This window comes from Taudactylus pleione, unplaced genomic scaffold (assembly GCF_031769625.1).
Source record: "Taudactylus pleione unplaced genomic scaffold, aTauple2 ptg000500l, whole genome shotgun sequence".
NCBI classification, from domain to species: domain Eukaryota; kingdom Metazoa; phylum Chordata; class Amphibia; order Anura; family Myobatrachidae; genus Taudactylus; species Taudactylus pleione.
This window is the reverse complement of record NW_028284902.1, coordinates 2,576,069-2,720,247: the sequence shown is the minus strand read 5'-3', so window position 1 is coordinate 2,720,247 and position 144,179 is coordinate 2,576,069. Positions and strand designations below refer to the sequence as shown.

The window sequence follows — 144,179 nt, the reverse complement described above, 5'->3', positions numbered from 1 at the left end:
GAGATATAAAGTGGGGAGGGATAAAGTACCAACCAATCAGCTCCTAACTTCATATTGCAAACACAGCCTGTAAAATAACAGAAGCTGATTGGTTGGCACTTTATCTCTCTCCAAGCTTTGATAAATCTCCCCCTTAATATGGTGTCTTTACCTCTAGAGGAGCCAGTTACAAGGAAATACAACAATGTCCTCCTCCCCTCCTCCATGCCAACACAACTGTGGGTGCATGTTATATAAAAGCCATGGATGTAATTTTGTGCTTTTTCAGGTCACCTTTTATACACAAGATATTTTCCAAATAACAAATATCAGAAAAACAAAATAGACATGAGAAAAAGTTAATAAACTAGAGATGTGTGCGGTCCTCTGTGTTTTGGTTTTGGCAAATCCACACTTAAATGTTATTGTTTGCGAAAACCATCCGCAAGTGTTTGGGTCCAGATTTGGTTTTGGATTTCTTTAAAATTGATAAAAAACAGCTAAAATAATGTAATTTGGACCTGTTTTCATGCAATACAAATTTGAGTTCAGAGTTAACAGCAGACCCGAGTCGGGACTCGGTTCCACTCAGAACCCCAAAAGTGATCCAAGCCAGGGGCTCGATTTGACTCAGAACCCCAAAGTTTGGGTGTGTTCTGTTTTCAGGAAAACTTTAACTTTTATCTCTAATGTTTACACAACAAAGAATACTTCTAACTCAATGCAATTCCATGTTTATGCAATGATGTATAAATGTATATTTTACACCATGTGTGTCCTCAACATGTAGAGTTCTCTCTTTTGGAAATTGAGAGTAGGTAAGATGGAATCACATGGGGAAAAAAACAGATAGATCTAATTTTGTTGGTAGTGCACACGTCCCCTTTTTTCCACAAGCTGGTAGCTGTACTTAATATTGCAAAAGTCTTCAATTTAAGTTTAGAAATTCTACAGAAGGAAGATGTGTCATTATTGATAAATGACTTTGAAGTTTGCTCCAACAGCAAATATTAACCCATTTAATACATTTTGGATGCTGATATATACATCCGGAACAGGCTAAACGTTTTTTTTTTTTTTCAAATTAAGGGAGAATAAGATTACAATAGAATACCATGAAACTTTAAAAAAAAAAAAAGATCAAACTTCTATCCCACTTATCTAAAAGGCCCATACATTGAAAGTTTTACTTAAGTAGGGTCACAAACCGCTGGGTCACTTACCTGGTTCCCCGCTCCATGATCTGTCTCTGTGAGAGACTCCCTCCAGCTGCAGCTTTTTTTCATTTCCTGCAGTCTCGCCAGTTTCCAGGTGCAGCATTCCCTCCAATGTTGGCTGCTGGGCGCATCTATGACAGTCTGAATTAAGTGACTGTTCCACAACAACAGGATACCAGTTTGCTGTCACCTGATATTTGCAGCCAATGCCTGCTCTCACGGGGGTGTCACAAACTCTCAGACGGATTGTGAATGCTACCCGTATTCAGGGAATTGGCTAGACTTATTCCTGAGGCGCGGAGTCTAATGTGCCGGCGGTTTTCACCAGGGACCCTCGCAAGAAGGTTTGGACTTGGCTGCGTCTGACACACAGGTCATGGCCCTCAGGCTAGGTTTCCCTATACAGGTGCTGGTGAACTTGGTTGGAATGCAGAAGACTTAGCGTAGTCGACGAGCCGGGTCAGAACCAATCGGACGAGACGGTACCAGGGAGCAGGCATAAGCTGGTCACAGGGAGAAGCCAAGGTCAGAACCAGATATCAACACGGAACCAGGGGTTTGAGCAGAATCAGAGTCACGAACAAAGCCAAGGTCAGAACCGATAATCAGGATATGCACATGAACGCTGGAGTATGGTAATGGAGCTTATACTCTGGCACTGGAGTACTCCCAGGAACTTCCTTATATATGTCAGAGTTCACTTTGGCCCCCAATCAACACTTTCCTAATTTGTATCTGTCACTTTAAATCTTTTAGCAGAGCGGCGCGCGCGCTCCTATTGATGCCGCGGCTGCCTGCACACAGCCGCCGGAGAAGGAGGAGAACCATTGACAGCGGGCAACGGGGATCTCCCGTCCGCTGTCCCACGCCAGCCCGGACCCCAGCGCCGCCGAACCGGGCAGGAGGGACCTGGATTCGGCGGCACTGTGACAGGGGGTATATAAAGATTCTCTGAGCACTTACCAGTAAAATGTTGTCCTCAGCCTAGCTGTGTGATTTCTTCTTAATTCCTGCAGTGATTCCTGCGATTGATCTTCAGTGCAGGTTATCTGCATCACTGGCTCCAATATCCAGTTCCATCCCAGTGAACCTGCACCACCTGTTGCAGTCCAGTATCCTGCACCTTTGGTTCCAGACTGATATCCTGCACCCCTGGTTCCGGTCTGATATCCTGCACTATTGGTTCTGGTCCAAAATCCAATACCATCGATTCCAATCTGAAATCCTATCCCAGTGTTGTCCAGTCCATTTCCATCCTGGTGTTGTCCAGTCTAGTTCCTTTCCAAAGATTCAGTCGTCAGCTGCCAGTAGAGGTAAACCCAAACCTACATGTCGGGTGCAGCAAAGTCCAAACTCCAATGCAGGGGCCCCTGGTTAGACTCTGCACCTCTGTTCTGGGTCTCAGCCAATTCCTCAGTACTGCTCAGTTTCCTTAAGCCTCAGACTACATATCATACTATACTATATAAGACCATCAAGTTTTCAGACTCGTGCTCAAGAACCAATTCCAACCAGTGCCTCCAGTTGGGCTCCACAAACAAACAAACAAACAAACACAAGCATGACAAGTAGTCTTGGATGATATTGAATAACAATATAAGACAAAGTAGAAACAAAAGTACAATCTAAACCATAAGGAAAGGAAAACCAGGAAATCATTGAATGATATTAAAATATAAAACCAGGTTACAACGGGAGAGATGCAGTAAACATTAATACTGAGCCGTACAAAAAGGAATCAAGTCGAAGATGAAATAACATACAAAGAAAGTAAGAACATAGGGCCTGATTCAGCAAGGCTCGCACGGCTGCATTCACACGCACCCGTTAGCTGTGAAAATATGCTAATGAATGCAATCGCACGGCAACCGCAGCACTATACCAAGACGCCAATCACTGTATAAAGCCGCCCACTTCCCATGACATGCATCCGCAAGTCAGTAAAAATATCGGTAACATTGAGTAACATCGGAACCTTTCGCACAGTTGTGGTTGACCTGACCCTACCACACAAACTGTTAAACTTCCTGTCACCATCTAGACCTCTACCAGCATATACAATTGCAGGGGCTTAATTATGCATGCCCCTGTAATGGCGTTCAAATGCACAGGCGTGCCTGCGTTCCGCCAACCACCCCCCTCTCCACCTCAAATGGTCACATCAGGCCAATCACTTTGCCATTGGACTGCGAGCTCACTGCGATTGCTTTCCGATCACACCAGCCAGTTAGTGCACACACACAGCGACAGAGCACAAACATTGACCTGCTGCGGGCAAACGCAGACGTACGATCCAACCTGAATAAGGCCGATAGCTCACTGAGAAAATGCTAAATAGTTTTAAAGGTCTATTAGATAAACATTATTCAAACAAAACTTTACCAATGAATGAACAGAATTTTCTGAAATACTAAATCCATCCACACCCATCATTTATGTCCAAGATCCATAAAGCTCAGAAAACCCACTTTGTAGACTAATAATTTCTGGAGTCAATAGTATCAATGCAAAGTTGTTAGCGCTTGTAGATTTTCACCTCCAGCCATTTGTAGATAAAAACAAATCCTATATGAAGGACACTCTCAATGTATTAGAAAAATTAGATGCGATAGTTTGGAAGGGGCAATATAATTTAGTAACAGATGTTACTTTTCTTTACACCATAATTAACCATAAGAAACACATTAAAGTTGTAAAAACAGTTTTACAAGATCCCGCATAAGAAAAAAGGGAGTATAAGATTTATCCTATAAAATAATACTTATAATAAATATTGTTGTTTTGAGGAAACTTATTACAGTATATAAAAGAGATTGGTATGGTAATGGACACCAGATTTGCTCACAGTTATGCCAATTTTTTCATGGCAAATTTGGAGGACCTGAACATTTGGTGTAGCAATCCATATTGGGGGAGTCTGGTGTCATGGCATTGCTGCATAGACAATGCCTTTTGTATATTGTTAGGCACACTTTTGGGATTACAAACAATAAAAAAATTCCTAAATTCTAATGTATTTAATATTTGCATTATGTTTCATTATAGCAGTATTAGGTTAAATTTCTTAGACCTTGATATATATATTAAGGGTAATAAAATAAATGCCAAACATTACAATAATTACATTGATGTCAACAGTGAACACCATCGGAGTTGGTTAAAGGGAATAACTGTAGGACAGCTAAAAAGAGTGACACAAAATCTTACTGATATTAAGTTTTCTCATGCCAAATTAAAGAAAGGGCCAATACATTTCTAAGAAAAGGATACAGTAAAGGAGTAATTGAAAAAGCTAAGAATAATATGTGAGTAGCTTATAATAGACTATTTATAAAACAACAATGAAAAAAAGAATGATAACATAATGAAGCTCATAAATACAGCTTGGCTTTTGTAAAAGGAGATGGATGATATTACAAGAAATTTGAGGAAATCTTTAAAAGACACTGGAATATGTTACTTAAGGATCCTATCTTAGGCCAATGTTTTCCTGCTATAATCAATTTCATTTTTGGAAGGCAAAATATCTCAAAGATACAGACGTATGAAAACAACTGTGTCTCACAGATATTGGTTATGTATTGCCTGCAGGAATGTGAAGTGTGAAAGAAGTAAATTGAATGACTTTGTAGTGAACAATCACACGTACAAGGGAGGTGCCTTTATCACTTTTAGAGATGTGCGGTTTGGTTTTCCGAAAAACCAAACTCTGGGGTTCCGAGTCAAATCGAGTCCCAGCTCGGATCACATTTTGGGTTTCTGGCTCGGGGCTGCTGTAAGTTCGGAACTTAGATTTAAAAACTGAATCTTGATTGTGGATTGCATGTAAACAGGTCCACAATATATGATTTTAGCTGTTTTTATCAATTTTAAAGAAAAAAAACTGAACCTGAACCAAAACACTTGAGGATGGTTTTGCCAAAACCATAACATTTGAGGTTGGTTTTGCCAATACCAAAACAAGGGGGTCTGTGCACATCTCTACTTTTAATACCAGCAATGGGATATATCTAACATGTGGATTGTTCTGTGTCAGACTCACATCAAGACAACTAAAAATACATGTTACTGAACATATAAGAGATATTAAAAAATTTTTGCGACAACCATTCTAAATCTTCCTATTTCAAGAAAACAGGCTTCTGGGGGATACAACACATACAAAATAATCAGAAATACAGGGACTCAGAAATGAACTACCCAAGGTAGAGATAAATACTTAATCTGCAAACCCTCTGCCTGCAGGGTTAATATTAAGACTTTGAACTGAAATGGTTTTTGATGTATGTATTTCTAATATTTGCACTTTATATTCTGCAATCATTGGTGTCTAATATAGTTAGTGTTGAGTCATAGAAAGAGGTGACTCAAAGAGAGAAAAATTTTCCTTGGTTGATGTACTCTTAATTCCTGATAATTGATACATTACATACAGCATAAAACTTAACTTTTAATTGTTTAAACAGACAAAACACACACAGACATATACATAAAGAAACTGCTCGCAATTGACACATATAGTGCTACAAATCACTTACTCCCTTTAGGAGCATAGATTGTAAAAATGGCTCAAAAAATACTTAGTATAAGTCTATTACTAATCAATTAGATTGTGTTAAATTAGCTAATTGCTGAATACACCATATATTATTGCATTAATGTAGTAGACCAAATAAATAGTATGTCTATTCAGTTAAATTGTGTTTAATTAGCTAATTGCTGAATACACCATATATTATGCATTATTGTAATAGACCAAATTCATGAACAATAAAAAGTGAAATATATCAGTGAAATAACCAATCTATTATATCACTCCTATGTAAGGTTTTAATAATAGTCTAATTATAGGTGTGATTTAAGTAGGGCATGACTGTTAGCATCCTCATAATTAGCCCCTATCAGAAGGTATACTTATAATACAATTCAGTAACATCCAATTTAAAAATATATTGAAACCAGGCAGTTAGATAGCATATATTGTAATATCCATATATATATATTATCTCTTGTTGGTTCATAATAATCCCATTTACATCCTCATGATTAACCCCCAAATTATGGGGTAATGTGGGTAATAATATATAGGACCAATCCAGGTAAGAGATAAACAGAAAAGAAAAGACGCCCACCCTCTTGGGGGAAGACCTCTCACCCCTGCATCCGTTTACCACTGGGGGTATTGAATGGGTCAGAGGGAGATGGAGACCTCCTGGGTGCAGGGTGAAACAATAAGGATGGATAAAGTGTCAGTTCCTGCTTTCCCTGTTGACTCCGGTTTCCCCCTTTTGCGAGTGTGCATTGCAGGGTGGTATCACCGGAGACAGCGGAATGAGGGGGCCAACATAGTTACCTGATTGCCCGGTATAAGTGTCTGTTTGGGGGAGGGATGGTCGGGAGCAGCGTCCCGCAGAGCAGTCTTGCCGCCGTCAGAAGTCGGGTCACATGGGTGCCCTGTGAAACACGGAGTCCTGGCGCTAGCTGATGACGCGCGTTTCACAGAGAGCTTGTTCACATCGGAGCCTATGTTCTCCCTGTGACAGCTTCTCCTTAAATAGCCCTAGGGTTTAGGTTGATGATCACAATTGGTATAAGTGATTAGAAGACTATTAATCTTCTATTTAGTGTTCATTTATCTTTTGAATAAAAACATTAATTATTCATCACTTATTATTTATAGGGGTATATTATCCTTATTTTAATTAAACACATTTTTTAAATAAAAAGTTATCATATTATTGCATGACTGAACACACAGAAAGAGTAACAAATTGTGTACACTGATCATTAGTTCATCTTTATTAACTATATGGATTTGTGTCTCATGTTATTCAAGAAGATACATAGTCCCTATTGTATCGTGGTAACAAAGTAATTATATTACTAAATATAGATTATAATAGAATATAAATATACATTTAGCATCCATAAGTGCCCTAATAATAGATATAGATATTTATTACTCCTAATAAGCATTATAACCCCAATTATCAAATTCTAATTTGATAAAAATATAAATAGTAAATCATATGGCATGAAAATTATTGCTGCCAAGATAATAATCCAGAAATTAAATAGCTATGAAATGTGATATAGTGACAAATTGAGATAAATTATGTGATTGTGTACAGTGTACATTACATAATTAATTAAGAATGTCATGGTGTTAAGGGAGAGAACCTCCAATTATTTATAAGATTAATAGTGACTAAGATAAAGATGAAAAATAAAAATTATTAATGTGAACTTGAAAAACTAAAACAAAAACTAAACCTTGTGTCAAAAAATAAAAAGTGCATATCTATTGGTGAAAATGTTCATAATAGCAATACAATCATAAAGAAGTGGTAAATTGGAATAATAACTTAAATAATATCATATTAATAAAAATATAAATAAAATTATGTATGTATTCTCCTATCCTCATGTGATCAGTCAATGCATTACAAACCAAATACCTGGTTAGTGAATAAAAAATGAAAAATAATAACAAATAAAAAATAAAATTTAAATAAGAGACAGAACATAAAGTCTATAGTGAGTAAAGAAGATCACTCAGAATATCCATTCGATTGCTCTTAATACATAGAGGAAGAAAATATCTCCATATATATGTGTACTAATAAGGGAACAACAAAGTTGGGTGTGACATCCACATCATGGCTTATACAGGCAGAAAGACTCCATAGTTGTTAGATTCATTGAGTCCTACTGGTATTAGTGAGCCCATCTTGAAAATCCACTTACTCTCCATTTTTAAAAGTTCTTTAATGGTGTCACCACCTCTTATGCCCATATGTAGTCTTTCAAGTCCAAAAACTCTTAAATCCTTAGTGTTATTAGGGTGGGCTAGAAAGAAATGCCTTGCCACTGAAGTGAGTTGTTTGTTCTTCCTTATATCTGCTGCTGCATTACGAATGTTGCCAAGATGTTCTAGGATCCTTGATTTTAACATCCTAGTGGTCATTCCTATATATTGCCGATCACAGGGGCATCTGATGCAGTATATCACATTTGTGGTTTTACAATTGATATAATCATTGATTTTGATATTCTCGCCATATTTGTTGTTTACCTCTGGTTGTTGGATCACATATTCGCATACTTTGCATGACCCACATGGGTAAGTGCCTTGATTCTATCCCTCTTATTAGAGGCTCTGACAAAATGGCTCTGGACCAGTTTATCCTTTAGATTCGGAGATCTCCTCCAACTCATTGATACTTTTTGCCACAATTTCTAATTCGAATCTGCATCATTAAGTAGAACATGCCAGTATTTGTTAAGAACATCCTGAATTTTACACCATTCATAGCAGAAATCACCAACAAATCTCATTTCCGGGGGTTCGTTTTGTAGTATCATTTTCTTTCTTTTGCTATCTTGAAAAATCAGGGTGTCTCTGTTCGTTTTCAATAATGAAGATTTAGCTTTTCTGATGTTCCTTATGCTATATCCTCTCTCTTTGAGTCTTACCACCAATTCTTCACTCTTTACTTTGTACACCTCATCGTCAGAGCAATTACGTCTTAGATGTAAAAATTCCCCTTTGGGGATATTTGAAAGTGTGGATGGAAAATGTGAGCTTGAGCAGTGGAGCAGGTTATTTGTAGCTGTTTCCTTTCTATACAGCTCAGTAGATAGCATATCATTACTATCTCTATAGAGTTTCAAATCAAGGAATGTTATTTCAGTCTCACTTATATTGTGGGTCAATCTCAAATTCAGATCATCTTCATTGAGTAGTGTGATAAACTCTTCGAGGGGTGTTCTTTCTCCCTCCCATATCATCAGAACATCATCTATGTATCTCATCCACATCATGATGTTTTTTGTGTATCTGTCATACTTTTCATGGAAAATGATTTCTTGTTCCCACCAACCTAGATATAGGTTGGCGTAGGTGGGGGCACATGCTGCCCCCATAGCTGTGCCCCTGACCTGTGTATAGAACATGTTATAGAATGTAAAAATGTTTTTGTTCAAAATAAAATGTAAAAGTTCCAATAAAAATTCTTTGAAATCGTCCATTCCTTCTGTTCTCAAAAAATATTCGACAGCTTTGATACCTTTCTGATGGCTGATACTGGTATAGAGGGACTCTACATCTAAGCTCACCAATAGATAATTTCTTTCCAATTTGGTATCATGAATCTTGATTAAAACATCCATCGTGTCCCGTGTGTATGAGGACAAACTCTCCACATGTTTCCTTAGATGTATGTCAACAAAGGTACTTGCTCTCTCAGAGATACCCCCTATCCCTGAGACGATTGGTCTACCGGGAGGTTTTTTTATATCCTTATGTACCCTTGGAAGTAGGTAAAAGGTTGGAGTACGAGGATTATCGTTTTTAAGATATTCAAATTCCTGTTTCATAATAATTCCATTGGATCTTGCTCTATTGATAATCCCATCATAGATGATTTTGCAGTTCTCTGTTGGATTAAACATTGATTTATGATAACATTCCTGATTGTTTAGTTGTCTCATTGCTTCTGCCATATACATGGAAATAGGCCAGATCACTATATTACCCCCCTTATCAGAGGGCTTAATAACCACATCATCCCATTTGGCTATTTCATTTAAGGCTTGTCTTTCTTTTTTGCTGAGATTATCCCTATATCTCGGTATCTTCCTCATCTTGTGGATTTGGTCCAGTTCCTTGCTTACTAAATTCATAAATATTCCCACTTTTGGGCATATATGGTCTTGTGGGGTAAAATTAGACCTCTTCTTACAAATTTTACGACCTGATTGTACTCCACTTTCCCTTTCTGAGGATAGTTCTTCGAGAATTTGAATCATTTCCTGATCCTGTGTGGTCAGTGAGTCTGTATCCTCTCCATCCAATAATATATGCTGTTCTCCCAGTTTCTCTTGTTGGGCATGAAATTTGGTTAATAATAACTTTCTACCAAATAATTTCAGATCTCTTTCCCAACCAAAATGGTCAAGACTTATTATGGGTGAGAATGTTAGTCCACGACTAAGCACTTCTGTTTGTTCAGATGTGAGGGAATGCTCTGAAAGATTAATAATCTTCAATTGTGAATCTTTTGTCAAAAGTTTTTGTTTCTCCTCATCGGGTACCTTACAGTGGGTGGAGAGTCCCACCTTGAAGTTTCGTATCGTATAACTTAATAGACTTATACTATTTATTTGGTCTACTACATTAATGCAATAATATATGGTGTATTCAGCAATTAGCTAATTTAACACAATCTAACTGATTAGTAATAGACTTATACTAAGTATTTTTTGAGCCATTTTTACAATCTATGCTCCTAAAGGGAGTAAGTGATTTGTAGCACTATATGTGTCAATTGCGAGCAGTTTCTTTATGTATATGTCTGTGTGTGTTTTGTCTGTTTAAACAATTAAAAGTTAAGTTTTATGCTGTATGTAATGTATCAATTATCAGGAATTAAGAGTGCATCAACCAAGGAAAATTTTTCTCTCTTTGAGTCACCTCTTTCTATGACTCAACACTAACTATATTAGTACTATCTGTACTTTTCCAATGGTGCACCACCAGCAATCTTATGTGAATTATTTAGGAATTGTATCCTATCTTTATTTCTTACCAAAAATGCTGGTCGTTGATTATTAAGTTGATTGTCTCAATTAACTGAGATTTCTGTCCTGTGCGCTTTCTAATAATCCCCTTGCCCCCTTCCCTTTTCCTGAATCATTGGTGTCTGCAGAGTCCAAGAAAAATATCAATTTGGAATGCAAACATGATGCTTTTCAACATGTTGACATCACTTCTGCCCCAGTGTCCAAACTGGCATGTATTCTCCTTGAAAAATGCACAAGCTGAAACTCGTTGGAGAACTCGACATTACACACACCAGGAAGACAAAAGACTGCATACACCCACATACCTCCCAACATGACCCTCTCCAGGAGGGACACAGTGCTCTGGTCCTGGACTTCCCTGGTAATTTATGATTGGTGGTGGCTCCAGGGGTGGGGCTGCAGTACAGTCCAAAATCAAAATAGGTGAGTCACACCAACTGCCAGTGAGTACCAGTGATGTTTAGCAGCATGTGAAATGACAGTTGGTGTGACTCCCCTATCTTACTTTTGAACTGCGCTGCAGCACCACCTCTTACCAGGGAAGTCCAGGACCAGAGCATTGTGTCCCTCCTGGAGAGGGTCATGTTGGGAGGTATGCACCCATTCCCGTTATGCAGCTGTAAGAAGCACCGGACCAGCCGCGGTCATGCGATACAACCAGGAGAGACCTGACAAATAACATCCAGCTGGCAGGGGAAAGGAGCAGCGGACTGACCACACAGAGGGAGGTAAGTCTCCAACAGGAGGGGGTGCACAGCAAAAGATTCCATTTTGGAGCCTAAACCATAACATCCCCTCCCCAGATAGCAGCTGTCCCCTCTGGTGCGCAATGCAGGTCGGCACCTGTTAACCAGGTGCTTTTCCAGCATTCACCCGGAGTGAGGATGCTCAGTCAAGAGAAAAAATGCTTTCATGTCCGGTGCTCTGCCGTACTACTTGCCACCGGGAAGATCACTCCGGGCAAAGAAAGAACCTCATCACTGATTGAAAAGACTAGCTGGATGTCGCAGGTCTCCATAATATCTCATACCCTCCTGGTATATGTACAAGTGTACCTGGTACCCACTCACATTGATTTATTTAGACATTTGGACCCAGGTCAATGACATATTACATATTCACAGGAAATACTGGATTGTTTTGGCTGCTCAATTTACAGGGTATCGGTGAAAGCTGGACTGGACAAGATTCCGGAACGCCGGACTGGGATAGCTCCTTGCAGCGACCTCTGCTGCTGAGTAGCTGTCAGTTGTATAATGCGCATCCCCATCCGGGGGTGTTTCTGTGACAGGCAGGGAGCGTTCATTATAGTGGCTCCCTGCCGGACCAGATGCCGGGACACCGGAACGGACCAGCTCTGCTGCTAAGAAGCTGTGTCCGGGGGTTGTGTAGTGCTGCGTAGTGACAGCCTGTCACCGGGGGAGAGGGAGAGATTACAGCCAGCTCCCTCAGACAGTCAGCACGTATCGGCGTCCCGGCATCTGGTCCGGCAGGGAGCCACTGTAATGATCAATCCCTGCCTGTCACTGACACCCCCCCAGACGGGGACTCATTATACAGCTGAGGTCGCTGCAGGGAGCTGTCCCAGTCCGGCGTTCCGGAATCTTGTCTGGTCCGGCTTTCACCTAATCCGCAATTTACATGTTTACTGGACTAATATCACAATAGCTTAACATTGTTTTGATTTTATCTGCTGCTCTATCTGCATCATCTTGGATCATTTATCATTATTGGCTGATTCAGTTGGATACATAAAATTTTTGACCCAATCACAATTACAGGAGATATATGTTTATTATTAACATTGTATGTTTACAACAATGAGAATATAACCATTCCCACTGTGTTTTGATGCATAGCTGGTTTGTGCCTATGTAGAATATTGACACTGATGCTCTTAGTAAGAGTACATTTTCTGATTATTATTTTTTATTTTTTATATTTTGTCTGTCACCTGTAATATGCCTACATGGTTTGTGTACTTGATGCAGATGATGACTTAACATTAATTCTTAAATAAAGGATTTGTGTCATAACTTGCAGTTTACATTCTCTCACTCTTTCTTAGCTGGACACATTAAGATTGATCTATCAATCTGACATTGAGCCCCACTGTTCATTTATAGGTATACGCAATCACACTAGCTACAGTATAGTACTTTGAAAGGGATATTTGAAGTGCAGCACTTTGGTCAATCAATTTAAATCAACGTCTGTCTTGGTCACTGTGGTGGTGACAATGAGCTCTATTTCTTAACATTATTTTTACTAAAATAAAGAGAAAAAGGGTGTTTTCACACCCTTTTCACATTATTTTAGTATCACCTACAGTTACTAAAGGGCAATTGGAGCAGAATTCGTAAAATTCTACTCCAACCTCTAAGTATCACTTATTTTTAGTAAGCAGATCGCATTTCCCATAATTGTAATGGGAAATGTGATCTGACCAAAGTTACTAAAAATAAATTGTAAAAAAATACCAGGGAAAGCCCTGTGATAATAACGCCACCTGGAGGTGGCATTATCCAGGTCTCCCCCGGTTACTGGACTTCTACTATGCTCTAAAAGGCAGAGCAGAGCCCGGAGCCGGTCCCAGTGATCAGCTGTGTGGTCTAAACAGACCGCAAGCTGATACACTGCAAAAAAAAATTCACTTACCTGACTCCAGGGACCGGTGGTCAGGGCTCCAGTCAGCTGGTCTCCCATGCTGCACTGCGGCCCGGTCATCAGCTGATCGGGTCCAAGTGCAGTATGGGATATCAGCTGACCGGAGGCATGGAAGACATCACCGGAGCACCGATGACTGTAGGTAAGTGCTATTAAGGGAGGGGGGGTCGCAGGCGGTCCACGATCGCAGGGCGTGGGGCTTAGCACTGGGGGGCGGGGCTTAGCACTGGGGGGGTACCATTATCGGCTGGTCGGCGCATGTGCGAGGCACTAGTCACGGTATTTTTTGGCGAAAATATCATGACTAGAGTGCGGAGGGGATTCGCAGGGACAGAGCTTTCTCGCAAGCTCTGTCCCTGCAAGGGATTTGTAGTCAATCCCTGTGATATTGCCTGAATTCACAATGTGAATTCAGTCGATAATATCACTCTACAATCTGCATTACAAATGCGGATTGTAGTAAATAGAGCCCTAATACTGTAAATCGCCTGCTTATATTTTGTTTGCATGCATAAAATGACAGAAACTTGACCCAGTAGTCATACACCTTGAAAACTACTGCTGTAGACAGTCTAAACACATTGGTGAAGAAAGGATGTTTCAAAAACACCAGAGACATCGGTAAAACAAAAGGCAGCATCAGGATCAAGACAGATTTCCGGAAACCTGCTTTTGGACTTTCTGATATATTTTCTATATGTTTCCCATAGGAAGAAAGGCACCCATGAGGTTCTATTATTATCTGTCAACGCTGTCTTTATTATATAAAGCCGGCTTCTTGCATCTTTCCAGTAAGTGTGTCTATGTATTAAATATATGCTTTTAAAAATGACAGTGCACTAGATTCTCCTCGTCCCTTTGTTTTACTATTATAATATAGAAATGGATGTCTCTATGAGGAAAAATCAATGGTAGAGATTTAGCAAAGCTTGGAGAGAGATAAAGAGGAGAGAGATAAATTATCAACCAATCAGCTCCTACAGTAACTGTCATTTTTCATAAATAGACCCAGATTTATCAATTAGTGATATTCTTGTTATCACTTGTTACTAATCTTAAATGGCGCTCCAACCAATCAGCTCCTGTCATGTGTTTGAAAATTGACAGTTAGAAGTTGATTGGTTGGAGCACCATTTATGATTAGTAATGAGTGATAACAAGAACATAACAATCTTTAAAATGATAGTTAGGAGCTGATTGGTTAGTACTTTATCTCTCTCCAAGCTTTGATAAATATTCCCCAAAAAGTCTAGAATTGAGTACACTACTGTTTTAACAACTCACATGTAAGTGGAAACCCTGTAAGCACATCACAAAAGGGGGAAGTGAGCGCCATAGGGAAAAATATGGTATTTAATTCTTTTTTCTATTTGATTTTCTATATTTTTTTTATCAATCATTTTAGATGTATCTGTAGATATTGCACACAGATTGTCTTCTGCTCAGAAACCAGTTTGCTTATGCTGGGTACACACTGGCCGATATATTGGTCGATCAATTGATCGGCCAATATATCGTGCCCCCGTCGGCCAGTGTGTACAGACGATATGTCTGAGAACAACGTAGTTCACAGACATATCACATTGGCTGTGCTGCACAGCCGATGGTCAGATATGTCTGCAGACATATCTGTCACTCAGCAAGTGTGTACGGGCGATCAGCCGATCGCCCGTACACAGGGGTGCAGAGAGGGGGGGGGAGCCGCGAGCGGGTACTACTTACCCGGGTCCGGCACAGCTCTCCATCTACAGCAGCCCAGCACACGCTGCTGTGTGCTGGGCTGCACTGGGAGACTGTCCGAGTCAGCAGCCCAAGTAGTATCCTATGCCAAAGGGGGGGAGCGATCTGTGCGCCGGGCTGAGTGGCACACAGCGCCCCCTTCCCAGCGCGCAGCACCGCGTCAGAATTTTTTCCCCGAAGGGGGCGTGGCCATGCCTCCCCAAGATTAGGTCACGCCCCCTACCCGCCCCCAGTCCAGCTCGACCCGCTGCAGCAGCAGATGATGGTCATTCAGTGTGTATTAATGACCATCATCTGCAGATATATATATATCTGTCAGGTGTGTGCCCACCTTTAGTTTAATTGGATCAAACTGGCAATTTCATTCAAGCTAAAACCCAACAGCCACAGTTGTAGATACATTTATTTATTACCAGTTATTTATATAGTGCACACATATTCCTCAGCGCTTTACAGAGAATATTCGGCCATTCACATCAGTCCCTGCCCCAGCAGAGCTTACACTCTATATTCCCTATCACATGCTCACACACGTACACACTAGGGTTAATTTGTGTTGGGAGTAAATTAACCTACCAGTATATTTTTGGATTGTGGGAGGAAACAAGAGTACCCAGGGGAAACCAACGCAAGCACAGGGAGAGTATACAAACTCCGCACAGGTAGGGCCGAGGCGGGAATCGAACCCATGACCACAGTGCTGTGAGGCCGTAATGCTAACCATTACACCGTCTGTGCTGCCTTAATTAGCATATCACTACACTTACAAACATGGCGGTCATTTTGTAATCAATAGAATATAATCTATTATATGTTTTAGGGGGAATTCAATTGTTTTTGGGGCACCTTAACTAATGGGCGCCCGAAGGAGTAATTCAATAGTTGCTTTGTTCGGGCGTGAGAGCTGGCAGCGCCATCATTTCTGCTTGCAGCCTCCTGATGTGGCGGACAGGATGGGTTTAACAGCGTAAAGCCACATAAAGCTTTTGGACGCGACAAGCACGATATTTTAATGGACACCCAAAACAATTGAATCCCCCCTATGTTAGCTTTAACAGAGTTTTGGTATTTTATATGTTTATTGTCTAGTTATGTGAGTTAGTTCTGTGGTCATTTTTGTTTCAGGTTTCAGGACATGTGCATTGATTTTCCCTGAAAGTTCAGGAGTCTCCTGGAGATTTTGGGAGAGTAGGTACGTATGGCTCAGACAGAGCAGTGACTTGCGGAAATTTAATCTGAGCAGATACACTTATAGGATCTCACCACAAGTCCCCCTCCTATACTAGACTTGCGTTAAGTATTGTTCATATTTATCATATCAGCCATTAATACAGTAGTTATATAATCTATTGCAGCAATGTGAAGCAGGAACAAGAGGCAAGGCTTGCAGGTACTTGATATCATTGAATTTGTAACTAAAATAACATCTCCCAACACTTTGTAAGAAGCATGTTTTGTCTTTTCAGTCATTTAAATATCAGCCGGCATGGAAATTAAAGGGAGTACATGTAATACAATCCCCACAACTTGAATCTACAATTACATATAATAATAATTTCTCCATTTATCATGGACAGTGCATATTTCATGCTTATTAACTTACCTTCTCTTCCAAGTAGCTTAAAACAAGGTTTACAACCTTTTTGGAAACAGGGTACATGTAAGCCTGAGAGTCTTTAGAGAATGCTTCATCTTTGAACACTTCATAATCCATCTGTGCAGATCTGAATATTGATAGTTGTTGAGAAATTAAATTACAAGGTTTACATTTGTCATTTTTGAGAGTTGTTTCCAAAAATATTAATTCAAAGTAGTTTCCAAACATTATAGTGTGCATGTCACCGTAATACAAACAGATATGATGCAAACCCTTAACATGCATTTACAGTGCTAAGTTAAAAAAAACAAAAAACACTATTTTAAAAATAGGTGCACTCCCTGTCCTCTGTCAAACAATATGGTGTTTTTACAGTGCAACGGTTAGGAATTTTTTAGGTCTCGGTAACAAGTTACTAAAAGAAACCAATAATTGACAACCCTTGGTGGCTAGTAAATGCATCATTCATAAAAGTGCCTACTTTCCTTTCTGGCTCTGAGCATGGATTAGTTCCTATCAGCATATACCAATGAAGACTGATAGCAACTCAGAGACACTGAGGAAGACAGGGGGAGATCATGCATGCAATGATAAGATAATAATTTTAATCAGCTTTTGCTAGAATTCAAAACAGGGTTCTGGAGCACAGAGCGGCGCATAGCAGGGCCTGCTCTAGGTGTGTTCGACCAGTGCGGTTGAACAGGCGTGCCACCCATAGAGGGCGCATCCCTCCCCAACATCCCGATTTCAGCGGGATAGTAGTGTCCCGCTGTTCCAACCATGGGCCGGTGGCCCGCGGGTGGTCAAATCGGAAGTTTGGGGACCCCCACCGCCACAGCTGTGCCAGACCCTGGAGTCTGAATGGATGCTGCGCACATACACGCGGCATCCATTCAGTGACGGGAGAGGGCTGGGGGAAGCCCAGCTAGTGAGGCTGCCCCCAGCCTGACGTTATTTGGAGGCATGCCATGCGGGCATGCCTCCAAATAATGTCACATAGGGGGCATGGCCTATGGTAATTAGGCCATGCCCCCATTTTTTTGGGGATGTTGGGGCGCACTGTAAAGAGCCGGCACAGGGTGCTCCCAAAGTGTACTGGAAGCAGTGGCAGCACTGGGTTCAGGGGCACCCAGTGTGGCCAATAAACCTCCTGTGCATGCCAGAAAAGGGGGCAAGGCCTTGCGGTAAGGGGGCATGGCTTCGCAGCACCCCCCATTTTATCTTTCTGGGTGTGTGCCCAGCACTTCCAGAGATGCTAGGCTGTCCTAGAGAGTGACTCAGTTTTGGCTAGGGGTGTGCACCGGCCACTTTTCATGTTTTGTGTTTTGGTTTTGGATCTGGATCTTTCTTCATGTTTTGGATCTGGATTGGTTTTGCCAAAACCACCCTTCGGTGTTTTGGGTTCTGGGTTTTGTGTTTTGGATCTGTATTTTTTTTGAAAAAAGCATAAAAACAGCTTAAATCACAGAATTTGTTTTTTTTCGTTCCTACACTATTATTAACCTCAATAACATTCATTTCCACTCATTTCCAGTCTATTCTGAACACCTCACAATATTGTTTTTAGGCCAAAAGGTTGCACCAAGGTAGCTGGATCACTATGCTAAGCGACACAAGTGGTCGGCACAAACACGTGGCCCATCTAGGAGTGACACTGCAGTGGCAGTCAGGATGGCAGTGAAAAACTAGGCCCCAAAGAGTACATACTGCAAAGAAAAAAAAAGAGGTGCAAGATGGAATTGTCCTTGGGCCCTCCCACCCACCCTTAAGTTGAATAAACAGGACATGCGCACTTTAACATACCAATCATTTCAGCGCCAGGGTCTGCCACATGACTGTGGCTAATATGATTGGTTCGTTTGGGCCCCCACAAAACAAGCTGGCAATTAATCTGTCCCTGCACAAACTGGCTCTACGGAGGCAAGATGTTGTCCTCATCCACCGATTCCTCACCCTCTTCAGTGTTGTTTACATCCTCATCCTTACAGAGCATTAATTCGTCCCCGCTGGAATCTACCACCACAGGTCCCTCTGTACTTTCTGGAGGCTGGTCTGCACAGTGATGTTGGTGTCCCTCGGCTCCCTGTCACTGAAGAGGAGACGCCATTTTGGTGTCACTCCTCTGAGGGTGACACCCGGTGTGGTCCGCACCCATTTTGGTGTCACCCCCTCTGAGGGTGACACCTGGTGTGGTCCGCACCATCCAAGTCATGCCACTGGCTTGATGAATTTGCATCTAAATAGCAAGAGTTTTTTTTTAGAGCATATATTGCTTACTGTAGCGTGCAGGCATGATGGTATTGCAAAAACTGTAGTATATGCATCTTGTTTATGCCAAGAGATATGGATGCACAGTGATATTAGCAAATTATAAAATTATACTACACATTTCACACACAATATAGTCCATGTCTAGACAGTTTTATTATTACATAATAAAGTCACATTTTCAATGCAAGTAGCACTATTGTATAAAAGCAAAACCAAGAAGGCTTTGTCTTTATAAAGTCACTGGATTATATCTCGCATCAAAATCACAGAAAAAGTACCACTTTTGCATTGGACCCTGTTACTTTCTGGCCTTCTTGACTAGAGCAGCATTTGAGAGTCTAGTTTGGTCATCATTTTGTGATGTGATTGTTTACATGCAGTAGTCAGTAGCTCAAGTAGATTTCAACATGTAGTTAACATGTCCAACTCTCCAACCGTGGAGGATGTCTTCCGTAATACTGGCATCCACATCCAGTTTACAAAGTGGCAATGATACATGGCATGTTTAGCTTTTAATATTATTGCATTTTAAATTTTAGGTTTGAGCACTCTGAGAACTGGTAACTTTCAAAAGGTGCTATACCCTGGTCTTTTTCCTTTGTTCTAGTATTCAAAGTATCCTGCTCAGGGGCAAATGCAGGATTTTTATGGGGGGGTTTCTATATACGTGTACATATATATGTATATATATATATATATATATATATATATATATAATCCAATGGACTGGCACTCCGTTGGCAGTGCTCCAGCACAGAACTTGCTCCGGTGCCCTCCTGTGTGTTGAACGAACAGCAACCTCCAATAGCAAAAGCAAATCAGGCGGAACTCAGAGACTCCCAATGAAGTAAAAGAGGTACTTTAATGTGTCAACATTTCGGAAGACTAACCTCCTTTCTCAAGACAATACAACATAACAGTGAACAAACATACATATAAATACCTTCCACCATGTCCCAATCACTCCTCCCCGCCCGATCAGCACGCGCACCTGGCTTCCGGCATCACGAAGGTATGCGTCACTACATGGCGCAGCCCCTAGCCATCACCTGGTGGCGCCCGCTGATGACAACAGACATGATTGGATTCACCCAGAATGCTGGCATGGCAACCGTAAACAAAACGGGAGCCAAATGTCAGCCAATCCAGGAAGAACCCCACATGTCAAAATGTAATAAAAACAAACATGAAAAACATACAGCCATCTGACACTTATATAGTAAATATAAAAAATGAAAAAGCAAAAGACATATAATAGAATGGCAAACGATGTTCCCATCTGACCCAGAATATAAACCACAGGTAATACACCAATATTATGACACAAATAAGCCAAGAACATGAAGGCAAGCTCCATATCAACCCAGACTAGTATACTAATCAATATACATCGATGCTAATATAAAAAATATCCAAAAAAATGTAAATTTTTTTTAAATACTACTCATAAATCAACATGCAAAAACAATAATGCAAATAATACACAAAATCCAAAAAAGTAATATACTAGAAAAAACATTACAGGAAACAGGTCAAACCCAAGGACTCATTCAAACCCCTAGGGGCCAAAGTGTCCAATAAAAAAATCCATTTGGACTAAAACTGCAACAAACATTTAGGTCTGTTGCCACCCCGCAATGAAACAGGTACGTGGTCAATCATGCGGTAGCGTAATGTCGCCATCCCATGTTGCGCCAAGGCAAAATGACGAGCCACCAGCTGATCACTAACACCCGTGGAAATAGCTGCCCTGATAGCGGAGCGATGTTGTGCCATGCGCTCCTTGAACTGTCTTTCTGTCTTGCCCACGTAGCTCCGGCTAAATTAACGTATGTTATTGATACCAAGGCGGTGACTTTCCTGGATGTAAAAATCAGTTCCAATATGGGTGTGTTACAGACATGTTTATTTGTTAAACCTACCGATCATAACACCATCCTTAGACATAATAGTTTCCATCCGGCATCTACTATCAAGAGCTTACCTTACTCTCAGATGCTGAGGGTGTGTAGAATTTCTAGTGATCCCATTGATAGAGATGAGAAATTGGAAGTGATGGTTAAAAAATTCATGGCAAGGGGTTATCCCCTGTCTGAATTATTGCAAGCTAAACGGAAAGCCTTAAGTATTGCTAGGAGAGATTTGTTACAGCCATCTATTAAGCCAGTGGATTCTAATGTTATCACTTGGGTTAATAGGTTTAGTACCAGCAGTAAGTTTAGCAATAATAAAGCCAAACAACTATGGCCTGTCATTCAAACGGATCCTGAGTAACCATCTTTGGCTAACTCTAGGATTCGTCCATGTTACACCAGGGGTCGTAACCTCAGTGATTTTCTTGTCAAGACTGACATCACGGGGTTTTCACAACAGTTGCCCACTCATTTTTTGCATCGCAAATTTGGTTGCTTTAAATGCATTGGTTGTCTAACCTGCAGGTATATGGTAGTGGGGGATGTTTTTCTTCACCCATATTCAGGCAGGAAATTTAAAATTTACCATTCCCTTACATGCAGTTCCAGATTTGTTGTTTATCTACTGTCTTGCCCATGTGGGTTACACTACGTGGGCAAGACAGAGAGACAGTTCAAGGAGCGCATGGCGCAAGGAGGTTCGTCTTCCGAAACGTTGACACATTAAAGTACCTCATTTACTTCATTTGGGAGTCTCTGAGTGCCACCTGATTCGCTTTTGCTATATTATATACATACACGAACACACACACACACACACACACACACACACACACACTCACATATATATTGTGATACTTGAGGTTAATTAGCTCGGCAGAGGGTGGATGGGTGCAGTGTTTAGGTGCTTAATGAGGGTCCACACGTAGCATTCCAGTAAAACAAACATAGATTGTGCTTTACTTCCAGCATGTGAAAACAGAAAAACAATAAACAACCTAGCCCTTGTTTAGGGCACTAGCTCACTTCTTGAACCCTCTATATTAATGGTGCAGTTAGTCTGCAAATAAAAGTACAAAGTCAGCTTAGCCCTGCTTCCTGCAGGTTAACCCAGGCTCCGGCGTGGTGTTTAGTTGGCTGGCTGTCACAGCCTCACAGTCAGTCTTGGTGGGCCTTCCCTGTATCCTACAGATATAGGCCCTGGCTTCCTCAGCCTGCAGCTTCACTGCTTTATGGTCACACAGTCTGAGAGTTTGTGGTCCCCCTTGCCTTCTGCAAGGTCCAGACAGAGGCCTCCTTGCCCCCCAATGGCTCGCTTTTCCAATCGGCCGCTCGATATGTCTGGCCAAACGTCACAACTGGGCCTACCCAGTTGTGATGTCATTGTAGGCAGTTCCTATGGCCAGCATAACTGTTCAGTCACCTGCAAGATATATCACATCTACCATGCTGCACTTCCGGCGTGATATATCTGTGAACAACATCATTCACAGATACTGTATATTGTGTTTACACACAGCCAGATGCACTGAACAATATATCGTACAGTGTGTATCCAGCATTAAAGATGGTGATAAGGGAGTTAATTATTATAAAGTGGATAATTTTGTTGAATGGCGTTATTGAGGAAAGATTATTTAATAGGAGGATGATATTGTGTGTCATTAACAAAAATGCACTTTATTTTATGGTGGTCTCACAACTGGACTCTGTGGGGGCTGACTCAATTGTTTGCACCACCAGCTCCGCACTGGTGTGGCAGACGCATTCTCACGTTAAACAGCTGCAGTCATGGGTAACAGGCTTTCATGCCCAGGGCCAAAACCCTACGTTATGCAGACATTCAGCAATTTAGGGGCACCAAAATGAAATTATGGCCCTCATTCAGAGGCGGTTGCAAGAAGCGAGCGCTCGCTCTGAATGAGGGCGGCCGCTTGACTTTTCAAGTGCGGCCTCCTGGTCGCTAGCTAAGCTGTGGGTTACCACCCACAGCTTTAGCGACCAACCAGGTTGATGGTCGCGATGGTCAAGACTTCGGGGCTTGCGACGAGACCCTAAGGTTGGGTCTCGGCAACCGCAAGCCCCAGGGAGCTTCCTGCTCTGATTGAGCAGGAAGCTCCCCACTGACATCACTGCTGATGTCAGTGCGGCCGCCCACAAAACGGCAGGCGTTCCTTAAGGAACGCCTCTGTTTGTGAAACCACCCCCCGCCACGCCTACAAAACGGGTCGAGCTGTCGATCAACATCGACAGTCGCCCCTTTTGTAGTGAGCTTCAGAACGAGATAATTTCTCTCTCGCTCCGGGGCTTGTGCATGCGCAGTGCGGCCACTGCGCGTGCGCAGGGCCTAAACATTGACCCGCTTGCGAGCGCTCAGTGCTTGCAACCGGGTCTGAATGAGGTCCTATATCTATAAAAAAAAAATTCTGATTCCCCTTGTCCTGATGGTTGGCCTTGCAAAGGTTGGAGATATGTAATGTGTGGGTAATACCTGACTGCTCCACTAATGAACATTAGCCTGTTGAACACCTTACTTCCCGCTCATGTGTCCCCACCCATTAAGGCCCGTATTCAATTTGAGGCGAAAAGTCCAGACTTTTCGCCTGCTGGACTTTTTGCCTCCTTTGCCTGTTTTCCAGGCGGAAAAGTATTGCATGTGTGCCCGATATTCCCTGTATTCAATTTCAAAGGACGTGAAAACGGGAACCAGCGAAACTTGAAGTGGGGAAAATAATGGGAATTTTCTGGAAAACATCCTTAACCCCCCCTAAAGCTGTCCTGACATGGGGGATCACTTAGGGCACCCCGTTTTTGCCTGCTGAAGGAAATCAGGTTTTTAAATAGCCATGACAGGTGCGTAAATGCGGCTTTGAAGAAGGTGATGCAGAAGAGCATTTAGCAAATTTTTGGGGGAAAAATAACTATGTCCATCAAATTTGGGGAACATGAAAATGGGTGCAAGCATTTTTTTAAGTCCCTAAAATGATTTTTAAAAATTCTTCAAAAATGCACCTGCCGCTACTACCTGCAATGAAGAAAACACCTGCCGCATACTTCCGAACCCCTCTGGAATCTATTTCGGTACTTTAGGATGTGTTCCCACTTTTTTTTTTTTAAACCCAAAAACGAAAACATTTTTGGGGGGTGTCCCGTTTTCTTTTTAAAACTTTTTTTTACACAGATTTGTTTTAGGGGGCATTCCCAAGGGTGCGAGCTATTTTTTTTAAGCCTGCACCCCTCCCTAAACCCCAATTCTGCACTTTTTTTCGCCAGCTAAAGACTGGCAAAAAATGATCCCCGTTTTTTTACATTGACTTTTCGCACCGGCGAAAAGTCAATGTAATTGAATACGGGGATAATAACAATAGGCAAACATGACATCATCAGCGATAATTTATCACCGATAACGGCCTTTTCGCCTATAATTGAATATGACCCTAAATTTGGTAATAGCAATCTGGTAAAGCATGTACAGTATAAAGAAGATTGTGCGGTATATTTACTACATAAAACCCCATGTTCCCGATACTGTATATGCCCAATTTGTTAGTAAAATTCTTTTTAAATATCGGGCATAAACACGATTGGGAGCGCTGGGGTTTAGAACCCAACACTTAGTAAATAAACCCCTTTATACTTTTCATAAAACTATTAATTAAAGAAGTAAATATTGAAACAATCAACTTTGGGCCTGATTCAGCACAGATCGCAGATGCGATTACGCACGCAATCGCCCGATGTTTGCGTTCTGTGCATGCATATGCATCGCAGTGCTCGTACGTGAATGGACCACTGCAATCGGGACTGCGATCGCAGTCACTACGCAGACCCATTGCACAGTGATTGACCGGAAATACCTTTTGGTGGAGATGACGGGGGTTGGTCAGCGAAACGCAGGCGTGTCAGTGGGTATGAACGCCGTTACAGGGGCGAGCATAAAATTAGCCACTGAGATGGCATGCACAACGTGAGCACTGATAGCATGTGTCGGGTTTAGCAATTTCTGAGTAAGTGCAACTTTGTGTGGGGATCCGATGTTACTCAATGTTATCGATACTTTTGCAGTCTTGCTAAGGATTACGAATGTGAGAAGTGGGAAAGTGGGCATCCTTATTTTCTGCTAAGATACCATTGCGAATGCAGTGAATAGCATACCTTCGCAGTGAGACTGCTTTCGTCATCGCAGCGGCGAATGCATCCGCGATCCGTACTGAATCCGTCCCTATGTTCTGGATGTGAAAATCAAGTCTATTATGATCATAAAGTAAGACCTGATAACATTCAGAGACTAGACTTATTGTATTGGTAAATAAACAGAGAATGTAGGGCAGCACAGATGGTGTAATGGTTAGCGTTACTGCCTCACAGCACTGAGGTCCTGGGTTTGATTCCCACTATCGCCCTAACTGTGTGGACTTTGTATATTCTCCCTGTGGTTGCGTGGGTTTCCTCCGGGTACTTCGGTTTCCTCCCACACTCCAAAAAGTATACTGGAAGGTTAATTGGCTCCCCACAAAATTGACCATAGTGTGTATGTGTGTGAGCATGAGGTAGAGAATGTAGATTGTAAGCTCCATTGGGGCAGGGAGAGATGTGAATGGTAAGATATTCTCTGTAAAGCACTGCGGAATATGCGTGTGCTATATAAATAACTGGTAATAAATAAATAAATGTAGAACTAGTTGATGTAATGGTCATATTGTATATACAGGGGATGATGACTACATACCTGCTCCCTGTCTTTCTGCTGCTCCTGTAACTGCTGAGAGGTGAGGGCTGTTGTGTGCTCTGCGTGTCCTGTGTAAGGAGTCAGAGGGACAGTTTAATTTTGTGCTGTGACTTTTCATAACCAGCCTTTTGCCTGAAGGAGATCACTATGTTTCACGCTGTCTTATGAGTTGCACTGCGGTAAACGCCAAACTCCCTCCTCTTTCTTGTCCCTGTCATGTAATTAAACTTTTCCATATTTTTTCTCCTAAAATACTGTTTGTTTTATCTTTATTTATGGCTGCAAAACAGATTAATAGGTGAAATTGTGACAGGTTGTTGTGTGTCACCTTTTTGTGTCTATTGCTTGGAGGGGTATGGTATGTTATGTTAACATTTAGATTACTGACATGTGATACATCGACATACACAATGTGTGCTCAGTCAGCATGTTTTTTTTTCAAGTTTTAAAGCCCTAACTGTAACCCTACCCTATCCCTAACTGCAGCCTACACCTAACACAGGGCCTGATTCAGAGCCGGACGCTATTTGCGGACGGTCGTTCTAAAAAAGGGGCCGGATATTTAAATTGAGCGCTCGCTCTTTGCGGTGTGTTGACGCCTCTATGTCTGAGCGAGTGTCCGAAAAATGTGCTCGCTGTTTTGTAAAGACACCCCTTTGCCGTTCGCATCACACGTCATCTCCGGTATTTATTAGATTAATCGGGAACATCGAAAGGCATCGGAACTGCTCGCAGTGCTTGTGGTAGGATTTTCTTCCCGCTATCACTGCGAGCAGTTCAGGCTAAAAGACAACCAAGTGACATGGTCAATGACGCTCCTTTACTAATTATGCACTCCCATTAAACGCCCTTTTGACCGTTAGGCACGCCTGCGTTCGGATCTCCACTCCCCCGTTTTCAAGCACCTTCCCCTGTTACCACCCACAAACGGTACATTCTGTCAATCAAATTAGCAGCCCCTCGCTGTTTTACGAGCGCACGATTTCCGACCGCAATGACTGTTTTGCGCATGCGCATTATGACCCATACGCATGCGCAGTTGTGCGAACATCGCTCAGAGCGAATGAGCGGCTGCTTACGAGCAGCTTTGAATAAGGCCCACAGGCCCTGATTCAGAGCCGGATGCTCTGACAGAGCGTCTTTTTTATTTTTTCATGGAGCGGCCTCCTGGTCGCTCGCATTGCTGTGGGTTGCCACCCACAGCTAATGCTAGCGGCCAGGATGATGGTCGCGATGGTCAAGACCATCACGACCATCGGGCTTGCGACGAGACCCTTGTGGTAGGGTCTCGTGGCCGCAAGCCCCAGAGAGCTTTCAGCTCAAACAGAGCCGAAAGCTCTCCCACTGACATCACTTCTGATGTCAGTGGGGCCGCCCCCAAATGGTAGGCGTTCTCATGGGAACGCCTCCGTCTGGGCAGCCACCCCCCGGCCCGCCCACCAAAGGGGGTGTGCTATCACTCAACATCGACAGCACGCCCCCTTTGGTGTGAGACCCGGAGCGACGGATTGGCCGTCGCTATCCGGGTCTCGCGCATGCGCGCGACGGAGCCAGCTCCATCGCGCGCATGCGCTCTGGGCCACCATCGACTGGGTTGCGAGCGCTCAGCGCTTGCGACCGGGTCTGAATCAAGCCCGCTGATCCTAAACCTGTGCCAACTATCATGTTCACGGTCGACATGTCAACTATGTCAGCATTCTGAATTTCAACATAATGACTACATATCGCTTGGAGTGTTCCTAGAGATGCGATTCTCCAATGAAGGAGAACCTGGAGGACAACATTGCAGATGTAAACACAGGGCCTGATTCAGAAAGGATCGCAGCTGCTTATAAGCCTGCAATCGGCCGATTGTTGCATTCTGTGCATGCGTAGGCATCGCAGTGCGCGTGAACTAGCCACTGTTATCGGGAGTGCGATTGCAGAGGCTACGCAGACTCATGGCAGAGTGATTCACAGGAGGTGCCGTTTGTGGGTGGTGATGGGGGGATGGTCGGGCGAATGCAGGCGTGCCAGTGCGTTTGAACGCCGTTGCATGGGCGTGCATATATTATCCACTGTGATACCAGACGCAGCCTGAGGCCTCGTAGTGTGCTCTGAAGTAAGCAATTCCTGAGTGAGGCCTTAACTGTGCTTATGGGTCTGATGTTACTTGATGTTACTGATTGTTTATGTTGTCAAAGTATACAGATGTGAGTAAGGGGAAGTGTTCATCCTTATGTTAGACTGCGATCGCAATGTGACTGCAAATATTTACATTTGACCGCTGATATTCGCAACTGCGTTGCGTGCGTATAAGCAGAAAAGCGATCCATGGTGAATCAGGCCCACAGAACAAAGCAGGGGCAGTGCTCGCTAGCCACACATTACATTAAAAGCTGTTAGCAGATAATATTCAAAGTTATCTACTATTCTCACCTATCCTATTCTGTGTATATATCACAGATAGAGCTGCATTTTGTCCTGTGTGACTTTTCATATATTATTTATTTATGTTTCTTTGATGCTTATGCGGTTGCTGTTCTCTAATACCTCTAATACCTCCGGACATAGTCCAGGAATGATGATGTTTGTCCATGCAAGATGACGTTTTGCCTCGTTCTGAGTTCCGTTTTTTTGGAGGGAAAAATCCGAACTCGGCGTGCAAACTCGAACCTATCCGAGCCTGCACATCCCTAATTTTTACCAACAAAATAATCTTCTTTGAGATAAGCTCTTTAGGTATATACTGCATCTTTACATTGCTTAGAAATTGAATCCAATTTGTGGTATAATTAGTTTATCATCCAAGAGAGTAGCCTGGAAACCCCCCTCCCCAGCCCACACCATGATGACCACACTATAAATAGTATATAATACTGAAGTTGCATGTTTTTAAGATCCCCATAGTGTCACAAATTAAATAATTAGCACCTTCTGTTGATCTTTTAAAATGTGTGAGCCAGTAATGAATACACTTGTGCACCAACTAGGTGATCTGGAAAACATGCACTGTTAGGGATGCACTGATATAGACCATCTATAGGGTCAATTATTAACACTGTATTATTTATTATAATACACTATCCAGTGTATAAGGAGACTAATCTGTACATATATGTCCAGGGTAGTGCTAGTTTCTTTTGCTGGTCCCCCAGATTCCCGGACTTGCTCAAATGAACTGGAATATAGCCCACATCTGAAATAAAAACATTCAGATCAGACAGGATGGCCCTACTTCTGCATATAATGGCTTACTGTTATTGCTGGTCCTGTATATGTCAGAATTATTACATACCGTACACTGTACTTCATATGACACATACTATAGCTGGCTAAGTGCTGATTATGTCCTCCTCATGAGCTGGCCACACTTGCTTTAAAATCAAGCATTTGGGGCTCTATTCATCATCACTTCTACAAAAGCAGGTGAAAATGAACATTTTCACCGCAAGTTTTGGGGCCATTCATCAAAAAGGTAAAGCAGGAGATATCACAGATTACTCCTGCTTACCTTTCTCTCCCGGAATGGCCCGCTGTCCCTATACACTAGTATCACAGATATCTCCTGCTTACCTTCCTCTCCTGATGTGACCCGCTGTCCCCATACACCAGTATCAAAGATATCTCCTGCTTATCTTTCTATCCCAGAATGGCCCGCTGTCCCCATACACTAGTATCACAGATATCTCCTGCTTGTCTTTCTCTCCCGGAATGGCCCGCTCGCCCCTTACACTAGTATCACAGATATCTCCAGCTTACCTTTCTCTCCCAGAATGGCCGCTGTCCCCATACACTAGTATCAAAGATATCTCCTGCTTATCTTTCTCTCCCAGAATGGCACGCTGTCCCCATACACTAGTATCACAGATATCTCCTGCTTGCCTTTCTCTCCCAGAATGGCCCGCTCGCCCCTTACACTAGTATCACAGATATCTCCTGCTTACCTTTCTCTCCCGGTGTGGCCCGCTGTCCCCATACACTAGTATCACAGATATCTCCTGCTTACGTTTCTCTCCCGGAATGGCCCGCTGTCCCCATACACTAATATCACAGATATCTCCTGCTCACCTTTCTCTCCCGGAATGGCCCGCTCGCCCCATACTCTAGTATCACACAGATATCTCCTGCTTACCTTTCTCTCCCGGAATGGCCCGCTTGCCCCATACACTAGTATCACACAGATATCTCCTGCTTACCTTTCTCTCCCGGAATGGCCCGCTGTTCCCATACACTAGTATCACAGATATCTCCTGCTTACCTTTCTCTCCCAGAATGGCCCACTGTCCCCATACACTAGTATCACAGATATCTCCTGCTTACCTTCCTCTCCCAGAATGGCTCGCTGTCCCCATACACTAGTATCACAGATATCTCCTGCTTACATTTCTCTCCCAGAATGGCCCGCTGTCCTCATACACTAGTATCACAGATATCTCCTGCTTATGTTTCTCTCCCGGAATGGCCCGCTGTCCCCATACAATAATATCACAGATATCTCTTACTTACCTTTCTCTCCCGGAATGGCCCGCTGTCCCCATACACTAGTATCACAGATATCTCCTGCTCATCTTTCTCTTCCGGAATGGCCCGCTCACCCCATACACTAGTATCACACAGATATCTCCTACTTACCTTTCTCTCCCGGAATGGCCCGCTCACCCCATACACTAGTATCACACAGATATCTCCTGCTTACCTTTCTCTCCCGGAATGGCCCGCTGTTCCCATACACTAGTATCACAGATATCTCCTGCTTACCTTTCTCTCCCGGAATGGCCCGCTGTCCCCATACACTAGTATCACAGATATCTCCTGCTTACCTTTCTCTCCCAGAATGGCCGCTGTCCCCATACACTAGTATCACAGATATCTCCTACTTACCTTCCTCTCCCGGAATGGCCCGCTGTCCCCATACACTAGTATCACAGATATCTCCTACTTACCTTCCTCTCCCGGAATGGCCCGCTGTCCCCATACACTAGTATTACAGATATCTCCTGCTTACCTTCCTCTCCCGGAATGGCTCGCTGTCCCCATACACTAGTATCACAGATATCTCCTGCTTACCTTTCTCTCCCAGAATGGCCCGCTGTCCTCATACACTAGTATCACAGATATCTCCTGCTTACCTTTCTCTCCCAGAATGGCCGCTGTCCCCATACACTAGTATCATAGATATCTCCAGCTTACCTTCCTCTCCCGGAATGGCTCGCTGTCCCCATACACTAGTATCACAGATATCTCCTGCTTACATTTCTCTCCCAGAATGGCCCGCTGTCCCCATACACTAGTATCACAGATATCTCCTGCTTACCTTTCTCTCCCGGAATGGCCCGCTGTTCCCATATACTAGTATCACAGATATCTCCTGCTTACCTTTCTCTCCCGGAATGGCACGCTGTCCCCATACACTAGTATCACAGATATCTCCTGCTTACCTTTCTCTCCCAGAATGGCCGCTGTCCCCATACACTAGTATCACAGATATCTCCTACTTACCTTCCTCTCCCGGAATGGCCCGCTGTCCCCATACACTAGTATCACAGATATCTCCTACTTACATTCCTCTCCCGGAATGGCCCGCTGTCCCCATACACTAGTATTACAGATATCTCCTGCTTACCTTCCTCTCCCGGAATGGCCCGCTGTCCCTATACACTAGTATGGGGACAGGAATTTGTCAAGCTCTGAAAATAGAATATTTTCGGAGCTTGACCTCGGGAGCTGTGAAAAAACTCGTGGACACAGTTGATTTTCGGATCAGCTGTCTCGGCGTCGGAACAATGATGAATTGCTGCTGCGTTTGCAGTGAGTCAGAATGTTAATCATCCGACCTTGATAATTAAAATTATGACTAGAGCCCTTGGAAACCCCCCTCTAGAAATCCTGTGTTTGTCCCTCACTACCCCCTTTTTTGAAAAAGATTATAAACTGAATACTGTTGAGAACTGTCAGCAAGTCGTGGTTTTAAATAATAGCATATTATTTTTTGTAACATAAGACTTTCTAATTGCATTAATTGCCATCAAAATATTATTTTTAAGCATAAAGAACAGTATATTTTGATATCATGCACTACAAACTAGATAAAGTCAGAAGGGGGATGATTGACATTCCCCTCTGATCCCCCCTCTAAGCAAATTGATTTACTGATATTGCAAATTGTTATAAGTTTGAGATTATAATAAAAACACTCTGGAATACAAACAAAATAATATAAGGATTATCACATGCTTTTTTCAACATCTTTTTTATTTTAAGTGTTCATGTGACAATCAGCCTTGTTTATCTGAACACATTGTCTGCGTTCATTCCACAATGTCGTCTCTTCGTATATTTCACTGGGTTTAATTATCTCTTTGAGTGTACAGGTTATTCATTTATTATCTAAAAATAGTTAAAAGTAAAAAAAAATTTGGCCACCACATTAATGTGTCCGGCAGGAACTGGTCACACTTCTATATTTTTTGTAGGGATGATTTGTGGAAGAAAACCCTTTATTCCTGTTGCTGGTTATTACACTCTATGTGCCTGATTCAGAGGTGGGCGCTATTGCTGCTGCAGTTTACGATTTTTTGCAGAGTCGCAGCGGCGGTAATATGCAAATACTAGTTTCAGCCTCCCCCTTGTGTACTAGTGTGCGCTAGATAGTGCAAGTCCTGAGACACCACTTTCAAAGCCCTTGAACAGTGCAAATCTGCCCATGGTTCCACACACTCCACCATCGTCGCACCATCGACCATTGCACCGGCCTTTGGAGGGTGCAGTGTCTCCTTCTGATAGTGCACTAAACATGGTCTTTGTGTAGAGAGCGGTTTGGATTCCTTAGAATCCTAAACTGCCCAAACATCAAGAATCCGAGTCAATCCAAGCGGTAGCTCGAGTCTTCCCACCTGACGCCTGACTTCCACTTTAAGATAAAACGTCATTCTCATGGCATCAGATTATCTCGGATTTTGGATTCTATATAAGGCGCCATGGATGGGACTCTGTGTCATTTCCTTGTCAGGCATGTACTGTATGCTGTGCTGTACTCTGCTGTATAGGATGTGCTGTGTCCAGACTCACAAGTGGCTGTGCTGCTTAATGTGTATAGGGGGTGCACACTGTTGTATTCTGTGCTGTACTCTGTTGTAGTGTAAATAGGCTGTGCTGTGTCCAGATTGACTAATGGTTGTGCTGCTCTTAGTCAATGTGTTCAGGGGCTTGCACGCTGCTGTATGCTGTGCTGTACTCTGCTGTATATATACTGTGCACATGCATATATAAGCCCTGTGGCTCCAGTCCACGCAGGAATAGAGCTGTAGCATAAAAAATTAAATAATTGTATTGTTGGTACTGTTTGGTGCGCTTTATCCTAGTGCACTTTGTTCATGTGCATATATAAGCCTTGTGGCTCCACGCAGTTTGAATACAGCTGCAACATCAAAAAATAAATTAAATAATTGTATTGTTTGTACTGTTTGGTGCACTTTGTCCACGTGCATATAGAAGCCCTGTGGCTCCAGTCCATGCAGGAACAGAGCTGCGACATCAAATATTTTATTAATTGTATTGTTTGTACTGTTTGGTGCACTTTACCCTAGTGCACTTTGTTTACATGCATACAGTATATAAGCCATGCAGTGATCTGCGAATTGAAAAATAGATAACATTGAGTTTACAGTAGAGCAACCAAATACTGTCGCTGCCTCTGCTGCCACCAGTCATGATGACAACGCTAGTCCTCCATCGTCATCTACTAAAGCTGATGCTCGAGGGCATAAAGGGTCTAAGTCAGGGTATCTAAAATAAAAAAAAATATACAGTGCTAAAGAAAAAAAATCTAATAAAGGGAAAGTGTGGTATATAAAATTGCCAATATGCCATACACCACACGCACAGAAAGACTGTGGGACTGATTCAGCAAGGAACACAGCCGTGAATGAGCATGCACCTGGTCGATTGATTCACACTGCACATGTGTATGCATTGCAGTGCGCAGGCGTGAACCGGCCACTGCGATTAGGTAGCAATCGCAGGGAGCATGCAGTCTCAGCACACATTGATTGACAGGAAGTAACCGTTTGGGGGTGGTGACAGGGGTGGTCGGTCGAACTCAGGCGTGCCAGTGCATTTGAATGCCGTACTAGGGGCATGCATAATTAAGTCCCTGCGATGAAATCTGGATGCACACAGGAAGTTTAGCAGTTTGTGAGTGAGGGCTGGTCAACCACTATTGTGCATGTGGGTCCGATGGTTCTCGATGTTACCGATGTTTTCACTGTCTAGCGAGGTATTGCGAATGAGTAAAGGGAAGTGGGTGGCATTATGTATTGCTGGGCATCAGCTTATCGTGCTGTGGCAGCATCGCAATTGCGTTCATTAGCATATTTTCGCAGTGGCCGGGTGCGATCTGTGCTGAACCAGGCCCTGAGGCCTTTATTTATGAGTGGTGGTTCTGCAAATGTCAGTGAGGCATCTTCTTCTGCCTCACATGACGATGCAAGACCTCATTACTCAGAGTAAAAAGGAACACACAAATCTCTCTAGCGCCTGTGATAAAAAGAAACCTGCAGCAGTAAAGATAAAAAGGGGAAAATTACTAACCCCACAAAAATACTATAAAAGAAATAACTGCGCTGGTGTATACACCACTACAGCCAATATACAAATAAAATATACCTTTTATTATAATATTATTATCTTGTTAGGTACCACATTTATAATTAAAACAATATAACATACAAGTCATGATGGTAACAAACAATATACATTTTTTTTGCATCCATATTTCTACTTCAGGGTCCATAGGGTATCCACAGGATACCTTGGGTATAGGTGTGACGTCAGTCGCAGGGCACCAAAGAGTTAAGCTTTCAGCCTCCCAGGATGCACTAGGTCCCCCTCCTATACCCCGCCCCCGGGCCAAGGCACCTCAGTTTAGTTTGGTGCCCGGCCGGAGTCGGGTGCACCTGTTGGAGTGGGGGCTAGAAGAGCCCCTGAAGCTTTTTCTTCATGCAGCTGTGGCTGCACATCTGGATGAACAGCATGGACTGTCAGTCCTGACGTCCATGCTGTCTTCCCTACACCCCGCCGGTACCAGAATGCCGGTACTGATCCGGGGATGCTGGTGGGCGTCTGGGGTCACAGCTAGCGGTGACCCCAGATGCTCCGGACCATGGCCGGATTCAAGGGGGACAGAGGTAAGCAGCGGGGTCCCGCGGTGGGTCCCCGCTGATCACATGGTCCTAAGTCCCCAGGCAGGGGGCTCCCTGGGGACTGGCTGCAGCGTGGAGCCAGGCGACCAACCTGCGCTTCCACTACCCCCTGGGACAGCGGACCGCAGCAGAGCGGTAGCGCTGCGGCATCCCAGGGGTTAAATGCATGCCAGGGGAGCGCGCCTTCCCTGTCTCACAGCCGGCGCCTCCCCCGCTGCACACAGCCCTCTCTGCATGCTGCCGACTGGTCCTGTGGCAGCGCTCCTCCCCCTGGCCAGCCTCCTCTCTGCTCCTCGGCAGCCATCTTCTCCAGAACGCATGGTGAACGCTGCTGGAAGCGCTGGACGGAAGCATCGTGGTCTGGGTCCCCCCGCATACCTCTCCTCCGCTGTGGCTCAGGTCTGTGTATGCAGCGCTGTGTCCTACCAGGCCCTGTGTCTGTGTAGTTGAGTAATCAGCGCTGTTAGTGCAGGAATTGTTATTTCTCTGCATTGTATGTGACTGTGCTAGCGCTGCCTGTAACTTTTCTTCTCTAAACTGTCAGCTTTATTACTGTCCCTGTTCTTCTGCTAAAGCCCTTGCGGTGCGGTGCTGCAGGGTGGTCTCTCGCCTATTTAATACTTAATTGGTGAGAGAGGTCACATACGTGGTGCCATCATGTCTGAAAGTGATTTTCCCCTCCGGCTACAGTGTACCACGTGCAAAGTACCGTTAGCGGAGGGGGAGGGTAGCACGGAGGGCCTTTGCCGGCAGTGTTGTCCATGGCGCGGCCTATTACGGTTACAGCACCGGTACAGGAGCCGCCCTGGGCTTGTTTCGCTCAGGCGTTAACAGCTTTAGTGGGCCAGTTAGCTCCGCAGCCCGCGTTTACTCCGATGGGTTTGTCCCAGCAGTCTGTGCTGTCGTCACCCATGCAGGGGTTCCCACGACAATTGGTGGTACCCCACAGTCTCCCTATTTCCCCGCTCCCGGGTTCTCAGGAGCCAGCGTGGGTTAACTCCCTGACGAGTTCTGTACAGCACTTGTCGGATGTGTTGCAAGGGGAGTCTGTGATGCAGCCTCATAAAAGGCCGGTGGCGTCTCTGTCCGCTCCTTATGAGGATGACGAAGGGACGTCTGATGATGGGGAGATTCTGGATCCTTACGATCAGGAACCTCTCCATACTAAGGACGCTGATGCTAAGTCCAAAGTATATATTCCTGGACTTATTCGGGCGGTCCGCACAGCCTTGGTGATTGAGGACGAAGTTCCCCCAGCGGCTAAATCTAAGTATGCCTTTTTCAAAGATGTGAAGGGCGATGCCACAGTCTTTCCTCTTTCGGGTCAGTTGGTGGACCATTTAGAGGAGGCGTGGAAACAACCTGGCAAAAGATACCAGCCGCAGAGACGCCTGGCGGTGGCTTATCCGTTCGCGGATAATTATTTTGCTAAGTGGGAATCCCCTCCACAGGTGGATTCTCACGTGACCCGTCTTGTCCGTAGTGCCACATTGCCGATGCCATCCATGTCCTCCCTTAAGGATGCTACGGACCGCAAGGTAGAAATCTGCCTGAAGTCCGCTTATTCCCTTGCAGGGGGGGCAGCACGGCCGGCTATGGCCATTTGCTGGGTTGCCAGAGCGATGGAGCGCTGGGCGGATTCATTAGAGGCTTCTTTTGAATCCGACTGTCCGGCCGAACAGGCGGAGTTGATTGGCAATCTCCGTGATTCGGCCACCTACATCAACGAGGCGGCTCTAGACATTAGTACTCTGGTGTCTAGAATTTCTTCAGCAGCGGTGGCTGCTCGTCGCACCTTGTGGCTGCGATCCTGGAAGGCGGACGCAGATTCCAAGAAAGGTCTGGAAGCGTTGCCGTTTACCGGAGAAGTTCTCTTCGGTCCGGATCTGGATAAGATTGTGGCCACGCTGGCGGCAGCCAAATCTGCTTGTCTCCCGTCGGCCGCTGCTCCTTCTGGTTCGGGACCATCGTTCTTTCGGTCATCTAGGGCCCAGGGCAGGCCCAAACCACAGTCGTTTCCTCGACAGGCTGGCCCTAAGAAATCGGTCAAGCCCCGGAAGCAGGCATGGAGTACCAGACGTCCGGCCCCCAAGCCAGATGACAAGCCTGCGGCCTGACAGTCCGGGCCTCCCTTTGGGGGATCCCAGGGTGGGAGGCCGCCTGCTACAGTTCGCCCAGTGTTGGTCGACCACTACGACAGACACTTGGGTTCTGGAGGTGGTTTCCCACGGATACGCCCTCTCCTTCCGGCACAGACCCCCGGCTCGCTTCTTCACCACGGGTCTCCCATCAGACCGGAACAAGGCTACGGAGCTGCGGAAGGTATTGCACACTATGCTCCAGGCTGGAGTTATAGTGGCTGTTCCATTCTCCCAGAGGGGCCAGGGTTTCTATTCAAATCTATTTTTGGTACAGAAACCCAATGGGTCATATCGTCCGATTCTCAACCTCAAAGCACTCAACAAGTCTTTGCGGGTCCCGAAGTTTCGGATGGAGACCCTACGGTCCATCATTCTGGCGCTGGAACCTGGGGACTACTTGGTGTCATTGGACATACAGGACGCTTACCTGCATGTCCCTATTCTTTTGCGCCATCAACAGTTCCTCAGGTTTGCAATCCGCAGCGACCACTTCCAGTTTCGGGCGTTACCTTTTGGCCTGGCAACAGCACCACGTGTTTTCACCAAGGTGATGGCGGTCATGGCGGCTTCTCTGCGGCTGCAGGGAGTCCGCATGTTGCCGTATTTGGACGACCTGTTATTGGTGGCAGGATCTCCAGAGCTCCTGTTACGCCACTTGGACCTGACCATTGCACTGCTGCAACGGCACGGCTGGCTAATCAACTGGCAGAAGTCCACTCTAATCCCGTCTCGGAGGATTCTGCATCTTGGAGCCTTATTGGACTCGGGACAGCAAAGGATCTTCGTGACGGAGGACAAGATCTCTGCTTTACAGTCAAGGGTGCGCAGTTGCCTGCACAGCCGCCGGGTGTCCTTACACTCGGCGATGAGGTTACTGGGCTCCATGGTGTCGGTGTTCGACATGGTGGAATACGCCCAGTTTCACTCCAGACCTCTGCAGCACCTGATCCTGTCCAAGTGGAACGGGCTGACTCAGTCTCTGAAGTCCCAGACGATTGTGCTCACCCAGGAGGTTCGCCTGTCCCTTACGTGGTGGTTACAGACGACCCACCTCAACAAGGGACGTCCGTTCTGGGTTCCAAATTGGGTCCTGTTGACAACGGACGCCAGTCTTCGGGGCTGGGGAGCAGTTTCGGGTCCACACTTGTTCCAGGGCAGGTGGACGTCGACAGAAGCGGAGCTTCCAATAAATATCTTGGAACTCCGTGCGGTCTTCAATGCTCTCCAGCAGGCACAGCGGTTTCTCCAGGGTCGCCCGGTGCAGGTCCAGTCGGACAACGCTACCACCGTGGCCTACATAAACAGGCAAGGAGGAACTCGCAGTCGGGCGGCTCTCGTAGAGGTCTCTCGGATCCTGGTTTGGGCGGAGCGCAATCTTCCGGCCATATCAGCGGTCTTCATCCCGGGAGTGCTAAATTGGGAGGTGGACTTTCTAAGTCGCCAGGACGTTCATCCGGGGGAATGGTCCCTGCACCCGGACGTTTTTCAACTACTGGTGGACAGGTGGGGTCTTCCAGAAATCTACCTCATGGCGTCCCGGCACAACAACAAGTTGCCGGTGTACGGGTCTCGCACAAGAGACGAAGGGGCGTCTCTGGTGGATGCTCTGTCCGTCCGGTGGACGTTCCAGTTCGCATACCTGTTCGGTGGACGTTCCGGTTCGCATACCTGTTCCCTCCGGTCTCCCTTCTTCCACGGGTAATCCGGAAATTCAAACAGGAAGGAGGGACGCTCCTGTTGATAGCTCCCGCGTGGCCCAGACGACACTGGTTCTCAGACCTTCAGGGTCTGTCCGTGGACAGTCCTCTGCGGTTGCCGCTATGACCGGAACTTCTGTCTCAGGGTCCTTGCCTTCACCCGGACCTGACTCGGCTGTCTTTGACGGCGTGGCTGTTGAGACGGCCATGCTGAGGTCCCGGGGGTTTTCCAGCTCTGTGGTGCGTACCATGTTACGAGCTCGGAAACCGTCTTCCGCGAGGATATACCATCGCGTGTGGCATACGTTCTTCCAGTGGTGTCGACCGAGAGGTTATGCACCGTGGGAGTTTCGTCTGTCTCGGATTCTCGCCTTCCTGCAAGCGGGACTAGATCATGGGCTTCGCCTTGCTTCTTTGAAGGTACAGGTTTCGGCCCTATCTGTCTGGTTTCACCGTAGGATTGCTACAATCCCGGATGTGCGCACCTTTATGCAGGGTGTTCTCCGCATTCAGCCGCCCTTTGTTCCACCTGTGGCGCCTTGGGATTTGGCTGTGGTCCTGAGGGCTCTCCAAGGACCGCCGTTTGAACCACTGGGCTCAGTGGATCTTAAATGGCTAACAGCTAAGACTGTTTTCCTTCTGGCCATTGCTTCGGCCAGACGTGTTTCTGAGTTAGGGGCTCTTTCTTGTAGACCCCCTTTCTTGGTTTTTTATGGGAACAGGGCAGTGCTCCGCACTCGGCCCGAGTTTCTTCCCAAAGTTGTTTCCCAGTTTCATGTTAATGAGGAAATAGTTGTTCCGGCCTTTAACTCACCGGGTCTTTCCGTGGGTGAGGCCTCTTTGGATGTTGTGCGGGCCTTAAGGACTTATGTTGACCGCACTTCTTCGTTTAGGAAGTCGGACGCTTTGTTTGTCCTCTATGGCTTCCGTAAAAAGGGTTGGCCTGCTTCAAAGCAAACTTTGGCAGCCTGGATCCGTATGGCTATTTCTGAAGCTTATCTTCATGAAGGCCTACCGGTCCCTCCTTCTCTGAAGGCTCATTCCACTAGGTCTGTGGGTCCTTCGTGGGCAGCTCGACGTGGTGCCTCGGCAGTTCAGATCTGCAAGGCTGCTACGTGGTCTTCTGTCCATACCTTCGTGAGGTATTACAGGTTTGACACCTTCGCCTCTCAGGATGCTTCCTTCGGGCAGCGGATTCTCCTTTCTGCACAGGAGCGTCCCCACCCTTAAAGGATACTGCTTTGGGACATCCCCAAGGTATCCTGTGGATACCCTATGGACCCTGAAGTAGAAAATATGAGATATGGTAAGAACTTACCCTTGTTATCTCTATTTCTACGAAGTCCATAGGGTTCCACAGGACTCCCGCCCTGTCGCACCTGTGCTGCAGATGGGCTTTGCTCTGGTCACCGGTTTTCCGTCTCCCTCTGGTGAGAATGTGATTCTTGTATGTGTCCAGATCTTTGTTCTCTCTCTTCCTTCTCCTCCTCCGGCCTATGGCTTGGTAACTAACTGAGGTGCCTTGGCCCGGGGGCGGGGTATAGGAGGGGGACCTAGTGCATCCTGGGAGGCTGAAAGCTTAACTCTTTGGTGCCCTGCGACTGACGTCACACCTATACCCAAGGTATCCTGTGGAACCCTATGGACTTCGTAGAAATAGAGATAACAAGGGTAAGTTCTTACCATATCTCATATTATTTATTGCATTGAGACTCTCATGGATCCATCCTGAAGTAGAGATCTTTTATACAGTGTATAACATTTATTAGATAAGTATCCCATATCAAAAATCCACAATCTGCAGTATTTGTATCGGATAAACACCAAAGGTAAAATGTATCCAGTAGTCTCTTAACTAGAGTCTGATGGTGCGTACACACTGGGCTATTAAAGTGGACGACTGAACGATAACGATATCGTTCAGTCGTCCACTTTATCGTCCATTTTTAACACAAAAATGATGAACGATAACGACGACGCACGTTCCTGCGGGTCGTTCGTCATTATCGTTCATCGGGTTAACATGCAGGCCAACCTGACGATGTCGTCAGGTTGCTGCATGTTGGGGAATGGGGGAGAGAGCCCGGCGCTAAACGATATCGTTAATGATATCATTCAGCGGGTGTGCTTAATGTCATGAACGACATTGAGCACACCCTGCCAGGGACACACTAGACGATATCGCTCAGGGAGCATATCGTCTAGTGTGTACGCACCATTATAGAAAAAAAAATGTATACTCCAACACAAACCGATTAATTTACTAATGCTTTGCCTGTATTCCACGTGAGATACAAATATGTGTGCACGGACTTGATAGTTGATAAAGCAAGTTAAATCTGAACCAGACGCTATGATTTATCTTGATACACTGAATCTTACCCTTTGTGGCTTGTCACTGGCCCTGATTCAGAGCCACTCGTAAGCGGCCGCTCGTTTGTTCTGACCGATGTTCGCACATCTGCGCATGCGTACGGATTTTAATACGCATGCGCGAACCAGTCAGTGCGGCCGAAAATCTTTTGTACGCTATATAGCGAATGCCTGCTATTTTGAGTGACAGAAGGAGGCGTATGTGGGTGGTAACAGGGGAAGGTGCTTGAAAACGGGGGTGTGGAATTCGAACGCAGGCGTGCTTAAAGGTCAAAACGGGCGTTTTAAGGGAGTGCATAATTAATACAGCAGCGTCATTGACCACGTCACTTGTTTTTTTTTACTCAGAACTGCTCGCAAAATAGCGGTTGAAAAGAACAGCCACAAGAATAGCGAGCAGTTCATACGCTGTTCGATGTACTCGATGAATCTAATAAATAGCGGACATGACGTATGGTGCGAGCGGCAAGGGGGCGTATTTTTCAAAATTACAACCGCAAGTTTTGCTCGCTCGTTCAGACTTAGAGGCGTGAACAGACCGCAATTAGCGAACGGTTCATTTGAATAGCCACCCCTTGTTTTAGAACGACCGCAAATAGCGAGCGGCTCTGAATGAGCACCACTGTATTAGCCATCTGGGTGCTCAGTCCATCTGCGGCTGACTGTTGCTGTAAGAGCCGGCGGTTTTAACTCTGAGGCAGTGCGTTACTCTCAGAGTATGCAAGTAACTTGAGTGCTGTACTGGCTGTCGGGAAGATGGCCGCCCAGATTAGCAGTCTGTCAGCGGCTTGTAGTATCGGATAGGCTCACCTGCTCCAGCAGCATCTAGAGGTTTCCAAGTGTGTTCGGCTGATTAACACAACAGGCTACTGCTTGCAGGTAAGTGCAGGTACTTATTGCAGTGAATGTCTGGACACTTAGAATAGCTGTTTAGCAGGCAGCAATGCATTTCATCCACATCCGCGGATTTTTTCAAGCTTGATGTCCTCATACAATCTGACTCCATTTTATAAAGAGATCTCAATTTAATTATTGCATAAATGAAATCCAGAGGGTTCCAGACATTGAAATACAATTGTGTATGTACAGGAGACCATTACACAAAAACTGAGGTAACTCTATCATAAGACGCATTCTGGCTAAACACCTGTAACACTGGGACGCCAGTGTCTATTATATCACAATTTGCAGGTTGTTTTCTGACAAATCGCCATGCCTGCATTTTAAAACAAGGATCTGGAATTGACTTATGCTTTATTGAACTGATACGTTCTTACATTGTGAAGAGTCACATAGTAACTTTTCAATGCAAGTTTGGAATCCAAATTGAATTATTAGCCCCGCGGCTAATTATCGCGCTGGTCGGGATTCAATTAGCGGGGATTCCTCACGCGGGAGTCCCCAAAACCCTGAGCATGTGTCCACGCTGTTGGACTTTACCTCGCACCTCATGGAGTGAGGTAAAATCTGTGGAAAGCCGGCCTATTCGGCCTCGCACGCGAAGTAAAAACACATTGATTCTGCAGTTCTCGTGTAATCAGTGTGTTCACGCGGGCGAGACCCGAATTAACGGCGCAGGGAAAAAGCTATTTAATCAAATAGCTTAGCCCTGCGCCGCGGGACTTTTGGCCGGCAGTTAGTCGTGTGTGAACTCCAGCGGCTAATTGAATATGCCCCTATGTATATTATTCTAAGCTGCTAGAATTTAGCCTTATATAGATGTGCAATTTTTATCTGCTGCTTCATGTGAAATAATTGTTTTAAGCCTCCTGTCTATTAATAGAGAGCAAATAGTTTCATGTTGATTTTTCTCACATTTTTCACTAAAACGTCAATACCAAGCGCAGTAATCACTGTGAGAAAGGAATGTAGCGCTGGTAGACAAATATAAAAATACAATTTATTAGACTACAATGTTTGGCTAAACAGTAAATGTAAACATGAAGGATACCAATGAACCTAATTGGGTATATTGCAGCAATAAACGACAGGCTGCTAAAACAAAAACTGGGAGCAAAAGTCCCGGAGAAACGCGTTGAAGCACATGGGCTCCTTTGATTTCTGCTGCTAACTAAAGACGGACTGTTTGCTGCTGCTGATTACATTCCCTGTAGTTCCGATTACTATCCACACTTTGGAGGAATTGAGTTGTGACACTCTGCTGAATTACAGCTGCCGGCCACTGAGCTAACCAACTGAGCTTTTGCCGCTTGCATGCGGGAGCTTTAGACGGAGATCACTCAGCTGACAATCCACCAAGGTAAAAGTGAGCCAGCAGACCAGGTGGCTAATACACCGTGGTGCCGCTCCATCATGGTGGTTTTCAACCCACCCATATATAGCTCACTACGGGGACAGCTCCAGGAGATTTAAACGGAGATTGCACTAAAAGAAGAGGTGAGCCATGGGACCAGATTGGGAATTATACCACGGCACCCTTAAATCAATCCACACACTCCGATAGTTCCTATCCTTACTCCCTTGTGCCGTACATACAGCGCACTACAGGAATTATATATATATATATATATATATATATATATATATATTTTTTGCAAATTATATTTATTGAATACTGAAAATACAAATAATACAGTATATCATAAAAAATAGAATAGAAGAATAAGAACAATGAGGCAAAGCAAAACAATTCAGCAGAACAGATATGACATAGGCTGGACCTTAAACAAATCTCATCATTCGGTCAGTATTTTTTTTTTGTAAACATCATAAATCAAAACTATTGACAAACAAAAGCAAAAAAACAGTGGAATGGGGAGAAAAAGAAAAAGGAAACCTCTAATCCAGGGTTAAGAATAAAACTACCATAGTGAGATAAAATATATAAGATTATAACCAAAAATTTCTCTCCGCCATACTAATACAGGGAAGCTGAGAACTAATCCCGAGTCTCTACGTCTCTCCCGCCACCCCACAGTAATTTATATTGTTCCGATTCTTTATAAGTCAGCCATGGGTACCATATCGTTGTAAAATCCTGGTGGGTGTTTGACAAAGAAAGTATAAGGTCATCCATAGAAATATAATGGTCCAAACGCGCACACCATTCAGTCATAGTGGGTATAGAAGTTGACCTCCAGTGCACTGGAACAACTGCCTTTGAGGCACTCAGAATATGTCTAAGAAATGTCTTTTTATATGTACTTGAGGCCTCCGAAGAAGATTCAACAACCAAAAACTGGGACACGAAGGTAAATCTTCCTGGAGAATGGAACTAGCTGTTTCTATCACCTTACTCCAAAAAGGCCGAATAAGGGGACATTCCCACCAAATGTGTAAAGGAGTTCCTATCGCTATATTACATCTCCAGCACGTGTTCAGGACTCCAGGATACATTTTAGATAATAAGCTGGGGCAGCGATACCAGTGGGAAATAATTTTATAGTGTGTTTCCATCACCAGCATATTCGAGGAGCTAGAGAATGTATTCTTGAAATTCTCTTGCCAATCATCCTCTCCCACCAAACACTGTAACTCTATTTCCCAATCACGAGTAAATTTGGGGTTAGTGGAAAAAATGTGGTCTACCAAAATTTAATAAATGGAGGACAGAGAGTGCGAGGGGTACACTGAGACTACATATATTTTCAAATGGAGTCTTCCCACGACAGTAACCTGTGGGGGGATCTAAATTATGGAGAAAATTTTTAATTTGAACGAAGATATCTCCATATCTCTTTATTGGGTAGATCCCATTTAGCTTGAATCGATGGGAGGCTCAGAATACCCTCTCTAGCAATTGGCTCACCTTAGTAATCCCATGTGATCACCAAAGCTGAAACATATTCTTCTGAACTCCTGGTGGGAAAGTAGGATTCCCAAATAATGGAGTAAGAGGGGAAGAGGTAGGATAAAGAAGTGGTTGCGAACGTAAGCAACGCCAGCAAGAAATGGTAGGGCCTAGTAGGGGGTGGGAAATAGATGGAAAGGTTGAGAGCCAAGGTAACTCCGAATTGGCCGTAGATGGAGAAGCGGCCTCAATGTTGACCCTTTGCTTCTTATCCGGTAATCTGCCCCATTCCATAATTCTCATAAGCATGACTGCATGGTAGTACGAAGGGAAATGGGGCAATCAGAGGCCACCCCTAGACTTACTTCTATAGAAGATATTGTGCTTAAAGCTGGGCTTTCGACCCGACCATACAAAGTCTCTGACTATGCGGTGGAGTGTTGTGAACCAGGAGTGCGGAATTGCAATAGGTAGTGTTTGCAGAAGATATAGAACTCTGGGGAGTATATTTATTTTAATGACACTTTTCCTCCCCATCCACAAAATCCTTTTAGTGCGCCAGGCATGAAGATTTGTTTAAAGTCTAGCCAATAGGGGGGGAAATTGGAAAAAAGATCTGGGAAAGATCTCTATGTAATAACACCCCAAGGTATTTAATTTGTGTCGGATGCCATGAAAACTGGGATGCGGATTGTACGTCTCGGAGGCTGACTTGATCCATTGTCAGATTGAGAGCTACTGATTTAGATAGATTAAACTTAAAATTTGATAAGGCTCCAAAATGCCTAAACTCAGTCAGTAGGCTGGGAATAGATGTCAAAGATTAGTCACAACAGCCAAGAGGTCATCTGCGAATAGAGCTAATTTGTACTCCTTATATCCAACATTTAGCCACGTAATCCGATCATTTTGCTGAATGGCCCTCGCTAAGGCCTCCATGCATAACACAAAAACCAGTGGAGATAAAGGACAGCCCTGACGAGTGCCATTAGCGATCCGAACAGGTTCCGACAGGTCTCCGTTGATCTTCACATGGGCTGAAGGGGTTGAATAGCATACCCAACAAGAAGTTCCAATCCACTCTGTCAAATTCCTTTTCCGCATCTGTTGAGAGAAGAATAGCTGGGGTCTTCAGACGAGAGGCCTCATGAATTAAATCTAATACCTTTGTGGTATTGTCCCTGGCCTCAGGGCCAGGAACAAATCTACCTGGTCCGAGTGGATTAGGGTAGGAAGCAGCAACTTGAAACGATTGGACACGAGCTTAGCGAAAAGCTTCAAGTCGACATTTAGCAGGGAGATGGGCCTGTAGCTGGAACACTGAGCCTGGTCTTTCCCTTCTTTAGGGATGACTGAGATATGAGCCAGAAGAGACTGGGAGGAAAAGGGCAACTGGTCAGAAATTTCATTAAATGCCCTAAGCATTAAAGGTGACCAAATTTAATGGAATGTCTTATAATATCCGATGGAGAAACCATCCGGACCCGGGCTCTTACCATTCGAAGTTGATTTTATAACCCCCTCCAGCTTAAGCGAGGTAAATGGCTCCTCTAACGCCTCTATCTCCATCGCAGAGATAGTAGGAAATCCCACCTCTGTCAGGTACGCTTTAATAGCGTTCCTCCGAGACTATACATCCACCCCCGACACCAGGTCCTTCAAATTATATAATTGGGAGTAATAAAATTGAAAAGCAGCCGCTATTTCCTTTGTAGAGTTACAAACAGACACAGAATGAGACTTTATTTGGGCAACAAATGTAGCTGCACACTGGGCACGTAAAACATTAGCCAGCATCTTGCCTGGTTTACTGCCCCAAAGAAAATATCGGCTATGGCATTTCCAGGCATCCAACTTGATGGCCCCAGACATGAGCAAGTTTAGTTCCTTACGGGCATCTGTTAGAGAGTTAAGAACTTCAGTGAAGAGGGAGGACTTGTGAAGGAGTTCAAGAGCTAGACGCTGTTTTTTCAAGAATGCCCCTAATTATATAAGCTTTCCTCATATAACGCACTTAATGTGCCTCCCAACTGTGATTTTAGACATGCTTGGGATATAATTTCTAAGAATTTAATCATAAAGCGCCTCCACAATCTGTTGTCTACAATATGAGTCTTGGAGTGTCAGCTCATTTAAACGCCAGCAATCAGATGTAGAATTGGAAATCGGTAAAGCAATTTTCAACAAAATGGGGGGCATGATCCGTCCAGGAAATAAGGCCTATTGTGGAAGATATAGCTGAGTAACATCAATCCTAACCCTAATCCTGCACTGACTGTCATCATATTCACTGTCGAAATGTCAACAATGTCAACACTCTGATTGTTGATAATCACACCATGCCCACATTCCGATTGTCAGCATGATGACCACTTATAACTTGTAATGTTCCTAGAGATGCTCTTCTCCGATGAAGGGGAACCTTGAACACAATACTCTCCCCCCTGGTTGAGGCCGACTCCCCCTCCATTTGGCCACCTTTCCATGCACCTTTAGTCATATCCTATTTTATTTAAAACACATTTCAAAATGCTGTTATAGCCAGGACTCAAACCCATCACCTCTCACGAAGGTATACATTCATTGCAGATTCTTGCTAATTGGTACTATATGTATCTCTCTGTATTTCTTGCATATTAGGATAGTGACTATTAGGGAATATTACCATAGAGGTCTGATTATGTATAGTTTCATAATGTTTTACATTTTTGTTACATTATATACATTATATAATATATCGGTATAGCAAGTTATGCTAGTATTTAAAATGTGCTTGCTCCTTGTGCACGCAAGACTAATGTCACAACTCATGAATAGGTAGCAGATGCTAGCCTGTATTTTGGGATTGGAGAGACCTCGTACTAAGGCGTGGAGTCTAACGTGCAGGCGGTATTCACCAGGGACGCCCACAAGCATGTTTGGACTTAACTGCATCTGAAACACAAGTCACGGCCCACAGACTTGGTTCCCTAATACACGTGCTGATGTACTCTGAATGCAGGGTTGTACAAAGGAGGCTTACAAACGTAGTCGATAAGCCGGGTCAGAACCAGACAGACAAGACGGTACCTGGAATCAGGTAATATCAAGGTCAGGAACAAAGCCAAGGTGAGAACCGGAATACCAATCGCAGTACCAGGGAGGAGATGGAATTGGGTCATGGACAAGCCAAGGTCAGGAACAAGCACGGATAGAGGAATGCTGGAGTAAGGTTGGGAGTCTATATATGGCACCAAGGTGTCCTCAGGAACCTCCTTATATAGAAGAGGCTAAAGTTTGGCGCCCAAGTGACATCACCCCCCTGCGTGCCTGGCCCTTTAAGAGTATTACTGAGTAGCCCTATGTGAGCCGCAGCCGCTCACTGGAAGGAGAGGAAACAAGCCGCCACCGGAACTGCACACAGCGTGTCCCAGGCGGCAGCAGAGCAGGGGAGCCGGCCGGACATGGAAGCAGAGGACGCCGGTAACCACCTGCCTGCTGCCCCATGGACCACCAGCGCTGCCGGACCCGGTAGGTAGATGCTGGGATCTTGCACGCCATGACAGCTAATTGCGATATTTTTCATTTAAATATTGGTTAATCCAGAATAACCTCTTGCATTTAGAGACTTTGGTGCACGCAAGGCTAATTGGGATAGCTCTCATTTGGAAAGTGGTTAAATCTATCATAACCTTTTGCTTTCTGATATTTTGATTATTCATTCCTTCTGTGTTGTTTGTCATTTTGCACTCATATATTGAATGACAATTAGAATGTTTGACCGCTTGATTGCTTTTTAATATTTTGTACATACACATCTTGTTTGTACATGTACAGTAGTACAATTGCTGAGAATATTTCAGTGGTACATAGTTTAGACTGTTATTTAAGTCCCTAAATAGACACTGCTAGTGGGTATCAATAGTATTGAACTGTGAATTGTTGGTTATTTATAGTGCATTTTATAGTGCATATTAAAGCACACATAATGGGGTAGATGTGTTATAGCGGCACTTACCGTGCCGCTATAAGGCTTCCCGCTTCGCCTCTTTACCGAGGCGAAGCAGGAAGCACTACCGATGATATGTAAGATCATCTCATCGTCCGGAGAGGGGGAGCGTTAACTCCCCCCTCCGGTGCTACCCGTTAGAGACAGCAGCGCATCAGCCTAGTGCTGATACCCTGTGTCTCTGTCCTGGCCGGCTCCACTGAGCATGCGCGGGATCTCGCAAGTATTGCGAGATCCCCGCGTGCAGCCCTGGAGCCGGCAGCCACCACAGCAGGGACAGCGCTGTCCCTGCTGTGGGGATAGGCTAGCGCCAAGCTGTAGCTGTCGATAGCGACAGCTACAGCTGGCCGAACGGTCATGCGTTATGACCGTTCATACATGGCCATGCCGCTCGGCGCTGCTATCTTGTAGATAGCAGCGCCGATAATGACAGGGGCGCATAGCGCACCTGTCATTTACCGCCCAGACCCCCGATCATACATCAGGGAGAAGCTTTATCAGCACACATAACGTGCGCTGATACCGATTCAGGGCTTCATACATCTCCCCCAATTTATCTTATTTGCACTATGTTCTGTTGTTACTATAACTGTCATGTGGTATTTTAATTATAACCAATTAAAGGTATGTTTTGTTAAGTAAATTCTCCCCTTCCCCATTGGAGTGTGTTCTGTTCTTTCTCTTGCTTCTTCCATTATACTTTGTAAACCCCAGGAAGCACCTCCAACAGTATTTACCCTTCTAACCCAATTTTGAGTGAATTACGTTATTTTCTATCTCCCGTGCAATTGAACTTCCTATCTTCCCCTTCCCTGTATATATTAGAGATGTGCGGGTTCAGTTTTTTTCGGTTCTTCACACCAAATTAGCGCAAGTTTGGATTAGTTTGGATTTATCCTATTGGATATCCAAAACACGTGAGAGCCAGACAGCCAATATGATGCCGTTTTTGAGATCCGAACATATCCGAGTAAAACCGAACCGCTCATCTCTAATACTGTATATTCATAAATTATTTTCAGACTATTCAGCTCATTATTAAATACAGTATGATGAAAGGCTTTTTTTTTTTTTTTAAATGTCTTTCTTTTTTAATGCATATTACAAACAAAGACATATCCAGTACTTTTCTATTCGTGTACAGAGAATAAGGAATAATGTAAATACAAGAATATCAAAGCATCAGTCAAGTACACTGTAAAACAATAAATCAAAACAACATTTCTGTATGTATGTGTCGTTAATTTAACAATAGTTTAGTGCAGGTGGAGAATGAGGAGGGATTAGGGAAGGGATAGGGGGCAAAGCCAGGCACCACCTAATGCTAATGATGCACAATAAAGAGTAAAATTCTGGGCATGGATGTCAATGACATAACAATGAAACAACTTTAGAGATACATTTAATTATCACCAGGTGGCTGCCAGTTAAAATGATTATACCAGGGGCCCTAAACCATGTGAAATGTGTCCCAACCTTGTCTTGGAGAAGGGCTGTAATATACTCAATCGAGGCCGAACACCAAACTTTATTGATTAAGGCAGAAATAGAAGGGGCATTAGGTTGTTCCCAATTTGTGGCTATAAGGAGGTTAGCTGTATTTATATATGTGACTGCCTAATTTACTCTGTGGCTTAGGGGGTATCACGTCAATATCCCAGTGTGCGGGATGCTGGCACTTAGAATGCTGGCACCAGAATCCTGACACCTGTCAGAATCCCAGTGACGGCATCCTGACTGCCGACATCCCGAAGATAAGTAGCGGGGTTAGGGGGAGGGTTAGGGTTAGGCACTAGGGGGAGGTTTAGGGTTAGGCACTAGCAGGGAGAGTTAGGTTAGGCACTAGGGGAAGGGTTAGGTTAGGCACTAGGGGGAGGGTTAGGGTTTAGGGTTAGGCACTAGTGGGAGGGTTAGGGTTAGGCACTAGCGGGGAGAGTTAGGTTTAGGCACTAGGGAGGAGGTTTGGGTTTGGCACTGGAGAGGTAGGGTTAGGGGTAGGGAGCGGGAGAGGGGGAGGGTTAGGATACTGACCGACAAGTAGAGATGAGCGGGTTCGGATCTCAGAGATCCAAACCCACCCGAACACAGAGACCCGGGGCGAGAACCGAATGTGCGTTGGTTCCCCCTGCCGGCCCCGGATCTCAACCGAGGCAAAACCTCAGAGACTACATCTCGCGGCCATTTCACTCCGGCTGTGGAGAGTGAACAGGGAGGGTGGGTAGTGTAGGGCTGGTGCTGTCCTGTCTGCTGTGTCCATCTGGGCTGGGGCTGTCTGCTGTGTCCATCTGGGCTGGGGCTGTCTGCTGTGTCCATCTGGGCAGGTGCTGTCTGCTGTGTCCATCTGGGCAGGTGCTGTCTGCTGTATCCATCTGGACTGCTGTGCTGTGTCCATCTGGTAGTGTGCTGCCTGTGTCGTCAATCGCTGCTGCCTCGGTCAGGGGTGCTCTGGGCCCCAAGTTGTGGGTAAAAAAAATAAAAAATCTAGATAATAAAAAATGTGTGTTTTCTTTTTGTGTGTGTGCATTAGCCGCACTTATTCAGACAGCAACCTAGTGCTGCCTGTGTCGTCAATCACTGCTGCCTCGGTCAGGGGTGTTCTGGGCCCCAAATTGTGGGCAAAAGATAATAAAAATCTACAGTATATAATAAAAAGGGTATTTTTTTTTTGTGTGTGTGTGTGTGCGTTAGCCGCACTTATTCAGACAGCAACCTAGTGCTGCCTGTGTCGTCAGCCCCCACAGTTACTTACCGGCAGGGTTTGCAGCAGTGGCGTTGGGCTGCCCAGCGTGACCTCACGTCACGCTGTGCCAGCTTGGGAAAGCAGGAGCTGGGAAGCGTCTGAGAACTCCACTGGAGCTGCTCAGCACTGCCCGATAATTAAAAAAAAAAAAACAATTATGGTCAATGCCGGGATTGGACAGTTTTAGCCCCAAATCCTAGAATCCCGCAGATCCCTATCCCGGGATGGGCCACCCTAATTATCACATGCTCTTTTCAACATCTTTTTTTTAGATGTTCATGTGACAATCAGCCTTGTTTATCTGTACACTTTGGGCCTGATTCAGACCCACTCGCGAGCGGCTGTCCGCTCGCAAGTGGGTCGATGTTATGGACTGAGCATGCGCACGACGGAGGGAGCTCCGTCGTGCGCATGCGCCAGACGCGACGATCGAAGGAAAGTCCTTCGCTCGTTGTGTCCGATCAAAGGGGGCGTGCTGTCAATGTTGATTGACAGCACGCCCCCTTTGGTAGGCGTTCCGGGGGCGTGCCTCCCTGACGGGGGCGTTCCCACGGGAACGCCTCCCGTCAAAAGCCGGCCCACTGACATCACTAGTGATGTCAGTGGGAGTGATTTTGGCTCTGATAGAACCAAAATCACTCCGGAGCTTGCGGTTGAAAACCTCAACCGCAGGCTCCGGCTCGCAATTTCGATGGTCGCGATGGTCACGACCATCGCGGCCATCAAAATGCACGCTCGTATAGCCTGTGGGTGGTGACCCACAGCTATACGAGCGTCCAGGAGGACGCTCCATTTTCATGGAGCCCGGCCCTCATTCAGAGCGTGCGCTCTGCTCAGAGCGTACGGCTCTGAATGAGGGCCCTTGTCTGTGTTTATTCCACAATGTCGTCTCTTTGTTTATTTCGTTGGGTTTAATTATCTTTTTGAGTGTACAGGTTACTCCTTTATTATCTAAAAATAGTTAAAAGTAAAAAAAAAATTCTACCACGTTTGTTTGTCTGGAAGGAGCTGGCTGCCTTCCTATTTTTGGAAGAAAACCCTTTATTCCTATTGCTGGTTGTTACTCTCTGTGGGACTGATTCAGAGGTAGGCGCTGTTGCAGCTGCGGTTGCAAATTTTTGCCGAGTTACAGCAGCGGTAATATACAAATTCAAGTTTCAGCCCTCCCCTTGTGTGCACCAGACAGTGCAAGTCCTGAGATGCCACTTTCAATGCCCGTGGACAGTGCAAATCTGGCCGATGTTCCAAACACACCCCCATCATGTTCACCTTTGACCCTTGCACCAGCCTATGGGGGGCGCAGTGTCTCCTTCAGAAATTCCACTAAACATGGCCGCTGAAGCTGCGGCTCTAAGTCTTCGGGGTATATTTACAAAAAGTGAGAGTTTTTAGAAGTGGAGATGTTGCCCATAGCAACTAATCAGATTCTAGCTATTATCTTCTAGAAGGTGCTAGTTAATTGTTACATAGAACCTGATTGAACTTTTCTATCATTCACATCAGACCACCTCCCAGTCACCACCCAGGAAAGCCCATGGTCTTGCTCTGCCGGTTCTAACGCCAGCGCCGCAGACACAACAGCGATCTCCAAGTAAACTCAGGGGAACACATGCACCGTAGGGGTTTTCAGGACTCTTTGCAAATGCGCACTAGCAAATCATCGCTCAACTGCGCAAACATCGGCATTCTGTGCACCTCTGATGCCTGACCCTCTGTCTCCTATTTCCGCTAAGGTCATTAGACATAAGGTATTTGCAAAAATCATTACAAGTGCAAATAAGAGAAGTTGATACCAGACATGGACTCATGAGATAATGGACCTGAGGTGGACGCAGTGTCAGTAGCGCAGCAAGTAACCAGTGTATTAAGTCTGCACATGCGTCTGAGTCACTCAGCGCATGCACCCTGATCGCTCATTTTACTTACCATTCCGTGGTCCTGAATATGACTCCTGCATGCCGCAGCTTCTCCTGTCTTCAGTCACAGTGCAGTCCACTGGCAGACTCCGTTAACCATACTGTAGATGGTCTATGACCAATGGCAACTGGTTTTTACCATTGATGAAGTGGTACTGATGCCACACCACTGATGATGGTGGTGCCTGATGTTGAGAAAACATCGACGTCGCCAGTCCGATGGCCAAAGTCTGTGCATGCACAGCACTCAGCCATTGGTGGTTTTCTACTGAAGGTTTAAAACTATCGACCATTGATGGTACAGCATTCAGTGGTTATCACTAATACTCACATCTGTGCATGACCTCACCCCAATTGAATGGCCTCCGACCCCTAGTACAGGTGCTTAATAGCTCTTCCAATGGCCCTGCTATGAAGGTTAGAGTATTAATGTATTATTTGCTTACTATACAAAGAAGCAAATTAGATAAAAATTAACGTTGTTGTAGATAGATGTGAAATACCCCTAAGAACTGTACTACAGTATGCCCAAATTTATTGTGCTATACAAACACAATTTAAGATAGGAAGATACAGCATATACCACAGCTTACAGTGGTGTAAAGACATAGGGGGAGATGCATTATAGTGGCATGGATCGGGACACCCAGTGCTGGCATCCTGTCCGTCGGAATCCCGAAGGTAAATAGCGGGGTTGGGGAGAGGGTTAGGCACTAGGGGGAGGGATAGGCACTAAGGGGGGAGGGTTAGGTTTAGTGTGCAGGAAGGGGGAGGTTTGGTTTAGGCACTAGGGGGGGGGTTAGGGTTAAGCACTGGGGAAGGGTTAAGATACCAACCAACAAAGTGTCAGTATTCTAACCCTGTCGGGATGCTGGTGTCGGGATTCTGACCGCCGGGATCACCAACACTGGCATCCCGTACCAAACCCGAATGGATTGTGCTGCTATAGCGCTTCCTGCTTCACCTCTTTACTGAGGCAAAGCAGGAAGCAGTACCAACGAGATGTATTAACCTCTCGTCTGCCAGAGCTTTAACTCCTCCACCCGGCGATCCCAGCCAGACCCCACAGTGCATCAGCCTAGTGCTGATGCACTGTTTCTCACCTCCTGGTCGCCTCCAGTGTGCATGAATGAGATCTCGCAAGCATTGCGAGATCTCCCATGCACAGCAAGGAGCCCAGCAGCCAGGGACAGGGGTTAATATATGATGCGGCTGGCTTCGGGCGTTATATGTGTGGACCTGCTTTACCCCCGGATCGCAGTGAAGCACAATCCAGCTACAGGCTGCATGTATTATCCCTATGTCTTCAGAAGAGGGAGAAGTCCACTCTTCCTCTTGCGTCTGTAGTGACCAGTGCTTGCATCCATTCCCTCATTTTCTCCCAGCGGCACCCAGGGCTTTAAAAAATAAAAACTTTATTGTTTTTTGTATACAGAATAAAGAAGTAATAAATGCGCTCTAAAAATCCCTTTTATGTGCATGGAATGAGAAATAATCAGAAATGGAGTAACACATATGAATTTTTGCTTGTAAATGTCACAAGAAAACAATAAAACATATGGGTGTAATACAAAGGGAGATAATTCAGGTTAAAAGGAAAGTAGACCAAGTATGGTCCGCAAACGTCTCTCTGTTCCTGTGATGCCTCAGGTGCACAGAAAAGAAACTCGCAAATCAAAGCTTCACTCAAAAAAAATACAGGTGTAATAGTAGTGTCACTACAGTCAAATTCAAATAATTACTACTGGGATTGGATTACCCAGAAATCTAGTCCCCTTGCAACGGGGTGGGGGAAATGAACAAGTCCTGAGGGGATGACTTCAATGTATGGTAAATGAGGAACTCACAGCATGAAAATGTAAATGGGGAATAATAGAACAAGTTCCGGATGAAAAGACCAGTAGGGGGTAAGTTACATTAGAATGCGGTGTCCCGCTAGTTAATGTGTGCCCAAGAGAGATGGATGCGCTAGATAACGTTGCCCGGGATTGTCTTCCTGGGGCAAGGAGTACGGTACTGGAGTTGCGGGGCAGGGTTCTCCTGACTGTGCACGCCGGTGAATGCCTGATTAGACAGGCGGACACCGTCAGCCCATGTGGGAGCGGATTGCTGCTGCCTGGGGAGGGGATGTAATGGTTGTGGCTCCAGGGAACCAGAGACTGTTGTGGCTCCAGGGAACCAGAGACCACCCCCTCCAAACAGAGACTTACCTCCCTGTGCTTCGACAGTGTTCTGCTCTTGACCCACACCGGCTTGTGTTGCTAGCAGTTCTCTCACCTCCTGTCGAGTACTTCCGGGTCTCATGGTTTGCTCGTGGCTAGTGCCTGGCTGCCCATAAACAAATGGTGATGAACATCTTAGATGTCCTTAATGTCTTTGAGTCTGGTGTTCGTGTCTCCAATGTGTTTCAACCCTCTTGAGGTCTTCTTCTGGGCAGTGCTACATATAGAGTGGTCTGCTGAGGGGAGGCTATAAATAATGGACCTGGGTCACCCCTCTCCGGTGATTGGTTCTTCCATGAATGTTGCGATTGGTGGGCTGTCCTGGTGCCATTTTAGTGGTTGGGAGATCCGTCAGTCAGGGAGCATGGCATGATAGAGTGAAAGTGGGCAAACTGCAATAAGAAACAGTTACAAGTAACTGCTCAGGTTTCCCAAAACCTCTCTGCTTCCTTATATAGGATGTTAATAATAGGTAGTGGAACTTGAACATTATAATTTAAACATTACAATTTGTAGAGGTTTTAGTCGGCTTCATGTTACCAGATGAGATGGAGGAGGCGGGATGAAAGCGTCCTTTCTCATGTGTATATAATACAGGAATGAGAGTTAGAAATTAAGAGGTGGCCTTAGGTATGCAGGTGTGGGACACTGTTGAGATAGTGGTACTATTAATCACACACAGTTTTTCTTATTTCATTGTCTAAATTGAGATCTCTAGGGTGGAGAGTACCCATGTTCATCATAATTTGTAATTCGTCCTAGTTGATGTGTTTTGTGTAGTCCCCCCCCCTCCAGTTGGGTTTAACCGTCTTAAGGGCAGTGAAGCCGAGAACTGTCGGGTCTGATTAGTGGAATTTCTTGAAGTGCATTGAAATAGGATGTACCTCACATCCTTTCTTTATATTTTGTAGGTGTTTGTTGATTCTTACTCTGAGTGGGTGGATGGTTCTCCCTACATATTGCTTCAAGCGAGGGCATTGTAGCAAATAGATTATGCCTTTATTGTTGCATGTCATGTTGTCTCTTATGCTAAGTGCAGTGCACTGTTTTCTTAGGTTTGGTACTCCTCTTCTTCATTGTGGTACAAGCTTGGCAGGTACCACAATAGAAGAAACCTCCCTCACCCTCTCCTTGTTTCTGGTTCCAGATTTTGGTGAGCGTGTTTTGCGCGGAATTGGTGGTTATATGGTTCCTGACCATTTTAGTTCTTAGATCCGATGCTTGCGGAAAACTACTTGGGGTTTAGGGGGCAGAATCTTACACAAAAACTTGTCACCTAAGAGTATGGGCCAGTGTTTATTGACAAATCGTTTCACTTGTTTGGCTTGACTGTTGTACGGAGTCACGAAATAGATGTCATTAACGTTCTCTGTGTTTGAGGTTCAGTCGCTGTTTTTCAAAAGGGGGCCTCTTGTCTGTTTCTTTTACTGTTTGAAAAGCTGATTCTACCTTTTCGGTGTTGTACTTTTTGATATTAATTGTGACTTCAGTAGGTCACCTTGTGTCTCATAGGGCTCTATTTACTACAATCCGCATATTGAATGCGGATTGTAGTGTGATATTACCGAGTGAATTCGCATTGCGAATTCAGGCAATATCACAGGGATTTACAATAAATCCCTTGCAGGGACAGAGCTTGCGATAAAGCTCTGTCCCTGCGGATCCCATCCACACTCTAGTCGCGGTATTTTCGGAAAACATACCGCGACTAAGAGCCCGCGCATGCGCCGACCGAACACCGCTACTACCCCCCCACCGATGCTAAGCCCCGCTCCTGGCGCTAAGCCCCGCTCCTGGCGCTAAGCCCCGCCCCCCGCGATCGCGGACCCCCGCAACCTCCCCTCCCCACCCCCCCACGACCCCCCCCACCTTCATTACACTTACCTGCATCCTCCTGGCCTCCGGTGATCTCCGGGCTTCCCGATCAGGTGATCTCCCATACTGCACTGGGGCCCGATCACCTGATGACCGGGCCCCAGTGTACTATGGGAGACCAGCTGACCGGAGATGAGCCATCACCGGAGGCCCGATCACCGGTCCCTGGATTCAGGTAAGGAAAAAAAAATGTTTAATTTTTTTTTTCTTTTTTGTACAGCAATCAGCTTGCGGTCTGCTTAGACCACATAGCTGATTACTGGTACCGGCTCCCGGCTCTGCTCTCCCCGTTAGAGCAGAGTGGGAGCCCGGTAACCGGGGGAGACCCTGGATAACGCCACCTCCAGGTGGCGTTATTATCACAGGGCTTCCCCCTGTATTTTTTTACAATTTATTTTTAGTAACTTAGGTCGGATCACATTTCCCATTACAATTATGGGAAATGCGATCTGCTTTACTAAAAATAAGTGATACTGGGGGTTGGAGTAGAATTTTACTAATTCTACTCTAATTGCCCTGTAATAACTACAGGTGAAACTAAAATAATGTGAAAAGGGTGTGAAAACACCCTTTTTCACTTTATTTTAGTAAAAATAATGTTAATAAATAGAGCCCTTAGTCACTAAGTCTGGAGCAGTTACGCCTGACTCTCTTGAATTGTCCTGTTGGTATGCTGTCCAACCAACTTGGATGGTGGCCACTTGTTGCCAAATTGAAGCTGTTAACATCTTTATTTATGGTATGTGTTGGTATGCATGTAGTTGTTATCAATGAAGATGTTCAGGTCGAGAAACTCTACATTGGTCTTACTTAATTTGGTTGTGAAAAGTAAGTTATGATCATTGTTGCTAAAGTAATGGATGAAAATATTAAGGGATTCTTCGCTACCTCGCCAAATGAAGAAGATATAATCTATGTAGTGTGTCCAGAGGACAAGGTTTGTGCCAAAGTCATGGTTTGACCAAATGAATTGGTCTTCCCAGTAGCTCATAAAGAGGTTTGCATAACTTGGCACAAACCTTGTCCCCATAGCTGTATCAGTTACTTGTGTATATAGAATTGGTCTTCAAACCATAAGTAATTATGTGACAGGATGAAATAAATGCTATTGAGAAAAATATTGCTTTGTGCAGCGGTCATCTTGGGATCATTTTCCAGATAATGATTGGTGCTTAATTCATGTTAGTAATCCTTGGTTGGGTCACACTGCAAGAGTTTGTATGTCATGGTGTCTTGTAGAATTCTTTGTGATTCCTTGATGTAGCTGGTTTTGTCAAGATTAACTATACCACCCTAATCTGCTGGTTTGATCACTATGCTTGTGTTGGTGGTGAGCTCTTCTAGTGCTTGGTATTCTGCTTTTGTTATGTTATTATAGTTGCGTTTCTGTTTTTTTATCACTTAGTTTTTCTAGATCTTTCTCTAACATAGTGGTGAATGTGGCAATATGACTGCCCATTGCCTGAGATGGGTAAAATTTAGATAGGGGTTTGTGGTTCGTGTGTAGGTAACCATCTTGAATTGAATGGTGTTGAGGTAATGGTTTTTGTTGGAAAAATCTTTTAAGGGTCAATTATCTGGTAAATTTTGTGTATGTCCAAATAGGTGTTGAGCTTATCTGGGTAAAGTTGGTGGTAAGTCTCTGTTGGAGGGGTCAGTCTCTGGTTCCCTGGAGCCACAATCATTACATCCCCTCCCCAGGCAGCGGTCCACTCCCACATGGGCTGATGGTGTCAATCTGTCTAATCAGGCATTCACCTGCATGCACACTCGGCGCAGAAAGCTCAGTCAGGAGAACCCTGCCCCGCAACTCCAGTGCCATGCACCTTGCACATATAGATACTGTTTAGCAAGACTGTGAAACCATCGGTACAATCAAGTGCAATCGCAGCCTCATGCACAGTGGCACAAGTTCTGACCTTACTCAGAAATTGCTAACTTCCACGCACGCTATCAGGCCTCATGCTGCGTAGGGCATCACAGTGGATAATTTATGCACACCCTTGCAACAGTGTGTGAATGCACTGGGATGCCTGCGTTTCACAGACCCCTCCTCCCCGTCACCACCCACAAACGGCTCTTCAGTGGTGGATTTTAACTAAAACCTGTAGGATTCTATCCCCCCCCACCCCGGTAAAAATCCACCATCACCAGTGAGCCCACAGTAATTGCAGTGGCTTCCCATTAGAAGCATTATCTGCTAATTGCATGCTGGACAGGCAGTCTGGATTGTGATTGGCTTATACTGTGTGTGTGTATATATATATATATATATATATATATATATAGTGTTCACTCTAGGTGCAGGGTGCTGATCAGTGAGGGGGGAGATTTTCATTTTGAAGGGCAAAATTTTAGAGGTGATGTATCGCAAAAGCTACAGGAGCTGTAGCGATTCATTACATTTGAAATTTTGCCCTTCAAACTGAAAATATGCCATCCTCACTGATCAGCACCCTGCACCTAGAGTGAACTATATATATATATATATATATATATATATATATTAGGGGTGTGCACCGGCCACTTTTCGTGTTTTGTGTTTTGGTTTTGGATCTGGATCTTTCTTCGTGTTTTGGATCTGGATTGGTTTTGCCAAAACCACCCTTCCGTGTTTTGGGTTCTGGGTTTTGTGTTTTGGATCTGTATTTTTTTTTTAAAAAGCATAAAAACAGCTAAAATCACAGAATTTGTTGGTTTCTCTGCTCCTATGCTATTATTAACCTCAATAACCTTAATTTCCACTCATTTCCAGTCTATTCTGAACACCTCACACCTCACAATAGTGTTTTCATGTCCAAAAGGTTGCACCGAGGTAGCTGGATGACTATGCTAAGCGACACGAGTGGGCGGCACAAACACGTGACCCATCTAGGAGTGACACTGCAGTGGCAGACAGGATGGCAGTTAGAAAAACTAGGCCCCAAACTGTACATAATGCAAAGAAAAAAAAGAAGTGCAAGATGGAATTGTCCTTGGGCCCTCCCACCCACCCTTATGTTGTATAAACAGGACATGCACACTTTAACAAATCAATCATTTCAGCGCCAGGGTCTGCCACACAACTGTGGCTGAAATGATTGGTTCGTTTGGGCCCCCACAAAACAAGCTGGCAATTAATGTGTCCCTGCACAAACTGGCTCTACGGAGGCAAGATGTCATCCTCATCCTCCTCATCCACCGATTCCTCACCCTCTTCAGTGTGTACATCCTCATCCTCACAAAGTATTAACTCGTCCCCACTTGAATCCACCACCACAGGTCCCTCTGTACCTTCTGGAGGCTGGTCTGCCTGGAAGAGCTGATAATTCATTTTGATGAACATCATCTTCTCCACATTCTGTGGAAGCAACCTCCTACGCCTTTCGCTGACAAGGTTCCCGGCTGCACTAAACACTCTTTCGGAGTACACACTGGAGGGGGGGCAACTCAGGTAAAATAGAGCCAGCTTGTACAGGGGCCTCCAAATTGCCTCTTTTTCCTGCCAGTACAGGTATGGACTGTCTGACATGCCTACTTGGATGCTGTCACCGATGTAATCCTCCACCATTCTCTCAATGGTGACAGTATCATATGCAGTGACAGTAGACATGTCAGAAATTGTTGCCAGGTCCTTCAGTCCGGACCAGATGTCCAAACTTGGTCCTGCCTGCCCTGCATCACCGCCAGCGGGTTGCTTAGGATACCTAAGTTTTTTCCTGGCAGCCCCAGTTGCGGGAGAAAATGAAGAAGGAGCCGTTGACGTGTCACGTTCCGCTTCAGCTGACAGTGTGTTCACCAGCAGGTCTTTGCACCTCTGCAGGCTTGTGTCGGCCGGAAAGAGAGACACCACATAGGCTTTAAACCTAGGATCAAGCACGGTGGCCAAAATGTAGTGGTCTGATTTCAACAGATTGACCACCCTGGAATCCTGGCAAAGCGAATGAAGGGCTTCATCCACAAGTCCCACATGCCGAGCGGAATCGCTCCGTCTTAGCTCCTCCTTCACTTTCTCCAGCTGCTTCTGCAAAAGCCTGATGAGGGGAATGACCTGACTCAAGCTGGCTGTGTCTGAACTGACTTCACGTGTGGCAAGTTCGAAGGGCTGGAGAACCTTGCACAACACGGAAATCATTCTCCACTGCGCTTGAGTCAGGTGCATACCCCCTCCTTTGCCTATGTCATAGGTGGATGTATAGGCTTGTATGGCCTTTTGCTGCTCCTCCATCCTCTGAAGCATATAGAGGGTTGAGTTCCACCGCGTCACAACCTCTTGCTTCAGGTGATGGCGGGGCAGGTTCAAGAGTGTTTGCTGGCGCTCCAGTCTTCGGCACGCAGTCGCTGAATGGCGAAAGTGGCCAGAAATTTTTCGGGCCACCCAAAGCGTCTCCTGCACGCCCCTGTCGCTTTTCAGAAAATTCTGCACCACCAAGTTTATTGTGTGAGCAAAACATGGGACGTGCTGGAATTTGCCCAGATGTAATGCCCGCACAATATTGGTGGCGTTGTCAGATATCACAAATCCCCAGGAGAGTCTAAGTGGGGTAAGCCACTGGGCGATGATTTCCCTCAGTTTCTCTAAGAGGTTGTCGGCGGTGTGCCTCTTACTGAAACCGGTGATACACAGCGTAGCCTGCCTTGTAACGAGCTGGCGTTTCTGAGATGCTGCTACTGGTGACGCTGCTGCTGTTGCTGCGTAAGGTGATACATCTACCCAGTGGGCTGTCACAGTCATATAGTCCTTAGTCTGCCCTGTTCCACTTGTCCACATGTCCGTGGTTAAGTGGACATTGTGTACAATGGCATTTTTCAGGACACTGAGGACACTTTTTCTGACGTTTCTGTACAGTCTCGGTATCGCCTGCCTAGTGAAGTGGAATCTAGACGGGATTTGGAACCGGGGACACACTACCTCCATCAATTGTCTAAATCCCACTGCACTAATGGCGGATACCGGACGCACGTCTAACACCAACATAGCAGTCAAGGCCTCAGTTATACGTTTTGCTTCAGGATGACTGCTGTCGTACTTCATCCTCCTCGCTAAGGACTGTTGGAGGGTCAATTGTTTAGTAAAAGTAGTGGTGTTCCTACTTCCTCTCTGGGATGATGAACGACTCCCAGCAGCAGCAACAGCAGCAGCGGCAGCAGTAGGCGTAGCAATGCAGGATCCTCCAGAGGAATCCCGGATAGGAGAGTCAGTCATGCCAGTGACATGGCCTGCAGGACTACTTCCGATCCTGACTAAGGAGGAAATTGACGAGGAGGGAGTTGACGGTGTGGTTTGCAGGCGCTTGGATACAACAGGACAACGGGATTTAGGTGTCCCTGGACTGCTTACGGTCTTAGCCAAAGTTTCTGAACTTGACAGTAACTTTTTATGAACGCGCTGCAGGTGCCGTATAAGGGAGGATGTTCCTAGGTGGTTGACGTCCCTACCCCTACTTATTTCACCTTTACATATGGTACATATGGCAAGACAGTTGTTGTCCGGATTTGGATAGAAATATTGCCAGACCAAAGAGGTGGAATGTTTGGTCTTCTGCCCAGGCATGACCGTGATGGGCTTTTTCATCCCACGGACAACAACTGTCTCCCCCGGAGCCTGATTTAAACAAACCACATCACCATCAGAATCCTCCTCGCCAACTTCCTCCTCAGCGCCAGCTACACCAGTATCCTCATCCTGTTGTACTTCAACAGTGACATCTTCAATTTGCATATCAGCAAGTGGACTGTGGGTGCTCCTTTCAGCACTTGCAGGGGGCGTGCAAATGGTGGAAAGAGCCACCTCTTCACGTCCAGTGCTGGGAAGGTCAGGCATCGCAACCACCACCACACTTGGACTCTCCTTGGGGATTTGTGATATCTTCTTAGAAAGCACAGTTCTTCGCTGTGCTTTTGCCAGCTTAACTCTTTTGATTTTTTTAGTGGGAGGAGGGCTTCCATCGTCATGTGAAGCTGAACCACTAGTCATGAACATACTAGGGATCGACCTTAGCCGTTCCTTGCCACTCCGTGTCGTAAATGGCATATTGGCAAGTTTACGTTTCTCTTCAGCTGATTTAAATGTCTTTTTCAAGGTCATTTTCCTGAACTTTGCCATTTGGGATTGTATGTGCCCTCTACTATGACATTGGGCATCGGCCTTGGCAGACGACGTTGATGGCATGTTATCGTCTATGTCATGACTAGTGGCAGCAGCTTCAGCACTAGGAGGAAGTGGTTCTTGATCTTTCTCTATTTTATTTTTATCGGAGAAAGTTTGGTCCTCCATTTATGTTATATCGATTTGATATATACGTGCGGCTAAACACAGAAAATAATTTTTTTTTTGGTTTGGACTGGAGTGTACTTTGTGGGTTACAGCACCCTTTAACGGTCAAGCCAGCCGGCCCTTTACTTATGACACAGGCGCACTCTTGGCACTACTTTGTTGATGCACGTGCGGCTACTGCGCACACAATTCACAAACACAGAAAATAATTTTTTTTTGGTTTGGACTGGAGTGTACTTTGGGGGTTACAGCACCCTTTAACGGTCAAGCCAGCCGGCCCTTTACTTATGACACAGGCGCACGCTTGGCACTACTTTGTTGATGCACGTGCGGCTACTGCGCACACAATTCACAAACACAGAAAATAATTTTTTTTTGGTTTGGACTGGAGTGTACTTTCGGGGGTTACAGCACCCTTTAACGGTCAAGCCAGCCGGCCCTTTACTTATGACACAGGCGCACGCTTGGCACTACTTTGTTGATGCACGTGCGGCTACTGCGCACACAATTCACAAACACAGAAAATAATTTTTTTTTGGTTTGGACTGGAGTGTACTTTCGGGGGTTACAGCACCCTTTAACGGTCAAGCCAGCCGGCCCTTTACTTATGACACAGGCGCACGCTTGGCACTACTTTGTTGATGCACGTGCGGCTACTGCGCACACAATTCACAAACACAGAAAATAATTTTTTTTTAGGTTTGGACTGGAGTGTACTTTCGGGGGTTACAGCACCCTTAACGGTCAAGCCAGCCGGCCCTTTACTTATGACACAGGCGCACGCTTGGCACTACTTTGTTGATGCACGTGCGGCTACTGCGCACACAATTCACAAACACAGAAAATAATTTTTTTTTGGTTTGGACTGGAGTGTACTTTCGGGGGTTACAGCACCCTTTAACGGTCAAGCCAGCCGGCCCTTTACTTATGACACAGGCGCACGCTTGGCACTACTTTGTTGATGCACGTGCGGCTACTGCGCACACAATTCACAAACACAGAAAATAATTTTTTTTTGGGTTTGGACTGGAGTGTACTTTCGGGGGTTACAGCACCCTTAACGGTCAAGCCAGCCGGCCCTTTACTTATGACACAGGCGCACGTTTGGCACTACTTTGTTGATGCACGTGCGGCTACTGCGCACACAATTCACAAACACAGAAAATAATTTTTTTTTTGGTTTGGACTGGAGTGTACTTTCGGGGGTTACAGCACCCTTAACGGTCAAGCCAGCCGGCCCTTTACTTATGACACAGGCGCACGTTTGGCACTACTTTGTTGATGCACGTGCGGCTACTGCGCACACAATTCACAAACACAGAAAATTATTTTTTTTTTGGTTTGGACTGGAGTGTACTTTCGGGGGTTACAGCACCCTTAACGATCAAGCCAGCCGGCCCTTTACTTATGACACAGGCGCACGCTTGGCACTACTTTGTTGATGCACGTGCGGCTACTGCGCACACAATTCACAAACACAGAAAATAATTTTTTTTTGGTTTGGACTGGAGTGTACTTTCGGGGGTTACAGCACCCTTTAACGGTCAAGCCAGCCGGCCCTTTACTTATGACACAGGCGCACGCTTGGCACTACTTTGTTGATGCACGTGCGGCTACTGCGCACACAATTCACAAACACAGAAAATATATTATTTTTTTAGCACTTGGGGGGAGCACCCCTGATGGACAGAGCACCCCCTGGACAACACTACAGCACCCCTTTAGGACTGGGACACTGCACAGGACTTTGGAGTGGACACAGCCCCTATGGAGAACTGACTGCACAACACAGTCCAGCCAGCCCCTATGGACTTTGAAGTAGTGGACACAGCCCCTATTAACAACAGCAGCACAGCACAACACAGCCAGCCCCTATGGACTTTGAAGTAGTGGACAACAGCAGCACTACACTACACTACACTACACAGCACTAACTCCCACCCTCCCTCTTCACTGTCCACAGCCGAGTGAGAAAATGGCGCCGACGCGGGTACCTTATATAGGATCCAAAACCCGCGAGACTCGGAAGGCGGGATGATGACGTTTTGCCTCGATGTCAGATCCGAGTCAGGCGGGAAAAGTCGAGCCTGACTCGGATCGGACTCGGATCGGGGGGGCTCGGGGGGGTTCGGATTTCAGAAATCCGAACCCGCTCACCCCTAATATATATATATATATAGATATAGATATAGATATATAGATATATATAGTTTTTAGAGATCTATTTAGGTGATCTCAGATATGACAGGAGGAATTATTTTAACTCATGTCACCTTAAAAAGTCAAGACTAAAGTTTTATTTTTAAAGAGACTGGCTTTTCAGCTTGCCGCTCCCTAAGACCACCATTTTGTTATCTATCTATCTATCTATCTATCTATCTATCTATCTATTAAGCTATATCTAGAGGGGGACTGCCATTGCTCTGCGCGCCTGAGCAATGCTGTGAGTATAGGGAAAGATAGAAAATTAAGTCTCGCACCCAGTGAGGTCACGGCGGCACTATGCCGGTGTATGCGTTACACACATACCGGAATCCAGGAGCTGAGGACAAGCACCAGGAACACGGGAACCATGCTCCCAAGACCAAGGACCATCAACCGCCCAGCACTCCTGGTGATCCGGTAGAGAGCAGGGCAGATGGAATCACACCACAGGACATTGACTCAATGGGTAAGACAGGGACACACAGAGGTATGGGACGTCAACCTCCTGGTAACTGGACCCCCATACTCTTTATTATTGACTGTTATACATGGAGAACTAACGATCGTTATTACATTAGCATTGCCAACAAGTTTCATTGTTGCAAAACAGACTGAGTTGCTTTACCCGTGGTCACCTAACTACCTGTATACACATTTACTAACTAGACATGTACTGAGTATTAACTTATGTGACTGCAATCAGTAAAAATTGCAAGTTATCAACCTTCAACTTTGTCTCCATCCTCTGTTTTCTGGAGTATTACATACAGGATATCTTTACTGATAGACACCAGCTGCATATAAATGATATAAAAGACAAGCAGATTGCAGGTATTCACATCTATTATACTAATTATCACAGGGCTATGGGTCCGTCACTTTCTATGCCCGCTGGTAGCCATTACTGATATATTAACACATGGGAGCGCTTCCTCACAATACTTTATTAATGAAGCTAAAAAATGACACTTATGCTGGGTACATATTAGATGATTTTTCATCTGTACGACAAATTGTTCAAATTAGGGAAATTAAAAGCACCATGACTCCCTGGGCCTTAGCCCTCTGTGTATTCAAGCACCGAGACTCCTTGGGCAGTAGCACTCTGTGTATAAATTAAAAGCACCGTGACTCCCTGGGCCTTAGGCCTCTGTGTATTCAAGCACTGAGACTCCTTGGGCAGAAGCCCTCTGTGTATTCAAGCACCGAGACTCCTTGGGCAGTAGCACTCTGTGTATAAATTAAAAGCACCGTGACTCCCTGGGCCTTAGGCCTCTGTGTATTCAAGCACTGAGACTCCTTGGGCAGAAGCCCTCTGTGTATTCAAGCACCGAGACTCCTTGGGCAGTAGCACTCTGTGTATAAATTAAAAGCACCGTGACTCCCTGGGCCTTAGGCCTCTGTGTATTCAAGCACTGAGACTCCTTGGGCAGAAGCCCTCTGTGTATTCAAGCACCGAGACTCCTTGGGCAGAAGCCCTCTGTGTATAAAAGCACCATGACTCCCTGGACCTTAGCCCCCTCTGTATACAAGCACCAAGACTTCTTGGGCAGTAGCACTCTGTGTATAAATTAAAAGCACTATGACTCCTTGGGCCTGGCTGAAAATACTACAATGTATCTATACTGTCAGTTTTAAAGGAACATAAGGAAATAACTCTACACTTGACAACATTCCTGTATTCCATCTTGCTAGTCTTCCCCATTATCGGATTACTGTTATATGTACAGTATGGTAATGTGCCTTCATATTATAATACTGGATAACACAGGGACAGGCCCGGCACAAGGAGCACACCTCTGCCGGACCCTGTGGTTCCGAAGGGCCCCGAGGGCTCAGGGCAGTGGCGTAACTACGGAGGATGCAGGGGGTGCGGTTGCTATGGGGCCCAGAGATCGCACCCCCTGCACCCTCCATTTGCCGGGCGCCCGCTGAGATTGTGTTACCAGCAGGCGCCCGGCTCCTTCTCTCCTCTACCTCCACGACGCCAGCGGCAGCCGGAGGACGGAGCTCACTCCTGAGCTCCGTCTTCCGGGTCCCGCAGTGCACTATGGGAGTGACGTCATGATAGTTCCGAGGAGCGGGCACCGGGGATGGACAGCAGCAGGCACTGGAGTGAGGTTTAAGGGGGGGGCACTACAGGGGGCTTACTACTGGGGGCATCATATGGGGGCACTACAGGGGCCTTACTATTGGGGGCACTACAGGGGCCTTACTACTGGGGGCACTACAACTGGGGGCACTACAGGGGCCCTTACTACTGGGGGCACTTCAAGGGGCATTACAACTGGGGGCACTTCAAGGGGCATTACAACTGGGGGCACTTCAAGGGGCATTACAACTGGGGGCACTACAGGGGCCCTTACTACTGGAGGCACTGCAGGGGACTTACTACTGGGGGTACTACAAGGGCATTACAATTGGGGGCACTACAAGGGCCCCTACTACTGGGGGCACTGCAGAGGGCATTACTACTGGGGTCACTACTACAGGTGGGGCATTAATTTTAGGGGCATTATTACCAGGGGGCATTGTTACCAGGGACATTACTACAGGGGACACTATTACTACTGGGGGTACTTCGTAAGTGGCACCATTACAGTGGGCATTGCATAATATATGTAACTATATATGTATATGTCTATATATATATGTATGGATATTTATACATATATGTATATATGTTTCTATATGCTGCTGACGAAGCGCTCTCCCACACATCGTCAGTGACATCCTCCGTTGGCCCTGCATGTGCAGATCCAGCGGGCGATTTAGTTAGCAGGGGCCATGCTGCATTCGGTAGTCACTCCTGGCATCGTCAAGGGGTCGGGGTTGAGGGGGGGGGGCCCAGAAATATCTGTGTAACCGGCCCCAAGATTTCTATTGCCAGCCCTGCACAGAGAAGCCAGATAGAATCTGGGACCTCCATTATATGGCAACTAGAAAGTCACGTGGGGGTAAATTTACTAAAGTGAGAGTTTTTAGAAGTGGAGATGTTGCCCATAGCCAGTGGCGGGCTGGTCCGGGGGCAGGGTGCCATCTGCCCCCCAGGCCGGTACTATTTCAGTCCTGGGGGGCCGCCAACTGCCTGCAACCGAGCGCTGCATGAATGCCTGGTGACTGGAGACAGGCTGTTACAGCCGCAGCCGGCTGCCTCACCAGCGGCCGTACAAGGCCCTGCCCACAGAAACACCGGTGGTACCGCCCTTCCGACCGCCAGTCCACCCGCACCGAGCCGGGGCTTGCTAGTGAAGCCTTCCACTCTACACATCATATAGCGGCGCAGTGGAGTGGAAGGCTTCACTAGCAAGCCCCGGCTCTCACTGTGCCGCATAGTGTATTGGCGCCTCCGTATGATGACACCTAGGTGACGCCCCCACCAACAACACAGCCAAGCATTAGCAGGAGCCCAGCCCCATTGGCTCCATGGAGACTGCTCGACCACCTGGGTGACAGATTCTTCCTGACTCCAGTGGCAGTCCAGCTGATTAGAGTGTCATTTCCTGGTGGCTGCTGCTGCTGTTGATATGTAAGCACATTAATTATATTTTTAAAGCAGCACAGTAGTGTGTGTGTGTGCATATATATGTATACTGTATGTGTGTGTGTGTGTATAATATATATATATATATATATACATACACACACACCTTAGTATAGATATACCCCTCCCCCACTATGGCTCTTCCCCACCTTTTGTGTGGATAGTCCCACTTCTTCTTTGCTGTCCTCCACCAACTCCTTCCCCATCACATCCATGTCCCAACACCCCCTTCCCCCCACCGCCCCCATAATAACCCCGGAGGCCAGTCTTCCTCTCCTCAGACTGTCCTGTCTCCCTCGCAGTGGGAGCCATTGGGGTCGCACACTGAGGAGACATGACAACCTTACATAATTATTATGTAGTATATATATATATATATATATATATATATATATACACATATACACTATATACTGTGTGTGTTTATGTATATATATATATATATATCCAGCAAAACCGGCACTCAATCCTTCAGTGTATCGTGCCTCGGTGCCTTCCCTCCTGGACTTAAATCTCAGCTATGTCCAGTATACAGAAAGAAATGACGGGCGGCACTCACAGGACTTCACATCAGATGAATAAGGAGACACACCTCCCTGTCTTGATTAATCACTCTTACTTTTTGGGAGAAAACCTGAGGCCACTCACTTGGGCTTGCCCCCCAGCCTGAAAGTTGCCAGCCAGCCCCTGCCCATAGCAACCAATCAGATTCTAGCTATTATCTTCTAGAAGGTGCTAGTTAAATGTTAAGTAGAATCTGATTGGTTGCTCCACTTCTAAAAACTCTCACTTCAGCAAATTTACCCCATGGTCTGTAGTATTCCCAACATTGCGTCAGAGCTGGATCAGTCAATGAATGGCATTTAAAGAAAAGACTATCATATGTATTCTATTGTCTTTGTTTAAAATGTAGAAATCCTTTGTTATATAAATGAATAGAAACATTAATAACAATAGACACCCAATAAGTAAATGATGCAGGCCATAATTTGTTCTTCTACCATGTGATACAAGAATCATAGAAATCAGCGCAGGTTAGGGTTTGCAGGCCAGGACACAGAAGTAATTGATGTGGAACTCCAGGATCTCCTCACCAGACAGTTCTCCCATGGTGTCAGTCATCCTGTGGGGGAGAAATAACCGTGTTCTCTTAACAATTCACTTCCAATTGTCAGCTACTGTATGCATGTTGTAGAAAACCAATATCACAGGATTTTATTAGCCAACCGTAAAGTAGCTATCAGTTTATATTGGTTGTTGAGAAACGAGTATTCTAACTTCACTTAAGCCACTGTATTTGTACTTGATATTCTGTACCTTCCCATGATCTAACCTTTATCCAATACCTTACTAGTGTGACATAGGGGGCCTATTCATCATACCTTAAAAATTGATAGAGGTAATTAGGTTTAGATCTCGCATGGAGTTCTACCTAATTACCGGAGGAATTCATCATTCCTCCTCTCCATCAGTATCTATTCCGAAAAGCTGTTATTTTTACGATGACAGCTTTTCGGGGAATAGCTACTTTTCCCTCTCTACTCTAAGTTACCGCAGCTGGAAATAGTGCTGTGCATGTGCTGTTACATTCATAAACCTAGCGCATGCGCAGCACTAACTACAGCGGCAGTAAGTTTGTGTGCCCCCCCCAACCACCTCTCCCCCCTCCGCTCACCTCCCCCCCGTCCGGCACTTACCTGCCCACGCAGCAGCCTCCGGCTCCATCCTGCTGGTCTGACACGTGGTCTCCCAGCACCCCACAGTACAGTTTACAAAAAAAAACGTTTTTTTTTCTAAACTTTATTGTGTTCTGCTGGGAGAACACAGTGTGCGGGCAACCACCGGATCCAGAGGAGGGACCAGAGCGCTGGAGGGAGCTGTGGGGGACCTGTCCAGCTGACCGCAGGTAAGTCTCGCCTGCTATTCGCCACCTCACAGTGGCAGATAGTACCTCCATCAAATTCTGAAAATACATAATTTTCAGAATTTGATGTATACCATAATTTCCATATCCCCATACTAATGTACTAATGTATGGGGAGTGTGGAAATTAACGCAGGGGGACTTAGCAAGGAGATATCAGTGTTATCTCCTGTGCTAAGTGTCATCACGAATACTAAAATAATGTTATTTAAGGAAAATGTCCTTAAAAACGTTATTTTAGTGTTGATGAATAGGCCCCATAGTGCTCCAGCACAACAAAACTTAATGTCACTTTCAAAGGGTGTGATTACTGTGCTGGGTTCTGGGATCTCCTGTTTCTCTGCCATAGTAGGAGGAGCCTGGAAGAGGAATGGTCCCGATTCATCCTGCGATCCACTCCCAAGCAGTTTCCAGAAGAACAGCAGATATGATCCACTCACTGACATCCCACCAAATTGGGTGTGTTACATATGTATAAACATATGATCCAAGCAAGTGCGTACTAAAATGCAGATTCTTCTGTAATCAATCATCAGGGTAATACTATGGTCACGCAGTATGGTTGTGGAAAATTAGACACGGGTGTCAAATTTTCTGCACACGGTATCGCAGTATTATGCTGAGACATGGCCTAAAAACATCCACAAAGCACCTGCCCGTAACTGCCCCCAAGCAGTTCCTGAATATCAATCACTTTACAAAGAAATCCTCACTGCGAGTGGCTTCGGTACGGTATATGGTGCATGAGCAGTGCAACCACGATGCATGTGTAGTCGGCTTTTAATTGCTCAACTGTGTAAATATCGGCATTGCCTCCACATCTGAATCAGGCTCTTAATTTTGTCCCTCTGACTGTCCAAATCCCTTTGATCTGTTTGATTTGCCATTGCTGCTTTAAAGAACATTGGATCAGTCGTTGGAATCCAACCTTTGTCTGCATCTTGCAGGCTATTACTTTAGACCCATAATTCCATTTGGGGCCTGGGTCACTTGTTGAGGAGGACAAATGTTACCATTCACAGAACATCCTGTCGCTTTCTGGTGATGCATATATTTTTATTTTGAGTGGGCATAGCCATGCCTCCCAGATGTGGACCTGCCCTCTCACAATGACCTGGGTCCATCACATCTCTGAACAGTCCTGTGCAAAACTATCTTATAGTACAACTATGCATTGCATTGCAGTGATGGGTGATTCAGTTGGCAATATCTTCTAGGAGCACCACACCAACCACTGTCTGCTTTATTCTGCACAGCCATAGGGCTTTTATTCAGTAAGCAAATAATTAGGTGTTCAAGGTGTGGTACTCTGAATACATTTTTAGTAGATGTTAAAATACTCTATTGTTCTGGCATTCTGTAGTCAGCAGCACTGTTGCTTCTTTCCTACCTCACACTGCAGCAGAGAGGCAATGAAAACTTACCCTTTCCCAAACACAGGCAAAATGGCAGGCAGAATGTATACAAAAGGATTTCTGAATTTATTTCTAGTGACCTCATATAAAGGCTAGAATGGTTCATTTCCAGTAAAGTAAGAGATGGCAAGCATTTTGTAAATCTCATTAAATACAGGATTCACATGCAATATGACATACCACTAAGTGATGCTTCTTTCTAAATATTCCCACACTGACTATACTGCAAACATAAAGTAACTAGCTCTTCATAGATGCATATTATGTACCAATATTTATACAGTCCTATTTAACATTTCACAATAATTTGTATTTAATGCTTAGCAATAATACTTTGTTACTTGAGCATGAAATAATACAGATACATTGCTTTTATATGCTCTCAGTACTGTCTGGTTCTCATTAAGTAGAGGAATAGTTCCTTATAATGGGTGGTAATGTCCAGGACACAATGTAATGTAATAGAGCTAATAAAGCAATTTTATCCAACTCGGGTTGGGTTTGAGGATCATTGTGTGCACAGTTTTTGGTCCTTGAATACTCAGAAACAGTTTTTGTTGCAACAGTGTTATATACACTTTAAATACAACTAGGTCTATCACATGAAATAATAGTTTTCGCTCACCAAATAACAGGCTACAGCTTCCCCTCCAGAAGATGGCATAGTATACACTGTAACCATTTGTCTGAGTGTGGCACCACAAGTCTCAGTAATCTGTCGAAGCTGGTTTAGTGGCTGAGACAGAATCAGTGTAAAATTAGCTTGGAACGACGCCATCTTGCGAATGGCAACCAGACATCTTAAAAATAAGAATCTGCATGATGCCACTTTGCGAATGGCCATCCAGCGCCATTTTAGAGAAACTTACACTTAAGTACATACAGCGATGCTATTATTAGCATAATGCGATCGCATATCTCATCATACCCCATATACACATTAAATACGCACAGTTGTGCTGTTAACACGACACACATTAGCGAATGCATAATACCCCGCATGCAAACGCTGTTCTTTAGCTTCATGCGTACGCATCTGCTCCAAGTTAACAAGCGTTTTTTCCCAAACCCCTAATACTTATGCACTGCACATTCACGTAAAAGGTTCCATAGCTTCAAAGTGTAATATTCAAAGTTTACTCATTTATTACTATTGCTGTGAAATAGAGACTATTTAGTATCTAATGTTTAATACATGATAAGTAAATAGTGTTTGGTATTGTACTGATCTACACTTTCTCAACAGCTTTCCGGTATCATCGGGGTGAAGATCGCAACATGCATTCTCAACTTATGGACCGTAGAGAGTTAAAACACCAAAATGTACCTTGTAAAAGGTTAGCAGCTTAGTTATGCATGCAGGGGGGAATAAGGAGACAACAAGCTTTTGGAGGCTGATCTGTGTCCATTTGAAGTGACCTGTTTAGCATTTGTATCACACTGTTGGCATAGGAGTTTCAAGGTGGGGGTTTGGGAGGCCCTTTTCACGGGTATGAGAACACACAGACTGGCAGACACACTTGGAGCAGGGAATTGAGAGAGAGAGAGGTCTTCCTCTCACGAGACAACCAAAAATGGGACTTTGTACCCCGGGAACATGGCTAAGTATATTGTTGTTAAACTGTACAGTAGTTAGCCTATTTGGGTCTCTGTAGCTAGTTGTGTGTTTTTTTATCTGTAATATAAAGATTGTATGTAGTTCTTCTAAAGATTGTATGTAGTTTGGTAAGGGAATTCATAAGTCTGTGTTAGCATACAGTGGTTGATAAATTGTCTATCTAGCCTGTAATGTTATCATCTACACTGTAGTATACAATAGTCTGTTCATACTGGTTGTATTCAGGAAAGGGATTGATTATGGAGTTTTTGTAGTGTGTGAAATAGAACTATGGTATTTGTAATGATCGGTGTTGGTTAATATAATTGTTTGAGACCCGCTGGTGAGCTGTGTTATTACCTGGAACCAAGTACTTGATTCATTGAAATGGTGAATTATTAATAGTGTGATTATGGCAATAAGACTGGCATAGGTTTGGTGTTATTTCAGTGTTATGATAGAATTGTGTATTGTGAGTACTGGTATTTTGGCTACTATATGATAATTACTATCTGAATAAGTTTGTATAGTATCATGAATGTAATCATAGGCTGGTATCAGTGTTATATCATGGGTATATGATTTACAGAGTTACAACATTATGTGAGTTTTCTTACATTCAAAATGGAGGTTGTGTTCGGAGACCGTGTGGTTTGAACAATAGGACATGCGCCCAAACAACCCCCCCCACACACACCCCTTCATCAGCCATCTTGGACATGTGCTCACAGCAGATCTCTCTCTATCTCTCCCTCTCTCTCTTTGTATGGTTGTATTATCTCTCTCTCTCTCTCCCTCTCTCCCCTCTCTCTCTCTCTTTGTATGGTTGTATTATCTCTCTCTCTCTCTCTCTTGCAGACATCTCTCTCTCTTGCAGACATCTCTCTCTCTCTCTCCCTCTCTCTGTTTGTATGGTTGTATTATCTATCTCTCTCTCTCTCCAGCAGACATCTCTCTCTCTCTCTGCCCCCCTCTCTCTCTTTGTATGGTTGTATTATCTCTCTCTCTCTCTCTTTGTATGGTTGTATTATCTCTTTCTCTCTCCAGCATACATCTCTCTCTCTCTCTCGCAGACATCTCTCTCTCCCTCTCCCTCTCTCTTTGTATGGTTGCATTATCTATCTGTCTCTCTCTCCAGCAGACATCTCGGTCTCTCTCTCTCCCCCCTCTCTTTGTATGGTTGTATTATCTATCTCTCTCTCTCTCTCTCTAGCAGACATCTCTCTCTCTCTCTCCCCTTCTCTCTCTTTATATGGTTGTATTATCTATCTGTCTCTCTCTCCAGCAGACATCTCTCTCTCTCTCCCCCCCCCTCTTTGTATGGTTGTATTATCTATCTATCTCTCTCTCTCTCTCTCGCAGACATCTCTTTCTCTCTCTCTTTGTATGGTTGTATTATCTCTCTCTCTCTCTCTCTCTCTCCAGCAAACATTTCTCTCTCTCTCTCTCTCTGTTTGTATGGTTGTATTATCTCTCTCTCTCTCTCTCTCTCCAGCAGACATCTCTCTCTCTCGCCCTCTCTTTGTATGGTTGTATTATCTATCTCTCTCTCTCTTTGTATGATTGTATTATCTCTCTCTCTAGCAGCCATCTCTCTCTCTCTCTAGCAGACATCTCTCTCTCTCTCTCTCTCTCATTGTTTGAAGTTTAATCACTGTTTTTTTGCATATGTAATAACTGTACATTGGGTCTGTATAATTTCTTTGTGCTAAATTGTACTTAGATCACAGCGTGTAACTATCTGTACTTTACTTGAATAATACTTTGTGCCTTGGAAACACATGTTTAAGGTCTAAAGTCTTTAGTTTACTGTATGACTGTGTATGCAAATAGCATCAATATTAGAGGTATAGGCAGGCTTTTAGAAGATATAGGTAGGAGCACATAGAGGTTTAAATCCAGTATCCTTAAATCTCATTACTGCAGTTTGATATGAAGCTTCTCTCTCTCTCACTTGTTTTTTATTTCTTGCTTCCACACTTTAGGTATCTATCTCTTGCTGTCTGCTTAGTACCACACTCCTGGTTGCTTGCTCATCTGCCCTAGTTGACCTCTTCGTTTGTGTCATACTTACCTACTTTTCTAATCTCCTCTCCGGGGGAAGCCCAGAGAGGAAATGCAGGAGGCAGTTGATGAGGACGGGACCAGACAATTCACATCATTATCATAGAAACGTGTCATATTGGCCTTCTCTCCCACGGACCTCGATTTCTGGTATTAATCTCCCAATCCTACCTGCTTCACTAGGAAATGGGCAGGTTGTGGGATGACACCGTACCCTTCTGGGAGCCCACAGCACTCCTTGCAAAATTGTGAGTCTCCTGCAGGTTCAGAGTGAGTATGTAAGTATGCTTTGTTTCCTCTTTGACCTTTAGGTCAGAGAGGGAAATATGGCTTTTCTCTAGCATTATAGCTGGAGAAAGTGATACTTTTGTTTTTGCTGTGTTTAGTTACATGAAAGTGCGGAGAAACCACTGGTATTTATATAGAAGAGAGAAGCAACGCTTCTCTCATCTTTTTTGATGGCATCATGTTTATTTCTATCTGCACAAATAGAGAAAATCAGGGAAGAGGAATTTACATCCAACTTTGTCTCCGCTGCCCCAAATGTGAAAGATGTTTGAAACCTCCTCGCGTACATCCTTTTCCATCAAAGGTTGCATTTAAAACTATAATATGGAGATAAAGATAAATAAATAGTGTGTTTTGTATTGGTGCCACTGTTCGTTATGTTTTTTAACTAGATCACTTAGGGCCTGATACAGCAGTGGACACTAATGAGATTGCTGCTGTGATTTCGCACGGAACGCAGCTGCGAAAATATGCCAATGCCTTCAAAAGCTCAGCCAGCATTGACTGCTGATTTCTCATGTTTCACCAATGTCGCTCTTCTGCGTAAACATTGACGTACATCAGCCAGTAACGCAGCATTTACAACAAGTCTGAGCAGTTGCAGACACTGTAAGTCTCCTCGCACACAGAGAGCTCTCAAACTGCGTATGCAATCACAGTGGTTAATTTATGCACGCCCATGAAACTGCTTTCAAGTGGACAGACACACCCGCGTTTTTCCAACCACCTCATCACAACCCCCAAATGCTGACCGGCTGTCACTCACTTTGCAATGGATTTCTCTGTGCGTCCATAATTGCAATGCGATCACTGCACACGTGCAGTGAGGCTTATACGCATGCGCAATGGCAAACAATTGCTCGATCTGCGTCTGTAATCGCTATTGCATAAGCTGCTGAATTAGGCCCTTAGTCACATTCCCTCATTCTGAAATATCTCCCCCATAGCTTCACACTTATCTCTCCTGTAATCTGAAACTACTGAGGTTTATATTACTTTCTTTGCATCCTGGGGACTGTAGTTCCAGATATCTGCAGCTGCAATGGGGATATTGGGAAGTGATACCTCACAACTTTGGGGTATCACATAAGTTCTCTGCAACTGGGTCTATTATGGTACATCTTGCATATGTTATATAGGGGATCAGAAGCAGCAGTAGTGTAGTGCTGATGTGACACAATGGGCTCTTTCCCACTCCAAAGAGATCTGCAGCAACAATGGACCAAGGGAGCCCAGGAACCTCATGGAGTGAGTGGTTCCTAGGCATGATGGGCCCATAAAGCATTGCAAGGAGCACAGGCATAGACCACCTGCTCAATATCAGCAGCCATAGATTGCCAAAACAGGGCAACCTTAGTCTGCCATATGGTGGCCTCATGCCCATGTCTCTGGTGGACCTGCTGAGCATAAAGATGTTGAATGGCATAAGTTATCAAAAAATGCTGACCACACAGGAGGATGACATCTGAGAGGGTTAATTCATCACAGAAGGTGAAGAAAGACTTGAGGTCATGAGACAGTTCCCTGTAAGAAGAAGACCAGCCATGCAGGACAACATGAGACAACTGTTGGGAGAGTTCATCTCTAAGTGTTACATCGTGGAGATTCTCTATGCGCCAGGAGGAGAGGACATCAAACACCATGACATCCAGATCATCATCAACAACACTTGAGTGCGGGATGAGCATGTGATAAGGTATCAGTGATAAGAAGGTCCTTTCCATATTTGTAACACCACATCAACATGGTATCTTTGGATCTTGAGCATGAAACATTGAATTGTTGCTGAAGCAGTATTCAGGGGTTTGCAGAGAATGGTAACCAAGGGTTGGTGGTCTGTGGTCTAACCAGCACTTGATAATCATAGATGCCCACAGTCGAACTTGTGATACTTTTGAAAGGAAAATACTAGAGCTAACAGTTCCTTTTCAATCTGAGTGTAATGCGGCTCAGTAAGGGCCCTGGAAGCAAAACAGATGGGTTTCATACACTGCAGCAGACAGCACCAAGACCATGCTGGGAGGCATTGGCAGATACTGTATCACAACAGGAACATGCACATCAAAAAATTGGAGCACTGGTCTGGAAGTGAGCATAGCCTTGATGCATGAAATAGCAGCAGCATCACAGTCCAACCAACACCATTTAAAGTCGTTGAGCAAAAGCTGGTGGGGCGCTGTGGTGTCCTTACTGTAGTGTGGCAGAAATTATGAAAGGTAGTTGGTCATACCCAAAAAGTACTACAGACTCAACATATCTGAGGGGTAGGCAGGTGCGCCGAGAGGGGGGGTGGGTACTAATTACCCCGGCCTGGGCTTGCTGGAGGGGCCCGGTGGGGGCCCTGGTTTGGCACAGCTCCCCCCACCTCTTACTTCACAGCAGTCCAGCACACACTGCTGAGTGCTGGGCTGCACTGGGAGACTGCTCGCGGCTGCTAAGAAACAGCCACAGCAGTCTTCTATGTCTGTTGTGGGAGCGATCAAGCTGATCGTGCCCCCCACTGGTTATGCACTCAGGGGGTTCACTGTGCCCTCCTCCGCTGCGCGCAGTGGTGCTAATTTTTTTCTTTACCTAAGGGGGCATGGCCACACCTCCCACGATTCAGCCAGCCCCCTTTTACCCAGGCGCGGCGCGGCTCTTGGCGGGCCTGTGGGTAGGCATGTGCTGAATTGCCTGTGTCATGGCAGGATCCGGCGTATCGCCCTCTGAAGTTATGGGGTGGCCAACCTACAGGAGCTCAGTGACTCTGAAATTACACTTGTCAGGGTTTAACTGCATGTTGATTTCACAGATTCTCTATAGGACCATGGGAAGGCACATTTCGTGTACTTCCATGGTAACGAGGATGTCATCTACAAGGATCTCACCAGGGTATCCCTCAAAGAGATGCTCCATGCAATGTTGGAATACCTAACTGCTAGTGCATATGACACAGGGCATTCAGAGGAAGGTGTACCATGCCCACACATATCATGAATGTGGTGAGCATGGACGATTGCTTGTCCAATGCGATCTGACAGAATCCACATTTGGCATCCAGAGTGGTAAATAACTGTGCATAACACACTTCTGCCTGTGGTGCTTTGCTGTTTTGCATATTACATGGATTCTCAGAGCTAATGTCTTCTCAGTTTAACTATTAATAAGGTAAGGTCTCTCTTTCTTTTTTTTCCATATAAGCAGATACTACATTCTTGACATAACTAAGTGACCCATAAGCACTTTAGTATGTTGGTTTCACATTTACATCATCAATAAGTAAAATTTTTTTCTTTTTTGTCATACAGATGTGTCCTCAGACATCTAGCCTCAATACACCATGTGATGTAGGATGCCTGCTGCAAGTGAGCCTCCACGGTCCGTGCGACTCTGCTAGCTATAACAAATTAATCAGCGCAGTCTCTTGGTGCGTCCTAGTCGCATTGCTTTGCGACTAAGATGCATTTTTAATTAAAAAAGGATGCAAAAAAGATGCCCTGCATTAGCAGAGTAGCACAGGACCAGGCGGGCTGGGGGGGGGATGTTTCCCTTTATTCATTTGTAGACTCTCATATAATACTTTTCATATAGGTAAAGAGGAGTGGGAGATTTACGTGGTTGAAGGTAGGTGCTAGCCATACCTCACGGTAAGGCCACGCCCCCTCCACAGATTAATTCCCTCACAAAACTAACAACCCTCCCCCACACATTACTAGTCACACACCCCTGCGGAAGCACACAATAGGCCTTTCAGTACCAAATGGACTTTAATCTGGCACTAGCTCTAAGGAGCTGATTCAGACCCGCTCGCTAGATGTGTTTGCTCGCACCCAGTGTATGCAAATTGCGTAGGCAGGGCAATCGCACGGCAAGGCATTATCACGCCCACTATGTCTTAGAGTGCGATCACCTTGTGTATGCTGACTCCTCACCGGCCTGTCTTAAGTCGCCCACTTGCACACGTCATCTCCAGGAAGTGTATGCAACCATTGGTACATCGGGTACCATCGGATGCGATCGCAGCGCTTGAGGTTGACCATACCCTGCCGCAAGCACTACGATCACTTCAGTGTAAATACCAGCCAGGTGACATGTACTATGACGCTGCCTTTTAATTATGCACACCTCTGAAATGGCATTGGAATGCTCAGGCATGCCTGCGTTCGCTTATCCACTCCCCCGTTTCTAATGGCCAGCCCGTCAACACCAACAAACGGCTTCTAGTGTTACTCACTCTACTGGGCTGTCTATGCGCAGTGAGCGAAAGCATTCTGATCTTTCGCTATGGTTTCCGCACGCACACTGCGATGCATATGCATGCGCAGAATGCAAAAATCGGCCAGCTACGAGCATTCGCATCTTAGCGAGCGGGTCTGAATCAGCTCCTAAGAACCAAGAGGAGAATGTGAGGAGCCACAAGACATTGCAGAGTGACAAACAGCAGTGAATATACCTGTTAGGAGATGAGACTGTTTTGCTGTGTTAATGTATACTTCATTAACAATAATGGGCACATGGTCCACAAATTCAGTTTTGTGACATTGCTGCAGTAACTGTTACACCTCTGTTTTGTAATTGACCCTCTACTTCCTATTGACCTACTGAAAAGTGGTGAGATAATGAGCTGGATGGGCATAAGTACATAAACAATATCATATTTCAGATATGCTTTTCATTTCACCAATATATAGCTTTTGTATTCTATTGGCTCATGTTACTGATTTTCTTACCTTTTCTCCACAGTTTGTAAGAAAGTAATGGCTCCAGCCCTATCCTTTGCCAGAAATCTGTGGTACATACATGTAGACTTAAGAACTCCCAACAGTTCTTCCAGGGTAAAGGGAAATATATCTTGTATATCAGTGATCCTTAAAAATAGAATACACATTAGACAAACAGGCCAATCTCAGATACAGTAATTCAAAAGATCCCGTATATCCATGTTTAAGGTAACAAAATTGTAAAGATTGTTATGAGCCACCACGGTTAGTTCGGTGGCTCGTTATTTTAGAGGTATTGCCAGCTCCTCCATCCAATATTGTTTCTAAGCAGCTAACATGGCTTTATTTTTATTGGAAAGTCACATGACTGCAACGCAGGTAGAGTGGCAGAGAGTTCCAGAGCTCAGTACCAGTTACAGTTTCCTCGAGTTTAAGGGGTCTATGTACTAAGCTTTGGAGAGAGAGAGAGTGGAGGGAGATAAAGTACCTACCAATCAGTCCCTAACTGTCAATTTTACAAACGTAACCTGTAAAGAAACAGTTAGTGCATACAGATGTGTGTCCCATAAGTGGTTACTGATATTTCCTCACGTTCTTCTACAATTTCAAGAGAATGACACACATTTACCTGTGATATATTTATGTAAGTACACCTAGCTGGCATAGGCCCTTACTATGGGGTATATTTACTAAAGTGCGGGTTTCTAGAAGTTGAGATGTTGCCCATAGCAACCAATCAGATTCTACTTAACATTAATCTAAAAAATGGTAAATAAATATTGCGCACCGGATAAAGGGTGATTGCTAGAGGTGAGCCGCACTTTCAGGATGGGTGCCTTTCCTCCTGAGTTAAATACAAAAACCTAATCTACAATAATAGATCAACAAAGTAGCGCTCAGAACCTGTTGAAAAATAGGATGCGTTGTTTGTAGGTGTAATAAAAGCTGATAGGTACAAAGAGAATCTAGAATTTTAAAGCTTTATTTCCGAAATAGGTAATCAAGGACTAAAAATTGCAAAATATAAATAGACTTTGGTGTGTGACCATTAGAAAAAGAAAAAAGATAAAAAGCAAACACTAGGGTTAAAAGTTAATTGATGAGGAAGCAGGAACCGGAGACCATAAAGCTCGCAGTGAAATGGCAGATCTTTTGAATAATGTCAGTGTTGGTGCGGCGTCCCGCACTTAGAATGTGGATAAGGCTGCTGATAGATGTAGACAGCTGATATTGTTGCTTGCGTGTTCCCGGGGTAAGTAGTACGGACCCTTGCCTAAGTATACAGAGGTGTGTGTCCAAACCCGTGTGTGACCACGGAATACGTCCGCAGACCCCCCGCCAGTGCTAGGTGGTCTACGGTGCGTCCCGCTGGCCTGCAACCTGGTATGCAGTAGGAGGGGGAGAAACGGCTTTGGTGCTGTGTGCCAACCGCCCTAATCCCTGCCTCCACTGTGGACTCACCTCTCAGAGACTCGGCAGAGTCCGCTCTTCCCCTTGCTGGCGTGTTGTATTCGCGTCCTCTCTCCTTCAGGTTTCTCTCGACAGGTACAGCCGCTTCTGGATTCCTCGTCGGGCGCCGTGTAGTTAGGTAAAGGATAGCTGCGGTGTTCGGTTCCTTCCTCCGTGGGTATGTGTGGCCAACGCGTTTCGACCCACATGGGGTCTTCCTCTGGGCGCGATTGGTTGTTTGTTTATGTCTCTGGTTCGTTTATATCCGCAAGTTCTGGGTGTACCTCATACCTGATTGGTTTTCAGGAGGTGGGGTGTGTTTCAGAGGTAATGAGCTTTAAGAATCCAATGGTTGGATAAGCTGTCAGTCTATCAAATTCTTGTCTCCATATAATAATAGCGTGTCCGTGTTTAGCAAGATATCTAGATGGTCCTTTAGGTAGTGTTTGGTTAGGGGGTGAATACTGCACATATGTGGTGATGGAATCTATACCTAATGGAACAATATGTTTAACGAACATGGTCACATATTAAAGTGACAGTTACATAACTAATTGTCCCTATATCATTTAGATCCATATATAGGTGTCAGGGGAATGAAGAATCACTCATAGAATTTACCCAATATATCAATAACAACAGTTACATTTTACAATTCACAACTAAGTACAGTAAAACCAAGATCGAGTTCTTGGATCTGAACATCTTTATAGATAACAATGACATACATACCAGTACGCATCACAAGAAAGTTGATGTTAATAGTTTTATCTTAGCCACTAGTAATCACAATCCAAGCTGGCTCGATAATATACCAACAGGCCAATTCAAAAGACTCAGACATAATTGCTCTAGACCAGAAGACTTCATACTACAAAGTGACCAACTCAAATCACAGTTTCTAGAGAAGAAATATAACACAAAGAAAGTAGAGTCAGCCTTCCAGACAGTACTGGAATGTGACAGAGATCCTCTGTTAACATACAAACAAAAGCCAGACAGAAAGGGAGACAATGACATTTATTTTATTACCGAATATAGTAGTCAAGCCAACCAAATAAAAAAATTGGTACTCAAACACTGGCCCATCCTACTCGGTGATGAGATTCTGAGCAAAACATTGCCATCGAGACCCAAGGTAATATTCCGGAAATCATCTGACATCAAGATGGAAATTACCAATAACCACATACCCCCCCAAAATACAGAATTTGTAAATAACACGCTGACAAACATATGGCATCAGAAACAACTAGGGGGATCGAAAAGTTTTTTCTCTTTTGTGGTAGATGCAAAGCATGTACGGTAACTAAACAGAGAAGCACTAAACCAAAACTGACTGTGAAATCGACAAGTAACAACACATTGTGGAAAATTAAGGACAGGATGACGTGTAATAGTAAAGGGGTCATATATTTACTACAGTGTCCATGCGGTAAGCAATTTATCGGTAGGACCATTCGTCCACTTAAAACGCGACTAAAGGAACATCTCTATAATATAACCAAGAGCAATGATAACCACCCCCTTTCGTCACACTTTAACAAATTCCACCTGTCAGACGCAACTAATTTGGAGTTCTGCGCACTAAAATTAGTGAGGCACAACTGGCGGGGAGGTGACTTTATCAAGCACATAAATAAAGAGGAACTGAAAACAATGATCCAGATGGGTACGCTTCATCCCAAAGGACTTAACTTGGATAATGAAATTAAGTCCATTGTATGTGACTAATGGCTATAAGGGGCAATTTTTTGAATGCAATTAAATTTGCTGGCACAATTGAATACATGAGGACAAACTGAAAAGTGACCACACCTGGAGACAGTAGTTACATATTACCCTAGAGGAATTAATTTCATCACGACCCCACCAACTACTTGACTCAGATGCTTAATATGTCCATATCATCATTATCCATGATGCTAGGAATTAGGTTGAGCCCCACTATTAATACACTTCTCAGTCCAACAACATAACATTCCAGGGCCCACTAGAGAAAACAAACTTTGGACAAATAGATCCATAATAAAGATAGTGCATCAATATACTGACACCTATATATGGATCTAAATGATATAGAGACAATTAGTTATGTAACTGTCACTTTAATATGTGACCATGTTCGTTAAACATATTGTTCCATTAGGTATAGATTCCATCACCACATATGTGCAGTATTCACCCCCTAACCGAACACTACCTAAAGGACCATCTAGATATCTTGCTAAACACGGACACGCTATTATTATATGGAGACAAGAATTTGATAGACTGACAGCTTATCCAACCATTGGATTCTTAAAGCTCATTACCTCTGAAACACACCCCACCTCCTGAAAACCAATCAGGTATGAGGTACACCCAGAACTTGTGGATATAAACGAACCAGAGACATAAACAAATAACCAATCACGCCCAGAGGAAGACCCCACGTGGGTCGAAATGCGTTGGCCACACATACCCACGGAGGAAGGAACCGAACACCGCAGCTATCCATTACCTAACTACACGGCGCCCGACGAGGAATCCAGAAGCGGCTGTACCTGACGAGAGAAACCTGAAGGAGAGAGGACGCGAATACAACACGCCGGCAAGGGGAAGAGCGGACTCTGCCGAGTCTCTGAGAGGTGAGTCCACAGTGGAGGCAGGGATTACAGAGGTTGGCACACAGCACCAAAGCCGTTTCTCCCCCTCCTACTGCATACCAGGTTGCAGGCCGGCGGGACGCACCGTAGACCACCTAGCACTGGCGGGGGGTCTGCGGACGTATTCCGTGGTCACACACGGGTTTGGACACACACCTCTGTATACTTAGGCAAGGGTCCGTACTACTTACCCCGGGAACACGCAAGCAACAATATCAGCTGTCTACATCTATCAGCAGCCTTATCCACATTCCAAGTGCGGGACGCCGCACCAACACTGACATTATTCAAAAGATCTGCCATTTCACTGCGAGCTTTATGGTCTCCAGTTCCTGCTTCCTCATCAATTAACTTTTAACCCTAGTGTTTGCTTTTTATCTTTTTTCTTTTTCTAATGGTCACACACCAACGTCTATTTATATTTATCAATTTTTAGTCCTTGATTACCTATTTCGGAAATAAAGCTTTAAAATACTAGATTCTCTTTGTACCTATTAGCTTTTATTACACCTACAAACAACGCATCCTATTTTTCAACAGGTTCTGAGCGCTACTTTGTTGATCTATTAACATTAATCTAGCACTCTGAACGGAATGGGTATGAAGTCCAGACGCCGGCAGCCCACAGGGAGAAGATCCCGACAGGGCAGGTAAGTACTCTGGACCTCATTCAGAGTCGGTCGTTGCGGCCGCTCGGTCATACACAGCCGCTAAACTGCGTATGTGTAAAATTCGCAATGCGCGTGCGCAAACTAGCAGTTACGATCAGAAATGTCTCTCTCCTTGAACACAGCCAGGTCGTTGGTTTGACTGACAGAATGAACCGTTTGTGGGTGGTATCAGGGGAAGGTGCTTTAAAACGGGGGAGTGGAGATCCGAACGCAGGCGTGCCTGACTATGCGAACGACGTGTAATGGGAGTGCATAATTAACAAAGTAGTGTCATGGCACACGTGACATGGGTGGTTTTTACACTGACTTGATCGTAGTGCTTAAGAGAGGGTATGGTCAACCTTAAGCTCTGCGATCAGCTCTGATGGGTCCCGATGGTCGCGATTAATCTTATATCCCAGGAGATGACATGTGTTGTGATCGAGAAGGGGGCGTGATTTAGTCTTACGACCGCTTCTTACCCTCGGTCGTTCAGCTAACGATCTCATCTTAGCGACACAACTTGCGATCGCTTCATTTGCATATCCGGCCCCTTTCCCCTATGACCATGCGGCCGCAACGACCGACTCTGAATGAGACCCTCTATCCCTACCACTTTCCCACCCCCTAACCCTCCCTTAGTGGTGCCTAACCCTAACCTCCCCACTAGTGCCTAAGTTAGGTGTTGGTATTTCGATGCCTATCTTAAATCCTCTGTCGGGATTCATATGTTGGTATTGAGACTGGCGACCACAATACATCCCCCTCTGAACATTGGTCATGGGTTTTACAGAAACAACTACATATTTGATGTGTGAACTATTTATTTCAACAGACTTCCTACAGGTATTATCACTTGGATTCTTATTACTTTGAAATTGTTTCTGATGTCTGGCATAATAATTATTGATAGAGTGTTTTTATTTTGGTATTGTAGAACCTTTTGAGCTTTTATGATTATTTTTTTTTCCATTGTGGATTTATTGTATTTGTGCAATTACATTTATTTTAATGTCTTTGCGCACCCACTCTCTTTTTTTACTGAGGTTCCCCTAGGGGTTACCACCCCTCATTTGGAGAGCAGCATTTAGAGTATTATATTAATTGACTTAAACCCGGAAGTACCTGATATTCTCTTTATGATGACAAAGGGACTGACATCACAGCTCCTGAGTATGGGCCTGATTCAGACCCACTCGCGAGCGGCTGTCCGCTCGCAAGTGGGTTGATGGTCTGCACTGAGCATGCGCACGACGGAGGGAGCTCCGTCGTGCGCATGCGCCAGACGCGACGAGCGAAGGAAAGTCCTTCGCTCGTTGTGTCCGATCAAAGGGGGCGTGCTGTCAATGATAGAGCCAAAATCACTCCGGAGCTTGCGGTTGAAAACCTCAACCGCAGGCTCCGGCTCGCAATTTCGATGGTCGCGATGGTCTCGACCATCGCGGCCATCATAAAGTACGCTCGTATAGCCTGTGGGTGGTGACCCACAGCTATACGAGCGTCCAGGAGGACGCTCCATGAAAATGGAGCCCGGCCCTCATTCAGAGCGTGCGCTCTGCTCAGAGCGTACGGCTCTGAATGAGGGCCTATGTTCCTTACTTGATACAGTAAGTTGTTTTATATTGTGTTGTTTTTCTGGTCACAGGTGTTATTTGATAAATTCAATTGAGTGAAGTGAGTTAATATGTAGCCAGAGACAGCCCAGTGTGAGGGATGGGAGGAAGGGGGGAGGGGGGTTAGAGTGCAGTGTGCTCCTGCACCATCTGCTCTTTATGCATATATGCTGGGCACTAGGACCTAGGGGTAAATTTACTAAGGGTCGAGTTTGTGAGAGTTTGCAAGCTCACGTGAGTTTAGGCATTTTTTTCATCTCGCAAATTTACTAAAGACAAACTCGAGTGAGTTTGAAGTGAGTTCTCTTTTTTCACTGTTAAAATTAAAACTCATGTGAGATTGCTGAATATGCCACAAAACTCACCATCCTCCAAAATAGGAAGTACTTTAGATGAAAAAGATGCAGCTCTCAAATTTACTAAGATTTGAGTTTCCAATCTCGTGTGAGATTGTAGCAAACTCACTGTGAAATAGAAGTTTTACACACTCACCTCCTGAGCTGCGAGTAGGGTTAATTATTTTTTTTAAAATGATGTGAGGTCCCCCCCAAAAGACTAACCAGCCCCGGACTTGCCAGCCTGTCCTGGTACCTAAAATTACTGGGAACAAAATGAGTAGGGTTCCACCGTAAATTAGGTACCAGCACCAGGCTGCAGGGCCAGTCCTGGTTTTAATTATAGGGGTAAAAAATTTGCGTAGGGCTACCCCTATAATTAAAACCAGCACTGGACCCTTTCTAGCGGGGGGGCTGATGCCACAGCCAGGGGTGCCCTGTCACCATGCCCCCCAGCTGCAGCATCAGCCCTGACCGCTAGTCAGCCCAGGCCAGGGATCCCTGGGGAGTTGGGGACCCCTCCGAGGTTAGCAATTTAGAGGTAAGGTCAGGGATGCTGTAATTCTGCGTGAGGGGTCGATGGTACTCAATGTTTCCGATGTTTGAGGAGGTTTGCAAGGTATTACAGATATGATAGAGGGGAAGTGGGCGTCTGCTTGTCCGTGTTGTGAGCGATTTGCGATTGCATGCATTAGCATACTTTCACAGCAGACCTACCTGCGCGATTGCTGCTGTGATGGCATCAGTAATCCTTGCTGAATGAGCCCTAACAGTCACTTTCACATCCGCTGCCACCCTATTGTGACAACCACCCCAATAGGCTATACAGTATAGTTGTACCACATCCCATTCCTACCTTTGTTTGTCAGCAAATGGCAAGGCCTCAAACAGTTCTTGATATTGAGATTTAATGATGGGAAAGGCATCTTCAGGTTTGCAAAGGTTATCCATAGCCTGTATCATAAATATTATTAAATGAGTGTCTAGAATATTTTTTAAATGCAAGTATAAGTCAAATAAAGTAAAATTACCATGTTTGTCAAGTATAAAATATCAAGTATTATATACAGTATCTTTTATAAGTCAGACATACACAAATCATATTACTCCATATATTAGCAAATATAATGGATACACAGAATCAGTATGTAATACCGGCGACTGTTTAGCCGCTGGTTCAAATCTCGACACGAGAAGCCCGACAGCAGCAGATACAGATGCCGTCTGGTAAGTACCCTAACCCTCCCTTAGGGGTGCCTCACCCTAGAACTCCCGGGGTGGTGCCTAACTTTAAGTCCCCCCCGGGGGTGCCTAAATCTAACCCCACTTACTGCCCCCTAAACCTAACCCTCACGGTGGGGTACCTAAACTACCCCCAGGGGTGCCTAACCCTAACGCTCCCCCCAAGGAGTGCCTAACCCTAACCTTCCCCCCCAAAACCTAACCCCGCTACCCTCCCTAAACCTAACCCTCCCCCTATGTGGCTAACACTAAGGGCGCCCCGGACTTACCTTGTTCGGGCTGTTGTCCTTCGGCATTCCGGCGCCGGGACTCAGGTAGGCATCAATATTTTGATGCCTGTCTGAGGTCCCCCGTCTGGCTTCTCGTGTCAGGATATAGACCAGCGGCATTTAGTCTATAAATTGCTAAGTAAAGTAAAAAAGGAGTGCCTTGGGCAAAACCATGTTACACTGCAGGTGGTGGGGGCAGATGTAAGATGAGCAGAGAGATTTAGATTTGGGAGGGGTGTGTCCACACTCAAATCTAAATTGTATTAAAATAAAGCTGTCCTGCATTTGTAGGCTACATGCAAAAGCAGCCAGTATTCACTACAAATGAGTGGTTTGGTTTCCCTGGAAACCAAACATACCTGAACTTTGGGGTTCCGAATGCTTCTGAGTCCAGGCTTGGGTCTTCCCGCCAAGGTCAGGTCCCAAAACAAGGCTAAACTTAGGCTGGGGATTCCTTGTGAAGGTGGGGAACCCCCAATAAAGCCCCCCCTCTCCAGTGAACCACAGGCTGAGGCTTAAGTGTGAGTGCGGGTGAGTGTGAGAACGTGAGTAAGAGAGTGGGAGCATGTGTAATAAAATGATAAAATATTCGATATGTGTACTGTCTTTATTTTAATATTTATTTTACAAGGGGAATAGAGGCACCAGTGCCCCTACGCTTTCCTCCCCCCATATTTTTTTAACTAAAGCCGGCCCATAGAGGGCTGGTTGTGCTTGTGAAGGGGACACCAATATTTTTTTTTAATAAGAAAAATGAACCCTTTAATGTCTTATTTAAACAGAAGCATGCAAGGATCTCACTGATCTGTGCATGCTTTTGTTAAATACACTTCTCGGATTTGCACATTCGTGTGTGATTTGGGTCAATACGAGTGAACTCGCATATGCCACAACACAATGAGTATCACCATCAAATGCCAATAGTCAATCAAGCATGCTTTTTAGTAGATTTGTGATTTACTGCGGAAAATGTTACGGTGATGAGCTGCGATTAGGGATTGCACATCAACACGATTCTTAGTAAATTTATCTGAGTCAAAAGGTGTCACCTTTAAAACAAGCAAATCAGTGCACAAAAAGTCCCCACTATAGCTGAAGAAGAAACTGTATGTTCACAAACTTCACAAATCCCTGAGGAGAGTCTAAAGGTTTCCACGAGTGCTATGTGTATAGTAAGTCTGACATTTCTGACACTGTCATTGTAAAGAAGCCTCCATCCAATATTTCTGCACTCTCTGCAAATGTGAGGTTGAGTAGTAGTAAAAGTAATGATGGTGACATTGAAATTGAGGATGCTACTGTAGAAGTGCAACAGGATGAGTGGGATATTTGTGTATCTGAAGCTAATGAGGAAGTTGATGATAAATGTGTTTGACATAAAAGTGATAAAATTCAGGAGGAAGATGTTGTTTGTGTCAAAGTAAGTCAGCCACCAATGGCAAAGTAAGTCAGCCACCAATGGCAGTGATAAGAAGAAGGCCATTGTCATGCCTGTCAAAAAGATCAAAAAGCCACCTCTGTGTGGAATTATTTTTACCTACAGTAAATTCTGACAACATTGTCAAACTATCTGTAACGTTTGTGAAGCAAATTAAGTAGAAGTGGGACCTTAAACATTAGGAACCTCCTCTCTGTTACATAATTTGCAGCTAGTTCATGCAAATTATTTGGGAAAATCTAAAAAATAATAACAAGCAGTCCAGCATCAGCTACCAGCAGCATACTGTAGATCCCAACTCATGCAATCTCCACCGCCAATTATCAATCTCATTCATAATCGGAGGTAGTCCTCCTGCATCCAATTTGCAAAGGCTAACTGACTCCTCTCCTATCCAGAATTCCCCAGAAGAATTCTTGTGTGCCGGGGCCTATGCTGCTGAGAGTGAATCTTTGTCACAGAAGGGGACCAAGAAGACTAGTAGTTTCAAACAACAATTGACTGTGAAACAATCTTTTGCAGGAGAAAGCAAGTATGAAAACTGTCATCCAGTCACACACCAGATCACTGAAGCCATAGCGACTATGCTAGCTTAGATCTGCATCCAATATCCACATCTGTGTCACATCTCAAGGATAGAAAGTGAATGCTAACCTGTACTTCAGGATTGTCAGAGACCCAGAACAGAGACGAGGAGTCTAACTTGCTGGTGGTGTTCACCAGTTATCCCTGCATGGAGGTTTGGGCTTTGCTGTGCCCAACACACAAGTCATGGCCCTCTTACTGGGGTTCCTAAGTATGGGGCAGGTAGGCACTGGAGATGTTACTTTAGATTTACTGACAGGTAATTGACAAAAATGACAGATTAGGTTGGCGTTGGATGGGAGAACAAGTACAGGAGCAGGTACAGGCAGCAGACACTGGATAGCAGGAACCAGGAATGGAGTACAGGGAAGACAGGTACCATGGTCAGGCACGCAAGTAGAGCAATGGAAACACAGAGGTTATACCGCTGGAGCCTCTACTATGGCACAGGAGCTTCCTCAAGGACTTCATTTTATATGAGTAATTTAATTTTGGCTCCAATGTGATTTCCCATTTAGGCATGCCTGTCCCTTACATTTTATATTCAATATTTTTATTGAGACAAAGATTCTGATATAAACATACAATCAAAGTGCATACAGAAACACACCGAGCATAGAATTGAAGGCAATACAATGTTGGTATAACATCAAACAACTACACGTATCACAGTTTGTGAATTATAAGCGAACAATCATTTAGTAGTTGAATCATAATATAATAGGACGTACAAAAGAAACGATCAATTTTGAATCAGAATTGCCAAATAGCATAAGGTAGTATAATATAACAGATATGAATGCCATAGTGTTCCCAGAGATATGCCCTACAAAAATAGAGAAGTCTCATATTTTATTTTTAAAGAAAACAAAAATTGAAGAGATTAAAGTAAATCAATCTTTAAAGTATGAGGACGGGTATAAAGAGGAAAAAATTAAAACATAGAGAAATAAGGAGAGGGATGGGGAAGGGGGGGAAGGGAAAGGGGGAGCAGCAGAACCAGAGCACGGGGGGGCACCACACCCCCCAACAACCAATCACACAACACGAAACTAAATAAATAAAGGAAAAGTATGCATCCGGCCTAGTGCAGGGCGTCAGTGAAGGCTGCATGTGACTGCATCCATTTTGCCATATCAAAGCATCTAGATACCATGTCTCTAATGTCTCCAGATTGCGAAGAGATGTACCTCTCCCACACATTGAATTTTTTTTTAACTCGAATTTCCTTTTGAAGAGAAGCCTCTGTCCCGTCCATTTTAAAAATAAAGAACAACTTTTTCTCTAATAATTTAAAGGAAGGGGGGTGTGTGGATATCCATTGCTGCAGGATACTCTTACGGGCCACATTGGAAATTATGGTGAGGATTTTCCTGTTATCTAGAGGTGGGTGGTGATCTGAAGTTAAAAAGCCCAGAACCACCCATTCAGGAGTTAACATAAACAATTGGGTAAAATGGTGATTTATATAGCTGGTAATTTGAGACCAAAATAAGTGGATTGGGGCACAATTCCAGAGACAGGGAAGAAGTGTAGCGGGGGATTGGCCACATTTGGGGTAGGAGACTGAATCCAACAAACCCACCACATTCGCTCGAGATGGTCGCTGGTAAAATATTCAAAGAATTGGAGAGAGTGGCTATAATGTCCTTTACTTGAAGGTGTGGAAACGTTTCCTGCCATGTTGATATGCCTGTGTGATGTGGTTTAGAGAAGCAAGGCGACCTTACCAATGAGTAGAAACGGGATATTATTTTGGCTGCTTGGTCTGGTTTAAGAAATGATGGGTCCAAATTGTTAGTCCAGTCATCATTCGATAGATTGTGTAAAGTCGTAAATTGCATAGTGCTGCAATTGAAAATAGGCAAAAGTGTAATTGTTGAGGAAACCAAATTTTTCTATCGCATTTTGGAAAGATAATGGTTTTCGAGATGGGATATCCATAATGCATCTAAGAAAAGAAAGCCCTGATCTAGACCAGGAGCAGAAGGGATAATTAGAACTGCCGTTTTGAAAAGCTGGGTTCCCACACAGCAGCAAAAACAGGGAGTGGGATGGATTCAAATTCCAAGATTTCCTCAATTTAAACCACACTATTCTAGTAGACATTAGCAGTGGATTTTCTGCCACTATAAGTGGGATGTCTTTTTTCGCCATATGGAGGAAGGCTACCAGGTTGGTGTCAGGTATGAACTGTTGTTCCAATTCAGAATTGGCGTAATGATTTTTGGAATGTATCCAATCTCTAATGTATCGGCAAATGGCCGCCTGGTTGAAGAAACCTATGTGGGGGAAGTTTATACCTCCTTCTTTTTTTGTTTTTTTGAAGAATTTTTATGATGATTCTGGGTTTATTGCCATTAAATATAAAGCGGCGGAAAATGGCATTCAAATTTTTCTAACCTTTATTGGTTATGACTATAGGTAGAACTTGTATAAAGTATAATAACTTTGGAAAGGATATAATTTTAATAAGTTGTGCACGACCTAAAAAAAAATAACTGTAGATTTTGCCATTTAGTCAATTCCTCCGTGATCTTTGAGATTACTTTGGTAATGTTAAGTGAGTATAATAATGAAATGTTTTTTTGGCAAATGGATACCTAAGTAAGGGATGGAAGAATTTGCTCATTGGAGATTTAGACTAGCTGCCCACCGGGGACAATGGACTGGGTATAGAGCCATGGCTATCGACTTTTGGATGTTAATAGAAAAACCTGAAATTAGGCCAAACTGAGAAATTTTAGATATGACTTCCCTCATACTATCTTCAGGGTTAGAGAAAAAAAGGAGTAAATCATCGGCAAATGCCAAAATCTTTAGAGATTTAGTACCCATGGGAATGCCTTTAAAATTTTTTAGGTTTTGCAGAATATGGAGTAAGGGGTCCAGGGCTAAATTGAAAAGAAGGGGGGATAAAGGACACCCCTGTCTTGTTCCCCTAGCAAGATGGACTGGGGCACCTATTAGATTATTAACGATTAGTTTGGTTGTGGGATTGGAGTAGAAGGAGCGGATCAAACCAGTAAATTTAGGGCCAAAAGATCTCTCTTCTAACAACCTGTAGAGGTGTGGCCAGGCTATCTTGTCGAAGGCCTTTTCAGTGTCAAGGCTTAGCAAGACATTTTTAGAGTTTTTACTGTTCTTAAATGCAATAATGGCGGAGATGGCAGATCTAATACCCAGGACGGAGTGTCTCGAGTTCGTAAAGCCTAATTGGTGATGGGGTAAAAGGGAGGACATCAATGTTTGTAGATGGGTGGCAGTTATTTTTGCCAACAATTTAAAGTCCTGATTTAATAGTGTGATGGGACAGTAGGAGCCCATCAGTTCCTCATCTTTATTAGGTTTTGGAAGCAATATAGTATGGGCTTCATTAAAGTCTGGATAATTTGCCCTTCCTTTAATGATATACTGGAATAGGGATGTAAGAGTAGGCGTCAATTCTTTGCATAAGAGCTTATAGTATTCGCCACTAAAGCCATCTGGCCCTTGAGCTTTATTGCGTTTGAGTGAGTGGATGGTGCTCCGGACCTCTTCAGCCGTCACATCCGATTCCAAAAGCTCCCATTGCGATCCTGTCAGTTTAGGTAATTGTGCTTCCGTTAACGAAGATGAAGCTAATTGGGGAGAGTCAAGATTGGCTAGATATAATTATGAAAAGAAGGAATGGAAACTATTTGCTATGTCTGATTGCGATGTGATAACACCACTAGGGGTTTTCAATTTGGAGATAAATTTCCTTTTAGATTGTTGGAGAACCATATACGATAATAGTTTACCCGCCTTCCCACCCCATCTAAAGTATTTATTTTTAGTGTAAGATACTTTCAGCTGAGCTTCGTTGGAGAGGAACATATCCATGAGAGTTTTGTGTTGTATGTAAGAGTCCTTATGTGTGTCTGACGGATCATTCAAGTATTTATGATATGCTTTGCTGAGATTATGATTACGTTTTTGAATGTTCTCTCTTTGTTCTTTATTTCTATGTGACATATAGGTGATTACGTGGCCTCGCATAACGGCCTTAGCCGCAGACCAAAACAGAACTGGATCATTTTGGTGTATATCGTTAGTGGTTTTATAGCAGTCCCATTTATTTTTTAGATATTTTTTAAAATCTTCTTTTGAGTATAAGTAAGATGGGAAGCGCCAGTTTTTATTACTGTTGTGTGGGAGTCTCAGAGAAATGTCTAAATATATGGGTGCGTGGTCAGATATAAGGATACTACTATTATATGCTTTTTGTAGTCTCGGAAGAAGTGAGTCTGCAGCAAGAATATGCTCTATCCTAGTGAAGACATTATGTACATGTGAAAAGAATTACTATTGTAATTTAGTAGTCTCCATGGATCCACCAAGTTGTGATGTGAGGTGAGTAGTCATATTCCATCCCTCCGCCCAGTAGGTCATGTCAAGAGAGCCGGTGATCTATCTATGGATGGGTCAATTATGAGATTACAGTCGCCACCAACTATTAAGTTGGGGGTGTCCATTTTCATTTAATAGATTGGAAATTTTTAAAAAGAAATCAAAATTAGGCGTATTAGAGGCATAGATGTTGAGTATAGTGAACTTTTTGCCAAAAATATTTATTTTAAGTATCATAAAGCGCCCTTCAGGGTCAATAATAGACTTTACAACATTGCACTCCAATCGTCTATTAAGAAAGATCACCACACCCCTCTGTTTTTGAGTGTAAGGAGCTGCTATACACTCACCAATCCAAGGACCATATAACCTGGCGTAGGGCCCATCAACCCAGTGAGTCTCCTGCAGCAATACAACATCTGGATTAAAGGATTTGATATGAGTCACCACTTTTTTCCGTTTTATGGCTGAGTTTACACCTGCAATGTTCCAGGATAGAAAACGTAAATTCGAAACAGTATTAGTTATGATATAAACAAATAATGATGGAGGATTGGTTATCAACCAATCCCTCTCCTTGTGTCACCTGCATTATGTAATGGGTTAAATATTAAAGCCATCATCCTGTCCCAGTACGCTGGACGAATTGGCTTCCAAATGTTTGGGTCATATTAAAAAGTAATCGGTTGCATCTGGAGGTATGGACCTCCCCGCCCCTGGCTCCACCTTTCAGGAAAGAAAGATGGAAAGAGAGGAAGGATGGAGGGAAGGGGACACAAAGTATAAACATTCACAAAGTGTACAGGAAACTCTGTGCGGTATGGAACAAACATTTTGCTCAGATAATTCATAGTGTATCAAGTTGTAAACCCCTGAGTCTTAGACTCAATGCAACTTATATAAAATATGACATACCACCTCTAGGATGGATATCTTAGTTGAGCTGTTAGGAGGAGCACGGTTTTGCCCATCAGTTGGCAAATTGAAGTGAGATCTTGCCACCTGAGGGGTGTCAAAAGTGAATGGTTTGCCATCCAGCGTAACTCTCAATTTTGCTGGGTATTGCAGAACAAATTTTAATTTCCTCTCAAAGAGGAATTTGCAGATCGGACTAAATTCTCTTCTTTTAAGAGAAACAGCAGCTGAGAAGTCCTGGTAAATAAGTACTGTGAAATCATGGATTTTCAGGGAGGAGACCTTATGGTAAGCTCGTATAATGTTTTCTTTATCACGAAAATCTAAAAATCTGACTATCACCTGTCTGGGATTATTATTTTTAGACTGACGTTCAGGGCCAATATGGTGACAACATTCAATAGCAATCATGCCATTAGTAGTGGGGACCTGGAACACACTCACCAGATCTACACTAAGTAAGTCATTGAGGTCTGGGCCTTTTATCATTAACTCAGGGATTCCCAGAAATCGCAGATTATTGCATTTATTGCGATTTTCTAGGTCATCTAGTTTGTCAGTTAAGTCCTCTATAACCTTCGATTTTATGTCAACGGTATTCTGCAATACCAGTAGAGCAACTTCGTTGTCACTAGTACGTTGCTCCAGGTCTATTATTCTTTTAGTGTTGGATCCTAGTTTGGTTAAGATTGTATTTATGGACAGCTGGATAGTATCCATCTTTTTATTTATAGATATTTGGATGTTATTCAATTTTTTATCCATTTGTTGGAAAATTGTAGGATCATCCTGTGACATTTCAGATACAGGGGATAGTGGATCAGCCTGTGAAGGGGAAGGCTGAGAATCCTCCATTGAGGTTACATTATGGGTTAGGATGTTTTTGTTTTGTTGGGATTTGTTACCTTCCTTGTTAGTTTTCCCATTCTCTGGGGTAGCTGTGTGTGCTTGTATAGAAATCTGTCCATACCATGTAGCTCCAGACCAGTAGAAAGAAATACAGCTTTTAAGTAACGCTATAGATGAATACATTAATGAACTCCTCCTATGCAAATTGATACATCAAGACAAGACAACGGGAGATAAGTGACTACATAAATATCCTGTAATCAACACAAACTGAGCAGTAATAAGCTTTCTTTGGAAAGAGGCTAAGATAGGGGCAGGGTTGATAAAAATATCAGTCAATTTTAGGTTTTTATGAATGCACAATACCTAATATTTAGATAGCTTTGTGGGAATATCTGGTATTACAAATGGGAAGGTCTAGAATACCATGAGGAGAGGGACATCAATCCAATTATAACCTCTGTGTGTAAAGTAAGAGAGTGTGCAATCATTACCCTCTAAACACCACAAGGTGGTGCTGTTAAACACAAAATGATACACAGTGAAATATGTACAACCATTAACTACAGACCCACATAACTGATGAGAGATGGTAGGTGATGTGGGTTATGCAGAGAGAAACAACACCTGTACTGCGTGGAACACCACCACGGCAATGAGAGTTCAGCTGGTGGGTCTTGAATAAGCTGGATGGGGGAACCAGGAACCATTTCTGCCAGTGCACACTGGTCAGTAATTGGTTATCGCCAGGTTGGAGATGACAGGTGGCACAGTTACTGGGAGCCGCCGCCGCGGCACAGGCAGTCAGATAGGCTGCGCAGGGATAGGGATATCAGGTGCTCAGCGTGTGTCTACAGCCCCGCTGTGTATCCTCACTGATAGATGGTAGACACGGTCGTGTATCACCCCAGCACTCCAAGCGGCAGACAGGGAAGGAGGGTAGGAGAAGCAGGGGGTCCGAGTAAGCTCAGCTAAACTCCAGACTCTCAGCAGCCACCGCCACAGCATTACACCCGGCACAGCCCACACTTCAAGGGACAGCAGGGGGATGTAGTCAACCCTTGCAGCCACGATCCACTGAGAAGTCCAGGCAGTAGGCAAGGAGGAGTTGGGAGACAGAAGGAGTCAGGCAGACAGGAATGGATCACCCCTGTGGTCACGTCCCGCCCTCTCAGCGGCGTGCCTGGCTTGTGTTGCAGAGCGGTCTCAGATCACCGAAAAGGGCTTCAACGGGAAGGACAAGGTCAGGAGCCTCAGAGGTATGCTGGTCAGAAGACCTCCACACCTCACAGATCACCGTTTATCTGGATCACAACACACTTGGGCCACATACACCCGGTAAGAAGGGGGGTTTTCCAGGGGGTCTCAGACACCCGTGTATGTGTCCACAGGAGTGAGGGGAGTAAATAGGCACAGGAATAATGTTGAGCAAGAGGGTAGGGCTCTGCACAGTGCAGAAGTATGGCTACTCTGGAGTTACCTCTCCTCACAGGGCCCACACCATGCGGCCCAAGCAATTATGGCCAGACTCCGGTGGATAGGGTGGTCCGATCAGCTCGATATTAGGGTCATCTAAATGCTCTCACCCTCAATCAGCATTTGTGATATGTGGTAGGTGAAAAGAGAGTCTACCGGGTCACCGATGAAGACAGATTTTTTCGAGCTGAGACGGAGAGATCATTAAAATGCGGCCATCTCGATGCTCCACCCACCGGAAGTCCCCTTACATTTTAAACAGTGTGGTGCATGCAGCCCTATGGGAGCCATGGCTGTTTGTACTGCAGGAGTGGAGAATCCACCCAGAGACCAGCGCTGATGGATGTGGTAATTGAATGGTGGGTTCCAGCTTGTTGTGACAATCTGGTTTTAGATAGTTAGCTAAAGTTCAAGAATAGTAATTCCTTGCTTGGCCTAGAAAATGCCACTATGCCAAGGAGCCACTTAACTATAGATATGTGGACAAGAGATACTGGTCAAATGAAAGATTACATCACTGTGATAACCCACTGGGTGGGTGTATTGCCTTCAGCAGCAGCAGCAGCAGTATCTAGCACACAAAGCTAGCTCATTCACAGGCAGGCTACTCTCTGTATCACTTGCTTCATTAAGGGGCATACTTTTGTCAATCTGTTCGAAAAACTCAGAGATGTGATAGTAAAATGACTAACCCACTAGGACTCTCCTCAAGATTTGTCATTTCCAATAGCACAAGTAACATTATATGAGCATTACAACCGGGTTAATTGAACATGTAAAATGTTTTGCACATATAGTAAACTTGGTGGGTCAGAATTGTATTAAAGTGACAGGTGCTGTCTGTGGCCCATAAAACATTTGAGCATTGTTGGCATTCAGCAACCGCATGTAAAATTGTAGCAGCTGCCAGAACAGTACAAATTACTATTCCACCAACTGAAGCCAGATATAGCAACCAGTTGGAATTCCACCCTTTATATGCTTCAGCGACTGGAGGAATAGAAACAAGCCATCCAAACGTACACTACATGCTATGACATAGAAAGAGGAGGGGGACTGTACCTTACTCCAGCACAGTGGATAATACTCTCCATTTTATGCAAGATTCTGAAACCATTTGAAATAGTAACAAATTAAGTGAGTTCAGACACTGTCAGCCTGAGTCAGGTGATTCCATTGGTTAAACTACTGGAAAAGTAGCTAAAGAAACTGAAGGAGGAGATGAAACAAAGCTATTCCTTTAAGTATGTTGGTCTTGTAGATCAAGTTCTTTATTCCCTTCACCAGGACCAAAGGGTCTGCAACATCTTGCAATTGGATCACTACGTTTTGACAACCTTGCTTGATCCAAGGTTTAAGTTATACATGATGTCTTTTCAACTGACACAGGGCCTGATTCAGAGCCGCTCGTAAGCGGCCGCTCATTTGTTTGGAGTGATGTTCGCACATCTGCACATGCGTATGGGTTTTAGTACGCATGCGCGAACCACTCAGTGCTGTCAGAAATCGTGTGCTCGCAATATAGCAAATGCCTGCTAATTTGAGTGACAGGATGAGGCGTTTGTGGGTGGTAACAGGGGAAGGTGCTTGGAAATGGGCAGTCGAGATCTGAACGCAGGCATGACAAATGGTCAAAACAGGCGTTTTAAGGGTGTGCATAATTAACAAAGCAGCGTCATCGACCACGTCACTTGGTTGTTTTTTAGCCTGAACTGCTCGCATGATTGCGGTAGGAAAATGCTACCACAAGAATAGCGAGCAGTTCAGATGCCTTTCGATGTACTCGATTAATCTAATAAATAGCGGAGATGATGTATGATGCGAGCGGCCAGGGGGCATTCTTTTCAAAATAGCAACCGCATGTTTTGTTCGCTCATTCAGACATAGAGGTGTCAACAGACCGCAAAGAGCAAGCACTTCATTTAAATATCCGGCCCCTTTTTCAGAACGTCCATCCGCAAATAGCGTTCGTCTCTGAATTAGGCCCACAGATCTTAAGAGATGCAAAGAACTCATTGTGAGCAGGTTGTCAGCTCACATGGCACATGACATGACAATGTCTTCTCCTTCAGTTTCTCTCTGCAAATGCTGCTGCCAGGTAAAAACTGACCTTTTCCAAGAGACCCACTGGTGATGTAGATGAGTCAACTCAGCACACCAGAGTGAAACAAAATAATGAAATCTGGTCAGGCTTGAAAGAATTGCCCCACATTTTGACACATCTACCATGACTCAATCTGATACACTAAAGGCACATATCCACTACATGATATAAATGAACGATGGAACGATAACTACATCGTTATCATTCAATCTTTCATTAATCATGCAGTGAATATGCTGGCAACAACCAGCGATGCGTGCTCAAGCTGGTCATTATTGGCATCTGTCATCACTTGAACCTGCTGTCTAACCTGACGATATCAGGTTGTGCAGGTTTGGGGGTGAGGGAGGGTGCCCAGCCCACACTGAATATATCATTCAGTGTGGGCTTAATGTTCACTGCACAATATAATGAATGATTGAATGATAACAATGTCGTTATTATTCAATCGTTCATTAGTCATGTAGTGGATATGCGAGTCTGATCAAGTTTTTTTTTTTTTCAACTCGATTTGCATCGCCAAACTTGGGTGATTAGATGCTTCTGAAACTCACAAATTTACAAAGAAGTGAGTTTAGTTGAGAGAGAGTTGGCCGATGGTGAAGCAGATCGAGATTTCTCCACCAAATAGCAAGTTTAGATAGAGATTACTCACCCGAGATCGCAGTGTTTTCACTCTGCCAAACTCTCCCAAACAAGCGTCTTGCACATATCAGTGAGATATGTGAAGGCTGCTTGTGTGGTCTACCTGTAAAAAAAAGTGTTAATTTTTGCCCCCCAAGAAGCATAACCAGCCCCGGGCTGCTCAGCCAGTCCTGGTGTCTAAAATACAGGGAAAAAAAAATATTAGGGTCCCCCATATTTTAGGAACTAGCACCTAGCTGCTGAGTCAGTCCTGGATTTAAAAATAGGGGGAAAAATTGCGTAGGGGTCCCTTTATATTTAAAACCAGCACTGGACTCAAATCCATTTGGGGTGTAATGCCACAGCCAGGAGACCCTATCACCAGGTCTCCCAAGCCAAAGCATTTGCACTCCAAATCGGTCAGCCCAAGTCTGGGGTAGGTAATGACCCCCCCAATAAAGGGATCCCCTCTCTCTCGAGCACCCCAGACTTAATCTGAAGCCACCCCTGGAACATTGGGTACGAGGGTAATAGTATTGTAAATAGTGCAAAACTATTGTTTGGGAAAGGCCGGGTTTCTCTCCCTAGTTTGGCATTAGTAAATTTGCGAGTGGAAAAAATTACCTAAACTCTCCAGAGAATGCTTACTCTATCAAACTCGAATCTTAGTAAATTTACCCCTAAGCATCAATAGAATGGTAGAGGATTATTTTAATGACAATGTACAAATTAGCATGTCACACAATCCCTTTAAATACACGGAGGAAAAAAAAATCAGAATTTGGAGCCCCTTGTACAAACTAGCTTTACTTTATTTAAGCTGCACACCCTCTACTGCAGGGGTGGCCAGACTTTTGGACTCGGTGATCTACTTTTAAAACTTAAAACCTTTTTGATCTACCGAGCCAAAAATGGGGGCGTGGTATGCAAAAAAAAAAAGGGGGCATGACCTCACAGCAAGGGACATGGGGGTCCGTCATGGCAAAATCACACACAGTATCCCCAATTCAAATTACTGCACACAACAGCACAATCTTATTCACATTACACCACATAGTAGTGTCCCGTATTCACGTTACAACACACAGTAGTACCCCTTATACACAATGCCCACAGTAGTGCCCCTTATACAATGCCCACTGTAGTAGTGCCCCATATGCAATGCCCACTGTAGTAGTGCCCTTTATGCAATGCCCCCAGTAGTTGTGCCACTTATGCAATGCCCCTGTAGTTGTGAACATTATGCAATGCCCCCAGTAGTGCCCTTATACAGTGCCCCCAGTAGTGCCCTTATACAATGCCCCCAGTAGTGGCCTTTTTGCAGTGCCCTCAGTAGTGCCCTTTATGCAGTGCCCCTTATACAGTGCCCTTTATGCAGTGCCCCCAATAGTGCCCTTTATGCTGTGCCCCCAGTAGTGCCCTTTATGCAGTGCCCCTTATACAGTACCCCCTTTAGTGCCCTTTATGCTGTGCCCTTAGTAGTGCCCTTTATGCAGTACCCCCAGTTGTGCCTATTATACAGAGCCCCTTATACAGTGCCCCTATTAGTGCCCTTTATGCAGTGCTCTTAGTAGTGCCCATTGCCCCCATTGAGCCCTTTATGCAGTGCCCCCATTGTGCCCTTTATGAAATGCCCCCAGTAAAGCCCCTAATGCTGTTCCCCCAGTACTGGTGCCCCCTCCCCTGTGCATTACTTACCTGGCCAGAGCTCCTGCATAGTCATCCGCTGCCTGCCGCTGGCTGGATCTAATTTTATCCAGCAGACGCGCAGGCTCTTCACATCACGGGAGACGCGGGTGACATCACTCGTGCTCCCGCGCAATGCATCACTGGGAATGCTGGCCTCTGAAGCGATCAGAGGCTTCTTTAGTCTCTGGTCACTTCAGAGACCAACATTCCCAGGAACTGCAGCAGGTTGGTCGCGATCTACCGGCGAGAGCTCCGCAATGTACCGGTAGATTGCGATCGACCTTTTGGCCGGCCCTGCTCTAGTGTGTACTGAGAAAGAGTGTTTAGCACAGCCAGGAACCTTTTGAGCGATTGGAGTAGGAGGTTACTTCCTAAAAATGTGGAAAAACTGATGTTCATAAAAATTAACTGCAAATTTTATGAGGAAGACCTTTGCCGCCAATTACAACAAATTACAGAGACTTCAATAATGATGGATTCCCATGGAGATGAGCTAATATTGTGTGATGAAGTTGCTAACACTGATGAGGGTGAAGATGATAATGACATCTTCGAATTCTAGAGATGATTAACAACAAGGGCCCTCATTCAGACCCACTCGCAAGCGGGCGTACGTACAAAATTATTTAAATTCAATGGCTCGCTCGTATTTTCGTTCGCATCTAAAATTCCTCCCTTAACTCAGGCGACCCCTCCTCTAACTAACGAGCGTGCGAAATAGCGAGCGTACATCCCCGAAATGGCTTGAAGGGAACGCACGCACAAGTGAAACCGGAAGTGGCCTTGTCAGATGTCGACTACCTGCTCCTTTATTCTGCCTACCTCCCTCAATCGTATCATGCCAATCAATGTATCAATTAGCTTAATTGTTTGTTTTTTTTCAACACAATGCAAGAAACTTTACTCTTGTCCGTGTTTGTGTTTACCCGCAGAATACGTACGGGTGGAACATTCGCTTTTATTGTTCAAAAAACATGTGAACCACAATTAAACAATTGTTCTATTGCTGTGGATCCCCGCATATTTCCCGGGGTTAATTTCTTTATTTAAATTTGCAAACGCATGTCACTGCATCAAGCCTATCATAACTCTCCAGAGATTTCTGGCCCTGTTGAACACATGACTCAGACACTAACCAATAAAATTGCTCCTGTTAATTTCCAAAATACATTAGCCAATCAGAAATTTTTTGCACACTTTATCAAAAATGTTTTGTATGAAAAACTCCATTGCCATCATTAGAGCCTCCGCATTCACCAGGCGCGAGCTGCTGGTGCTTACGGAGGTGATGGATCGCCGTATCACCAGCCAGCCTCCACCCATCACCAACCGGCAGAAGCGCTCCGCGTATGCGGAGGCACGGTCCTGCCTGCGGTCCTTAGGTTCACGCCGCAACATCGGGCAGCTGGAGCGCAGGTGGTCAGACCTGCAACGGCGAATGCCCCGCTTGCTGGCATGCTTCCGCATGCAGATACTGGAAAGTAAGTGTTATGTATTGTGGTTTTCATGTTTGTGTTTGTGGGGCAAACTGCGTGTGCATGTTTTCCTGTCTGTCCTATTTATTATTTGTCCTCATATCTGCGTGTGCATGTTTTCCTGTATGTCCTATTTATTATTTGTCCTCATATCTGCGTGTGCATGTTTTCCTGTCTGTCCTATTTATTATTTGTCCTCATATCTGCGTGTGCATGTTTTCCTGTCTGTCCTATTTATTATTTGTCCTCATATCTGCGTGTGCATGTTTTCCTGTCTGTCCTATTTATTATTTGTCCTCATATCTGCGTGTGCATGTTTTCCTGTATGTCCTATTTATTATTTGTCCTCATATCTGCGTGTGCATGTTTTCCCTCTATTTCTGTTTTTTTCATTCTACTCCTATTTGCATGTTTTTTGTTGGTGGTTTTTTGTTTTTTATTTGGGCCCCGGATTTGGCCAGAAACTAACCTCAATTTGTTTGACATATTTTAGGTGGACAGCCAAGACTACGCCGTCACTGTCCGGCCAGACGGCGTTCCCGCCCACTATCCCCAACCCCCAGCCAACACTCCACCCCAAATATTTCCCCTATACCCCACTTCTCCCCTGCCTTCCCAGACCCTCTCCCGGAACTGTCGGGCCTCTTTCCCCTCCGTCCCACTTCCCCCTCTCCTCCACCCACCCCTCTTCCAATTACCCCCTCCCTGGAGTCCGTCATTACCCCTCCCCGTTCTTTGGGGAATGAAGGCTCCTCCGAGGACGAACATGGAGGGACTTCCAGAGCTCCCGTTTTGGCTCCCGGTATGTTTTTCTTTCGCATTTTTTTTAAGCACAAACTGTTTGTATGTAATCATGTGTCGTGCCTTTATTCGTGATTTTTGGGTTTACTTTTGGTGATTTAGCAGTTTGCCTTTACCTCTTCCTGCTGGTTTCAACATACACATATCACACCTGTGGGAATTTGTACATAGGCCTTGTATTTTTGGCAGCACCCCCTTTTTTTTTTTTTTTAGGTTTAGGAGTGATTTCGTTGTGTTTTTTTTTTTTAATGTGGCTTCCCTATTGTTTTATTAATCCACACACTTTTCTCACCCACAGAGAAACAGAGGCGTCGGCAAGAGGTGGTCGAATGTGTTGGCCAGATGCGCCAACATGTCATTGGCGTTCTTGTGGGCCTTGACCGGCTGTCTGGCATCCTTCGCCAGTAGTTTTTTTTGTTTTTTTTCGTTTTCTAAATAAATTGTTGATTTCGAATATACGTTCTGGCTCATTCTTTTTTTCAAAAACCAAAAAAAAATTTCCCTGACATAAGTTGACTGTTCCTGCAAGGATTTCCCTTTTTTAAAAGTTAGATTGTGTTTTGTATTTGTATGTAAAACAGCCACAAGAAACACAGAACAGTAACAATGTCATTTCCCTTTTTGGGTGTAGTGTCAATTAGATATTTCTACATTTTACAGGTTCATAGTTGGTGTGCAAGCTGCTTAGGCCAATCTTCCAAATCCAAAGGTTTGGACAGGCTTCCTTTTGGTGTGGGTTGGGAACCTGAAAACATATTTCAGTTTACATCAACTGGTGTCAGTACTGGATTACCCCTTAGTCAAATGTAAGGTGTGTTAACCTGGTTACACTTGCTGTTAACGTCCAAAAAAAGGAAGACCATTTCACTCTCCAAACATTTATTCACAACATAAATGAGAAATCAAAGTGGTCACTCCCTCAAAAAAAAACAGTGATAAACTCAAATACAACACATACAAATAAAAAATTTTAATTAAAAAAAAAAAAACAATCAAGAACTGGTTGACGAAGGACCATGCCAACATGATTCCACAAACATGGCATTGCGATATGGGTTCCAGAATATATGCCCCAAATCACCAGATCCAGGTTTGGTAAGGGTAGCAGGAAGTAGTGAGCGTTGGAGTGCCAAAGATTATGTGAACAAACAGAAGATGGTGAAAAAAATACAAATAAATTAGATGTTCGCAAACAAACACAAACACATTAGGTATAAACACTGTAGTTTTGGTCAAACTTACCTAAAAAATCTGGCCACCACATCATCGCGTATGGCCCCCCCACATACTGACCTCCGACCAACCTCGGGGGGGGCCATCCTCAGGTAAGGCATCCTCTGGCTGCATTGGGACACCACTCCTTATGGCGATGTTGTGAAATATCCCACACAGGACCACAATTTGACACCATATCCGGCAAATACATGAGCTCGCCACCAGAGCGGTGGAGGCATCTGAATCGGCCTTTTAAAAGGCCGATACAGCGCTCCACCACTTGCCTGGTGGCTGTAAGTGCGGAATTATACTCACTTTGTGGGCCTGGTGTGGGAGCCAAATAAGGAGTGAGCAGCCAGGACATGCAAGGGTATCCACTGTCTCCTGTGAAAAATAAGAGACAACATCGGGAACACTGTATCAAGCTTAACATTGTTATGTACTAAAGGTCTCCACTTACCCAGAAGCCACGCATCATAGGTTGGTTAATTTCTGCCATATCCCTGATTGCCGGATGACGAAGGAGTCATGTGCACTTCCTGGTAATTTAGCATTCAGGGACAGGATCTGGAGGGAGGCATCACATACCACCATTACATTCAGGGAGTGATAGTGTTTCCTGTTTCTAAATATTGCCTCCAGCCGTGCTGGAGGCTGAAGTGGTATGTGAGTACCATCCACAACCCCTATGATGTGTGGGAAGCCAGCTATTTGGTAAAAATTGGCCTTGGCCACACTAAGGGCACCCATATCCAAAGGCATTTGAATAAAATGATGGAGGTGCTTGAAAAGTGCCTCCATCACTGCCCTCAGGATCCGGGAAAAGGATGATTGGGAGATGCCCACCACTATTCCCACCATTGTTTGAAACGATCCTGAGGCACAGAACTGTAACACCGCCATAAATTGCGTCAGTGGTGGTATTGCTGTTGGACTGTCAATTTGCCGCTCAAGATCACTTTCTATTAATGAGAGAGTGTCTATGATGATTTTGGGAGGTAGACGGTAGCGTCTTAAAACCTCATCATCGGGCATTCCAAAAAGGGTGACACATGTTCGAAATATCTGGGGCCTTGCATGCCTACGCCTGGGATGAGATTGAGGTTGGTCGGCTTCCGGGAGCATGGCCAGAACAATCCGCCCCAGATCAACCTGAAATTCAAAGATTTCAAAGTAAGGCTTTTGACCCACCCCAAAACTATATTAAAACAACTTAGCTTGATGATACCATCCATTGCTGCTTACATGCCGGGGTATTGTCATGATACGTCCAAACTGAAAATAAACACCAAAATTACTTGACACATTTCACTCTGTGCATTTTTGTGGATACATTTTGTGCTAGACCAAAGTTAAAATATGCCAAACACCCATTTAGCAAAACCGCAAAGCGACATTTAACACAGTACATCAAAATGGGTCGAAATGTTGGCACAAAAAGCGAAAGAAACCACCAAAAAGTTAGAATGATTATTAAGCTGTTAAAAATACACTAATTAGTTCGCTAATACAAGTCACAAGAGTAACTACTAAAAATGCGCTAATTAGTTCGCTAATACAAGTCACAAGAGTAACTACTAAAAATGCGCTAATTAGTTTGCAAATACAAGTCACAAGAGTAACTACTAAAAATGCGCTAATTAGTTCGCTAATACAAGTCACAAGAGTAACTACTAAAAATGCGCTAATTAGTTTGCAAATACAAGATAAAAAATGGACTTACCAAGAGCAAATATCTAAGATTCAAAATCAAAAGGTCTTTGGGGTCGAAAATAAACAAAATCTAAAATAGAAGAAATTATGGATCCAAAAATTACAAAATATACGAAACACAATAAAACAACAATTGAACAAAAGTTAGACTTCACAAAACTTACCAAATCAAGAAACGAGGTCCCAAAAATATAAACCAACAAAGATAACGGAAATAAAAAACGCAAATCTAACCAACAAACGAATCTCCAACCGCCAACTCCTTTCTACACAATCAATAAACTCCAGCCAAGATAACCTCCAACAATCCAAAAACGCCACCTCGACTTGAGACACACCAAGCCATAAATAGTGTTTAGTTTCCCGCACAAATTAAGGAGGGATCATAGGGCCGCACAATCAATGATGCGGCCGCAAAATAAGGACGCTTGTATAAATACGTCACGAAAACACATTCAAATTCTGGTGTATTTCTTGTTTGGACCTCAGACATGGCGACAGACCAGGGAAAAAATGCCCAAGAGTCAGGCGGTAAGTCTTTCATGCATTTTCTATCAACGATTAATTTGAAACATAAGATGAGGCAAGTTGTGATTTTGTGAATTCTGTAAATTTACACAAATAGGTGAGGAGAATGACATGGAAGAGGCTGCTGGGCCCAGTATTCCGGCCAAAGCGGCCAAAAAAAAAAGGCAGCCACATTTCACAAGAAAGGAGATGGAGGTTTTGATCCAGAAGTGTGTGGACATCCTGCCACAGGCAGACAGGAATATGAGTCTAAGCCAGAAGTGGAGAATGTGGGAAGAGGTAGCCGTTGCTGTCAATAGGGTGGGTGATTATGTCCGTCTAGCCCGGGATGTCAAACGGCGGTAAGTAAACCCTTGCCCCCCCCTAAAAACAAACTCCATTTTAAACCAAAGGATAATGGCTTCCATTTTTCCCCACAGATGGGGCGACTTCAAATATCGCCTAAAGCAAAAACTCGCGGACAGGGCTAGGCATGCAAGGGGGACAGGTGGGGGTCCCACCCCTGTGTCATTGGAGTTGACGGATTTAGAAGAGCTGGCACAGGGGTGTGTGCAGCCTGTGGAGGTGTTTGGCGTGTCCAACATGGATACGGACATGCCAGACTTTGCGGCTCCTCATGTTGGCCCAGGTAAGTATTGTGATGTCACCAACTCTGAAATGCTATTGTGCCAATATGTAGATTCTAATGTGAGTCTTTTCTCATTTTTCCAACAGAGACACAGGCGGATGAGTCTGCTCCAGATAGAAGCCTTGGCCGCAGAATTTCTGCTGGCTCTGCAGGGGAGGAACCAGTACATCCGGCTGAGGACCCTGCAGAAGCCAGTCCAGGGCGTGCCCCCTCGCAGGCAGTGGGCCTCCTCACAGAACTCAATTTTAAATCGGATTTCCATACGGAGATTCTGCAGAGGATGGACGCCAGTATGATACGGGTGGCTGAGGCCCTGGAGCAAAATGCAGCGGCCAACGTGACCATTGGTCAGGCCCTGGCGGAAAATACCAGGGCCAACATCCGCATCGCCGATGCCCTGGAGCAACTCGCTCGCCAGCACATGGTGGAGCCGACCTCCCTTCCTGCCGGAACATCAGGATCCTCCACCTCTGGCACAACATCAGCCAATCCTCCAAATGTGCCTAGCCCTGTGCCTAGTCCAGAGGCCACAACATCTGCCTCTGGACAGGCCAGCCCTATGGCATCCCGGACCCGGTCTGGCGCCCACCCTTCCCCATCCAAACGGGCGAAAAAACGGTGACACCATTGGCGACTTTTCCCACACTCCTTCTGTGCTTGGCTCATATTCCTTTCTGGTCAAAACTTCCCTCTCCTTTCTTGTGAAATGTTTTTAATTAATTTTTGTACGTTTATGTTAGCAGTTATTGATTATTTATTTTTGTTAAAAAGTATCTTTGCCAGAAAAAAAGAAAACAAAATATTATGCCAATTGGTTTGTGTTTAAACAATAAATTTCTGATAAAAATCTGACATTGTATTGTGACATTATTGTACAAATGGGTTACATTTAATCCTGGCCCTAAAGGCAAAAACTGACACAAAAAACCATTTCATTTTTAAAAAAAAAAGGCCTCTTGAAGGAACGTTTAAAAAAAATCACATAACGATGCAAATTCCACAGTAAAAAAAAAAAGGGGAGCTAATTAAAACATGATGACATTATTGTCACAATAGGCCATAAACAACAAATTGAGGCCAAAAAAAACCCCCAAAAATGTACGCCATTTGATTGTGCAATCCTGACATTAGCAGGTATGATTTCCACCTGCGTACGGTTTTGTGCTATCCCAAAAAACTGCTTTCCAAACACATACCAAGCCGGTTTTCAATACAACACTAATTGCTTTTGTGACCACCCGCGATTAATCGCTGCAACATCATGGAGTCCCGGGATGGAGGAGAAGGCCATCGCCAATGTGGTCGAGAAATCCAAACCCTAAACTGTGCGAGCATTTTGAAGGGAAAGAGGATGTTCCAGTGACGTATGTGACGGTCCGAACACATTTGACGTTCGCATCTGCTAATGTATGTACGCCCCAAAAACGCCTCGCCACGCCTGCGTTTTTCCATCTCCACCCCCGTCAACACCCAAAAACACCCTGTTCTGTCAATCACATTTGACATGTCACTTCCTGTACGCTATTTTAGTAACGAGAGAAAAAAAGCTCGCAATCTGCCGTACGCACATGCGCAGTGTAACACCGACGCATGCGCGGTTAGTCAACATCGGAACGCAACGAGCGTACTGTTGGTAACGTGCGGCTCTGAATGAGGGCCAATGTTAGCCACCCTAAGTCCATTGGAAGCTTGTTATGTGGGGTCCCAAACAAACCAAGCACTTTAGCCACAAAAGTGACAGTCCCTGTCGCTGAACTGCTTGGTTTGTTAAACTGTACATGTCCTTTTTAATATACAACATAAGGGTAGGTGGGATGTCAATCAATCAATCGACGCTAAGTTTAGACAGTATTGGTAAAAACAATGTTGTAAGCTGTGAGGTGGTCACAATTGACTGGAAATTAATGTTATGGAGCTTACTAATACTATAGGAACAAAAACAAGCCGAAATTACATAATTTTAGCTGTTTTTGTCAATTTAGAAAAATAAAAATCCAGATCCAAAACCAAAACACTTGAGGGTGGTTTTGGCAAAACCAAAACACAATGATGAATTGGAACCACAACCAAAACATGGGGTCCAGAATCATCTGTATTATTCACGCCTTCTGTTTTATTTCCAGGATGGCAATCAGGGTTTCGCTGATATATCGTTCCATGTTTGGGTATGATATCGGCCAGTGCGCGCTCCCGTGGGGTCGTCCGTCACTCCTCCAGATCTTTCTGCTTGTTCAATTGATCTGGAGGATCGATGAATGATCCCATGCAGCGATATGCGCGCAAGGGGGGGTGCCGGCATATCGGGCGGTCGGGCACCAGATCGCTCCATGTGGGGGGACCACCCGATATGTCGGCCATCGCATCGCTAGGTGCATATCACACCTTGTATGGGGGAGTTAATACCAGACCATCTGTCTAGTACTGTAGATCAACCAGCTTCTCCAGCATCCATCACCCCTTGTGTTATACAGGTAACACAAGTCTTTTACAACCTAAACTCCTCCCCAGCTCTTTCCTGATTGACAGATGTCAAACATACGTTTATGTCTGCCGGAGCATGCTAACACCGACCTACACTAAACAAAGCTAATTAGGACCAGTGTGCTGGTTTATCTGTTGTAATTCCTCATCATAGCCCCTGGAGCTTGACACATGATATAATGTCTACAGTAGGAACTCTTTTAAGCCACATTACATAACTATTATTATTGAAATTATTTTGGTGCAAGATATGCATTTCCATTTTGTGCATGTTCACAAAAATGCATACACTTTCATATGTACCTAGATTTTTGCGTAGTGTTGACTTGTGGCACCTTACAACTGGAGAGGTGCAATGGCAGTGTGGAAGCATAGACTGAGTATAGTAAAGGTGTATTCACGCAATGGTGATAGTAATAAATACCTCCACATCTATTTATAACTATTGACCATATTCCCTCTTGTTTATACAGTATGACACTTTTTATTGGTGTAATGCTGGAATGGAGTTACTGCTACCTGAAGCAAGTGTATAGTTTCTTGTACCTCCAGTTCCCAGCAGGAATCTAGCAATACCCAGGGCTCATACTGTGAACTCTGAGACTGAGGTGCAAAGTTAAATTCTTTCTAAATTCCTGCCTGTTCCCTTTCCAGCTTCTCCACCACAGTATACAGCAACATATCATGTGTTTTTTTTTTAGAAGTTTTTAATAAATATCAGTAGGAAAGGCTACAACCTTACGAGGTCCGGTTCTATACCTTGTGGAGCTCAGGACGAAAGTTCCCCTTGGTGACCCCCCCTCCTTCCCGCAACAAAAATTTTTCAAAAATCAAACAGGGCGCTCTTCTGCGCGTGACCAAAAAGGGTGTGCTTCCCCGGCACTGTCAGTTAATGACATTGAGCATACACACTGAACGATATCGTTAACGATATTGTTCGTGACGGCACCCTCCCTCATCCCCGAACTAGCAGAACCTGACAATATCTTCGGGTTGCCCTGCAAGTATGGGCGATGAAAGACATCGTTAACGATCCGTGGGAGCGCGCATCGTTAACAATATCTTGCAGACACACTGGACGATATTGAATGAGATGAACGATAATGTTATCATTCATATGATTCAATTTATCGTCTAGTGTGTACGCGGCTTAAGTTAGTACTCTTCTTTTTGGGTGGGGGAGGGGGGGTGTTTCCTTAAGTGCATAAATGAATCCGGCTATTAATGATAGACACATTATTTTTTTCACTTTTGTCTACTCCTCTGTTTGTGTATATAATACTTTTGTAAGTTGGACCCTAATGTATGAAGACGCTATTTCTACATTTTTGTTTGCCATATATGCTACAAAATCCTACATACAGTTTGTGGCATTATACAATCTTTAAGAAACATACAAAATCTATTCTCACCTCATTAAAAATGTTTGTCAATGTCTCTGAGCAATTCTTATATTGTATTCTAAACTTTGGAATCAAAGAATGCAGTGCCAGACAGCCTCTATTCTTAAGTACACGAGTTACTTCTGGAATGAATGTGTCTACGGCGAACCAGTGAGCAGCAATATCTGCATTAATCAGATCCACAGAGGCATCTTCCAATGGCATTTTCTCAGCTGGGGAGACCCTGCAAATAAAGTCACAAATGATTAATTTAAGTACATACAGGTATTACTGAGTACTACAGATATTCTCTATGGTCTCATTGCATAAAACTGTAATAACCAGTGGTGGCTTCAGAAGTGGGGCTGTAGTGCAGTTCAAGATTCAAATAGGGAACCACACCAACTGGCAGTTAGTCCTGGATGCGTTTGGGGTGGCAGTTGGTGTGGCTTCCCTATTTGAATTTTGGGCTGCACTGCAGAAAAGCCTCTGAAGCCTGCACTGGTAGTAATCCTCTCAATTTTATAGAATGTCTATGATTGACAGAGAGATGAAGCTGGATATGAAAACTTAAAAAGTTTTATTGAACACAAATGGTGAGAACAAAATAGCTGCACAGCTACATACACAAACGTTTGCTCTGACAATATCACAACTAGCCTTAGACTTTAAACCCAATAGTTCTTCCACTTTACCTTGTTGTGAATAGTTCCAAATAAGACAAAAAAAGTTATAACTTTAACCAATAGATGGCAATAGAGCCATATGTTAATACATAAAAGAGTGAGTATAGTATATGTATAGAAAATTACATATTTAAGAGGTACTGTATGAGGTCATATACTGTAGATAAGGACTATAGTCCTGATTCAGAGTATACGCTACTGTATGCCAATGCTTTCACAGTTGACTAATAATTGGTGCACTGCGTATGCATCAAGGTACTTTACCGTAGTTGCTCACGGTGACTATTTATATATAAAGATAGGTGTACTGTATAGAGCGACTGTCTAGTTTCAAATGTGAATGCACACAACTCGGTACAAGGTAGAAATTAGATAGATCATATCGTGGTATTTATCCACATATAAGTTATAAAGTGCCAATCAAATAAAGTGCATCTATAATATATTATAATATAATAGATAATAAATAAATAGAAGTAAATAAATAGTAGTAGATCAAGATGTACAAAAAGTAAAATATATATTTAATCTAGACAATAGAGTAAAAACATAAAGTTGTATATAATACATGTAAGCAAGGGGGGGTGGTTAAAGGATGGGTGACATGGGGAGTATGGGTATTTGGTAGTCACAGTGGGATGGTAAAAAATACAGACATAAAACAGGAATTCATAAAGATAAAATTTCATGCATAGAGGTTTAAAAAAGGCTCAATCGATTGAAAAATTCTAAAGCATTGCTTTTTAGAGTCCTATATATTATATATATATATATATATATATATATAATTAGTAATTTGGAGTTGTGCACCTGTGATTTGTCTTTTTTTTGTGTCTGCATTAACAGTCTCAACAGGTAGCATCTCCCATTATATATATTCAGGGTGTGCAGTCTAGGACTCCTTTCCCATTAATTTGAATATGTACCATGTTTTGCACACATAAACTTGGTGGTTCAGATTTTTTTTCTCTAAATGACAGGTGCGTGTAGGAGATGCTGTCTGTGGTCTGTAAAATAATGTGTGCGCATTTTTGGCATTCAGAAACTGCATTTAAAAGAATGCAGCAAGAACAAATCAATTTAACATTCCACCAACTGAAGCAAGGATAGTAACCAGATGAATTTCCAACCTTTATATGCTTCAGCAACTATAGGAACAGCAAAAAAACATCCAAACCTGCACTACTGTACAAGCTATGACATAGGGAGAGCAGGGGGAATGTACCTAACTCCAGCACAGTGGAGAATACTCTCCATTTTATGAAAGAGACTGCCAGCCTGAGTCAGGTGATTCCGTTAAACTACCGGAAAAGCTGCTAGAGAAACTGAAAGAGGAGATAAAATTAAGCGATTCTGCTAAGTATGTTGGACTTTTAGATCAAGTTCTTTATTACCTTCACAGGACCAAAGGGTTTGCAACATTTTGCAATTGGATTACTACAGTTTGGCAACCTTGCTTGATCCTAGGTTTAAGTCTTACATAATGTGTTCTTTTCAACTAATACAGATCTTAAAAGATGCAAAGTGCTCCTTGCAAGCAAATGGTCACCTCAAATGACACTTGACATGACAATGTCTCCTGCTTCAGGTTCTCTCTGCAAATGCTGCTGCCAGGACAAAACTGACCTTTTCCAAGAGACCCACTGGTGATGAGTCACACAAGAATGAAACAACATTATGATATCTGGTCAGGCTTAAAAGAATTGGCCAAAATTATGGACACCTCTACCATGACTCAATCTGATACACAAAGTATCAATAAAATGGTGGAGGATTATTTTAATGACAATGTACAAATTTGCATCCCACAGTCCCTTTGTATACTACGAGGACATTTGGAGCCCCTTGTACAAACTAGCATTGCTTTACTTTAGATTCCCACCCTCCAGTGTGTACTGGGAAAGAGTGTATAGCACACCCGGGGACCTTGTGAGTGATTGGCAAAGTATGCTACTGTACTTACTAAACATGTTGAAAATCTGATGTTCATAAAAATTAACTACAAATTTTATGAAACAGGCCTTTGCCACCAATTACAACAAAGTACAGAGACTTCTGTAATGGTGGATTCCAGTGAGGATGAGCTAATATTATGTGATGATGTTAACAACACTGATAAGGGTGATGAGGATGATAATGACATTTTCAAACTGTAGAGATGATTAACAACACCGTTAGCCTCCTTAAGTCTGTTGGTAGATTATTTTGTGGGGGCCCAAACAAACCAAGCACTTCAGCCACAAAAGTGGCAGTCCCTGTTGCTGAACTGCTTAGTTTGCTAAACTGTGTATGTCCTTTTTAATATAAAACATAATAGTAAGGTCCACAGACAATTCCATTGTGCATCACTTTTAGTGTTTCCCATTTCTCCAATATGTTTTATAGTTCTACAAACACTATAATTAATCAATCAATGCTTCCACTAAACATTCCACTACCATTTACCTGTGCTGGCCTTGGGCCTCTAATCTAGTTCTTGATTAAGGAAAATATGCTATAGCATCATATAGTTTATATTTAAACTGCCATCCTGTTTGGCACTGCAGTGCAGTTTCCTAGATGTGCTATATTCTGTTTTAAACTGCAAAATGTTTGTGCAGCTGCTCTGTCGCTTAGTTTAGCCAATCAGTTTGCAGCATCCTTTTGCCAGTATGGGTGAAAACAATATTGTGAACTGTGAGGTGGTCAAAATTGACTAGGACTGACTGGAAATTAATGTTTTTGTGGATATTTATACTGTAGAGACAAAAAGAGGCCCAAATTACATGATTTTAGCTGTTTTCATTAAAAAAAAATCCATACACTTGAGGGTGGTTTTGGCAAAACCAAAACATGCTGATGAGTTAGATCCAACACCAAAACAAAAACATGGGGGTCCGCACACATCTCTAATATATGTATGAGATAATCTATTATACAGCATTTTAATAATAATCTTTCTAGTTAACACTCACCAGCTTTGTGGAGCTGCAGGGAGATGGGAGTTGAGGCAGCAACAGCTCAGCCTCGCTTCTGTATAGTCAGACACTGCTTGCAGAGCAGGGGATGGGGCCACACCATGGGCAGTAAGATGCACAGAAAGAAAGCTAATAGAGGCATGCCTCTTTGCATGGGGGGCATGCCTTGAGCACTGAAGGACACCTTGGATGAGACATGTGACCAGGAAGTGCATTGCAGTGTTTAGAGATGGAGCAACAAGAGAAGACAGTGATGCAGGTAGGAGAACAATGGACACTGAAGCTTAGTGTAGTGAGTTTGGAGTTACAGTGAGTAGGAGGTGATACAGGCTACCAGCACTTAGACCAATCTCCATGTGTGTCTCCCCAGCCATTGACCTCTCTGCATGTCACTTGAATCAATGGGTTTCCCTGTGCATTAAAATGCAGAATCTGCATTTTAACATGGATTTTTTTTCACGCAGCTCCTGAGGCTGAGAGGAAAAATCCTGCCTCTAGTAATTAGCTTGTGGGGTTCTCAAAGCTAATTGAGTCAGGCAGCGTGATCAATTAGCTGTGGGGTAAACACTACAGCTATTGGAATTCTCCCCCTAAATATATAAGTATACACCTATATATGTATTGGTTTCATAAATTAATAATGAAAATAACAATAACATGTAAAAATGAAGTAGAATTCTATGAATTTACAGAAATGCTGGATCCCGACGCACGATAGATCGGCTGGGTACACATCGTTAAATGTGTACACAGCTTTACAATAATATGTAAAAATGAAATCTTACAAACAGGTGTAATGTAGAAAACCATGAAATAATAGAAATTCACAGTGATGTTCATGGTTGTGGTAATAAATATTCTTCAGATATTAGACATGAAAGATTACTCACTGATAAATAACATTCTCATGGGGTGTAAATCCTCTTGCTTCATTTATCTGACTCTCACTTATGTCTATTCCAATCACTTTGCAGAAATGTTCCGCCAGAGGCCGCGTTGATCTTCCTGTTCCACAGCCAGCGTCTACCGCCAGCTCAAAGGGTCGCCCCTTCTGGAGAGAAAAGAGAAATGACCTGTCCATCCATGCATCTATCTTTATTAACAGTTCTAGGGATCTATTTACTAAGCTTTGGATGGAGATAAAGACCCAACCAATCAGCTCCTAAGTGCCATTTTTCAAATACAGCCTGCAGACCCTCCAACGTGACCCATTCCATTAGGTACAAAATGCTCTGCTCCTGGACTTCCCACCTAATTTATGAATGAAGACACCTGTGCTCATCAATTACCTAGTTCAACACAGGTGACTGCAATCATAAATTAGATGGGAATTCCAGAAGCAGAGCATTTTGTACCTATTGGAATGCAGGGCCGATACTAGGGTATCTGTCACCCGGAGCAAGGCAGCAATTTTGCGCCCCCTCCCTTCCCGTATCTGGATTTTGTCCTTGCTCCTCCATAAGGCAGTGCGCTAGTCAGACGTCCCTGGTATAGTGACTTACATTATTCCACACACCATAAAGCCCATTACACATTATGCCACACACAGTAATGCCTATTACCAAAATGCCACTTACATATTTGCCCCTGACACCATTTTATGCCCCACAGTAAGGCTTCTAATTACTTTTAAATTACTTGCTCGTTGTCAGGGGTTTTACGCTCAATACCAGGGGTTTCATGCTAGTTGCCAGGGGTTTCATGCTAGTTGCCAGGGGTCTCATGCTCTGGGTTTCATGCTAGTTGCCAGGGGTTTCATGCTAGTTGCCTGGGGTCTCATGCTCTAGGTTTCATGCTCGTTGCCAGGGGTTTCATGTTCATTGCCAAGGGTTCCACGCTCGTTTCCAGGGGTTTCACGCTCATTGCTAGGGGTTTCACAGGAGAAGATGCAGCTTTCTGCATCTTCTCCTGGCAGCGGCAGCGTTCCCGGCACTTCCAGGAATGCTATGTGCTATGCGCTGGCCTAACAGACACTAGAGGTCCAGTAGGACCTCTAGCATCGGTCTCCTCCTAGGCGGCAGCCATTTTTGGAGGGCTGTTTTCAGCAGATTCCATGCGGATGGCTAGTCTGCATGGAATCTGTAGCCCACTGAGTCAGCCCTTCAGCACCCCCTCAAATTCGGCACCCGATACACGTGCACCACAAGCCCCCCCCCCCCCTAGTTGTGGCCCTGTGGAATGGGTCATGTTGGAGGGTAAGAGCTGATCGGGTCGAGTTTATAGAAGTGCAGTTGTTGCCCATAGCAACCAATCAGATTTTACTTATCATTTATGTAGCACCTTCTATTAGATAATAGCTAGAATCTGATTGGTTCTAAAAACCAGCACTTTAGTTAATATACCCCCTAGTATCCCAATGATTTGTAAGAAGGAAGTTTCAGCACTTGAGTCATTTGAACATCAGTTTGGATGATAATCAAAGACAGTGTTACCTGATAAACAATCCCCAAAACCTTAATCCATAATTGGATATTGCATATATTGATCACTTCTTTATTAATCATTCACAGCGTATATTTGGTGCTTATTTACCTTCTCTTCCAAGTAGCTTAAAACAAGGTTAATTACGTTTTCGGAAACAGGGACCATCTTATCCTGATAGTCTTTCGAGAATTCTTCACCTCTGAACACTTCAATATCCATCTGCACAGATTTGAACATTAAAAGAAAATTAATCAAACGTGTTGTTTTGTTATATGATATTTTAGTAAGAAATGTTTCCAGAAAGATACATTTGTAAAGTTTCAAAACATAATAGTGTATATGTCACCTTACTACAAACAGATATGATATAGAATCCATTTAATTACATTTAGTACAATACAGTATGTTACAATGCTGAATATCTAAAATACTCTACTAACAAAAAAAGAATAGGCTCAAACTCCATTCTCTTTGACAAACAATATCAAAGTGCTACTTTTAGGAAATTCAATAGCGAAAGATGTCAGAAGCATACAGGCAAATGGCTTCTGCATAGTTTGATATAAACCATCAATACCAACAAATGATATTCACATTCTTACCTCACCTCCCCCCACTAAAATAATGACAGAACAGTGATTGGATAAAAGGTCGCTGAGAAAGCATTGGTTAACCATCACATAATCGGACAGGCAGATGACAATAGCGGGGCACAACTCCACCCCCCACATATACTGGATAGTGGGAATATCCACCTAATTCTACTGGGCTAGATGAACATTAGTCACAGACAAAACCAGGTCCACTCACAAGAGCAGGACTCCTCCCCTGCTAGAATGGGGATGGAGCCTCATAATTCTGGAATCATACTGCTGCCCAGAAAAGCAAATAATTTCTGCCAACAGCCAGATTCAGGGAACTGCAGCCCATCACCCATAATGACCCACAACAGCAAACCAGCCTCATTCAGATAAACTCTGGATGTATACAAGCCAAACTCAACAGCAGGTCATGGTTAGATGCAACTCTCAACTAAAGAGCAAATAAATCTACCTGGCACCACAGCCGGTCAATGACAGCAGGACTGTGTGGATACCTCCAAACCAGCTAAGGAATAATGTTAGACCAGACAACACGGCAACTCCATACACCAATGCTGCATGACAGCCAGAATTAATGTGCAAGCTGAGGTCAGTCTTTGCACTGGCATTTATCATTACCTCCCAAATAAACTACCACCCAACCATGGACCCAAAGCCTAGCTACCGCTGTCTCAACCGGACTAAGCAATACATCCCAATGCAAATCTTGCACACCAGACCAGTGCACATGCCTGCCTTCCAGCACAGAGGAAGCCTGATGACATAAGTTGTGACATCCAGCCCAAAATAAAAAAGAATGACCTAAAAAAAGGAACCCCTGGAAGAGTCGCAACACTGGCAACCCAGCTAAAAGTAAACCAAAAAAATCTTCTGGGTCCATAGCCACTCAGGCTCTAATAATTGGTATATAAAATAACCATAGATAAATTTGCTGGAGGAAAAAAAAAAAAAAAATGGACAATCCCTTTGTGGCACCACCAAAACAGTGACAAGTAACCAAAGTTCTAGGTTACCCCCAAAGGGAGCACAAAAGAATGAGGTGTAGAGCAGAGTGCCCATAGGACTCACATGCAAAAGACGTCCAATAACTAAAGCCTGAACATATACAATGGGCAGCCAGCTACTGCCACCAATGTTACCAAGAATGTCCATCAGATTACTAAATTGTTCTGCAGCTGTCGAGACTGGCAGATCCCATGGCTAGGGACAGAAACTCCCACAGGGGCCTATTCCAGCATCTTATAGAAAACCCACCTCCCCTCACAGGCAAGATTAAATTGCCCAAGGAACAATTAAAGTTACAGTACAGTCAATATCTAAGACTTAAATGTTATCTGCTCAACTTTGGTAACAGCCAGCCTCCCTGTCACTCTCAAATCCCAAATAAGGCAGGCAAATTTTGGACCCTTCTGTCTTGTTCAAAACATTATGGACCCCTAGTACCCGAAATACAAAATCTATCCACAAACACTGCTAGCAGAAGGACCCACTGTAAGGAAGTTGTCCTAGCAATGGGCAACACCCTCATGTTCTGTTCCTATCTGAATGCACCACCCTAAGAAGGTACTACATCTCTCAAACAAGGAACATGAGACAGAACAATCCATGTACTGGCAGAGGTTGATGGCATCATTAACCAAAGTCCTGCAGGGTAAGACAAATACTATATCAGTAATCATTTCTTGGCATCCTTTTTGGGACAGCACCACGGGAGGAAACACACAACCTCAGAAGGGTAAGGAAAGGAAATGGCTGCCCAACTTTCACCACTACCTTCACCAGCACGGGTTGTGTATGAAATGTCGGCGGCTGTATAACCCAACGCCGCAAGCCCAAAGATCCCTCCCTTAGTGGTGCCTAACCCTAACCTCCCCCCCAGTGGTGTCTATCCCTACCCCCCCTCCCCTAAACCTAACCCTCCCACGACTAACACCTAGGACGGGCTGACTTAATCTTTGCTTGAGAAACCGTCTCTCGGGATTCCAGGGTCTAGGTGTCACGGCCAGGGTATTTCAGCATGGCGCTAGGCGGGTGTTACCTGTGAGGTCGTTGTGGCGCGGGCTGTCTGGTGGCGGAGCTGGTGTCTGGCGGGGGGGCTTTGGCTGCGCGCGTTGTTGTGCGGCCCTGTTGTCACTCTGCGCTGGTGAGGCCTGGCGGCATCTCCGTTCCGTTTGGCATGGGCGCCGCCATCTTGCCTTCTGGCCATGTGATGCGGCTGGCCAATCCTGGTGAGTCACATGTTCCCTCCGGCCAGTAACAGCACGGCATGGGGTATTTAGGAAGGGTCAGTGCAACGTGTATCTCAGCCTAGCTGGGAGGGAGTTCTCTGTGTTTTCCTGTTCCTGTGAATTCGCTGTCTGCCAGTCTGCCCGTCAGCTCCTAGCTCCCACTGGACTACCCCGCTTCCTCCATCACCCTTGCCCATACCTGAGTGCCTGAGCCTGCTGACATCCTGCGCTTCAGTTCACTACCTGTAAACCTGGCTTGTTTATTTTCAGTTTCACTACCTGCACACCTGGACAGCTCTAATTGTTTCTACTTGGACATTAACCCTGTTACTCCCACCACAGAACTCTTGTGCACATTATATATTCCTGGACTTTTATTTACTGCCATTATATGTCTACTCAAGGACTTATTAAAAATTCTAGTTTTATTTTTAAATCTGCTTCTGTGTTCGCTCCTGCTACCACCCCGGGTCCACAAACAACCCAGAACATCACACTGGGTGTAGAAGGGCGTCGGAATTTCAACGCCTATCTGTAGACCCGAGTCTGGATTTCAACGCCGGGATTTAGACAGATGGCTTCCCAGCCATCGGTATTTTGACTACATCCCCACCAGCACAACCTCCAGGAATTTACAGGTGTTGAACCTTCCCTAGAGGGGTACAGTCCCAATCAATGTGTCAAGGATGCAATGCAAATGGGTGAGGGCTCTTCACCTAGAGTCTTGCTTGGCTTCAGGACAACTGCTGAGGTAGGGTCAGATTAATGGGGAAAGTCCTTGGCGGAGGTAGGCACAATACTTCACACATGAGTGGTGAAAATAGCAGTATAAAAAGAAAGAAACAAAATTAAACCCTAGCGCAATATACGTAACCTATGCCACCATAATGAAAAATTATATATCCACATAAATTGTAATAAAAATGCAGCTCCCATCTTTGGCAAAACTGTTATTGCCAAAAAATATAAATATAATCAAGTAGAGAAGTTCCACCAAAGGAGCGCAATTAATATATCATTTTATTAAAACAAAATAAATAATAAATATAATAACATATACAATGAGCATCAAAAAATAATTGATTAATAAACTCCAGTTCAGCAGATTGTTAAAACAGGGAGAAAATAGTCCATACATAAAAAACAGACGTTTGTGTCCTCATTTCCCCTTTAGCATTGAGAGATCACACTGCCAAATTTACACAGTCACGGATGAGTGGTGTCGATATTTAGTAGGTTCACACAGGTAATTTTGTATCCAGCGCATAACGAGAGAGAGCACTTAGCTGTGTTTATTCCTTAGTCTGTAGCGCTATGCTTCAACCTTTATGGACAGCTTGTTATTTAATGAAGGGAGGGAGTGTGGCAGGCCACAAACTTAGAGGTCCCGGATTTGTACTCGACCTCCTATTCTCTGAGCCGTTGTTAGTCGCTACAACTTGTTAATTAATGTAGGGAGGGAAGACGGCGGGCCACACACTTAAAAGTCCCAGCGCAATGCTCAACCTCCTTTTTTCTGAGCTACTGCTAACTGGAGTGAGGGGAGGGGTGAGTAATACCCCTTTTCCACCAAAATTCTGGGTCTGACCCGGAGTTGGAACAGTTTTCCTATCCGGATCAGACTCGGAATTTAGCCGGCGCCGACTCGGGAATTTAGCCGCTCACACCGGAGTCAGGTCTGCATAGACCCGGCTTTCCCAGCGTGAAAGTGGACGCTTGGAGATTACGTCATCTCCAAGCGCCACTGAAGCCAGACCAATCGGCCGGCTTGCAGCACACTCCAGGTCATCGTGCCCGGAGTGCGCTGTTCTCACAGCAGGGTTTCACAGGCTAAGCCCGTGTTAAACCCTGCTATTTACCTGGTTTGGATTGCCGGGTCACTCGACCCGGCGATCCAACCCTCTCCCCTATTATACCAGGGAGCTGCCCGGGTTAACTCTAATAACCTGGGTTTTAGCTCTGGTGTAAAAGGGGTATAATTCTGCTCTTACCCTCTACTCATAATCTGGCGTTGCTGAGTCCCGCAGCCACGGCAATCATAGAGAACTGGCTTTGCAGTGAGATCGCACATCACAAATTCTTCAGGAACGCAGTCAAATGTTAAAAATCATGGAGAATAATTGTCCTGAGCGGTTTCTTTGCCTGTGTGAAGGAGCAGTTTCATCAGAGGTCTTCCCTCCATACATTAATGAACAAGTTGTAGCGTCTAAACGGCTCAGAGAATAGAAGGTCGAGTACAACGCTGCTCTCCCTCTTGTTATGCTTAATTGCCGCTGGATACAATATTACTTGCGTGAACCTACTCATCCATGACTGTGTAAATTTGGCAGTGTGATCTCTCAATGCTAATTTAGATTGGAAATGAGGACACAAGTGTCTGTTTTATATGTATGGACTTTTTCCTCCCTGTTTGACAGTCAGCTGAACTGGAGTTTATTAATCAATTATTTTTTGATGCTCATTGAATATATTATATTTATTGTTTCTTATTATACCGATTCCCACCTTGACCCTGAGAGATACAGTAGTAGAGCAGAAGCAAATGTAGCAGCTTACCAGATCTACTAGGGATAAAAATTGATCTAGAGCACTTAGGGACGCATGCTTATTTGGATGGAATTTACATCTATATAAAAAGGCGCATTTTGCTTAGCCGCAGAGCTGGAAGCGTTGCTTAAGCACCTGGTTTACTCCAGGAGTGAACGATAGTATTTGCGCCAGGTTTACACCAGTAGATTTGTTTAGTAGTAGTAGTACTGAATGTAAAAGTTGCAATACGCAATCTATATACAGTATCACTTTTATTAAGATATTCCTAGTAATAGTAAGCCATACACAGTGAAATATACAGTGAATCTGTGTTAATGTGAAATAAAAGCTCTTGCCTGTCAAATTTGTGTTTGTGTGTTAATCTTAACTATACACATATCAACTCCATACAGTAAGTATAGTCCTAATAAATATAATGATTGAATTTAAATGTAGTCAACACATATTAGGTGACCTAACTAGTATTAGTCCTCTCATATTCAGGAACAGTGATGCAGGCTTATTAGAATGAGGTTGGCTTTTATTATCAACTAGTGTAGTAAAATAAATCTGGATATTGATTTTCAGCAAAATGACTGTGCTATACAACTATGACACCTCATTAAGATTTAATGGTCATCCACTATACCTAATGTGTGGGAGGAATGTAATTGTAATAGATGTTACATAGACATCATTTTTATTTTCTCTCCCAAACATCAGGATTATATTACATTATAAATTATATTACAACCCCACACATGCAGATTAGAATTGTTCAACAGTAAATGTATGCATTATTCTGCAAGATTCAAGGATGTGCTCTAACTGTATTAATAAGTTGCTACTATTAATGTATGCTAATTACATTGTAGCACTATCCTATCACTCAGCCTTCCAAGTCTCACCATTCTAATGCTGGCTGAGACTGGGTAATATTACACCCACTGCCATTGGTGGGAACAAATAAAAGCGCTGTCCCCTTACACTCACTCCTACTAGTGTTTTGTAGGTGATAATTATGAGTGAGGTAATGCAAATTTTGCATTAACAGTCACCAGGAAATCAGGACTTCACTCACGCTGCCATATAGGGAGCTTTATGAGAGACATAGTGCATGTTAAAACTCAGTAAACATTGAACAGCGCGTGCTGCGTTTACCCTGACACGCATTTCACAGTGAGCTGAATTGTAATCACTTTTGTCACCATATATTGCACTTGCTTATTATTTTTTAGGAATTTCTTAATAAAAGTTATACAGTATTTTAACATTTTGGATTCCTAGGAGGGATATTCTTTGTAATTACTATTGCATTAGTCTAAAGCTGCGTACACACTGGGCGATCAGGAAAGACCGTACGATTACGACATCGTAATCGTACCATCGTTCCTGATCACCTGTAGTGTCTGCACTGAATGATCAGTCATTCAGTGCAGGCACAGTCCATCATTCCTGAACATGCCAATCTGTCCTTATCGGCAGGTGACGGACAATGTCTGAAATGACCGGCGTGCAATCGCTCAGTAATATCGCCCAGTGTGTACGCACCTTTACAGTCAGTCTGGGGCGTACCCCTTATAGGAATACTGTTGTTGCTTTTCCTTTTACTGTAAAAACATGCAAAAACTGTCATCAAAAGTAACTTGTGCTCGACGCGGCACCAGTCCCATAGTCTGTGAATACGACTATAGTTATCTTTCCAAGGACAGATCTCTACTTGCATAAACATCTTACAATCACATGCTTGACTGGTTTTCAATTACTGTGAGGAAATACAGATTTACAGATAATAAATACAGTACATGTCCTTAAATTGTAATGACTTCGTACAAATTCTGACTTTTCCAAGTTCAACTGTTGCCCATGCAATGGACAAGGCACGTTTTTTTTTAGTTCACAACCAGGGCCGTTTCTACAGAGGAGGGGGCCCATGTGCAGTCTCCGATACGGGCCCCCATCTCTCCCTCCGGCGGCCACCAGCGCACTGAGCTGTGCGCGGCCAGCACCGCACTTATAGACTCTGGGCACTAGAGTGTGCCCGGAGTCTATAGCGCATGCCCAAGTCACAAGGAAAATGGCCACGGCGGCCATTTTCCCTGTACTGCGCATGTACAAATGATGGGAAAATGGCTGCAGCGGCCATTTTCCAGATTTTTTTTTACAGCCCCGCCCCCCCACACCAACGTGGGACTCTGGAGAGGCAAGTATACTATGGGTGCAGGGTGTGTGGTGCAGGGCCCCCCTGGACTCCAGGGGCCTGTGTGCCCCGCACACCCTGCACCCTTTATAGATACGCCCCTGTTCACAACAGTCTACAATATATCGTTTGGATATTTTGCCAAATAATTTTTGGTGTCATAGAGAATTAAAGTATCTTCTACACAGATTTGCAACCAGTCTAAAATGTAAAGATCTTTTTCCCCCCATTACTCATGGAGAAACTTTGTTATTGTGTATAGTATCTATGTAGAGGCGGGGGTTATGTATATAGTGAGTGGGGGGTTGTACTGTAAACTGGAAACAAGGTATGGGATCGGTATGAAATACCGCTGGATGCATGTCCGGCATTTCGAATCCCAATGCTGGAACACCGGCAGTGAAGATCCCGTATTTTCTCTATTTACTAACCTATGCCCCCCCAACCCTCCCTTAGGGGTGCCTAACTCTAACCTCCCCCCAAGTTTCTAACCCTAACTCTCCCTGTAAGTGCCTAAACCTAACCCCCCCTCCCCCGCAGCCTAAACCTTAGTCTCCCGTGGGGGGTGCATAACCCTAACCCCCTTTCCCCCAGCCTAACCCTCCCCGGGAGGGTTCCTAACCCTAATTCCTCCCCGGGAGCCCCTAACCTAACCCTCCCCCCGCACGGACAGCCACCCGGCGTAGGTATAATGAGAGGCGACGGGATCTCGACGCCTGTCATTAAACCCCTGCCAGGATTAGACAGTCAGGAAGCCGGCGGTTGGCATTTCGACCATCGGCTTCCTGACTGCATCCCCAAGGTATATATACAGTACTTCTAAACAAGGCAAGCACAGATGGTGTAATGGTTAGCATTACTGTCTTACAGCACTGAGGTTGTGGGTTTGATTCCCACTACGGCCCTAATTGTATAGAGTTTGTATATTCTCCCTGTGCTTGCGTGGGTTTCCTTCGGGTGCTCCGGTTCTTCCCACACTCCAAAAGTATACTGGTTGGTTAATTGGCTTCCAACAAAATTAACCTTAGTGTCTAAGTATGTGCGTGTACATGTGGTAGGGAATATAGATTGTCATACAGGAAAAGGGGGAAGAAGATTGATTGCACAGGAAAACAGTTAATTCTAACGATCTAATTATAGATTTATTGGATACACGTATCTAGGTATATTTCAAAAACTGGAGGTGCATCCCAGGAGTAAATATTATCAAGGTTTAGAAGAGGAGAGAAAAAAAAAAAAAAAAGAAAAGACTCCTATCAGGGCACACTCCTGTGCTGTATTGATGGCTACAAAATTAGTATTGGAAAAATAGGACAAACTGAGATCATAATCATATGTGAAATTTACATTAATGTCTCAATTAGCAGACAGACCACCATATATTTACCCATTTAATATATCTGAAATAGATTTGTTGATGTTGATATTAAAACTAAAGTTTATTAAATTCTTAAAATGAAACAGACACTCGAAATCAACTTATTATACAAAGACAGCATAGACAAATAATAACATTAATAGTGTATGATACACTATATCTATTAACAGTGATCCACTATATCCAGGTCTATTTGACAGTACTGGAAGTATAGTTATAAATATTTGCTAATGATATACACAATTGAAATCGGCAATTCATCGAAATGCCACCCTAAATAGTACACATGCGATACTTCACTAATCACAGAAACCATGCATATGGTGCTGGGTGTATAGTTATAAATATATGCACAATTGGAATAGATAATTCATCAAAGTACCACCCTACCTAGTACACATATTAAGATGCAATATTTCAATGATCACAGGAAACATACATATGGTATGTCTAGTGAAAGTAGTCCCTCAATAATCCACCAGAACCAGTGAAAAAATAATACATAGGATGATCCCACCAAAGCCTTCTAATGTGATATTAGTTAATAAAGGTGTAATGTACTGTTATCTAGGGTAGGATATTCTAAGGTTGAGTGGATCCACCTGTATATTTAGATATACAAATAACATATAAATATAAACAACATGTATCACAATTGACATACAAATACAAAACTAAAGGCGAAATAATAAACAAATACATACAACATGCAAAAGGTATAATGATACCACAATATTAAAATGCTGAACACCACGGATACCACCTATATATATATATAATATGGAGGTTATTAGAGGCGTCCCTCTATTCCAATCTGGGAGAGTACATATGGTACTAAATATTTTCCTGATATAGATACAGGTATAGAGTGGTGTGCTTATATGCCCAGGATCTGCTGTTGCCTGTCTTAGATATTAGAGGACAGGGAATGAGAGTCCCAGGAACTGGCACCAGAAATTAGAAAGCTGCTTCTGCTGTTACAGCCCAGTCTCACCAGTATCCCTGTTGCCGTACAGCAGCGCAGGGAATCCAGGCAGCTGGCTATAATGAGAGAGCAGGAAAAAGTAGAAGGAAGAAATTACCTGCCAATATTGTCTCCCTTCTGTATGATCGTCCGTGGTGCAGGGGTCCAGAGTGCACACTGTGGAGCCCACCAGCAGGCTGTCTGACATGTGTTTCGCCGGGGCTTTATCAAAGGAAGCACCATGCTGTCATGTGCATGCCAGAAATATATAGTGCTGGCTGTAAACTGATAGGTTGCTGTTTGTTATTGACAGCATAATCCACCAATGGGCATGTGGTATTGAATAAAGGGGAGGGAGCAGTATATGCTGTTCGGCTGATATCATCTGTCTCTTAGACAAGGAGCTGGCCTGATCGTCAGCTGTGTCAATTACGCTGCTAATCTATGGTAAACTCTCATTATATCACCTAAACCCATATAAAGAGAAATAGTTATAACAACAGAAAGTGACCCACTGTGTACTAGGTTAGTATCCATTATTAAATATAACACTACAAATAGAATAGACAATATTAAATAAAAATACAGTGATAATTAGCTGTATTAGTTTTGCACAAGTAACCACCTGTAGAGTCTTTTTTATCAATATAGATAACAATCTGTAATTAAATACAATGTCAGCTCAATCCATAGTATTATAATTCTATAATGATGAAAATCATTATTAAACATCCATTGTTACTGATGCTGATATTAATACCGCATAATAGAAATAAAGAGAACTATGGCCCTCATTTAGACCCGGACGCAAGTGACCGTTCGTACGTTCGGCGTACGTAAAAAAATATTTAAATTCAAGCACACGCTAATATTTTCGCACGCAGACAAACATCCTCCCCAAACTCAAGTGACCCCTCCTCTAACTAACGAGCGTGCCAAATAGCGAGCGTACATCCCCGAAGTGGCTTGAAGGGAACGCACGCACTAGTACTACCCGGAAGTTGGACTGTCAGATTTCGTTTAACTGCTCGTTTATTCTGCCTACCTCCCTCAATTGTATCATGCCAATCAATGTATCAATTAGCTACATTTTTTTTTTTTTAACACAATGCAATAAACTTTATTCATGTCCATGTTTGTGTTTACCCGCAGAATACGTACGGCTTAAACATTCGCTTTTCATTGTCAAAATACATGTTAGCCTCAATTAAATAATTGTTCTATTTGTTTTTCAGTCCGCATATTTCCCGGAGTTCATTTCTTTATTTAAATTTGCTTACGCATGTCACTGCATCAAGCCTATCATAAGTCTCAACAGATTTCTGGCCCTGTCGAACACATGACTCATACACTAACCAATAGAATAGGTCCTGTTAATTACCCAAATACATTAGCCAATCATAAAATTTTGGTGCACTTTATCAAAAATGATTTTTAAGAAAAACACCATTGCCATCATGAGAGCCTCCGCATTCACCAGGCGCGAGCTGCTGGTGCTTACGGAGGTGATGGATAGGCGGATCACTAGCCAGCCTCCACCCATCACCAACCGCGAGAAGCGTTCCGCATATGCGGAGGTACGGGCCCGCCTGCGCTCCTTCGGCTCACGCCGCCAGATCGGCCAGCTGGCATGCTTTCGCATGCAGATCGCAGAAAGTAAGTTTTATGGATTGTGGTTTTCATGTTTGTCTTTGTGGCCCTAACTGCGTGTGCATGTTTTCCCTGTATTTCATATTTATTCATTGTCCTCATATCTGCATGGCCATGTTTTCCCTGTATTTCATATTTATTCATTGTCCTCATATCTGCATGGCCATGTTTTCCCTGTATTTCATATTTATTCATTGTCCTCATATCTGCATGGCCATGTTTTCCCTGTATTTCATATTTAATCATTGTCCTCATATCTGCATGTTTCGTTTTTTTGGGGGGGGATTCGAAATTGTTTTTTGGCGCGGATTTGTGTTGAAACTAACCACAATTTGTTTCACATCTTTTAGGGGCCCAGCGAAGACTACGCCGTCAACGTCTGGCCAGACGGCGCTCACGGCCACTCTCCCCAACCCCCAGCCAACACTCCAACACCAGTAATTCCCCTATTCCCCACTCCTCCCCAGCCTTCCTAGACCCTCAGCTTGAAATTTCGGGCCTCCTTCCCCTCCGTCCCAATTCCCCCTCTCCTCCAACCACCCCTCTTAGAATTACCCCCTCCCCGGAGTCGGTCATTACCCCGCCCCGATCTTTGGGGAATGGAGCCACCTCCGAGGAGGACGATGGAGGGCCTTCCGTAGCTGGCGTTGGATCTTCTGGTATGTTTTTCTTTGTGTTTGTTTTTCGACACAAACTGTTTGTATGTAATCATGTGTGGTTCCTTTTTTGGGGGATTTTGGCTACACTTTTGGGGATTTGGGCGATTGCCTTTACCTGTTACTGCTGTTTTCCACATACACATATCACACCTGTCGGAATTTGTACATAGGCCTTGTATTTTTGGCCTACACCATTTTAGTTTGATGTGTTTTAATGCTGTTTTTTTTTTTGGGGGGGGGTTTGGTTTTGGCTTGTTTTTTAATGTGGTTTCACTATTGTTGTATTAATCCCCACACTTTTCTCACCCACAGAGGAACAGAGGCGTCGGGCCGAATTATCCGCCTGTGTGGCCTGGATGCGCCACAATATAATTGGGGTGCTGGTGGTCCTTGACCGTATGTCGGTCCTCCTTAGGGATTAGTTTTTTTTTTATGGTCCCATTTTCAAAATAAATTGTTATTTTCGAAGTAACGTTCTGGCTCATTCGTTTTTTCAAAATCACAGATTGTTTACCCTGACATAAGTAGACTGTTCCTGCAAGGATTTCCATTTTTTGACACTAAGATTGTGTGTTGTATTTTTATGTAAAACAGCCACAAGAAACATCTAACAGTAACAATCTCATTTCCCTTTTTTGGTGTAGTCACAATTAGATATTTCTACATTTTACAGGTTCCTAGTTGGTGTGCAAGCTGCTTAGGCCAATCTTACGAAGCCAAATGATTGTACAGGCTTCCTTTTGGTGTTGGTTTGGACCCTGAAAACAGATTACATTTTAGCTCAACTGGCGTCAGTACTGGATTACCCCTTAGTCAAATGTAACGTGTGTGAACCTGGTTACACTTGCTTGTAACATTCCAAAAAAGGTACAACATTTCACTATCAAAACATTTATTCACAACATAAGTGAAAAATCAAAGTGGTCACTCACAAACAAAACACACAGTGATAATCTCAAATACAACACATACCAAACAAACCAAATCAAAAAACAACAAATCAAGAACTGGTTGACGAAGGACCATGCCAACATGATTCCACAAATATGGCGTTGCAATATGGGTTCCAGAATATATCCCCAAAATGTCCACATACAGGTTTTGTAAGGGTAGCAGGAAGTAGTCATCGTTGGAGTGCCAAAGATTATGTGAAAAAACAGAAGATGGAGAAAAAAAAAAATAATAATTAGATGTTCTCAAACAAACCCGACCACATTAGGTATCAACACTGTTGTTTTGTCAATAATTACCTAAAAAATCTGGCCACCACATCATCGCGTATGGCCCCCCCACATACTGACCTCCGACCAACCTCGGGGGGGCCATCCTCAGGTAAGGCATCCTCTGGCTGCATTGAGACACCACTCCTTATGGCGATGTTGTGAAATATCCCACACAGGACCACAATTTTTGAAACCATATCCGGCAAATACATGAGCTCGCCACCAGAGCAGTGGAGGCATCTGAATCGGCCTTTTAAAAGGCCAATACAGTGCTCCACCACTTGCCTGGTGGCTGTAAGTGTGGAATTATACTCACTTTGTGGCCCTGGTGTGGGAGCCAAATAAGGAGTGAGCAGCCAGGGCATGCAAGGGTAGCCACTGTCTCCTGTGAAAAAGAATAGTCAACATCAGGCTCACTCTGTATGAAGCTTAACATTGTTATGTACTAAAGGTCTCCACTTACCCAGAAGCCACGCATCACCAGCTTGTAGGTTGGTTAATTTGTGCCATATCCCTGATTGTCAGATGGCGAAGGAGTCATGTGCACTTCCTGGTAATTTTGCATTCAGGGACAGGATCTGGAGGGAGGCATCACATACCACCATTACATTGAGGGAGTGATAGTGTTTCCGGTTTCTAAATATTGCCTCCATCCATGCTGGAGGCTGAAGTGGTATGTGAGTACCATCCACAATCCCTATAATTTGTGGGAAGCCAGCTATTTGGTAAAAATTGGCCTTGGCCACACTAAGGGCACCCATATCCAAAGGCATTTGAATAAAATGATGGAGGTGCTTGAAAAGTGCCTCCATCACTGCCCTCAGGATCCGGGAAAAAGAGGATTGTGAGATCCCCGCCACTATTCCCACCATTGTTTGGAACGATCCTGAGGCACAGAAATGTAACACCGCCATAAATTGCGTAAGTGGTTGTATTGCTGTAGGACTGTCAATTTGCCGCTCAATTAATGAGAGAGTGTCTATGATGATTTTTGGAGGAAGACGGTAGCATCTTAAAACCTCATCATCGGGCATTCCAAAAAGGGTGACACGTGTTCGAAATATCTGGGGCCTTGCACGCCTACGATGCCTACGCCTGGGACGAGATTGAGGTTGGTCGGCTTCCGGGAGCAGGGCCAGAACAATCCGACCCATATCAACCTGAAATGGCAAGATTGGAATGTCAGGCTTTTTTACCCCACCAAAAAAAAAACATTTTTACTTAGCTTGAAAATACCATCCATTGATGCTTACATGCCGGGGTATTGTCATGATATGTTGAAACTGGAAATAATCACAACATAAATATACATCATTTTATGCTGGCCATGTCTTTTTCAAAAAATTAAGCAAGAAAAAACAGAAAAGGGGACACACACACATTTGGGCAAAGAGCAAAACGACGTTGCGCACACTACATCAAATTGAGGCCAAATGTAAGCAACAAATACTACCGAAAAAACAAACAATTTTAAGGGATGAATAAACATTTCACAAAGCGCTAATTAGTTCGCAATTACATGTCACAATAGTAAGTAGTAAAAATGCGCTAATTAGTTTGCAAATACATGTCACAATAGTAAGTAGTAAAAATGCGCTAATTAGTTTGCAAATACAAGTCACAATAGTAAGTAGTAAAAATGCGCTAATTAGTTCGCAAATACAAGTCACAATAGTAAGTAGTAAAAATGCGCTAATGAGTTCGCAAATACATGTCACAATAGTAAGTAGTAAAAATGCGCTAATTAGTTCGCAAATACAAAAACGCAGCGTAAATAAAAAAAAACAAAACACAGATTTCGGATTTGGAAAAACAAACGTTACATGTGTAAGGCCAACCAAAGTTGCGTAAAGACAAACAAGAACATTTCCAAAACAGTTTAACAAATGAACTTACCAATAGATAATATATAAGAATCCGGATCAAAAGGTCTTTGGGGCAGAGCCAAAATAAAACCTAAGAGAGATGAAATGATGGGAAAAAAGTATTAGAAAAATCGTCACCAGAATGAGAGACAAATTGACCCAAAGTTAGACTTCCACAAACTTACCAAAACTGGAAACGACCAAAAAAATTAAAAGTGAAAAAAAACGAACGGAAATCAAAAAACGAATAAATCCAAAAAAAAAACTTCAAAAAACGCTAACTCCTACACCAGCCAACAATCAACTCCAACCAACGTAACCTCCAACATTCAAAAAACGCCACCTCGAATCGAGACGCCCCAAGCCATAAATAGTGTTTTGTTTCCCGCACAAATTAAGGAGGGATCATAGGAATGCACAATCAATGATGCGGCCGCAAAATAAGGACGCATGTATAAATACGTCACGAGACAAAAAGAAAATTCTGGTGTATTTCTTGTTTGGAGCTCAGACATGGCTACAGACCAGGGAAACAATGGACAACAGTCAGGCGGTAAGTATTTCATGCATTTTGACTCAATGATTAATTAGAAACATAATATTGTGCAAGTTGTGAAGTTGAGAATTCTGCAAATTTACACAAATAGGTGAGGAGGATGACATGGAAGAGGCTGCTGGGCCGTATTCCGGGCAAAGCTGCCAAAAAGAAAAGGCAGCCACAATTCACAAGAAAGGAGATGGAGGTTTTGATTCAGAAGTGTGTGGACATCCTGCCACAGGCAGACAGGAATATGAGTGCAAGCCAGAAGTGGAGAATGTGGGAAGAGGTAGCCATGGATGTCAATAGGGTGGGTGATTATGTCCGTCTAGCCCGGGATGTCAAATGGCGGTAAGTAAACACTTGCCCCCCCTAAAACCAAAACCCATTTTAAACAAAAGGATAATGGTTCCAATTTCATCCCACAGATGGGCCGACTTCAAATATCGCCCGAAGCAAAAACTGGTGGACAGGGCTAGGCATGCAAGGGGGACAGGTGGGGGTCCCACGCCTGTGTCATTGGAGTTGACTGATTTAGAAGAGCTGGCACAGGGGTGTGTGCAGCTTGTGGAGGTGTTTGGCATGTCCAACATGGATACGGACATGCCAGACTTTGCCGCTCCTCATGTTGTCCCAGGTAAATATTGTGATGTCACCAACTCTGAAATGTTATTGTGCCAATATGTAGATTCTAATGTGAGTCTTTTCTCATTTTTCCAACAGAGACACAGGCGGATGAGTCTGCTCCAGAGGGGAGCCTTGGCCACAGAATTTCTGCTGGCTCTGCAGGGGAGGAACCAGTACATCTGGCTGAGGACCCTGCAGAAGCCAGTCCAGGGCAATCCCCCTCGCAGGCAGTGTCCCTCCTCACAGAACTCAATTTTAAATCGGATTTCCATACGGAGATTCTGCAGAGGATGGACGCCAGTCTGGTACGGGTGGCTGAGGCCCTGGAGCAAAATGCTGCAGCCAACGTGACCATTGGTCAGGCCCTGGTGGAAAATACCAGGGCCAACATCCGCATCGCCACTGCCCTGGAGCAGCTCGTTCGCCAGCACATGGTGGAGCCGACCTCCCTTCCTGCTGGAACATCAGGATCCTCCACCTCTGGCACAACATCAGCCAATCCTCCAAATGTGCCTAGCCCTGTGCCTAGTCCAGAGGCCACAACATCTGCCTCTGGACAGGCCAGCCCGATGACATCCCGGACCCGGTCTGGCGCCCTCCCTCCCCCAGCCAAACGACCGAAAAAATGGTGACACCATTGGCTACTTTTCCAACACTCCTTCTGTGCTTGCCTCATATTCCTTTCTGGCCAAAACTTCCCTCTCCTTTCTTGTGAATTGTTTTTAATTTTTGCATTTACGTTTACCCCAAAATTATTGTTTGCACGATTAATAAATATTGTGGAATGAACACTGCCAAAAATGTTTGAGTTAAATATGTGCATTTATTTTTTGTGGGATACCAATAAATTTTCCACAAATGTACGACTTTGTATTCTGACATTATTGTAAAAATGGGTTACATTTAATCCGGGCCCACAAGCCAACAATGTTCAACCTAAAAAATTACACATTGAAAAAAAAGGGCTCGCTAAGGAACGTTTAAAACATTACCTAAGGAGGAAAAATCACCTTGCAAACACAAAATGAGGCACAAAACCTAAACATGATGACATTATTGTTACAATAGTCCAAAAAGAAGACATTGCGGCCAAAATACACCCCCACAAATGTACGCTAATTGATTGTGTAATCCAGACATTAGCAGCTATGGTTTCCACCTGCGTTCGGTTTTGTGCTATCCAAAAAAACTGCTTTCCAAACACATACCAAGCCGGTTTTCAATCCAACACTAATTGATTTTCTGACAAGCCGTGATTAATCGATGCAACATCGTGGAGTGCCGGGACGGAGGAGAAGGCCATCGCCACTGTGGTCGAGTTATCCAGACCCTAAGCTGTGCGAGCATTTTGAAGGGAAAGAGGATCATCCAGTGACGTAGGAGTTGGTACGAACACATTTGACGTTCGCATTTGTTAATGTATGTACGCCCAAAAAACGCCTCGCCACGCCTGCGTTTTTCCATCTCCTCCCCTGTCAACACCCAAAAACGCCCTGTTCTGTCAATCACATTTGACATGTCACTTCCTGTACGCTATTTGACGAACGAGACAAAAAAAACTCGCAATCTGCCGTACGTACATGCGCAGTGTAACACCAACGCATGCGCGGTTACTCAACATCGGAACGCAACGAGCATACTGCTGTTAACGAACGGCTCTGAATCAGGGCCTATATTCCCACCTATGTCCTAAATTAATCTTGTATTAGTGTAATTGTAGGTAATTGTGACAGTAGTGCTGTTATGTGAGAGTAGTGATCACAAAAGGGTGTAATTTGTAAAAATGTTAATAAATACATAGATATTCCTTATAATGGTAAGTGATGTGACAATGGTGCTGATAGGTGAATGTAGTGATCACAAATAGGTGTAAATTGTTGATAAATATAATAATAAAAATACATATGAATAAAGATGAATGAAATATGATATAATGACTATCAAAAATATACAAAAATAAGTAATGGTGTTAGGAGCATTCTTAAGACAGAAATGCAATAATGTGAGACAAAAAATGAAAATGAAACAAAAAATATATAAAGTGAAATAAAGTATGATATAAATAGTGATATATTTGATAACATGTATGATATAACAATGAATTATTGTAATTACCTCATACTTCAATAGGGGGAATAATATAACACTTGAAGATTAGAAATATAAGAAAGAAAAATATTGAAATGTAATTATATTTAATAAAGGTCAATACCAACCTAACCAAATCGAAGACAAAAATATCGATCTCAGCTGATGTAAAGATTGGCCTAAATATCAAGAAAATGGCTATAATTGATGGTTTCATTCATCCCAAAGGGATAAACTGAGCCCATACGAAAAGTCCATTCGCATTCCCTTTTTAAGAGTTCTCGAGTGAGATCTCCTTTTCTGATATTCATTGATACCTTCTCAAGACCAAATGCTTTCAAGTCTTTATATGATCCATGATGTTGTAAGAGGAAATGCCGGGCTACCATGGTAATTTTCTTGAATTTTTGTAAATCACTAGAAGCATGTTTAATATTTCCTGTATGTTCTAGTATTCTTTGTTTGAGTGGCTTTGTTGTCATTCCTATATAGTGTTTTTTGCAGGTGCATTCAAGACAGTATATTACTGCGTTGGTATTGCAGTTTATATATTGTCGGATCTTATGTTTCTTGCCATATCGATCCAAAACCTCATTCCTCTTGGCCATATTAGGACAGGCTTTACACTGACCACAAGGAAAAAACCCCATGATACCTGGTTTCCTTTTATTCTCTGTAGTGAAATGACTATGTACAAGCATGTCTTTTAAATTTGGTGCCCTACGCCAACTAATTTGAACTGTTGGGTCCAGATGTTTGTTAAGATCTGGATCATTCATTAGTATGTTCCAATGTCTTTGTAAGATTGTTCTCAAAAGTCGCCATTCCTCGCAATAGTTACCAATAAAGCGTATTTTATTCATAGCTTTTTCTGGGTCTTCTCGGCTGTTAGTAGGAAAAATTAGGGTGTCTCTATTGATTCTAGAGACCATATGTCTTGCTGTTTTGATTGATTTTTTGCTATATCCTCTGCATATCAATCTTTGTGCCAAAAGATCACTTTGAATGTTAAATTGGTGATCATTGGAGCAATTTCTCCTCAGCCTCATGAATTCACCCTTTGGAATATTTGAGATAGTGGGTGGAAAATGGCAGCTATTGTAATGTAGAAGGCTGTTAGTTGAGGTTGGTTTTCTATAGAGGTCAGACATAAATTTCCCTCAGAATCAGTCCATAATTTGAGATCCAAAAATGTAATGCTTTCTTGACTGATTTCATATGTAAATTTCATGTTAAGCTTATTGTCATTCAGCTTTACCATGAACTCATGGAATTTATCTACAGTACCATCCCAAATGATGAGAATATCGTCAATATATCTGGTCCACAGAGGTATACACGACGTATACTCCTCGTTCTCTTCACAGAAGACATGCGTGTGCTCCCACCACCCCAAAAAGAGGTTTGCATATGTGGGAGCACACACTGCTCCCATCGCTGTGCCCCGTATTTGCAGAAAGAACTTGTTTTTAAACACAAAATAGTTGTTATATAATATGAATTCAAGAAGTTCTATCAGTAATTTATGAAATTCTGAGGGGCCTTCCATATTCAAATAGAATTTTATTGCTTCTATACCCTGGAGATGCTGGATGCTGGTGTACAACGATTCTACATCTATGCTAGCTAGCATCTGTCCTTTTTCCAGTCTTACTCCATCAATCTTCCGCAGCACATCCCGTGTGTCTTGAGCATAAGAAGGCAGTGAGGTCACATGATGTCGTAGGTGTGTGTCAACAAAAATGCCGGCTTGCTCAGACAGCCCTCCTATGCCTGACACTATAGGTCTTCCCGGGGGTTCCTGTTGGTTCTTATGTATCTTAGGAATTAAATAAAATGTCGGTACCTTCAGATGGGAGACTTGTAAAAATTCATATTCATGTTTGGAAATAATGTCCATGGTCTTGGCCTTATCAATAATTTTTTTGTACAAAATACAGAAATTATCAGTAGGATTGAACAGTAGATGTTTATAACATCCTTTATCTCCTAGATGTCTGTGTGCCTCTTTGAGATAAAGATCAGTGGGCCAGATCACAACATTCCCACCCTTATCAAATGGTTTGATAAGGACGTTGGGCCAATTTCTGATTTCTTTTAACGCTTGTAATTCTTCAACATTAAGATTTTTTTCTTCTCTTTGCTGAAGTTCTTTATTATTGTTAATAACAAGATCATCCAGATCTTGTGATACCAAGTCTAGGAATACTTTTACCTCTGGGCAATTTGTATTCTGGGGGAAAAGGATGATTTCCTTTTACAAATCGGTCTCTTCCTAGTGGAAGACTGAGGTACTTCTGGAGTGTGTGTAGGGATTTCCAGTTCTTCCAAAATTGCCAAGGCTGCAATTTCTTCTGGAGTATCAAGTAAGAGTGTTTTGATGTTAGCAGAATTTTGAGTTAGCCACCCTTCAATTCCAATTGGATCCTCATTGTCATTGGAATGCATTTGAGAGAGAGCACTATTGGCTTTAGTCACTTCCTGACTTTCTTCTTTGTTATTAGAGTAGAATTTTGTTAAGAGGAGTTTCCTGCAAAACAGATGTAAATCCTTTTCCCATTTAAAACGGTCGAAGGAACTAGTTGGTGAAAATGATAACCCTTTCTGTAATACAAAAATGTGATCTTTGGTAAGTGATATATTCGATAAATTAATTATTTGCAGTTTATTAATTCCCTCTATATCCTCCTGTTGATCCTCTGGGATTGCCTTTGTGGCATAGGAGTGTTCCATGTTTTTTCTTCCCTTGCTCTTCTTCCCCCTCCTAATCGGTTTTCTTTTGATGGTCTGAATCTGGGCTTTGGTCCTCGAGGATTGTCTAAAAAAGAAGAAGTGGATGAAGTGGAAGGATGGAAATTCACCTGATTACTGGTGTTAGATTCTTCTATTTCTTCAATGGAAGTATCAGCCTCTGAAGATGTATAATAGGAATTGAAAGGTGTTGCTTGATTTTTCTTCGTTACTTTATGACTCCACTTGAAAATGGTTCCATTAGTGAAATCACGCTTGTCTCTCATAAACTTATATTTTTTGCGATCAATAATGTTTTGTTCGTATTCCTCCAAATCCGCCTTAGTTTTTTCAAAGCATTTTTGGAAGTGTTGGTCCTTCTCCCATAGCTCTAATTTCTTACTAATTATCTCAATTTGTTTGTCACACTCCTCAAGAATTAATAAATCATGTTTCACCAAGATTGTCATTAATTCTTGGGAACACTTGAGAAGACTAACTTCCCATTCATTCTGAAGACCAGGTGTAATTAATTGGAAGGCCGGAAAAATCTTAGGTCTAAGACCCCTTGGTGAAATTTTTTGTTTAATATAATTTTCTAGTGTAGTAGCATCCCAGTGTGTTCTGGTTCTTTTTTGTAACAATTGTTTAAGAGATTTGAAATCTTGTTCCCAAGTATCTTTAGGGACAGTCTCCTGTACCCTATCAGGAAATATGTCCTCTAATTCCTCTACTGTATGCCGTTTGCTAATCAGTTCATTCCTCAAATTAAAGTTAGCCATTAATTCCTAGAATAATATGTGTATATTTATCCAACAGTATTCAAAGATTAGTTAATACTTTTTTATTTTGTATTGATTGTTGTTTTCTAATTGATCTTTAATTAAACGCGCTGTTATTCCGTGCCAACCAGTCATGGAAAATGGGATTACCCAAATAATATTGTCATACAGGAAAAGGGGAAGAAGATTGATTGCACAGGAAAACAGTTAATTCTAACGATCTAATTATAGATTTATTGGATACACGTATCTAGGTATATTAAAAAAACTGGAGGTGCATCACAGGAGTAAATATTATCAAGGTTTAGAAGAGGAGAGAAAAAAAAAAAAAAAGAAAAGACTCCTATCAGGGCACACTCCTGTGCTGTATTGATGGCTACAAAATTAGTATTGGAGAAATAGGACAAACTGATTACATCTAAGTGAGATCATAATCATATGTGAAATTTACATTAATGTCTCAATGAGCAGACAGACCACCATATATTTACCCATTTAATATATCTGAAATAGATGTATTAATGTTGATATTAAAACTAAAGTTTATTAAATTCTTAAAATGAAACATAGACACTCAAAATCAACTTATTATACAAAGACAGCATAGACAAATAAGAACATTAATAGTGTATGATACACTATATCTATTAACAGTGATCCACTATATCCAGGTCTATTTGACAGTACTGGAAGTATAGTTATAAATATTTGCTAATGATATACACAATTGAAATCGACAATTCATCGAAATGCCACCCTAAATAGTACACATGCGATACTTCACTAATCACAGAAACCATGCATATGGTGCTGGGGGTATAGTTATATATATAAGTATTCCTAGACTTGGTATCATGAGATCTGGATGATCTTGTTATTAACAAAAATAAAGAACTTCAGCAAAGAGAAGAAAAAAATCTTAATGCTGAAGAATTACAAGCATTAAAAGAAATCAGAAATTGGCCCAATGTCCTTATCAAACCATCTGATAAGGGTGGGAATGTTGTGATCTGGCCCACTGATCTTTATCTCAAAGAGGCACACAGTCATCTAGGAGATAAAGGATGTTATAAACATCTACTGTTCAATCCTACTGATAATTTCTGTATTTTGTACAAAAAAATTATTGATAAGGCCAAGACCATGGACATTATTTCCAAACATGAATATGAATTTTTACAAGTCTCCCATCCGAAGGTACCGACGTTTTATTTAATTCCTAAGATACATAAGAACCAACAGAAACCCCCGGGAAGACCTATAGTGTCAGGCATAGGAGGGCTGTCTGAGCAAGCTAGGATTTTTGTTGACACACACCTACGACATCATGTGACCTCACTGCATTCTTATGCTCAAGATACACGGGATTTGCTGAGGAAGATTGATGGAGTAAGACTGGAAAAAGGACAGATGCTAGCTAGCATAGATGTAGAATCGTTGTACACCAGCATCCATCATCTCCAGGGTATAGAAGCAATAAAATTCTATTTGAATATGGAAGGCCCCTCAGAATTTCATAAATTACTGATAGAACTTCTTGAATTCATATTATATAACAACTATTTTGTGTTTAACAACAAGTTCTTTCTGCAAATATGGGGCACGGCGATGGGAGCAGCATGTGCTCCCACATATGCAAACCTCTTTTTGGGGTGGTGGGAGCACACGCATGTCTTCTGTGAAGAGAACGAGGAGTATACGTCGTGTATACCTCTGTGGACCAGATATATTGATGATATTCTCATCATTTGGGATGGTACTGTAGATAAATTCCATGAGTTCATGGTAAAGCTGAATGACAATAAGCTTAACATGAAATTTACGTATGAAATCAGTCAAGAAAGCATTACGTTTTTGGATCTCAAATTATGGACTGATTCTTAGGGAAATTTAATGTCTGACCTCTATAGAAAACCAACCTCAACTAACAGCCTTCTACATCACAATAGCTGCCATTTTCCACCCACTATCTCAAATATTCCAAAGGGTGAATT

The 144,179-nt window shown here is 43.7% G+C and overlaps 1 protein-coding gene across 2 annotated transcripts; it reads right to left on the bottom strand.

Moving 5' to 3' along the window:
* Positions 1-69,887: 69,887 nt before the first annotated feature.
* On the bottom strand, positions 69,888-130,281 carry LOC148501837 (putative methyltransferase DDB_G0268948). 2 transcript variants are annotated; one of them, XM_088449912.1, is made up of 7 exons: positions 130,142-130,281; positions 120,231-120,341; positions 118,589-118,746; positions 114,086-114,299; positions 89,127-89,224; positions 81,585-81,722; positions 69,888-70,711 (listed from the first exon to the last, which is right to left on the bottom strand). In XM_088449912.1, exons 1-7 carry the CDS (start codon positions 130,229-130,231, stop codon positions 70,624-70,626), a joined length of 897 nt encoding a protein of 298 aa, XP_088306038.1. In that variant the 5' UTR covers positions 130,232-130,281; the 3' UTR covers positions 69,888-70,623. The 2 variants fall into 2 exon arrangements, with proteins under 2 accessions (XP_088306038.1, XP_088306037.1); XM_088449911.1 differs by having other exon boundaries at positions 69,895-70,711; positions 118,589-118,749; positions 130,142-130,279.
* Positions 130,282-144,179: the final 13,898 nt, after the last annotated feature.

Excerpts from the sequence above, each read along its gene's own strand:
- LOC148501837 (XM_088449911.1), bottom strand. The coding sequence starts at position 130,231 with ATGTCAGACAGCCTGCTGGTGGGCTCCACAGTGTGCACTCTGGACCCC. Across the intron at positions 89,225-114,085 it reads TGACAAACATTTTTAATGAG|GCTATGGATAACCTTTGCAA; the intron begins GTGAGAATAGAT and ends TTTATGATACAG. Across the intron at positions 81,723-89,126 it reads CCATTTGCTGACAAACAAAG|GATCACTGATATACAAGATA; the intron begins GTAGGAATGGGA and ends TCTATTTTTAAG.